At 38.2% G+C, this 144,066-nt stretch overlaps 8 protein-coding genes across 16 annotated transcripts; 7 read left to right on the top strand and 1 right to left on the bottom strand.

Annotated features, from left to right (window-relative positions):
- The first annotated feature begins 4,494 nt into the window (after positions 1-4,494).
- LOC139124431 (lactadherin-like) lies at positions 4,495-7,381 on the top strand. The gene is made up of 4 exons (XM_070690563.1): positions 4,495-4,504; positions 5,331-5,560; positions 5,663-5,761; positions 7,238-7,381. The coding sequence occupies exons 1-4, from the start codon at positions 4,495-4,497 to the stop codon at positions 7,379-7,381; spliced, it is 483 nt and encodes a 160-aa protein (XP_070546664.1).
- Positions 7,382-11,733: 4,352 nt separating this feature from the next.
- Positions 11,734-23,620, top strand: LOC139124932 (G2/M phase-specific E3 ubiquitin-protein ligase-like). Of its 5 annotated transcripts, none has more exons than XM_070691049.1 (8): positions 11,741-17,009; positions 18,022-18,165; positions 18,686-18,817; positions 19,321-19,634; positions 20,441-20,612; positions 20,900-21,072; positions 22,334-22,554; positions 23,198-23,620. In XM_070691049.1, the coding sequence occupies exons 5-8, from the start codon at positions 20,466-20,468 to the stop codon at positions 23,443-23,445; spliced, it is 789 nt and encodes a 262-aa protein (XP_070547150.1). In that variant the 5' UTR covers positions 11,741-17,009; positions 18,022-18,165; positions 18,686-18,817; positions 19,321-19,634; positions 20,441-20,465; the 3' UTR covers positions 23,446-23,620. The 5 variants fall into 3 exon arrangements, with proteins under 5 accessions (XP_070547148.1, XP_070547150.1, XP_070547152.1 ...); XM_070691048.1 differs by having other exon boundaries at positions 11,741-17,582; XM_070691047.1 differs by having other exon boundaries at positions 11,734-11,818; positions 13,287-18,165.
- Positions 23,621-27,027: 3,407 nt separating this feature from the next.
- LOC139124931 (BTB/POZ domain-containing protein 19-like) lies at positions 27,028-39,987 on the top strand. Of its 2 annotated transcripts, none has more exons than XM_070691046.1 (3): positions 27,028-27,172; positions 30,700-30,790; positions 35,599-39,987. In XM_070691046.1, exon 3 carries the CDS (start codon positions 35,647-35,649, stop codon positions 37,036-37,038), a length of 1,392 nt encoding a protein of 463 aa, XP_070547147.1. In that variant the 5' UTR covers positions 27,028-27,172; positions 30,700-30,790; positions 35,599-35,646; the 3' UTR covers positions 37,039-39,987. The 2 variants fall into 2 exon arrangements, with proteins under 2 accessions (XP_070547147.1, XP_070547146.1); XM_070691045.1 differs by having other exon boundaries at positions 27,028-27,177.
- An 8,994-nt stretch (positions 39,988-48,981) lies between these two features.
- On the top strand, positions 48,982-56,489 carry LOC139124486 (BTB/POZ domain-containing protein 19-like). The gene is made up of 2 exons (XM_070690627.1): positions 48,982-49,114; positions 53,768-56,489. Exons 1-2 carry the CDS (start codon positions 49,106-49,108, stop codon positions 55,139-55,141), a joined length of 1,383 nt encoding a protein of 460 aa, XP_070546728.1. The 5' UTR covers positions 48,982-49,105; the 3' UTR covers positions 55,142-56,489.
- Positions 56,490-80,261: 23,772 nt separating this feature from the next.
- Positions 80,262-87,090, top strand: LOC139124527 (BTB/POZ domain-containing protein 19-like). Its single transcript, XM_070690666.1, has 2 exons — positions 80,262-80,366; positions 84,327-87,090. The coding sequence occupies exons 1-2, from the start codon at positions 80,358-80,360 to the stop codon at positions 85,713-85,715; spliced, it is 1,398 nt and encodes a 465-aa protein (XP_070546767.1). The 5' UTR covers positions 80,262-80,357; the 3' UTR covers positions 85,716-87,090.
- An 11,812-nt stretch (positions 87,091-98,902) lies between these two features.
- LOC139124430 (zinc finger protein 14-like) lies at positions 98,903-101,375 on the top strand. Its single transcript, XM_070690562.1, has 2 exons — positions 98,903-100,232; positions 101,230-101,375. The coding sequence occupies exons 1-2, from the start codon at positions 98,903-98,905 to the stop codon at positions 101,373-101,375; spliced, it is 1,476 nt and encodes a 491-aa protein (XP_070546663.1).
- A 6,102-nt stretch (positions 101,376-107,477) lies between these two features.
- LOC139124835 (uncharacterized) lies at positions 107,478-112,274 on the bottom strand. 4 transcript variants are annotated; one of them, XM_070690947.1, is made up of 3 exons: positions 111,904-112,274; positions 111,097-111,212; positions 107,478-109,017 (listed from the first exon to the last, which is right to left on the bottom strand). In XM_070690947.1, exons 1-3 carry the CDS (start codon positions 112,272-112,274, stop codon positions 108,974-108,976), a joined length of 531 nt encoding a protein of 176 aa, XP_070547048.1. In that variant the 3' UTR covers positions 107,478-108,973. The 4 variants fall into 4 exon arrangements, 1 of the variants encoding a protein (XP_070547048.1); XR_011550059.1 differs by lacking the exon at positions 111,097-111,212 and having other exon boundaries at positions 111,899-112,082; XR_011550061.1 differs by lacking the exon at positions 111,097-111,212 and having other exon boundaries at positions 111,904-112,045.
- Positions 112,275-112,372: 98 nt separating this feature from the next.
- On the top strand, positions 112,373-124,539 carry LOC139124834 (zinc finger protein 791-like). The gene is made up of 3 exons (XM_070690946.1): positions 112,373-112,578; positions 119,344-119,466; positions 121,129-124,539. Exons 1-3 carry the CDS (start codon positions 112,470-112,472, stop codon positions 123,213-123,215), a joined length of 2,319 nt encoding a protein of 772 aa, XP_070547047.1. The 5' UTR covers positions 112,373-112,469; the 3' UTR covers positions 123,216-124,539.
- Positions 124,540-144,066: the final 19,527 nt, after the last annotated feature.

Genomic DNA, 144,066 nt, shown 5'->3' with positions numbered 1-144,066 from the left:
TAAAGCTGAGTAAATTACAAAGAGACAGTCGGGCATTTTATGTCAAACAATCGTAAACCATATAGTTAAAAAGCTAAAAAATATCGTTGTCTAAGGCTGCATTCACAAACATGTCTGGAGGGAGGGGCGGGGAAATTGACGGGGGATTTGAAAACATCAGTTGAGGGCATTTGAAAAGATTAGGGGAACTCCAAGGGGGGATTCGAAACAAAAACTGTCTCTGACTGATGTAAAATATGTGTTGAGTTGTAAATTTATGGTTCTAACGTTTGGCTAATTTTTGGGTGGTTTTGTTTTATGTCCGACTGCAGTTTCTTCTTGTACTCCTGAAGCTGACGAAAAGTCAATTTTAACTATTCATCACAGCCATATTTTAAAGTCAGAATTTTATTGTGTAAAATTGAATTCAAATCCTGACTAGAATTCATTTGTCATCAATAACAATGATTATGTCGACTACGCTGAGAACAAAAGGAGGCCCAAACACCCTGTAGTGTTATGGTCTTTACACAAGTACAGAATATTTTGCCGACAGAATATTTGTTATCCTAGTATGCTCGGCGTAGAACAAGAAACTGCAGTCGATACAAATAACAAACCATACATAATTGACCAAAAGGTACAGCTGATGTCCTTTTTACATTATTTTATGATACGATCAAATTCGCTTTTCTTCCAGGAAAAACGGAAAACTGTACATAGAGGATAGGTCATGATAACATATAACATGCGTGGCTTACACTGATATTTAAACCGTACGTGCATCTCATGTAGAAATATCATTGAAAGTCCAGGCCAGCTACGTCCTACATCGAAGCAGAGTTTACTCTCATCCAGACTCGATAACCTTTCTTCAGCGATCAGAAGTGCACCTATATACATCGTTAGTGATACCTGTTTGCTTTGAGATTGAGAATTTACAATTACCATTATGTTCCATTTTGTGTGCAAACGTCTTTGGTCTGGTGTGTTTTGCTCAAGGAAACGAACGAGAATCTGAGCGAAAAGTTCAAACACCAAAGCGTATACCCCATGAATTTTAGATTGCGTTTTCACAACTTTAGAAATACTCGGGAAGAAGTAGTCTTCCTCAGATGCCAATAATGCACTATCACCGCCAGTCTGCCATCAAGGTTCCAGAATTGTTATAAGATCTGTTAGATAACGCCCTCGTGCACCGCTTTCATGACTTACGAAGTGATGTCTGAATAAAATTTCTGTCGCTGTACGGTTATCAGAATGTTACATCTCTCATGGTGCGCAAAGGTTCTGCGTCTATAGGAAATGCTGAATGCCTTAGGAGAATGTCAGGAAACAATGCTGAATAAATCAAAAGTGATGATTTATTGACCATGACTAGCCATGACTAGTTCTTAGCATCGGTCGAAAGCCCAGTACGACTACTCTCAAAGAAGGGAAGTCGAACCGAAATCCTATCTGCAAATTATCGTGAAGTGTCCAACCAAGAAGCTAAAGACCTGTTCTCTACACTCAAATACCTACTTTTCATAAGATCATATTATTAAATCGAGTGTTTTAATCTGTTGTCCAGAAACAACTTTGCAATCGCGTCCAACAGCAGCCAACATCTCGCTGTCCGCGAATAAGAGTGACTTTCCATGGGTTTAATTATCTGCGTTCATCCGTCGTCTGTAAACCTTTAGACATTTAGAACTTCTGTTACAGAGGTCATTGAGTCGACGTCAACTTTGCTATTTATCATGTAAGACGTACGCTTGTCACCTTTCGCCCACTACGCTTGTCATCCTTCGCCTGGTGACCAATAAGTCTAGAACCCATAAACAAAAGAATGAAATTATAATGATATTGACGTAGCAGTATGAGAGGGTCTTATCATGTATATAGGATGATATAATGAGTTTGTGCATGCAAATAACCACTTTATATTGGACGAAAGTTTACGGATGATAGAGGCAAAGAAGCGACAACAACTGGCAATAAGCTTATGTAACATTCATAGACAATAAATAAACGATTACTATTATCTTTCAACACCTTCAGCCAATACTCTGTTTCCGAGCTGTACCCCGGCGACCACTCGCTAGCGATTACACGATCACTGGAGACAGTGAGCAATACTTCTTCTCACAAAACTCTTGTCCATTTCTTCCATTTTGAATGTACATCCTTAGAGATACCCTGGTGCAGATGTTAATAAAATTTACATACGCACATGTTGTAGGATTTCCTTTTCATTTACTTTAAAAATGTCCTTTTCCGAAGCTAGCCATCGAGTGGCTTTGAATTTGCATTTTTGACATTTTTAAACTCGTTCTGATCCTACGTTTTTCGCGCCATGTTTAGAACTATGTTCCTTGGAATAACACTTGGTGGGCCCCACGGTCTCCTGTTTCTACCGGTCCTTCTTTCGTTTCTCGGCCCGTCCAATTTTGTCACAATATATTCACTCTGAAACCTTTTGTCAAATAGCTTTTAAATGTAGACTGCATATTCGGAATGATAACTTCACCCATACTTTATGTTTCATAAAATTATGTATTTGCATATGAATTTTAGCCCCTTAACCCCTATTTGTCAAGAAGTGACAGGAGACATGACTCAAAGATTTAAATGAAACAGTAAATTACTGACACAAACTTGAACAACTTAAATGAAAAAAAAAACTCACTTAGAAATAACAGGGCATGCGCACAGTTGAACACGAAATAACTAAAAGTAAGGTGTTAATCGCTAATTACAGTTACAAAGTGAGGATATTCCACTAAAGGTAGAATACGTTTCTTGGACAGATATTCATACTCTCAAACTTTCCCAATTCTTTACTGATCTACATCCTCTGGGTCTCATTTTAAAAAGAAAAACTTTTTACCGTCTTAGTTGTTCGAAAATCGAAAAATTTATTTTTTCTCCACGGAGCTTACACAAGGATAGCCGCCATTTTGAATCTCAAAATTCGGTAAATTTGAAGTAATTTAAGGTAATTTTTAATTCTCTAGTGCTAAAATTGGGACGGAGGTCCCGATTTTTGTTGTTCATTACGAAAGAGAGTAATAGAAATATTCCTTAGGGACAAATTGAGCAAAAGTTTAAGTCTTTGACTTTCGAGGCTCATACTACCTAAAGTGAGGCTCAGCGCAGCAACTCCTGTAAACAGACTCCAGTAAAACCAGTTGAAGTACTCAGTCAAGCAGATAGTGTTGCCATCGAAACAGTTCCTCTCTGGCTAGTGGCTCGATTAAATTCAGGTCGAATGTCCGAAATAAAATACCAAAGTCCAATCCACTCTCTATGCCATGCTATCTTTAAAACTAAACATCCTTTCAAGAAATCTCTTACTCAATACAATTCCTAAAATGGTTGCACAACAATTATAGGAAGAACTCTACCAACTGGAAGATTTTTGATTGATGTGTAAATTACATATAAAAATAAAATGGTGGTTAATAAAATATTGGAGATTATTACATACTCTGTACTGTACATATTACGATCTAAGGTTATTGTATGATTTTTAAATGCTGTCATCAGCAGGTTGCATCAATTTATACAAACTTTCGGAAAAACACGAGATCAGCAAAAGAACACTGTGTAATCTTTTCGGCTGCTTTTCTACAGTATATACAAGTCCCGGTAGATCCAGAGTAGCGCATTCACTGTCGGAGGACGGTGAATTCGATACTCTAGCTCGGTGTTGTGCCCTTGAGCAAGACACTTTACTCCTCTGTGCTCCATTGGGGTAGTGGGTTATGGGTACCTCATCCTGTAAATGGGCTTGCACCCGTTGGATGTGGACTAATTAATTAATTAATTAATTAATTAATTAGTTAAATATAAGGTTGTTGACATTTTGGTATAGATTACGTATAGCAATTGGTATACTAACAAACCAGACAACGGCGGTGGCAATGAAGATTGTCTTTATTTTCACAATAAATGGAATGGAAAATGAAACGATGCATCTTGCAGTTACAGAATCGGTTACATCTGCGAAAAGATTATAAGTAAGTATTGCTGTTCTCCCCCTTTTTATTTACATTTGCTTGAATCATATATAAACGGCTATCGTTAGATTGAGATGGCGGTAGGTTTAGGGGAAAAATTATGTTTCCCAAAATCCGACTCTACCTAGCGTAACCCTTAACTTTTTTCTCGTCTGAAGGCCATGCCCTGTGAAATTTGGTGAGAATTTGAAATCACACTTAGTTTCAATTATGCAACGCAAGCAAATATAATCCCTAAAACTTTCGCTCATTAATTCGAGCGTGTTCTCCCTATTGGGCTCGTGGGTAATTCTAAAACGGTCACAGCAAACAGAAAGAATAAATACGCTGTACCTTGGCAACGCCACTTCAACAATAGGCAATTCTAGCGTTGTGGCAAATATATGCTTGTGTATTTAAGGACATTTTTACTTCTTCATATTTTGAAAGCTTTTTTGTTTTCTTCTTGTAGTATGTTGAAATGCTCATAATTTGGGTTGCCAACACTGCCTGTATTTGTAATGCCTCTACGATGGTGGACAGTTTGTAAAATCTATTTGAGTTGATTGGATTTGATTATCGCCAACAGTGCGACTTTGTAGCCACTTACAGACAAATAAATATGAAATGTAATATTTAAAAAAAATCTGACAAAAGACAAAATAAAATGAGGAAACTACATAAAAGAGACATAAAACAGATTAAAATCACATAGACAAGGCTGCAAAGTTTGTTTTCTAAATTTGCAATGAATCGTCAAAGATGCCAATATCGCAAATGTTAAGTGAATTAAATAAGCAGGAAATGCGACCAATGAACCCTCACTTTGTAACGATGAGGTATGTAAATTAGGTCCCTATTTCACGCACTCACACGAGGAACATTGAGATCAAAGAAAGTACAATTAAGACTTCTTCGCAGAAATATGGCCAAATATATCCCTACGAACATGTGAATGAGGAATGTTGTAAAATTACCGAGTAATTCATTGTCCATGCACTGCTGCCCTTATGAAAGCTATGTTTGGCATGTATAAAACGCAGAAGGCGTTTTTGGATTGATTCAGTTCTCATTGCTCGGTGCTTTGAGATAGTGTTGTAGAGTATGCTAAAATTACAAACAAACAATGAAGTGCGGAGCTATGCCAATAAGACTTAATTAAAGTCTTGTTAACATTACTCTGCTGGTGATTGTCGAAAGTAGGGCAGCCAGCGGTAGAAATGAGACAGGGGACCAGACACGCAGATCCTGATTCAGTAGGCTTTGAAGCTACAGAAACCGCCAAGAACGATTGCGAGGTAAAAAATGCTGGGGTTTGTGTATGGGCACCAGGCAACTATGATGTACTTGTCTTTTGATACGATGCAGGTGACTCTCTTTGTGGTGCCGTCCCTGTCGGAATTGAGAGTGGGGCAATACTGGACTCACAGATGGCAGCCAGCAGTACCTATGATCACGATCATATGTCCCACCAGGGAAGACTGAACTACAACGGTCCCGGATCAGATGCTTGGTGTGCCGGGCTGAATGCTCCTCCAGGCAAATGGCTGCAAATCAACTTAGGTCGTGAGAGAACTATCACAAAAGTGGCAACGCAGGTGACAACATTATGATCGCACATATAGAGACTTTCTAGATTTCTAAAATTGATGATTCGAATTGTAATATTATTTCAATGTTTACATTCTTTTCATATCAAGGGTCGAGCTGACGCTAACCAGTGGGTGAAGACGTATAATTTGGCATACAGTGATGGCCAAGACTGGAAATATGTCCTGGACGACGATAAATCTCGGAGGGTACGAGCTGTTTAGGGTTAGGGTTATGCATTATATTACCATGCCCTGCCCTTCGCATTTTGATTGGTCGAGCTGAACCACGTGACTGACCACAAATATATAAATAACGGGCGACGCGCTGACCATTAACGTTTATATATGGGCAAAGGGCGAGAGGAAAGCCAAATATTAGCGGGCGAGGCTTGTCGAGCCCGTTAATTTTGGCTTTCCTCTCCCCCCGCCCATAAAAAACGTTAATGCTCAGCGAGGAGTCTGTTATTTCCATTATATTATCAAGGAACCCAAAAAAATCGTCGAAATTTACGAAAATTCCCCGTGCGAACGACAACGGGGCCCAAGAACTTGTCAGTGAGTTGTGCGCACGCTGCAAAAAGTTTGCAAATCCGGAGATTTTTTGAAAAAAAGTGTCTAAACTTGGCCCACAACCGCTCCATTTTATTTTGTGATCGATTATGATCTTTGTACAAATCACAATTTTCGTTTTAGCTATTAAGTTACTACGTTTACAGTATTATTCATATTCACGGGCATGTAAACAAACCTTTGTGGCAGTTGCGTGGTTCAGCTCGACCAATTAAAATGCGATGGACAGGGCATGGTAATATAATACAAAGTAATGGTTTGTTTACATGCCCGTGAGTATGAATAATAAGATTAACAACTCAAAGTATCGTAACTTTACACCTCAAACGTAAATCATAATCAATCACCAAGTTGAGATACTTTTTTCTGAAAACATCTCCGGATTTGCCAATTTTTTACAGCGCGTGTGACAGTGCGTCGCGTATTGCTCAGTTTCTGGGGCCTAGTTGTCGCTCGCTCCGGAAATTTTTCGCAAATTTTGATGGTTTTCTTGGGTTCGCTGATAATATAATGGATACAGCAGACTACGCTCTGACCATGAATGTTCATTAATATTTATGGGCGCGGGCTCGAGGAAAGCCAGATTAACGGGCTCGGAAAGCCTCACCCGTTAATTTTTGGCTTTCCTCTCGCCCTTGCCCATAAATAAACGTTAATGATCAGCGCGTTGCCTGTTATATAATAAGTCGACCAAGTAAATGTTTTTTGATTTTGCAGTTCTAAAAATTGCATTCAACGTCGGTACTAGTGGTATTAAATTATTCTAAGTTCCACTCGCAATAAGATATGTCCCGTAGAGAGTCCGTCCAATTACAGCCGTCCGAATTGCAAAGGGAGTTTAGAAACACGCCAGAGGTAACAGAAAAGTTAAAACAAAAAAAAGACGATTCTTCGTTTCTTACCTGATGGAGGCATCTTGTATTTTGTCTAATTTTGGAAGTGAAATGTGGATCATTTGTAGGCTTGAGAAAAGTCCAACCGCCAATTTTTTTCTGTGTAAACTTCTCTGTTTTGCAATGAATTCCTAGTAACCTTATGCATCCTTAGTAACAATCATGAAAGAAGCCAAACATCACTTTTGTCTCTGATATCGTTATTTTGCTCACATTTCAGGTCTTTGAAGGAAACAGAAACAGGAACACTATCGTCTATCACGACCTAGTGAACGAAGCCTTCACCGCTCAGTATGTCCGGTTTTACCCCTTGACCTGGCAAGGCTACATGTCAATGAGAGTAGAACTCTACGCTTGCACATAAACAGTAGTGCCAATTTGACGATTTAAAAGGCGCTTATCACGGCGCAGTTGATTTTCGAGTCAGAGTTTAATAATATAATGCTAAGCAGAAGTACAGAGACTCATATCCGCCTTCATCGCATTGCCTATTTTACTTTCCACGACCGTCACAATAAATTACGCTGAGATTTAACATTGTGATTTAAGGTGACGCCGCGCTAAACCTATACACTTCCTTTCGAACTTTCCCATCAGAGGTTAGCATAAACGCCCCTATAATGTATTTTCAAAAAGCAGAGAATCTAAATTTCTTATGATTCAAATAATTTACTCAAACGATAGGGTAAGACCTCAACTTTGCTACTATCGATAAAAATTATTTTTAGTCAAAAACCGTGAAAATTTATCGAATTTGAAAATCATTTGAAACAGGAGTTTATGTAGAAAATTAAAAACCGAATGTTGCCATACATTATCTACTCTCATTCTTAAATGGTAGGAATTTAAAAATTGACATTCAAAAAAGCGATTAAAATCATCATAAGAAAATTGGACTCGACTCTTGCTCCAAGTGTAACAATGTTACATAGCCACAAAATTGGTAGTCTGTTATATTAGTATTCAAAGAATGCAATATGAAGAATTCCAAATTTGACCATGCCCAGAGTGGCTTTAAATTCATTTGAAATGTTGAAAATATGAGAATAACAAAGAAAGGACATCGGGTGATTTGCATACATTTGCATAAACTGTGCAAAACTCCCTTAATTAGTAGCCTAATTGTAATTTTTTGAGGCACATAAACTTCAAAATTTCGTCTGCCAAAGTAGGGTTCATAGAAGTTGATACACGTTTGTGTACAATAATTGAGATGGCATTTGAGTGGGAAAATGTGACCTAGGGACAAACTCGACTTCTTGCTCGACAAATATTTCCATTTCCTTATTTCGTATTTTTTTAAATTTTATTGAAACTTATGTATCCAAGAAATACGTTATGCATGACTATGATATCTGAGAAATAAATCATTAATGAAAATTACCACTGACATTTTCACACGGTACTATTTTTCACGGTAACTAACATTTATACCACTTTAAAATCGAAAATCATCTCACACACAGTTTATTGGATCGTATGTAGCTGTTGTGTTTGTTGTTGTTGTTATTGTTTACTGGACACGTTGATTATACAGAGACATAGCATTGTTAAGGGGGCATTTAAATGTACATCAGCGATGTGAATATTCAGTTTATTGACATTATCATCAAGTAAACACATTAGCCATATGTAAAAGTGTTTTTCTCGAGGGTCTATGTTTAGAAGCAGCATACTCGTGTGCGAGATGCAGGGTAGCCGTACGTTTACACGGAGTTTTTGTGCGGTCGATGTTTGCTCTTTCAAAGTCTACCGAAGAACAAGTCATCGTTGATGACACAGTCCCCACTTGTTAATGGGTACTTTGATTACAGGTCCTCAGAGAGGATAGAGTCCTCTTCATTAGGTCTGTGATAACAATACTTTTGAATAAATTCGCTTGATACATGTCTGAGCTGTAGTTCAGGACATGAAAAAATCGTAATAAAATGGCCACATGGCGGCCTTATTGGATCGTATCACAGAACAAATCTATGGGCATATGTATGACAGACATCCAGCTCTATGGGTTTTCTCAGAATTAGATATACGCATAATTAATGAGGTACAGTATGAAGCATCATAAGGTCTCCCATCATACCATATATGAAAGGTGTACCACTTGTGGTTACTGAGTTATGGACAAATATGTATATTTGAGGTCAAAGGTCATCGTGGTCATGTGACATTTTGTCAAATAATTGTATTGCTAAGTTATCCCTATATACCAAAAATCAGACCTCTAGCTCTATTGACTCGCTCAAAATTAGATATGCACATAATTAATGAGGTACAATATGTGGCGTCATAAGGTTTCCCATCATACCATACATGAAGGGTGTAGCACTTGTCGTTACTGAGTTATGGACAAATATGTATATTTGAGGTCAAAGGTCACCAAGGTCACATGACATTTTGTCAAAAAAATTGTATTGCTAAGTTATCCCTATATACCAAAAATCAGACCTCTAGCTCTATTGGCTCGCTCAAAATTAGATATGCGCATAACTGATGAGGTACAATATGTGGCGTCATAAGCTGTCCCATCATACCATATATGAAGGGTGTAGCACTTGTGATTACTGAGTTATGGACAAATATGTATATTTGAGGTCAAAGTCACCAAGGTCACATGACATTTGTCAAAAAAAATTGTATTGCTAAGTTATCCCTATATACCAAAAATCAGACCTCTAGCTCTATTGGCTCGCTCAAAATTAGATATGCACATAATTAATGAGTTACAATATGTGGCATCATAAGGTGTCCCATCATACCATACATGAAGGGTGTAGTACTTGTGGTTACTGAGTTATGGACAAATATGTATATTTGAGGTCAAAGGTCACCGAGGTCACATGACATTTTGTCAAAATATCTGAGATATTTGCGTGAACGGATGGACTCACGGATGGACTCATGGACGGACATGACCCAATCTATAAGCCCCCTGGACTTCATCCGTGGGGACTAAAAACTGTGTCACTGCATCCTTTTTGCAATATGAATACGATGAGAAACTAAATTTTTATTTTTCTTGGCCTTATACATGGGAGTCTATGGACTGCCTTATACATGGGAGTCTATGGACTGCCTTATACATGGGAGTCTATGGACTGCCTTATACATGGGAGTCTATGGACTGTCTTATACATGGGAGTCTATGGACTGCCTTATACATGGGAGTCTATGGAGACTGCCTTATACATGGGAGTCTATGGAGGTGAAAACTAAAAAGTCCTCTAACACGGCCAAATTTGATCGCATTGTGAAACAAATCGACGTGCATCTGTATGGGGTAGGGTACTATCCTTGTGCAAAATTTGAAAGAAATTGACCTGGGCATCTCTGAGATATTTGCGTGAACGGACGGACGGACGGACGCACGCACGGACGCACGCACGCACGGACGCACGCACGCACGGACATGACCAAACCTATAAGTCCCCCCGGACGGTGTTCGTGGGGACTAATAAGGCGTGTACAGTTTACTGAGCTGTAAATGAAATAAAAAATTAAAACCGCTCCATTGAAATGAGAACCACGTATACCACAAACAAATCGATCTGGACAAAGAAAAGTAAAACGAATAATTAAAGAATGCATGATGTACAAGGGAACAAATTTGTTTAGACTAGAGTGGTTACGAGTGGATGTGTGTTTTTGGAATTTCACCGAAATGTTGATTCACTATACATAGTAGTCTATGAGAAAAATTATGAGTATGCACGCTTGATTATCAATATTAATGTACTAAATTTAAATAGGAAGGGTAACAAATGGATGTGTGTGCAAGAAATTGGATTTTGTAATTTCACCGGAATGTTGATTAACTATACATGGTAGACTATGAATGATTTTTTGTTCAATATAAAACATAAAACTTACAATATCTGTGCATTTAGCCCTATAGACGTTTGATAATTGAGGTACACTTTGCCGCCCGTCCCATATGATTTTGTCTCTTGTCTTTCATTAGTTTTAACTGTTCAGGTGTTTAATGTAGTACCGTATACCACTGCATCTTCTTTGCTTGTGAAGCTTGTCGATAATCTGTATGTATTTTAGAATCAATGTATTTCGTCGGTGATTTCCTATTGAGGAAATATCACATGACAATCGAAGGTTTGGCCGTAAAATTAGCTTCTGTTAAAAGTGACCCTCTCCTCAAGATTATAAAATGCTTCTCCCCATTGGACAGTTTTCTAAAAAGTGACGCTCCCCCATTCTCCCGGCACACCCCAACGTACGTGTAATTACTGAAGGCCCCCTCACTATCAAAAAACTATAAATACCACGACATGTTAAAAGACAAGACTACAGTGCAACATGTCATTGGAAATGAAAGCGTCAATTAGTAATTATGCATACATTTTCCCAACTCCGGCTGTTTTATGGATGTTTCAATCGTCGACAATACAAAAATACATCTACGACAATGTTTCAAGGCTATTATCCTTATTTAAGGGCGCACAAATTGTACTTCCCAAGTCCCGTTTACAACATTAACATAAGACAGGTCAGTAGAGGACGCTTTGTCATGGCGTGACATCACACTAAATTTCATGTGCATAGGGAATTCTTTTGTCTTACGTGTCAGAGGAGGGCCAAGAGTGGTTTTCACTCGGGTTTTCACTGCTTTTCACATCATAGCTGGTATTTTCATCGCTCTCACGTCGCCTTTGGCATTCGTCCACCGCCCTCTAGAGTTAAAAAAGTGAATTGTCAACTGTGCGACGATGCATGTCTGTGTCCGGTATAAAGGGCAAAGTAGGACACTCTTCACGAGTGTACTGACGAATAGAAGTCGTCACACCATAAGGTGAGTAGCATTATACAACCTGTACGTCACTTTCGTAAATGTACAATTCCAAAACCGTGTGATACATTTCCGGGTAACCGGTCGTTCGGCACAAAACCATTACCATTATCGTTTCCGGCTACACGTCAGAAATACTTCATGTTCGTCAGATTCACCTAGCAAATATGTTAATCGACATGGCGATGTGTGCTTGTTTTTTGGCAATCACGGTTTACTTATTAGTCGTAAGATGGTACGACAATTAGTTCGATAATTGGGAAATAGAATGGTGCCCAGACGTCTTGCATCCGGAACGACTTCGGGGCAGAAAATACGGGTCGAAATTACTTTGGTCGTGATGATCATGGTTCAGTGCCGAAACTTCTGGAAACCCCTTCCGGGACACACTGAACACCTTCGCCTTTTCACCCTCCGACGTGCGCTGTGTCCATAAAGTTTTGTTCGGTTTGTTTATTGGTTGCTCGCATACTGTAGCGAAGTACACGAAAAGACACTGTTACGTATTTGTTTGACAGTGTCGATGTCTGTAACCAATATCGCCAACATGCGACAAATTATCATAGGCGAGCCTCCGCAGCAGCAAACCTTTCGAGATAAAAGGCTGTTTGCATTCATATTCGGCATTATAGGAACTCCACGGTCAGTCGTGCGCCTGCGTGAACATTTAGACAGTTGACATTGGACCTGCTATGAAGTTGAATTTTTGTTGGGATCTGAGATTGCCAAGAACGTTCTTGACCGTAGTTGGACTATATTTCATCTTCACTTCCTATGAAAATTCATTGTGAGATATAGGGGAAAAATAAACGGTTTAACCAGAAAATACCCCCGCTTTACAAAATGTAGGAGGGTATGAGATACTTGCAAGTAAAGTTGGGCAATAAGATTGTCTGATGTAACCTATTGTTACCTCCATCAGTCTGGAGCAAGGTGATAACTGCTGGGAAAAGGGTGCAGGGCCTACATGATGACGCCGTCGTTCTTATTAAAATCTCATTTTCACTTTAGCGCCGACATGGTTGTATATCTAATAAAAATTATTTACCATATTTCAAAAACTTTTACCACATTTTGCAAACAGTATCTTTTTCTCATGTTTTCACAGACCTAGACAATGAACAAAAACTTCTTATTGTCCGTGATTTTAGGAACACACATGGGTAAGCTTACCCGTTTTTGCCGAGAGCGCCACCACCGGCGGGTGTGCAATTAGGCCCATCTTCAGCTTCTTCAAGTCAATTGCGTCTCCACCAAGTATGTATAGATGTTCTGTGCATTACTAAATCTGCACAGGAATTTCATTTTGGCTAAAATTAATTATGACAATTTGTTAAAGGAACTTAGTCATTCATCTCTTTGGAGATTATTTTGAATTTCAAGGTGAACAAAACCAACATCTACGACAGACATGTCTCAGACACTACAATATGCAGTGTAACTTAGGTCAGTATAATTTGTCCCTTTCCAGTCGTGTTGTAGATTTTCCTGGTACTGACATCAACTCTCGATGAAAACAAAAATGATGAGCAGAGAGACATTGGCCGGCTCATCGGCAAGCCTCTCAATTCGAAGCTTCCAGGACACAGATGAGTTAAACGCGAAGGAGATATATCGAAGCAGAATGATGGAACATGTCATGACTGTTTACACATACATCCTTGCAAGCAACTTGTTTTGGGGCATTTCACTTGTAGCTATGGCTGTCGCATATGTCTGTCTGTCAGTTTCTTTCCTGGTGTTAACTTTGCTTGTGCTGTTGGTCACACCGTACGTTATTACTATTCATGCCTTCAAACAAGGCATCGCCGAAAGACTCAGGGGCGACCTCCACGACATCCGGGCACTCTACATTGACAAACCAAGAAACCACATGTGGGTTGCGGAATGCGGCGGAAGGGTAGTCGGCACCGTCTGCGTACGGGAGGACAGCAGAGACCCAACGAAAGCAGAACTTTTTACCCTGAGCGTGGCCAGACACTACAGAAACTTGGGAATTGCGGGGAAATTAATAGATACAGCCATTGAGTTTTGTAGAGAGCAATCTTACACTGAACTGTGTCTGAGCACAGCAGGTTTTATGATAAGTGCAAATAGGTTATACCGACGTATGGGATTCCAGTTACAGCGCACACGTCACCGCTATGTCGTAATGTTCAAGTGCACTGCCTATGATTATTCAATGAACCTGGCAGGTCGCAGCGCATGTGGAAACTGAAGTAAATATTTTGTTAATAATTTCTGTACTTGTATGTCAAAATAATCGACGACAGCTGTAATTTTGACGGCATTTTATTTTTGTCCCGGGAACCGACCAAATCACTCTCCTTTGAATTCGAAGCAACATACCAAAATGTTAAAATAACTTTCAATAGCTGTAATTTTTGACTACCTTGTCTTTGTTTTTGCTCCAAAATCAGTGACTATCTCCCTGGAGCATGTCGAAATGAAAACGTGTTCTTTTCAACACCTGCACTATATCATAACGCAATTGTTGTATCTACAATTGTGTGTAGAATATAAAGATTGTGGATACTTTGATAAGATCTAACACGGTCCTGGTATGTCACGTTCAAGATGATGCACAGCAACTTACCAAGTTGTGAAATCAGCCATTACATTGATAGAGGAAAATGTTTCACAAATGGTTTACTGCCAACGTCTATATGTAACAGGTGTACGAAATAGGAGATAAATAAGAAATTGTGAAAAAAAATATCTCCAAACCTGTATCCAGATAGCTTGATATTTCGTATACGTCAACCACGGGCTGATTTGAACGTCAGATGTTTTTTTCGAAACATGGTGATGATATTAACCGATATAATTACGCCAATACTATGTCTAAAAACCATTGGTCAAATGATATGAAGTATGGTAACAGTCTATAGACCGATGTCATTGATGCCATCAACGATCTCTAATTTAAGGATTTTTTTGTCATTCATCTTTAAATTCTTTTTCTTGGATATCGCTTATTCGATATGACTGTACTTTGGTACACAAGTAAACGTTTTTCGATGTGAGAGGCGCGGGTTCAATTTCTTCAAATCGTTACAAGATTGATAAAAGATAAAATTTTTGAACCATTAACAACCATATTTTGTCAAAACGTACTTCCCGGACTCGGAAGCCACTTACCAAAATTGACTATTCTGGCCCCTTGAGATGACAAAAGTTTAAGATGCAAATTGTGGCAAAATTATGTTGCATGTTTTGGGGCAATATTTGTCATTATTGGTAAAAAATCCTCTGAAACTATGTCCCAAAGCCCCGATCACCAGACATGAAAATGCTTATGAATAATCATGCGGGTCAAAGGTATCGAGGCGTCCAATCAGGTTCGTATACAGTCCAAGGCCGTGACCTACTTCTGCGTGTTTTGATTCTGCTTCGCAGAGAAACGTGCTCGCTGTTTATCCACAAAGGTAAGCTTATGTCTGTGCTCCTTTTTAAAGCATCTTCTTAGTTCTATCTTAGCCTTAGTTCAAGCCTGTGATTTGTGAATGTTTGAATGGGGTGAACACCAGATATTATCAGGGAGGAACCTCGATTAATCTCTTTTCTCGGGTGTACGTATCTATCACCATGATCACAGCGTATGCGCAGGGAACATGGCTTACTGATTGGACTGTTCGTCACTTATCCATCCATTGATACACTATATTTATTGTAGAAGTACAACGTGTCTATAATAATAAATGAAGAAACAGAACCACTGTCTCTGTCTCCATCACTTGAACTCAAAAGTACCTGCTTCACAAACAATTTCGCACAGTTTTATTAAGTTGCATGAGTAAGAACAGTCGGTGTTCTTACTCTGATCCCTTTGAGGAAGGTAAGGTTGGAAAATAGTACAATTATCTTTGTTGAACTTAAGACCTACAAAGTTCTACACATGAATTTATACAATTAAAGGCTTGCAAACTGTCACTGACTTTCTGTAGATACAGTGTACCATATGTCACTATGGCTTTTTTCATATATTTCTAAAATTTGGAACCATGAGGACCGGTGGTACTAGTTTTGAGTTTAAAAAAGTCAGAGCTTGCAACCTAAATTTAAGTACACAAACTTGTACTTTTTCATAGGTAAAGAATCGATCGTGAATTGCTAGCACACAAAGGAAGACGCCGAGCAAATAAGTTTTTTTACATCAAGTAATTAATACTGTCTCTTCCACAATATCTGTTTGCATTTGTGAAATAACATTTTTAGTTCACCAGTTTGTAAGTATTAAAATTATTCATACTCTCAAGCTTTCACAATAAATAAGCTTACCTATTTGGTCTACCACTTGTGGGGGCTCATTTTTAAGCTTGAGCAAATAAAGTTTTAAAGGCTTATTTTTGTGAAAATCAAAAATTGAATTTGTCCTACAGGGATAACACAGGCCAAGCGGCCATTTTTAAGTTCAGGTATCGGTAGATATTTGTTGATAATTGTTTCTCTAACACAAATTTTGCGCGGTGACCCCTAATATTTAACTTTAATGTCAAGAGATAACTGTTTAAAAATTTTCTTCAAGTTAAAGAAAACTAGGGCAAAAGTTAAGTAGCACAATTTCGAGGCGCGTACGCCACATGGTTGGAGTACCCCGTTGCTTAAGTTTGTCACCAACGACGTGGCCATAGGGAAATGTCTTGTAGGTTGCAACTTCAAATGTGTTTGAAAAACGACGAAAATACGCTCTGCACGACAAATAGTTTAAATATATGTTGACCGATCTATGTCATGATATGCCAGGTATATTTTTAGGTCGGGATTATCTGGAGAGTCAAGATACAGCTGGTCGGGAGAGACCCAAGATGTTAATATTTTGACCAGTTTGGGCAAATCGGGTTTAATTCCGATTTTCTCTACTATCAGCGAGCCGGAATGTTACGGTCAAAATTACTACTTCATCATTTAATGTAATTGTGAGAGATTATAATTTCAGTGCAAAGTTCGTTGCCCTGTGAGACATGAATCACGGACTGAGTTCAATTCTGCAATCAGTGTTTACATTCATATTACATAATGCAATGTACAGAAAGAGAATTTGATCCTGAAGTGGGTAGAGGCCCCTTGAGAGATACACTATTAGTGAAGGAGAGGCAGATTGATTTACATCAGATTTGCTAGTGGAGAACTTTTGAGGAACAGAAGTAAACCTGTACAGCGATACACTTTCTACGAACGAACGTCGTATCCGGTGAGTTGATTTTTCCTTGTAAACAAACTTGGAGCTGGATAAGTTCTCAAGGAAACTTAACTAGTCCTGCAATATTGTGAAAGCCACTGTACTCACTGTACACGTTGTGGCAAGGTCTCGCCGGACAATTATCAAGATCTGGCCATGGTCTATTTTTGTACATCCATGATCTAACTGAACTCTAATGGATAGTTTTGATTTCATCGTGTTCGGATTTTAGACTTCCAAGTTTTAGTTGCTTTATTACTTGTATTTTACGCAGTTTTGGCTCAGATAAATACCGTTTCAAAACAGCTTATTTCGCGACACTCAGTAAGTCTTGGCAGTGTTAATGCAAAGGAGATATCGTAAACAAAGTAAGGGTTCAGTCACTCGCAGAGAGCATTGACTAGACACGTCATACAACTTGACCCATGCATTTGACCTGTGACCCTCGAGTTTTGCCGAGTGTGGATTAAGTTTAAGTTTCTTATTTTGATGTCGGTCTTTGATTTGTATCAGTTCGTTCTCTCTGTAACAATCTCAACACATTCCAAGACACGAGATGCTGTCAACGAGAGACGGTGGTTGAAGGTAGTAATTTGATTGCTGCGGATCTGTAGCCCTACCACTCCCTTTGCTTGTCCCCACTCCCCCAACACAACAAGTAAAGGGAGTGGTAGGGCTACGGATCCGCAGCAAGTAATTTTAGAGATTTCAAGAAATTGTGCCGGTTTATTCATCAAGAGACCTAGGAGAGAAAGCTATATAGCAATCAATTATTAATTATATTCTATTTGTACTATTACTAATCGTGAATTTTTAACCTCTGGCACGACACCGATGGCTGAGCCCTGTATCATATTACAACATTACGATAATCAAAATGTTTTGGTAAACCCTTTAATGTTTGTACATGCCAAACCCCATCTCAACTTCCTTTTCTGTTTCCTTTATGTATAAAATATTTTTAGCGTTGCATGTCATAATACTGGTGTTGTATTTGACATTTCTCCTCTGAATGTCTTTTTAGATCTTGCATGGATGACTCAATTCGAGATACCTCCAGAGGTAGTGATTTGCCAGATTTTACAATGAGTACACCTGTTTCAAGTACATCTACAGCAGCGGTTGATCTTTTTGCTGATACCCCACATGGAAGAATTGACACATACAGGTAATAATAACGGTCTTAAGATTAGGTCAAACACCTTTGTGATATGCAGTCCATATACATACTGTTGATTAGATGTTAAATGGTTAAGTTAACCATACAGCACTGTCTGTTTTCAATCAATCATTCAAAGTAAAACGCGCCTCGGATACAGATATTCGGACTCTCAAATTTCTACAATTCTTTTCTGATCTACCACTTGTGGTGGCTCATTTCAAAGATCGAGGAGAAAGAAAACTATTGACTGTCTTAGTTTTTCGAAAATCTAAAATCTATTGTCTCCCACAGAGTTAACACAGCGATTTCAGCCGTTTTTAATTTCAAATATATGTTATTTTGTTTCTCTCGTTCCGAACTTTGCATGGTGACCCCGATTTTTGTAGTTGATTTTGAAAGAGTATGATTGAAAGTTTCGTTTAAAAATTATGAGCAAAAGTATTAAGTCTTTAAATTTCGAGGCGTCTACTACCTTTAAGAACAAAACTTTTCAAATTCAATTATTTGGTGTGATTTCTACGCATAGAGCCTATGTTGACCTTCTAGGAACATCACCACATTATAGTAGTGAAGATGACGATGATGATGACGATGATGATGATGATGATGATCTGCAAGCTGCAATAACACAGAGCATAATTGAACATTATTCAAACCAGTAAGTATGTCTTTTTATGTCTCTAATCATGTCTTTGATTACAGTTATAGTAAACATTAGTATGTTCCTTTGAAAGGCATCTGCAGGCATTATTGACAACCAACTTTTAATTTTTTTGAGCTATTTTTATCATGTTTCTCTCCCAGTGTATGATGTTTACTATTAATTTGGTCAAAATTGTACCTTCACATAACTCTACAATTACACTTCAATAATGTTTCATAAATATTCTCCAACTTTTCAAGTCTTTGGTAATTATTTCTGCGATATGTTCAAAGTATGTTGATTTTCTTGAAACTTTATTCCTATTTTTACATGGAGAAAGGAACATTCATGTATTAGTAGAACACTTTACAGTTTACGTTTTTATACAGTACTGGTACAATATACCAGTAATTAATATGAAAATGATTAAATCGAACAGATTAACGAAGGTTATAAATTATAAATCTAATAGTAAAAAGTGTCGTTGTTTCTCATTCTTCTTGTTCTGCAATTGATAGCAATAATTGCAGTGTCCAGGGCTTGCTTGAAGAACTTGGTAAACATATTCTCCATACTGAAGAGGCATGCTGTTACTTTAATGTAATCAGAAACGATGTCTGGGATGGGGCCCTGAGAGGATTTAAAAGGAAATCCTACAGCCCTTACAAAAGGATGAAAGTGAGATTCGCGGATGATACTTGTCGAGATGGGAGAGCAGTAGATGGAGGAGGCCCAAGGAGAGAATTTTTAAGGCTTCTAATGTGCCATCTGAAAAATTCAGCCGTATTCGAGGGACCAACTCATGCAAAGGTACTCGCTCTAAATAAAACAGGTAAGTAAACTGCAGGTTGCATAGACGTATCATCGGATAACATTCATTCGCTTCATGTAAAACATGAGAACAAAATATAACATGTTTACCAACATTTTTAAAAATAATATAATAATGAGTGTGTTAAGCCATAAAAGTACATAGGAGCAGATAGAATTGAATGGTAAGGCCTTTGACCCTTACTTCGCGGATACTAAAATACTAGTTTAAATGGCAACTCGGTCACGTCTCAAGCAAGATTCCACAAGTGTGTGCAATATGACCAGGTCTGGGAAAGCAGTCGGGAGACGATGTCGTCTAATACTATTTATGACTATTTTATTTATATAATAATAATAGACAGTGGCTAATACAGTTAAGTATAACACTTGGGTGAGAGACCGCACATGGAGTCAAGTGACGTGAAGTGTCTCTGTTGAGGGTGGAAAATGTCTCTGATGTGGGAAGGCAAGGATTCCCGTAGATAAAGCACTTTTGGCGGGAAAAGTGTCTGAGTCACGAGGATAGCACATGATGGATTAGATATATTGTCTCAGCAGATTGAATCTCTGGTTGGTAAATAAACAGTAATGGGAAGTAGTGCCTCAGACCTTAAATCTCAGAATAGATGGAATGCTATCTGAGTATCTATATTAAGACACTGCACTAATAGTGACGTAATACAAGAATATACTTCCTAACAACAAGTGGGAGGATGTCAACAAATATGATTTCAAGGTCTTCCTGGCGCTTGCTATGACTGTTTTATCCGAAGGAGAAACTATCTGCAGTTCTTGTTATATTTTGCTTGATCACTTCCATTGTAGCAATGGAGGAGGACTTACTGGTAGGATGATTGCTGTGTCTTTACTTCATGGTGGACCTGGGCCACAGTTTTTCTCATCTACTTTGTATGACACCCTTACACTTGGCGTTTACTCGGTTCAACCAATCATGGAGGATATCGCAAATATTAAAATAAAGAAACAGTTACTAGCAGTAAGTGTGTCTCATTTTCTGTCTTTTATTAAATTTGGAGTAGTATGAAACTATCTGATTTTCAAACGGGAAATCAGGGCCATATAATTACATTCTCAGTAATTTCTGAATGTACATTTTATCAGCTTCTATATTGTGACATATATATATATATATATATATATATATATATATATATATATATATATATTACAACAAAAATAGTCAAATGTTTTTGTTGAAGTACACTGTGTATGCATGTGCAGCCGCCATCATCTACAATACGTGTGGTTTTATTATTGTTGCAGATACTGAATGCCAATACGGAGGAGCAGTTAAGTACTGCTGTAGACAAGGCACGTACATTGATATATGTGTCGGGGGCGGGATACACCGTACCGACATTGCAATCAAAAGACACGATTGTTGATGATATAATCAAATTTTACGTCATCAGTAGGAATATATCTGTTTATAACAGGTGAGTGTTGATAAGAGCTAAGGGACTATGTGAGATTGTCGCACACGTTCAAGAAACGAAGTTTCTTCGTTTCGATCATAACTCCCCCCCCCCCCTTGTCCCTAAACGAAAGTTAAAAAGTGGGTAATGGTTAGGTGTACGTGAGAATACGATGCAGTATTTTGCTATAGCTACTAGAGAATATGTATTCCCTTGCCTCATTACAATGTCGAGTAATCGATCAAATTGGATTACTTACCAGGCATTTTCCTGCATAGAAGTGTCAATATATTATGCTTTCCTTTTTGTGTCTTTTGTTGCTGTTCTCTGTATGTGTCAACGCACAATTGTACTTCTTGGGGCGGTTAATTAGTAGGTTTGTAGTAAGTGAGTGTCTGTTGTCATTTCTGCCTATTTCAACTGCTATTCGTTTTCTTTTCTTACGCTTTTGGTCCACCATTTACTCTGAGAAGTTGCCGAGAATATCATGTCATTCTTGGTCTGCTTGCGAGTTGGATTTACATTGTCAGCCGCCATCGTTTGACTGATATCTCGTATTCTATGAAAGAAGGACACATCTCGTCAAGCTCAAAGTTTGCCCCTTTACTCAAATCCCATTTACATGTTCCCTCAATAAAACATTCTTGTAATGGCCAGTGTGAATTTTATAGCTTTTTGAGCAAGGCCGATATCATAATACGAATTAGCTTGAAACATATACTGTAAAACTTGTTGGTATGCATGTGCACTTTTTGGTAATGTATACACACGCTGTAAAAAGAGCGCAAGCTTATGACCAAAATATTAAAGTGGAAAAGTGAAGTTTGCTCGTTCAATGGAGGGCAAACCCCCTCCACGTAAAATAACTACTTTTGCTTTCTTAATTTATGCGACAAGATGAGACGGCCCCTAAGGTAATTGATGTAACGAGATGGACGGTGCAAAGTATTTGATTTTACTGATGCTGAACTTTGCTAGAGAAGCTTTAAATGTTAAAATGCACCAAAAGCATTCAAATGACCTTTAGAATCATAAACTAGATGCATCGACGGTAAACGAGGCAGTTATACTTATGTAACAAATGAACATGACATTCCTTCCTGTTAAATATCTTTGTCATCGATATTATACCAAGTAGGCCTACAACAGCGTTCAGCTCTCGAAAACTGCATGTCATACGGCTGATGTATGTAAATTTTAGGGGATTTTCAAGCCTGATACAAAATTCATGTTGTAAACTACAACTTTAAACTACAATGCTTAATAATTTCTTTACCGTCAGATTTAAAGCTGGACTTTCGACCCTGAATGTCATGGAAACTGTTATATCTCATCCAACATTATTTCGAGAAGTATTTGTGTATACTGAGAAATCATTGGCTGCCGAGACAGTGGAGGATTTGTTTGATGTTTCAAAGTCAATTAGTCCAGGAGGATCGGACAAACGATCAGAAGAACTCGAAGTACTTGCATATTGGAGGGACTATTTGCTGGATATTGAAGGTGGAGTTATTTGGTTTTATTTCATTTCTTGAATTGCTTCAATGCTTTCAAATACCTCAACTTGAAAGTTGTGACATATTTATATGTGCTAACTTCTGGACTCGCACATAAGTATTTGCTACTGTGCTGTCAGCGACACAAAACAGATAAACTGATCCGATTACTTTGATTTTTTTTATAATACTGTTTCACAGCTAAAGCATAGTCTTGCCATAAAATTTTCAAGTTTTCACATTTGAAAATTTTCTGCAGGTTTTTGCAGTTTTTTGTTGTTATCAAGTCTTTGTCAATGAAAACGCCTCCTTACAGGAGCAAAGTCGGCCATTTTTCATGAATTTTGTTTGATACGAGATACTACTTATATTGTTTGACATGTTAATGGGTGACCATGCATATATTCGACCCCAGTTTTAGACACGATAAATGAAACCATCGCGAAAATGAATTAATGGTCATGAACATTAATTCTTTCTCACGATGGTTTTATGTATGGTGTCTAAAACCGGGGTCGAATACATGCATGGTCACCTATTCATTCAGTATCTTTCAAATCGTTGACAGTAATTGTCGTATCGCAGCTGGGATATTTCTCTAGAGCAACATTCTTAAATAAACTCCATTTTCCTTTGTTTCTGATTGACAGAGGGTGAATCAGATATAACTTTAAAGGACATCGTGATCTTTGCTACGGGATTGGACAATATACCCCCACTTGGATTTAGTCCGTGCCCAACTTTGGCGTTTCAAAGGGCCGAAGGATGTGACAGAACTCTACCAGTTGCTAATAAATGTGGAAATGTATTGAGAATACCTGTCGTTAGGTCATATGAATTGTTCAAAGAGTGCATGGAATATGGTATACTCAATAGCCCAGGATTCGGTCAAGTGTAAAGTGGGCTACATTTAATATTTCGTTAACATAACCATTAATCTGTCTGTAAACAACGAAAAAAACATCTCAGTTCAAGAGTAAAGGGTTGTTTGATGTATTTAAACGTGTTAGCAGTCAAAGTAAAAATCAGTGGTAGCATCTTTTTGTGTCGAATAAAGTTTTATTCTTCATAAACACATGCTTGTACAGTGCTTTATTTCTCCCTTACGAAATAGTGAAACAACAGTGAAAAGTTATAGGTGGCGTTCCAACTGTTCCAAAATTGTTATGTATCGCATTTTAGCTTCTGAAGGTTCCTGGCTGGAAATATTTGAAATGATACATTCTTCTGGAAGGAATCTGATCACATTTCCACGCTCATCATCCATTACAAACATTGTGATAGTATGCCTCGAAAGTAATAGTGATACACTTGCCAACTTTTCTCAGGCAGACTCCGCTTACCTAACTAAGAATTAAAATCAGATGCAAAGTCAGGTACTAGAGAAATAGATTGCCTATAACATTGACTGGTATTTAAAATTAAAAATGGACGCAATCATTTTGTTAACTGAAATAAAAAAATAAGATTTTTGATTTCCGAGAAACAGACGGCGAAAATATTTCTTACACCCAGAGCTTTAATATGAGCCCATATAAATATTATATCGGAAGAGTATTTCAGAAAATTTGAGCACGAATCAATCCGCGAGGCGCATTCTACCTTAAGAATGTGATATAGAGATAGCTACTTCTTGATTCCCTGACAATGAAGACAGATTATCATCTTGTCACTTCCTTCAGATATCTCGTGTTTACACAATTTTCCAAGTCATTCTAGCATGATTCATCTCTAACCCATCAAAGGCAACACATTTATATTCTTTCCCGCCAAAATTGGCTATAATAAAGCCTGAATTAATCTCTTTACTGTGCACGTAGCGTACGTATCTATCACAGCGCATGCGCAGAGCACGTCGCTCACTGATTGAAGTTGTTACGTATCTACGCACTGATATGCTATTGTAGCAGTAGTTCAACGTAGCTTTGGTAATAAGTTTAAGCTTGAAAAGTACCTGCTTTCAATCATTTCCACACCATTTTGTGAAGTTAAAAACGGTGATCCTTTAAAGGACAGTAATTGGGTTGGAAAATAGTACGATTATTTTGGTTTAAGTAAAGACCTACACGTTTCTACCCATAAATTTACACAATTACACAATCTGTCACTGACTTTCTGTAGAATACAGTGCACCATGTGTCACCATTATGGCTATCTTTTTTTTATATATTTCAAAACTTGAAACCATGAGGACAGGTGGTAGTTTTTATTCAAAAAAGACTCGAGCTCGCAATAGATGTACCTGTACTTTTTCCTGGGTTGAGAATCTTGAATAGCCAGTCCACAAAGGCAGACGCTGAGCAAATAAGTATTTTTTTTAAATTAAGCACTTTTTTTTAATTAATATTTTCTTTCCGCAATCACTTTCTCTTTGCATTCGTGAAAGACCATTTTAGAGTCACAAGTTTGCAAGTGAATTGTAGTGGCAAATGTCAAAATGGGAATAGGAGAATGCGTTAACTCGCGGACAAACATTCATACTCTAAAACTTTCACGATGTGGTCTACCACTTTTGGGGGCTCATTTTGAATTCACCGAAGCTATTTTCGAAATCAAAAATTGAATTTTTCCCTATAGGGATAACAGAAGCCTGGCAGCAATTTTGAATGTCAGGCGTCGGTAAATATTTGGTTTGATACTTTTCTGTTTCCTCTATGGCGATTCAATATCAGAAAGCAACATGCACTAATATTATAGAAATAACGGACGACGCGCTGATCATTAACGTTTATTTATGGGCAAGGGCGAGAGGAAAGCCAAAAATTAACGGGCGAGGCTTGACGAGCCTGTTAATTTGGCTTCCCTCGAGCCCGCGCTTATAAATAAACCTTAGGGCCTAATGGCCAGTGCGGAGTCTGTTATTTCAATTATATTATCATTGAACCCCGAAAAACTGTCAAAATTTACGAACATTTCCCGTGCGAACGACAATGAGCCCCAGAAGCTGTCAGTGAGTAGTGTACGTGCTGCAAAAAATTTGCAAATCAAGAGACTTTTTTGAAAAAAAAACCGTCTAAACTTGGCCCACAAATGCTCCATTTTATTTTGTGATTGATTATGATCTTTGTACAAATCACAATTTTCGTTTTAGCCGTAAAGTTAATATGTTTACGATTTTATTCATATTGAGGGGCATGAAAAAAAACATTTCTGTGTATTTGTAGGCAGTCACGTGGTCCAGCTTGACAAATCAAAACGCAATGGACAGGCCATGGTAATATAATAAACGTTAATGGTCAGCACGGAGTCTGTTATTTCCATTATATTATCAACGAACCCCCCAAACCGTCAAAATTTACGAAAATTTCCCGTGTGAATGACAACGGGGCCCTAGAACTGGTCAGTGTGGAGTGTGAGCGCTGCAAAAATTTTGCGAATCTGGATATTTTTTTGAAAAAAGTGTCTAAACCTTGCCCATAAGTACTTCATTTTATTTTGTGATTGAGATCTTTGTACAAATCACAATTTTCGTTTTAGCTTTAGGGGGGCCTAAAGTTACTGTTTACGATATTATTCATATTCACGGGCACGTAAACGAACCATTACTGTGTATTTGTTGGCAGTCACGTGGTTCAGCTCGACCAATTAAAATGCGATGGACAGGGCATGGAAATATTTTATCATGATACAGGGACACACACAAACACACACACTCACACACATAAGCTTAGGCCTCTAGGCCTATGTTGAATTTATATTTCATTTTTTTGTTTTACCTTTGTCGCGGGGGGGGGGATCACCATGTTTTCGAAAGTTGGAATGGGGGGGGGAGCGGTCAGCCACTTTTTGACGTCCGCAAAACTTTCCACCAGCACTAACCAACCCCCAACGCCCCCCACCCCACCCCACCCGTCTCCTCCCGACCCGCCCGCCAAAGAAGCTGACCAGTCCGTTCATGGATGTACAAAATAGCTTGTGGTTTTTCCAAAGTGGTCAATTTCCCGCCCTCAGTAAGTCAAGGTTGTGGTATGCAAATAGATCTCGTAAACAAAGTATATGTTCAGTCACGGTTTGGTTGCAGGAGTTCACTGGACAAGTCGGTGATGTATAGGCTATTAGCTTACAACTGGAGTCTTTCTGAGTGTGAATCTTCAGAATCTTGTCAAAGACGAAGACTATAGTGAAAATAGGATAGGAAACGGCGGTAAAGGTCAAAGAGGCTTCACATTAGCGGGGAACGAACCTAGTTGAAATAATTAAGACATTGCGAAATGAAGCTGGATGTGATCGACTGCATAAATGTCTGTTTCGTTTCCTCTCGCAGGTACCTATATACCTCCCAGCCAGCTGAGGGACTGTGTACGCACCGCGTGTGGGTATTGGATAAAGACATTTTCTGATTACAAGTTTTTTTCGGATAACTCGCAAGTCTATTCTGAGAAAAGTGTCATAAACATTTGAAGAGTTCCTCAGATTCATTTTAAAGCATTTATTTCATATTAGTTACGAGATTAGGTGCTAATCGAAGTATACAGGGAGTCAGTGCATTGCAGAGAAGTGACAAAGTTTTGACTGCGAATCCGAAACACTAATCAGGACAGTTCCAGACCTAATGGCAGTTGAGCTCGCAAAGTTGTCTTCGAATCTGCAGTCACCTCTACATCTCCAATACGAGTGATGGTTCGGTAAAGTACGTACGCTTACTACTTAAATCCATACTTAAATGTTGTGGTTTGAAAACTGCGAAAGGCCAAGTTTGCGAGAACAGCGTGTAGCTTGGTGTACTGCTTGTCCATCTTACCGCTTCTGACTTGGCGCCATGCGATATGTGTTAACCGACGCTGCAGCGCGCTGTCTTTATATACAGCGGGCTTTTGCCTGACAGCGAAAGAGAGTGATAAAGTATTATTTTTAGTACTATGAGTATATACATTTCCAAGTATAGCATTTCTAAAATTCGATATTTCTTGAGGCTAGATCAGTTGTTAGCATTCATGGACTTGAGCCCCGATTGACCCTAGCTACCATTAAACTTTGTCATGCGTACGATCGGCGTACAGCCTCCTGTGGCTGGAGGCCATGTAACACTGGGAACATACATCGTACGCAGAGCCAGAGCTATGTGGGCGGCAGCATGGCCAGAGGCTAGAACAGTGGACGCCCTAGGCCCTGCGTACCGTGCTGTGTGTTTCCGGCGTTATACGGCCTCCCACCACAGCCCTACTACCGGTACCGGTATAACTCTAAGTACAGCCTCCTGTGGCGGGAGGCCGTATCACGCCGAGAACACATCACACAGCACGGTACGCACGGGATGGCGAGTTCGAGCCCCGGCATGACTATGGTGTTGTGTCCTTGAGCAAGGCACGTTATTCCTCATTGCCCCCCACCCTAGCTGCAAAATAGTAGCTCTACGGTGAGGCGGTCGGTGAGTTTTGGTTTTTGCGACCTCGCTCACCAGTAGAGCTACAATGCCGAAGGCCCTGTAGCATACAAAATAAGCGCGCCACACATGGTGCGGCATTTTCATGTTAAATCCCACATATTTACTGCATTTGGTCGTACCGATTTATCACTAACGACTAAACACTATACTACACTAACCTTGTCGTTTATTGGGTTTGGTATAAGCACAGACACGTCGATCGCGTTCCATAAACATTGAGCGTGTTTCAGGGAGCCGCCATTACCGGAAGTTGGTAATGGCGGCTCCAAGAAATGTTTTTGGAACGCGATCGACGTGTTTGAACAAATACCAAGCCCCATACACGACAAGGTTAGTGTAGTATAGCGTTTAATCTTCAGTAGTGATAAATCAGTATGACCAAATGCAGTAAATATATGGGATTTTACATCAAAATGCCATGCCATGTGCAGCTTGCTTATTTTGTATGCTACAGGGCCTTCGGCATTGTAGCTCTACTGGTGAGCGAGGTCGCAAAAACCAAAACTCACCGACCGCCTCACCGTAGAGCTACAATTTTGCAGCTACCCCCCACCCAGGAGTGATGGGTACCTGAGAGGACAGTGGTTGTAATGTGTGCGTTTAGCTCTGCTGCTGTGATGATTAGCTGCTCAGCTGTCGATTGCTTCCCAGGGAGTTGAGTGGTATCAAATTAGGTCCAGTGACAAGGGGGTAATAATGATCGTTTAGGGCCTTGCACACAATTTGTGGACATGTACATGTACGCTATATAGGAACCATTATCATTTTTAGCATACTTTTGCTCCAAGTCCGCTGTGAGCCTGTGCGCCCCATAGACATGTGTATAACGAACCAAGTCAGGTTTAAGCAAATGACCATGCTGACCTATAGCCCTGCGTACGATGCTGTGTGTTCCTGGCATTACACGGCCTCCCACCACAGCCCTACTATTATACAAAACTGGCAACAAGCAGTCCAAGACTGCACACGAAAAACTACTTTTCTGACCACTTTCAGCCGAAAATCAACTCGATTCCAATCTATGCCAACCTGATTAACTCAACCACTCACAGACTGCAAAAATATTTGTTCTTATGACGTCCAAAACTGTTAGTTTGCCAGCAAAGCACAGCAAGGGCCCAGTGACCATCCATATCTCGCATGAACGTATCATATGGCCGGTGACTGGGCCTAATAGCTGGCCACTGGGCCTTTGACCAAGGGTAAGAATTTTTTACCAAGGGTAATTAGAACTCGGCTTCATATCTAAAGCTGTTCCTACAAGTGGGTACTAGTGGGCTACACACCAAGCTGTATGACAAAAGTGATGATTCCAATTTTGAAATTATAAATGATCCCCACTATCAGCGGATTAAGTGATTGAGTCAACACCAAAGCTGTCCCACAGGCATTAAAATAAGGATTAATTAATCCGCTGATACAGACAGCAGATTAGCAAGTTGGCAATGTTTTCAGAGCAATTATAGTGGTGTATATACAAGTTGGAGAGGAGATAAGGACTTGTTGGTAATACATAAAGCAGTCAGACGGTGTGGAGTCGAACTGTTTATTTGAAATACCAAAGTCAAAATTAATAAAATTACTCGTAGTAATAAAGAAAGCAGTCAGACGGTTTGGAGTTGAACTCTTTATTTGAAATATCACAGTCAAAATTAATAAAATCAAATAAGGTAAACCATTGCACAAAAAACTAATGACCCGGGGATACACATTGAAAGACTTATGAGGACTTTCAAAAAGTTCTACGATTGATATGATGGCATTTTGGCCAAATATGACACCTCGGTCACTCAAATGATTAGTGACAGCACTCCCAGCCTTGACTTATTACAGTGATTCATATACTGTAATCATTTCATACAATATTTAGATAATTTTTGGGACCAATCGTGGTGGGTGTAGAATGCTGCAGGGAGACGGGCCACCATTTTGTTTGTTTACACTGGTTAAAGTGCCATGTCAACAGGCATTGTGCGCCTAACATTGCTGTCACACCACAAACTCACTACCTGTTTTGAAGTAAGCTAGAGCTTGTCTAAAAAGTACAAGAACTTCAACAGAAAAACATTGGAAAACATTACAAGACTGTTATTTCTGTATTTAGCAACCTGAAATATATGTTTTCATCAAAGCTGTTCAAATATTTATGTTGTCGACATCACTTTGCAAGCAGAGAGTAGCAGCCATTTTGTTTGTTTATGTTGTTTACCATCAAATAGTAAATCTAGTTTCAGAACGCTCTAAAACCATTGACGTTTATCGTGCATATCTCAACGTTTACTGTGAAATACATTACAGCTGATATTTTACAGTAAACATCACTAGGATGAAGCAATATGGGCATGGGTATATGATACATTGAAATATGATGAAATCTGCGATATTGTATAGTTGGGGAAATTTTTGCCGTTTATGGTGAAAAAAAATGTGTTTCTTAAAAACAGCTTGTGTGATAGCTTTGATATTTGGTAGACTTTTTCTTATGGATGATATTAATGTTATCTGTTCAAATTATGATAAAATTTTCAATATTGTATTTTTGTAGCTATTTTTGCAATTTTGTGGTCAGGCCATCCTGAAATGAGCTATCAAAGATTTCCAACTTCTTTATCAACACATGTGTCATAAATAGTTATTCTCTATGTAATACAGTGGAGCTTTATCAGCTGTTATGTCACTTGTTAACATTTTTCAAAATTCTTTGACCGAGAGTAAAAAATAATTAATTGTCATGTCTTATGTTTATCTTTTCAACTCTTTCAACAGGGTATACAACTTTTTTGAAGAATAAGATATACGACAACAGTTTGAGAATTCTGTATTAAAATTTGTGAGAATTACCCAGGAGTTTATAAAGGTAAGTAAAATGCAGTACTTAACTATATACACAACCTTGAATACTCCATCCCACCCTTTCATTCACTTTGTAGCAATACCTTTTGAATTTGAGCCTGTGATTATTGAATAGCTCCATTCTTCTGGTTGCAACTATAACCACAGGGCCTCATAAGTGTCTATTTAAGTCAATATTACAGCGTTTTTTCTTTCTTTTTCAATGTTACAAATAAACCAGCTGAAGAGCACAACACTTGTGTAGCTGTCTTTTGTGTAGCTTGTATTGGCATGTATAGTGCGTCCTCGTAAATGTGACCTTTAGTTCCGTGACCTCTAGCCATGCCTACTTCCTGTTCTCGCTATGCTTATATATTAGTACAGTAAACACAGCGACATCTGTACGCATGGCCAGCCATATGGCGAGAAGTAGGAATGGCTAGAGGTCATGGAACTGAAGGTGGTATTTACATATGATCACATTCCCCGTTGAGGGCGCACTATACATGCCAATACAAGCTACACAAAAGACAGCTGCACAAGTGTTGTGCTCTTCAGCTGGTTTATTTGTAACATTGAAAAAGAAAGAAAAACGCTGTAATATTGACTTAACGATGCGACTCAGGTTCAAAGGTCAATTTTAGCAATTTTTTTTTTATTTCAAATTTCGAACCACTGACACATGGTCTTTCTTTTGGGGAAAGGTGTTGGGTCACATTGTACCGGGAAATTCCTGAAATATTACTGAAATGGCAAACTATCAGCTACACCGCGTGCCATTATTTCCCTTTTGTCTTAACGGTCGCGGATTACCGACCACGATATCTTTGATAATCACGCAGAGATTATGTACAGGCTTTGCGGTATAGTGCGCATGCGCTAGCTTCAATGTTAGGCTCAGCGTTTCACAGTAAGTGAGGCTACCCACAATGCTCCATGATCTGTACACACGGAGATCACTCACTGAATTGAAGCAAATTTCTTCTGTACACAGAACAACTCGGTCCATATTTCGAAATTCTGGCAACATAGTTCTGATCATCATAATTTTCTGATATCTCACTGTGAATAATGAGAAGATCAACCCCTTTTCCGCGGAGGAGATAGCAATTTTGTAATTTTGTCGACATAGATTTTTGACAGCCATACACAATATTTTCAAGGAAACTAAGGGAATAAATTGCATCTGTGTTGGCAAAAGAAAGGATATTGATTTTTTTTAATGTTCGTAACAAAGGAAATTTGCATGTCTGACAGGTGGTATGATGAGACCATCTTAGTTGCTGATAACTTTATCTTGACAAGTGTGCAATTTTTAGCACCTCCAAACATCAACTTCTCATTAAATTTACACTTGAATTGTAAACATAATCAATAATTTTGGAACATAGTCTTGACAAATAATCCTGAACTTCAATTGTAAGTTAAAAATTGTTAAGAAACCGATAAAATTGAAAAAGCCTTTGGCAAAAAATGTCTGAGTGAACAAATCAAGGGGAATTGTGGGTAGCCTCACTTACTGTGCGTTTTGAACTCCGCATGTATCGGTACGGCAAACACGTCGAGCAGACCAAAGCCGGCGCTCGCGCTCCGTACCGTCGAAAAAGCAAGCGAGGTCCACAAAAGCGGACGTGAAAAAGACGGCAACGTGCGCAAAGGTCGATTTAAATGTAAAACAATCGGACTTTGGCTAATACTCCCTGCAATAACGATCAAGAATGCAGTGAAGAGTCAGATTTGGCCGAGGACGCAGACGATAACGGAGACGTGCTCAGTTCAACAACTATGAAAGTATTTGACACGCTGCTTTTCGAACATATTAGGCTATGCTGATTACATACCCGAGTCCAAAAATTATCCTGAGCGAGGTGAAACTTCTGTTAGTTGCGATAATTTTATCACTCTTGCTGTACATGCTTGGTGTTAGTATCGTGTACTTTTATATTTTTAAACTCGAGTTTTCTATCGTGCAGTCTTTTCTTGTCTGCTGAGAAACCTTGAACAACACCGTACCCGACATCACGCGACATTTATGTCAAGGAGTTTCCGAAGCCAGTGCAGGAGTTCATACACACATAATGTAGATTCACAAGAGCAAGTTCACCGATCTGCTAATTTTTCGAAACGAAATGCAAATATTTTTTTTATTTCATGCCTTTTCTTTCTTTAAATATAACCCAAAAATTAAATTATGTCAAACGTGAATTGCGAGGGTTCACAAATGATTCTTGTGTGCGTGTTGTCTAAACTTATAAATTACCCGCAGACTCCACAACTGCTAGCTGGACCTCAACACTGAACGTAAAACAAACCCAGCTCAACTTCAAGAAGTGCTGAAACTAGCAATTTTTCAAAAATGAGGGCAGTGATCGAAAGTTTGACTAAAAGTAAAAATCTCCGAAATAATTATGTGTGCGCTGGTATTGCGCAAGTCGAGTGACTCCACTGTAGACTAGTCGATACTCTGTCTCTCGGAACACGCTGTCGATGACAGCCTGCACTGTTCTACGCTACGGCGTGATTATTATTAGTTTGACAAAGTCGGTACAAGAACACATATAAATAAAGTTTGAAAAAATAACACGAGTCAATCTCTCCCGTCGTAACGAAGGGCGACAAGTTTGCAGTGCGGTGCAAAAGCTAAGAAATACGACAGACAGTTTTATGTTGTCAAGAGTTACGTGTGTTCGTCTCATCTTGAGGTAGGAAAACTAGCAAGTGACATCCCGTTCACACAGTGTCGGCGCTAACATGAACTTGACAATCACTTTTCACAAAGAACATGCATAAATTGCCGATCGCGAGACAGGAAGTAGACAACTTGAGTCAAGAACAAGTGAATGCCCGACGCGATCGCGCGACGACAGCACATAAGTCTCGATCGGATAGACTTTTGTACGCAAGTTTCGACGTCTTCGTCTTGACTGTGAACTCTGGTAACCAGATTGTAACCGTTGAGACAACAGTATACAGTTAATATGCTAGTTAAACGTTCCAAAAATGGATTAAATCGCTAATTACCCCTCTGTGTTTGTTGTGTAAATACCACCCACTGCTGGCACTAAGCATTTGCCAGTTCAGTGTATAATTCTTTCTGTTTTCACACGATCTGCAATCCTAAACATATTCAAAATTCGCAAAACTGACTCTAAATATTTCAACTTATTCCTGGTGTAAAAATTCGCAGAAAATGGTGCGCGAGTCGGACTTCTTGGTCACAATGTGTGACGCATAGGTCGTTTACACAAATCGTCGATTTTCTCAGTTCCGTTTTGGCAGTGCGTACATTATTCAAATAAGTATAAGTCGGCGGCGCCTGGACAGACTAGCCTGATTTTTCACCTGTGGACAGTGAATGAATATATCTTAAAGACCGTGTCTCAGATTTCCGATAAAGGGCCTGGAAGTGAAGATATCCTGACAAACGTGAACAAAGGCCGATAATTTATGCAAAAAACGTCAAGTTGACACTTTGAAGGTGCATTGTGCGAAAACAAAAGCGAATTTCAAAAATCCGGGACACTGTTTTTTGCCCAGTATACCCAGCCGTCGATTGCCGTAAACAGATCACCAAGGCCGATTGGAGATTTGTACTTACACTTTTTTGAGTAAAAAAACTAAAAAACACGTGTTTTTGAGTAAAACAGCCGTATGCGCACTGTTTTTAAAAAACTAACAAATTTTCTGAACTCTTCGGTGACCGAGCAGATAAAAAAAGTACCACATGTCGGGTGTGTGACCACGTCTTCTTTGTGAAAATGAGGATTGAAAATAAGTGACAATGAACCCGAGTCGCTACCTTAAATAGCCACTTATGAGGCCCTGGGCTATAACTGCACTTTTGGTAAGACAGCATGGTGCAATTTGTCAGAGTGGGATAGCTTCCAAGCTTCCACAAACAGAAATCAGTCATGTTGATCAAATATTGTATTACACAATATGACATTTCATTGCATATGCCCAATTCAAGTTTTTTTCCAAAGCGAGCTGGAAATCAACAATTAGTGATATTGTGATGGAAATTACATCTGAGACTTTTCTCGAGACTTTCATGGCTAACATTCAAATCAATATGTTTTGAAAGACAAAGTTGATGACATTTGATAATTGTTCTGCTAAATGTGTACGTTTTGAGAAATGATTTTAAAATAGTTATTTGTTAATTAATTAATAAGTTTCCAATGTTGGTTCAATATTTCATGGGCAAGCACTTGTCTAAAAATTTATAAATTGTGTGGAATATGACCAGGTCTGAGAAAGCAGTTTAGAGGCAAAGTTATCTAATACTATTGTTGACTACTTTATTACTATACTGATAATAGGCAGTGGTTACATACAGTGAAGCATAGCAGTTGGATGAGAGACTGTGCATAGAGTCCAGTGATGTGATGTGGGGATAGCGTATGCATGATTTCATAGTGACGTCATCACCGATTGTTGGATACAGAATGAGGCTTGGTTGGATTTTCGCACTTCCAAACTTTCGTTAAGGGGGGGGGGGGGGGGTTGAGGACAAACGCACTTAGTTTCATTTACCTTGCACACGTTTTAATTATCCGCGGCCCCTAAAGAATTATCTTCACATACTGCAGACTCATGTTAATGATCAGCATTTCATTTTTCTTTTGCATATTAAATTTCTGTCGGCCTGCTCAATACAACTCCGTCATTCTTACTTTTTGTGGCTGTGAAACAATAATTTTCACATCTTTCTTCCTAAATAGTCTTCAGGTGCTGTAGAAAAATATTTAATCTCCAGTATATTATTCAATGCATATCTGAATACAGCAATTTCCATGATATTATACAATGTTATATCATTTTTCATTTTAGATATTGGAAGATTTCGAACCAGACAGATTTTTGCGTCAATTTGATAAAATGCAGGCCACAGAAGGTAAAGAGATGGTTGGTTCAACTGATTCATTCATCAGTACATTATCTGATCATTACAACTCTCCTGACCTCAGTGACGTGGTCTTACAAGTTGGTGACATATCGTACTACGCACATAAGTTTCTGCTGGCCAATTTGAGTGATGTCATGCGCACTATGCTTACAGAATCTAGATGGGAAGATTCCAAGAAAGATACCGTGAAGTTGGAAGAAACGCCTGAATGTGCTGCAGTGTTTGGGGACTTTCTTAAGTTCATGTATACAGGACAAGTCGAGCTAAGAGTTTCTGATACACTTCCAATACTGGCATTAGCAGATAAATACAATGTTGCTCTGCTTAAATCAGTCTGTGAAGATTATATGGCCAGACAGGTGATACAGTCCAGGAATTTAAAGGGAGCATTGCAGTGGTGGGGACACGCTGCATGCCATAATTTAACGCATCTTGAGCCTGAATGTCGTGAGTTGATTGAAGAAAATTTAAATGAAGTAGTGAAAACCCCTGAATGGCTTAATTTGAGTGTTGATCAAATATGTTCAATCCTTAGATCGTCAAACGTTGTCATCAAGGATGAATACACACTATACCGATGTGTGGTATGTTGGCTGCAAAGTGCGGATCACGAGGCCAATATTTCTGAGTACTTGGATTGTGTCCTTCCAATACTTCGATTCTGTCGAATGATGCCAGAGCAACTTGATGCCATTGAACATTCCTTGCTGTATAGGCAACATCCGAACAAATTCACTCCATATTTTTATGGAGCGTACAAATTCTTAGCGATGGGAAGGAAAGTGGCGGCTGCTGGTAATCCTATGAGCTCGTATCAATCACGTGAATATGGGCACAGCCCATGCCCAGAGCCAGAGATAACCCTCTCCATTGATAACATACAACAGAGGTTCCTTGGTTATCAACACAGTATACCCATGTATCCCAAATCATTTGCCAACGGCATATCTCTGCAACCTCAACCACGAAGGTTGAATGTAGATGTATGTAGGATGAGAAATGGTCATTTATGGGGGCTTTACTTGAGGCTTTTGCCAATGGAACAGGGAACGTATTCACTGCGAGTGAGACTTAGTGATAGCAAGACAGGAAAGATACTTAGCGTTATAAGAAGATACGGACAAGTTGGAGAGAAAATTCCACATATTGCCTATGTTGACGTGGAGGATGACCCATATTCCGATGCCTTGGATGACATGTTTACTATTCCAGCCAGCCAACAAAATCCGCATAATCTGGCACAGTGTCGACAAAACACATGCACAATTCCCATTCTATGTGCCTTCACCGGCATCAAAGTTCATCCTGCAAGTGTTACTTTTACCATCAGGGTTATATTTCTAGATGCAATGTGTAGGTTGTAAATCAGGCCAGTGTGCGTGTTAAGATCAGAGGTATACCGGTAATACAGTGCATTTCACCTAGGTACCGCAACTCAGTGTATGAGACGGACATATTTCACATACAAAACAAACGTATAGCTTGGGTGTCACAATGTATTAAGAGCCACTGAGTGTGGGGCAACCTCTCTGTCAGGACTGAGAGATACAAGTTCAAAACATTTAATCTACAATGTAACTGTTTCTACAATTTTAGTTAAGAGTTGAAGAGCTGATGGTTTTCTCTACAGAAAGTACGGTAAATAAAAAAGCCACACATTTTAAATAAAGTGTCCAAATACGCTGTGTTGTGGTACCTAGGTGAAGCGCACTGTAGAGGTATCATATGCAAGGATACACAGTATTCGAGATTGCATTTTCGCTCGAAACGTTTGCTTTAGCAATGAAACAAATTCATTCCCTTAAAATATGATATATTCTTCCAAAGGGAATTGGATCACACGTCTTGGCCAATTTAAAACTAATGTTTGGACAGAAGTTGCTGTTGACAGTCTGCTGAACGCAGAGTTCAAATTAGATAAGATAACTCAAGAACTCAATGTAGTTGTTTTGACTGTTATTTGTGAAGAGATAGAGAGTACATTTGAAATGTCAAGTGTATCGGGTGTTACAGTGAACCTTCATTCTCTAGTCATTTCTGCTGTTTTTGTTTCTTTGTTGCTGTTGATGTTTTTGAAGTTTGCTTTAGCCATTCATTTGCAGCCTAAAATTGGTCGCAAGAACAAATTTTATATGTCAGATTTTTCCATAGTGGTGTAACTTCAGAGCGTAAATGAGAAAAGGTTAATTATGTAAATCTGTTAGACCCCATTTGAAGAAGAAATGTGAAACAACAAGATTAAACTAAATTATGGCCACAGCTCCTTTAAACAAACACTTTGTGTTGTTTTCTAGCACTTTTTATTAGCTCACATTTGGTATATGTATATATACCGAAGAGAGCTCATATGGTAGGACAGCAGCATCTCTATGTCTGTACGTATGTCCACATTAAAAAACTCCAAACCGCAGCACTTACTAGCTTAGTATTTGGTGTACAGGTGCACCCAGGAGTGGAGATACGAATTTGTTCAAATGAATATATCAGTGTCAAGTATATGCAAATGAAGAAAATAAAAACTGGGAAATCCTGCAAACTTCCAAAATGAGAAAAGAGACAGTAAATCAGTAAAGGGAGGAACATGGAGCAAATCAATCGATTTAAAAACTGTGTATATGCAGGAAAGTCTGGTTGTGGGCGTGAACAAGAGACCCGATCACTTCATTTGATGTTCCCTTTTAGCCTTTTTTGTCATATCTTGAATTGACTAGTGTGTTTTGCCCGTGGTATACCAGACGTTTGAGTGCAAGTTTGTGCATTTTGACAAATACAAAGGCAAGATTAAACGATTTTTTGAATGTGGTAACCCGACTTACCGAAAATAAAAATCAGTTGGTAGAAATGTTTTCATATTTTGAAAATTTACCGCCAAACATATAAGCTGCCATCCTGTGATCTGTAAAATAAATTCATTCACACAAAACGTCAAATTCCAAGTATATTGTGAACAGTTGTGTTTTCAAGTACAAAAGTATTGGCAAATACCAAAACCTTGTCAATGAAGATAAACGAACCAAAAAAGTTGTCAGTTTTTGAAGGGACACTTTCTTTGCCATTCATGTTATGTCATTCCTAGAAATGATAATTATTTTGCAAAACCGAGCAAAATCTACACTAATCTTTCAAGGCCCCTGAAACAAGTCATCGTTGATGACACAGTCCCCACTTGTTAATGGGTACTTTGATTACAAGTCCTCAGAGAGGATAGAGTCCTCTTCATTAATTAGGTCTGTGATAACAATACTTTGATACAGATGGCGCTCAATGGCCAAGAATGAGTTCCATGGTAATGAAAACATAAAACCAATGTAGGCCACCATCCTAAAGGTCATTAAATGAGTCAACTAGGAATTAATCAACAGGATGTTGCAAAACATTTTTCCATACTATCCTAACACTAACAGATAATCACTGGTACCATATTTCATAAAGTTTGATGCAGTATTTACAACACTATGAGATCAAAATCTGTATCAAGTTTCATTAAATTTGACGCTGTGTTTGTGAATATATCACTCTAATTAGGAAAGTTCATTACATATGCAATTGCAGATTAATTAAAATGACACTGATAAATGTCTTTTTCACTGTTAATGCAATGTGAGCTGAACATCTGTACAAAGTTTCATGAAATTTGATGCAGTATTTCTTGACATATCAGCCTAATTACAAAAGTTCAATAATTGACATGATACTGCTACATACGTGAAAGAAATTGACGAGCATATGTATGAAATAGGTCAATGTCCTTGTACCAACTTTGAATGATTCTGGTGGAAATATGTCTGAGTTATGGCTCTGTACATGAGAAAGTCGTAACAAAATCGCCGCCACGCAGCGATATTTAATGTTATTGTTTAAAAAATCAACACGTATATGTATATGACATAAGTCAATGTCCATGTACCAACTTTGAATAAAATTGGTTGAGATATGCCAGAGTTATGGCTCTCGACGTGAAAAAAAACATAACAAAATTGCATCCATGTGGCCATATTGGCCCATATCGTGAAGCAAATCGACATACATATGTATAACATAAGTTGATGTCCTTGTACCAACTTTGAATAAATTAGCTTTATACATGTCTGAGTTATGGTTCCAGACATGAAAAAATTGTGAAAAAATGGCCACACGGTGGCCATATTGGATCGTATCACAAAACAAATCAATGTGCATATGTATGACATAGGTCAATGTCCTTGTACTAAGTTTGAATAAAATCACAGGCGACCCAATAGGTTCTGAGTTTTTCACACTGTTTTCTCTATCATTTTCTCTTCTTTCTTCATGCTCTGAATGATCGGAATAAATAAAATAAATGGTTTATATAACCTAACCTAGCCTCTGTGACTCTTTATTTATTTTACACTCCATTACAAGGACGTATATCTCTCATACACACATGCTGTAATTAATTAGTCAACACAACTAATTATGCTAATCCGTGGACTTATCAGAGGTTGGTCAACATCGGAAAGATAGTGATGTTAATGAAAAAGGGGAAGGTATGAAGATCTTGGGAAACATGTCCCGAGGACGTCCGTAAACCTAGTGGACGCTTATATATTCATGATATGCGCAAACAAACACTGCTCATTATTCAAAAATAAACGGAAGTTAGATTGAAAGGAACGCTGGAAACGCGCATGCTTTTCGTTGCCAAGCGCCAAATTCTAACATAACTAATTATGGTCCTGCTCCATGTAACAAATGCCACCAGAAAGTATCGACCGACCAAGCAGAAAAAGATCACCGGAGTGGCCGTTTCATGAGTTTTTCAACAAAATTATATAGATGTTTGTTTCACGTCGTCGTTTTCTGGGAGTGTATATACCAAGTATAATTTACAAACCGCGTCGTGATTCAAGGCACAATGGTGACACATTAGCAACAGCACGCACTGGAGAATTTTTGCCAGCACTGTGAATTTTTTAAACCAGTCACCTTCATTTCTCTGCACTCGCTATTAACTCCATGTCTACCGGTAACATCGTTATTTTCTGTCTTAAAGTACGTACCAGCAACAGGCCTTTGACGTCAAAGTCGGTTGTTTTCTGGTATACGGTAGCAACCAAGCTCATGACTAGAATGACTCTACGGCGTCAAAGAGTTAATCTCGCCGGTTACTTTTTTCGCCTAATAAAAGAGAGTCGGTCGCTACATGGAGCTAGTTTCTAGCTCCCTACTAGTCTAAGGAATCCATCGATTTTCAATCGCGCCTTATGCTGTTAGTGCACAAAATTCCCGAAAGAAGCGGCGCACGGGCTATAAAACTTCGTTTGTACTGTTAGGCTAGCTTTGGGTCCATAGCTGTGGTGTTTTCGGACGGGATTCACAGCCATGGGAACGTCCATGTTCTGCCCGACAGCACGCTTGTCGCAACTTTGTTTGTCGATATTTCGAAAATTTTCCACCCAAATTAAATATTGCCAACACTCATCGACAACATGGTTATTAGGGGCCTACCACTACCAGAAATCCGCTCAAAAATCACCAAACTATCGCCGTTTTCCAGCTTTTTCCGACATGACTACTCGCAGACCGTTCTTTTTCTGGCGTACAAGCGATTGACGAGGCTCAGTGCAGCCCGTCACTAAAGTCACGTCGGCGGTGACCTCGCAATATCGAAACATAAACTGACATCACCGATGATGTCGGCCACTACGTTAAGAAGCCTGTGAGAATTTTTAGCAGCACCAGTCACCGTCATTTCTATTCACTCGCTATTATCTCCATGTCTGCCGGTAACATATCGTTATGGAGAAGTTTAGTTACACGTAATTACGTTCCATCATCAGCTGATCAGTGATAACCATACGTCGCGTACGTGTAGAACATACGTTCGGAACGGCAAACAACACCTCTACACATACAAAATGTGGTCACAATTACGTGTAGTATTTTTTAGATATTCTTGATTATTTCCGCGAATTTAGACAAGAAACCTTGTAAACTATCATGGAATAAATCTTTGATATCATAATATTTCGTAGAGTTTGCACCAGCGTAAGAAGTACTTGCTATATGATTTCCTTACATGGACGAAATGTTGTTGTCTCATTCCACTTGTTATCTGACGCCGCCCCAAAGAGTTCTCCAAACCATATAAAAAACTGTATCAAAGAAAAATCGGCTGATTTAATTCGAGGATACGAGCTAGAATATTCCTCATATAAAAATTAATGTTTCTTAAAACCATGTTAAAACTTAAACGAATTTCCGATGTTTGTGAGAAAAAATACAGCAAAATTATTATTACGGGCAGACCACCGTCCCTCCACCCACGGACGGTGGGCAGACAAAACCTTAGCAACACCACCCGATTGAGAGAACCACGTACACGAACTTTGACCTTATTCAAAATCAGACTTGTCCCTGGGAAATATGTTTACAAGTTTGCCCACATATAAACAACGTAAAGGTCAAAGGTTTCAACTTCCGACTTCCTGCTTTACGGACGTCCTCATGCCATGAACTGCAGGCAAGGCACTGGCAGGGTTTGCACTGTTCGCGACCATTTAAACGTTTGAAATTAGAGTAGCTGACTCTCCTCGGCCATCGAAATACATTGGCTGCAGTAGATTGTGGATAAATGGTCATGACTGGCCGCAATTTGGTAATTTCTGGACACATTTCAGGAGAGCTTCTTACCTTCCCGTTTTAGTAACCATTCCTATCTTTCGCGATGTTGACCAACCCGTAAAATCCCTGATAAGTCCACGGATTAGCATAATTAGTTGTGTTGACTAATTAATTACAGCATGTGTGTATGAGAGATATACGTCCTTGTAATGGAGTGTAAAATAAATAAAGAGTCACAGAGGCTAGGTTAGGTTATATCATGGATGTTACATCCATGGTTATATAAACCATTTATTTTATTTATTCCGATCATTCAGAGCATGAAGAAAGAAGAGAAAATGATAGAGAAAACAGTGTGAAAAACTCAGAACCTATTGGGTCGCCTGTGATAAAATCGATGAATAAAATCGGTTGAGTTTTTGCGAAGGATATGAAAAAAATGTAACAAAATGGCTGCCATGCAGCCATATTGGATCGTATCACAAAACAAATCAATGTGCATATGTATGACATAGGTCAATGTCATTGTACCAACTTTGAATAAAATCGGTTGAGAAATGCCTGAGTTATGGTTCCAGACATGAAAAAACGTAACAAAATGGCAACACAGTGGTCATATTCGATCGTATCACAAAACAAATCAATGTGCATATGTATGACATATGTACCAACTTTGAATAAAATCGGTTGAGAAATGCCAGAGTTATGGCTCTGTACATGAAAAATCGTTATAAAATGGCCGCCTTGTGGCCATATTGGATCGCATCACAAAACAAATTGACGTGCATATCTATGACATTGGTCAATGTCCTTGTACCAACTTTGAATAAAATCGGTTGAGAAATGCCTGAGTTATGGCTCTCTACATGAAAAAATCGCAATAAAATGGCCGCCTGGCGGTCATATTGGATCGTATCACAAAACAAATTGACTTGCATATGTATGACATATGAAGTAATCTATGTACCAAGTTTGAATGAAATCGCTCCAGGCATCTCTGAGATATCTGCATGAACGGACGGACGCACGCACGCACGCACGGACATGACCAAACCTATAAGTCCCCCCCCCCCCCGAAGGGTGTCCTTGGGGACTAATAAAACATTCTGCTCTGTGTAGCTGAGTAGCGCAAAGGGATTTTCATTCAACAATAACCAAATTGTTGAATCAACAACCACTGCATTTCTAAATTATTAATGTTCCATGCATGCACACCTTACCATTTTTTTCAAAATGTAAAACATTTCTACCAACTCATTTTTTGCTCACGTGTTGACACACGTGAGCATATGTCGCAGCGATGTCTGTCTGTCTATGTGTCTGTCCGTCTGTCTGTCTGTCTGTGTCTGTCTGTCTGTCTGTGTACTCAATATCTCAAAAACGGCTCATTAGATCAGAATCAAATCTGGTACATAGATTCAGTTTGCAAATGGCAAGAACTGATTAGTTTTTGGTGGGTGTGGCTTGCTTACTTTTTGCTCATTTGCATAATTAATGATTTGCGAAAAAATTGATATATATTGACAACGACTGCACACAATTTGAGGAGATTCGCTACAAATGTTGATCACACCAAGATATATCAGCTTTGAAAGATATTAAGGGGTGACGTGAAAGATAATTACTAATTTACATGTTTAATGAAATTTCCTAATTAGGAGTATATATCTAAATTTACTGGATCAAAATTGACGAAACTTGGTATGCATATTGAAGATACTATGACTTAACATTATTGAAAGTCACTGAGTATTTTTACTTCATCCAAATCCTAATTTGCATATTTAATGACCTTTTGAAATTAAGGATATATATTTGAAGTAACATGACCAAAATTGATGAAACTTGCTATGTACATTAAAGATACTACGATAGAACATTATTAAATGTCATGAAGCATTTTTACATCAGCCAATTCCTAATATGCATATTTTATGAACTTTCCTAATTAGGGGTATTTATTTGAATTAACGAGACCAAAGTTGATGAAACTGGCTATGTACATAAAAGATACTATGATAGAACATTATTGAAAGTCATTAAGCATTTGAACTTTAGCCAATTCCTTATTTGCATATTTAATGAACTTTCATAATCAGGGATATTTATCTGTATTGACTAGACCAAAGTTGACGAAACTTGCTATGTACATTAAAGATACTATGATACGACATTATTGAAAGTCATTAAGCATTTTTACTTCATCCAGCTCCAAATTTGCGTATTTAATGAATTTTTGTAATTAGGGATATATCTTTGAATTTACACGACCAAACTTGATGAAACTTGCTATGTACATTAAAGATACTATTATGTAGGCTAACATTATTGAAAGGCATTAAGCATTTTTGCTTCAGCCAATTCCTAATTGTGTATTTAATGAACTTTCCTAATTAAGGATATATATTTGGATTTATTTGATCAAAGTTGGCATAACATGCTATGTACATTGATTATTATACCAGGTTATAACAATATTGGAAGTCATTTCGCACTTAAGTTTTCATGTCAGCTAATTTATAGTTTGCATATCTAATGAGCTTTCAAAGTTTGTAATATATACTGTAGTTTGAAGGACTTGACCAAAGGCAATTACACTTGCTATATAAAGTGGTGATACAATGACAGCAGTCAAAGAAATTTAATTATTTTTATTTCAGCTAATTACATATTTGAATACTGAATGACCTATAGAGTTAATCTGTGGTGAATATTGTTCATTATGTTGATCATAATACTTTCAATGAAGTTGTAAACATGTGGCAAAGGTTCAAATTTACACATAACTGCAATATATAATGAAACACGTGAGTATTTACAGTTCATATATGGTTATTTTCGGTGTAAGTCGGCTTACCAAATTCAAAAAATCGTTTAATGTTGCCTTTGTTTTTATCAAAATACATGCACACCTTACTTTTATTTGTGATCATGTCAAAGCTTGTGTTAGCAGACCTACAAGAGTGTCAACTTGTAATTTGGAGGTTTCTTCCCTGTCAAGACAGCAGTTGTCAAAGCTAGAATTTTTTCCGGCCGATAAGACTAAAAACTATGAAAAATGCGTGAGACGTTAGTATTTCCAATAAGATGTTCTTGTCCACACAACTTCCTACACCAGAGAGAAAATGAAAGCGATGGTAGAGAACGCATGGGTCAAATATTTGGACTTGAGAATTTGACAATGCTTTGCTGGTCTGCATGCCGTATAAACTCAATTTGAAACCCATGGACTGATGATATATTCATTGTGTGTTTTTAAAGTCAAGGCTTGAATTTTAACCAATGATGTGAATGGGGAGAATAGTACTCTATTGGATTTTTGTCAATCTTAGAATTGAAATATAAGTGAAATTGATTTATCAATATTTGACATAAAAATGGCACAATTCTCCGCTAATGTTTCTTCTATACATACATACGTTGTATAGAAAATTGCATTTTTTTAATCAATGACTCGGAAAGAGACTGCAACGGAACTTCCTGGAGAAGAGATTGAGGGAGAGTTTCATTATCTATGCCACACTTGAGTTATCTGAGCACCTGCTCTCTTGTTGGTATCTGAGTTCCAAGTGTAGCAGAGTTACAAATATCACAATCAAACCCTTTACACAGTGAAAGGAATAATGAATATTGAAGCTGCCACTTTTCACGTACACCTTTTCAGAGAGCAATCTTTATGCTTGCTTCGTTATAGACTCGATGTTAAACACTGTAATTCCTTTCTTTTTGTATTAAGGCTTTTGGTTTTATCAACTGCCGTCTGATTTTTGAGACATTTTCTGTAACAAAAAGGATACAAAGTTACACTGAACAAAGCAAAAAACCCAGCAGTGAAGTCGCAGACGACGTCGCATACGCATGCGCTGTTGATTCAGCCTTCTGGAACCAACTTAGGCCGCGTTCAAAAAAAGTGGTGGGGGGGGGGGGCTGGAGGAATTCAGGGGGATTCGAAAATTTTTGGGGTAGTCGAGGGGGGGGACTTGAAAGTTTTGCTCTGCCTATAGGGGGGGACCTGAAAATATTTTGACTCCCAACATTTTTATGTCGTCCAATGGTTAGTAATAATTAAACAAAATCTTGAACCGTTTTGTCATATTTTATGTCTTTAATCTCGAAAAAGTCTAAAAATGTATGAATGCCATTCAATTTTCGTAGAACAAGTTGGCCTTGTAATGGGGCAGGAGCTACAACTGTTGATAATTTTTCAATATTTCTACGCAATGTATCAAACACAGTTTCTTGGTGTCTCTCTACAGCATGCAGTTTGTCAACAAAGCCCGTTTGTCTAAATATTGGTGATAATTGAATGATGCAAATGCACGGTACACGTAGGCTGTGTTGGCAAGCTGAATACTGGATAGCTCAACATTCTGTAGGGAATAGAACAAGAACACAATTGTATAAACTGAACAAAAATATTGTCAAAATAAAAAGTTAATACAACTACTGCCCTGCTACTACATACTGGCAGTGACAGTGATACATGTAGCTCTGACTCTGATGTAGTTTAAGAAGAGTTTCGGTCATAGGACACTCAATTGACAGTGTAACATACAATTACACAAGATCCAGCCAGAGAGCAACACATAGAATACTAAAGGACTAACAGTTACCATGGATTTTTGAATTCTGGCATATGAGAACAATCAAATATTAGAGAAAAAAGATGGGGTCACCATAATTGATCTTATACAAATATACGATGAAAAGTCAGTTTCTCTATAATCACTTAAAATCAATATATAAAACCATTCATTTCAAGTTCATGCAGTGAACGAAATTTTCACATCTCATTGTACCAATAACACAAAAGTAAAACTTTGAACAGTAAAGACTCTAATTTAAATGGAAAAATGTGTGACTAAATGGAATCTTTCATTTTTTATCAAATTTGCCATTATTACACCCAAAATTTCTGAGATTAAAACATTAATTTCATTGAATATTTTAACCTTCCAGTATTGTCAATTTTGTAAAATATTTTATAAGTGGCATCTAAGTTGTATATGTCTTGTACTTTTGAAAAAAAAATTAGTAGGTCACTGTGCTCATCTTTTCACTATTTGGTTAAACGTAGCTAGGAATACACAATTTTCATACTCTCTCATGATTGTCATTTTGTGTGCTTTTCAGCTGGTGCTATTGAACTGGCCAGAGTTGGATAAACTCAAGTCGGCTTAGACTGAGAAATCAAAAAAGTTCACTGATGCATTTAAAAATGAATCAATTTAAGAACGTGCCCTAGGTATATGGCTCTACAACCTGCTGATAAGAGATAATGTTGAACATTTGCGTGCAGAACGACACATTACATGTTTTTTTACTCTGCGTGCATTCCTTATAAATATGTGGCTATATGGTAATTTGGGGGGGACTTGAAAATTTTTGAGGGTATTGAGGGGGGACTTGAAAAATTTTGAGGGTATTGAGGGGGGGATCTGAAAAAAAATAAGATTTCAATCGCGATTCCCCCAGCCCCCCCCCCCACCATTTTTTTTGAACGCGGCCTTATGTGGTTTGTTTACCACGATGGTTTTGTATGGTTGTTCAAACAAATTGACATTTCAGTATTTCAAAGTTTGACTTTGTTCCATTAACCTGATACCACAACAAAATCGTGTAGTCGATGCCACTGTGCGAATCAGGTTTGTGAATCGGCACATGTTGATCTGAATCAATGCAAATAGTTACGCGTACATAACGCTCAAAGCCATACACGTTGCGTTGTCTCTGCGGGTGCAATTTTAACCTCTCTGTTAAGGCAGCTCGAAAGTGAAAGACTTCAACTTTTGCTCAAACTTTCCTAAATGAAACTTCGAAATATTCTGTTACCAAAGCGACAATAAAAATTGTGGGTCACCGTGCAAAATTTTGAACAAGCGAAACAAACTGCTAAACATTTTGCGATATTAGAAATTCAAAATGGCCACCATCCCTGTGTTAACTCTATGGGGACAAATAAAATATTGGATTTTCGAAAACCTGAGCCGGTTAAACTTAAAGTTTTCTTTCTTCAAGAGCTCTAAAATGAGTTCCGACAAGTGGTAGATCAGAAAAGGTTTGCAGAAATTTGAGAGTCCGAATATCTGTCCCTGAGGTGCGTTCTACCTCAATATGGATCAGTAACTTCGCTTGCCATCGGTGTTCCTTCGGGCAGAGACCCTCCCTCGAAACGAAGACTATGCACAGTCGTTTGGTGGGCTATTCAGCTCTGGGACTATTCGCCCCATAGACGAGTGTATGGAAGCGAGAAACACCTAGGTGTTTCTCGCTTCTGTACACTCGTCTATGAGGCGAATAGTCCCAGAGCTGAATAGCCCACCAAACGACTGTGGACTATGCTACGCGGACCGAACCGAGCAGCCATGCGGACCGCCCCGAGTGAGGAACGGACCACAGTTGCGAGTGGAGTGATACGTACCGGCCGCCGCGTACTATGCATAGAATAACGGACCACAGTTGCGAGTGGAGTGTATACGTACCGGCCGCCGCGTATTCTATGCATAGTACGCGGCGGCCGGTACGTATCACTCCACTCGCAACTGTGGAACGGACGATGAAATCCCAGTTATTTTTAATTCGCCTCGTACTATGTTTTGACGCTCTTCGCCTTTGTTCACAAGTTTAAAAAAAATCACTTTGTTAGCTGCTTTTGAGAGATTCTTTCAAGTTTTGCCGTTCGGCAGGATTCGTCAACTGCAATCGTTTTGACAATGACGTCATTCACTCACGAATGACGTAATTTTCAAAACTCCATGTCGACAGGGCAAGGTGCAACATTTGACACATACGGGACACACAATTATTGGTATACTACTATCTTATACTCTACTCAACATCGCCAAAATGGATAAGGTGAGTATCATTGGAGCCCATGGACATAACTCACTCGCTGTATTTATCTGCAATATTATCAACAATATCTGAAGAAAGTTGAGACTGATGTACACCAATATATAGCAAACTTCCTGTTTGGCCACACAAGCATTTTGGAAGGCGCCATGCTCCAACTTCCAACAGTTAAACTCGTAGTTTTCAGGAGTCTAGAGTTGTTCTCTAGCATTACGATGAAATCAGTTAAAGGAATATATGAACTCCGTTATAACGAATGACGTTACCATAATAACTATTTATGATAAATGTAAGCAGTTGGCCTCGTCTACACCATAGACTCTAAAACCAGATTTAGGGTCACTCACAGTGCTATGAAGTCTGTTCTTATATTACGTCACTATTTGTATAGTGCCTCACTGTAAGATAACATTCTTTCTAAGATTTCAGCTTTTGAGGAACAGCTTCCTATCACTGTTTACTCTACCAACCAGAGATTCAATCTGCTAAGACATTATGTTCCATCATATGCCTTTCTCGTGACTCATGGACACTTTTCCCGCCAAAACTGCTTGAGGGAGCCGACATTGTTTACGGTCTGCGAGGGGAGTAAGAGGAATCTGTAATGGGGGTTTCAATCAAAAAAATTGTAGCTTTCGTCTTTGCAAATCTGAGACATTTCTACATTCAACAGAGACTCTTCACGTCACCGGACTCTATTGTGCTGTCCCTCACCAAAGTTTTATGCTTCACCGCACCATATAAGGGGAGAACCATTTGATTTCTGGGGGGGGGGGTATGGAGGAAAAGGGTATGGAAGCAAATTTTTTTTTCCTGTCAGAGTGACAGCAATTTTTTTTTTCTACTGTCAGACCTGCATCATTTTTTTTTTCAAATGGAGTAGCAGTGCAAATTTTTTTTTTTATTGGTCATCAAGTTTGTAATGCGTTGTAAAGGGAGCCGTCATTATTTACGGCCTGAAACTCCGAAATTTCGAGTGACCCCCCCCCCCCCCCGCCAACCATGATGAATTTCAGTAACCTCCCTCTCTAACTCTGAAATTTTGACTGATCCCCCACTTAGAAAAGTTTCATACCAATACATGTAATTGTAAAATTTACAAAATACAGCAACAGTAAAGACCTTTCAAATCCTGATGTACCCTGCTAGACTATCATCAGTTATCTCATGATGGTTCAAAAAAGGTGAACACATCAAAATGAAATTCAAAGTCACAATAAAATAAAGATATAAAAGATCACGCAGTATCTAATTATATAGTATATTGTTTAATTTGGATGGATATTATGACAGGGTTTTCACTAGGATATCTGACCGGGCAGAATTTGAAAGTACAGGGGAGAACATGAGAGAGGCTTAGGGGGAAAGTGTCACAGGGGCTTTCCCTATCTTGGATGGAAATTTTTAAGATATTGATGTGTGCAATGGTGCAGTCTGGTGCAATCTGAGAGGTGTTTTTTAATTTTTCTAAGTAAGTGAAACTGTCAGAATACCCCAAGGGGGAGAGCACGAGAGGGGGTTCCCCCTCTCGTATTGGGAATTTTGAGAAATTGATGTGTTTAATGGTGCAATCTGAGAGGAGTTTCAGTTATTTTGCACTCGGTAAAACTGTTTGAAAATGACATTGAACACTGATATTTTTTACATTTTTTGCATGATCAGTTTTTGAGTCACAATATTCAACAACCAAACAATGACAATACAATGTGTGAAAAACAGTTCTGTTTGCCAGAGACTGAAGACAAATGAATATACAGGAACGGAAAATCTGTGACCTTCTTGTGTCATTTCTCCAGCTGCCAGCTTCTAATGAAAAGCCTGAATATGGTATGTTTGCGATCCGGTGTTTGTGGTCAGAAAAACAAGGCTCACACATTGTATTTCATTATATTTGTTGTTTCCTCAATTTTTCATTGTCAAGCTACATCTTTCTAACAAATTTATATTGAGAAAATAATATATTGGTTTAACACTAGTTTATTGACTCCTGTCTTGTGTTTTAAATTTTCACAATTTACAGAAGTCAAATAGTCCCCTTTAGATAGTGCCTATGCCATTGAGATATTGCAACAGAAATCCTGAAATATGATTTCTTGGGTCAGAAAAGGGAAGGAAAACATTGAGTGTACTGAGGTGTAAAGTAGACCTATGTAGTGCATGCTTTTATCATAAGTGCTGGGAAAAGAAACATAAGAATTGCTTGTGGTAAAACATTAGCGCCGCCTATGGCGGCGCGCCGGCAAAGAATACATGAGAATAAGGTTTCCAAATTTTGCTTATTTCTGGTGCATTGTGACAATTTTTTTTTTCTCTTCTGTCTGTTATGACAATTTTTTTTTTTCTCAGGCCATGACAGGATCAATTTTTTTTTTCTTCTCTCTCACCTGGTGACAAATTTTTTTTTCTCAAAATCCTCCATATCCCCCCCAGAAATCAAATGGTTCTCCCCTAATATTAGTTTAGTAATATAGTAGTTTCCTATTGTATTAGGGACTGTTTCTTCAAAATGGCGTACACGGGGATCACTCTGTTTTTTTTACTTTGGTGATGGGGGTCACCGTGTTTTTCAAATGCTGAACAGGAGTCAGTGTGTTTTTGAATCACAGCGCGGGCTCATTCTTGCATAAAATGTACCAGCCACGCATTGCATCATTCGGGTTGCAGCTTATTTGGCGCGCCCTTAGGAGCGTAAATTACGTATATCAGAGATATATGTCAGAGATATCTGGATGTTTGCCAATCAAAAATCTGATTTTCAAAGTATCAGACCAGCAACAAATCAGTTACGGTTCTTGGCATGCCCTTTGGGCGCATAACTTCAATATAATATCTGGATGTTTGCAAATCGAAAGTCTGTCAATGGGGCGAGTAAGTGCAGAGCGGAATCGGAGAAAACAGGCGACTGTGAGTAAAGATTTATGGGCGGCTATGATAACAAAATCCGCAAAGCGCTGAATTGGAAGCAGACTTGGGAATTTCGCGGCATGATATTCGAGCAGCGCGTTATGTAGCCTGCCACTACAGTGAAGAATGTTGTCAACATCTAAGAAGAGAACGAGTTGTCATCTAAGAAGAGAGCAAGTTGTCTAGCGAGCGTGGTTTTCCTTCTTTTTCCGAGGATCGCGTATACGTCGGCGCGATATTCCTCGAGTTGGTTAAATATTGTAGAATAGGATGGATAATCGCCTTTTTAGATCGAAGAATTTTCTAGATTTTATTGTATTTAGCCCGAGTGTCGGAATCATTTTGCATATTAATACCTATAGTTATACTCTGGATGTAAACGCCTAGACTTGGTATAAGTCTGTGACTTGTGAATGTTTGAGTGGAGTGAACGCGTTGAACGCGTTGATATGTGTTCTGTTTTCATTTGAAATGCGTGAGTGGAGTGGACGCGATGAGTGGGGTGAACGCTGTACAGGGGAGTTTCTCCCGGAATCCGGCAGATACTAACTCACTACTGCGCAGACTCAAATGTAACGCGTTCAATCGCTACGAAAACCTGGCCTGGGTTGCCAAATTCCGAATAGAGGTTTGCATGAGAAGAGAGAGACACAAGAAAAACTAGTACAAATGATTTGATTTTTTTAGAAATTCACCGACTTGAACCAAGTCTAGCAAATTTCATACAAAAGGCGGAACGAACGTTATCAATGTACCCTTGACCTTTGATGTGTACCCGGTCAAAGCCAAACTTCAAAGTTTGAACATAAACGTAAATCTTATGTCAAATAGATTTTCATTATAACTGCACTTGACGGCGATAACTTTATTTTGGATGCATGTACCCCGGTGGATGATATCTGATTTATTCACACTAGTGACTTACTTTATTTTCATGAACTCGCCCAACAGCTGCTTCGCTTCAAGTTTTCGATTTTGTGGTTATCGTTCTGTCCACGGGAAAGTATGTTGAGATTATTTGCCTCAATCTACTCTGTTATTATGTTGATAAGCCCATACATACTTTGAGAATCTCCAGTATATTCCCCTAAAATTTACCTCATAATTACAATAATACATCTTATTGAGCTTCTTGGCTAGACTTGGTTCAAGTCGGTTAATTGTCACAAAATATGACTTTCTCTTGTGTCTCTCCTATTTCATACAAATTAAACCTCCTTTGAATTCGGCAGCCCAGACAAGGTTTTCCTCGTGATTGCACGCGTTACCTTTGAGTCTGCGCAGTAGTGAGTTAGTTTCTGCCTCATTCCGCGTTTCACATGAAAACAGAATTCTACACAAATCATCGCGTTCAACCCACAGGTTCTCGTAACGTTGCTTGGATAGTCGTTCGAGGCGGGCGGCCGCAGGTCGCCGTTTACTTGGAAAAAACGCCGACCTGCGGCCGCCCGCCTCGAACGACTATCCAAGCAACGTTACGATAATTATTAACCTGTGGTTCACCCCACTCAAACATTCACAAATCACAGACTTGAACCAAGTCTACTTCTTGGCGATTATAGATAAGATACTGTATCATTAGCGGCAGTACTGTAGCTCGACTCGGAGGTTTTGTCAGAGTACTTGGGTCGGATGGCAAATACTCAGGCAAAAGCTAATCTACAGTACTGCAGCTATCATATGGTCACGTGCCGACTCTAGGAATGCACTGAAAATATAACAAAAGTTTTTTTCTATGAATCTGTCTTTCAGCGTATGAAAACGCAAACCAGTGATCATCTAGAAGTCGTTGGCTCGTTCAAACCTTATGTAAGCAGCTTATCTGGTCTGTTCAACAATCCTGATCTCAGCGATGTTGTCCTGAAAGTCGGTGAGGTCTCATACTATGCACACAGGTTTCTGTTGGCCCATTTCAGTGACGTCATGCGCACCATGCTAACAGAATCTCGTTGGCAGGACTCTCAGCAGGCTGAAGTGAAGTTGGAAGAAACGCGAGAATGTGCAGGAGTTTTCAAAAGCTTCCTTAGGTTTATGTACACTGGACAAGTTGCGTTAAACGTTTCAAGAGCACGTCCAATGCTTGCATTAGCAGACAAATACAATGTTACTCTGCTTAAATCAGTGTGTGAAGATTATATGGTAAGACAGGTGATACAGTCTGGGAATGTAAATGAAGCATTGCAGTGGTGGGAACACTCCAAAACGTACAACCTGAAACAGCTTTGGCTCGAATGTCTTGCATTGATAAAAGAGAGTTTAAATACCGCAATTAAAACTCCTGAATGGCTTAATTTGAGCATTGATCAATTGTGTACCATCCTTGAATCCTCAGACGTGGTTGTCAAGGATGAGTACACACTGTACAAAGGCGTAGAAACCTGGCTTCAGAGTGCAAATCACAATGCCAATATTTCTGAGTACTTGGATCGTGTCCTACCACTGCTTCGCTTTACCGAAATGACACCACAGCAAATTGACGCCATTGAAAAATCTTCACTTTGTGAACGCTTTTCTAACCAATTCATCAGATATGTTCTACAAGCATACAAACTCTTTGTAATGGAAAGAAAAATGCTTCCTGGAAATCCTAAGGCGGCTCATCAACCACGTGAATATGGACAGTCGCCTTTGGAAGAGACAAAGATATCTGTCCACTTCAGAAGCCTAGAAGAGTCATTTCCGGGCTATCAGCACAAAGTAACTGTGCATCATAAAACGATGGCGAGAGGCACATCTTATCTACAGTCTGCACTACTTAGGCCTAATTTAGATATATGCAGAAAACCTATTCAGTCTGGTGATTCATACGGTCTATGGTTGAGGATTCTCCCAGAGTGGCCGAGCACGTATTCAGTACGTATAAGACTTATCGATGGGCAGTCAGGAAAGACGCTTAGTGTTGTCAGAGGAAGTGGAAAAGTTGGGGAGAAAACTCCACATGTTGCTTATGTTGATATAGAGGATCGTTCATATCATCATATTATAACAGAAATGTTTACCGTTCAGCCTCACACCTCGTATCATTACATGGCCAGTATGCCGATTGTGTGTGCATTCCTCGGCATGAAACACCTATCGGCTTACAACCAGCTTTCTTGTGCTATCAAAGTTATATTCTATAATTAATGTATATCGCGCCTCAGGGACAGATATTCGGACTCTCAAACTTTAACAATTCTTTTCTGATGTACCACTTGTGGGGGTTCATTTTAAAGTTCTTCGTGTAAGAAAACTTTTCACCGGCTTAGTTTTTTCGAAATTCAAAAATTTAATTTTTCCCCGTAGAGTTAAATAGGGGATGGTGGCCATTTTGAATTTTAAATATCGGTAAATCTTGGGTTATTTGTTTCTCGTACCAAAATTTACACGGTGACCCCCGATTTTCATTCGATTTTGGAGAGAATGGTTGAAAGATTCATCAAGGAAAGTTTGAGAAAAATTTTTAGTCTTTCATTTATCTTAAATGCCCAGTAGCATCACACTTAACTACTAGTGCCCAGTGTTTGAGAATTGGGAATATAATCACAGTTTAGTCGCAGTTTAAACATTAGGCTCTTTCTTTTTCGACATTGCCATTTTCAACAGAACACCGGTACACCTTACAAATTTTACTGCGATTCTTTTCACATCACAATGTTAACCAAGAACATAAGGCTAGATTGCATTTTTAATTTGAAGGCGAACGTATAGATACTATATACTAAAACACGATCGGATCTTTTAATTGTTCAAATTTATCAAAAGTGTTAGGTGCCCTATAGCTGAAAGTTGCATTATTACAAATTACCCATGAAAACGAGTGTATTGCAAAAACGAAAAGCAAATAAGCTAACATTCGCAGATAATTCCAACATTTCTACACCATCCAATTATCCCAAATTAGCGCCAATCGTGTTTAAAATAAATTTGAGTTGTGCACTTTTTATGACACTGAAGATTCAATAGTCTCATTGCTTTTTGTTTTTACATTTTTTAACTAATATTTTACGTTTCCTTTCACTGCCAACAGCACTCAAATACCTATATATTTTTTCAAAGCTTAGAATCTAGAGTAGAATTACAATATCTAGGGTAAACACTAAATATTCAACGTTGTACCTTAATTTATGCATGACACAGTACTGCGTGTACTCAACAGCTGTACTTGTTGTATATCTGTGACGAGGGATCCTTTCGCTTGTACAAATGTATAAATTAGTATCCATGAAGATTTTGCATCCTGTGTAAGTGAAAAGTAGGAAATACTACATTTTTAATAGTGGATTCATTTTGAGGAGTAAGTTACAGTCGATCTTCACAAATTAGGATACTGTGATACGCATGTAGCACATTTCAACTAAGAAAAACAATGTATCAGTAATTTTAGCAATGTTTTCATTGTTCAAATGCCTTTTGCACTTTTAATTACCTTGTAATCATATTTGAAGAAATAAAGTACTGTTTTTTGCGTTTGTCAGATATTGACATTCAATTTATAATGCCATGGCTTTTGTTATCTTTGTAAAGTCTCAAGGGGAGAAGACAATTAAAACGGACAAGATACTATTTGCAGATAGGTTGAAATATTTGCATAATCGAATACTAATGACCCCCTCAATTCATAAATCTGGTATCAGCCCCTAAACTTGAAAAAATACACGGATCACTGTTTGCATTGAAAAACTGATTTCTATGTATATCATCATTACATCTGACAATCAAAGTGAGCAACAACTGTCACCATAAATCGTTGAACAAAAGAACTTCAAGTTTCAGACGCAGTTCTCACATCGATCACAGTAACTGGTAGACTGAAAGATCTGTCGCCCGAGGGCGCTCTGTACAACACCCCCACCCTTCTCCTTACTGGTAAATATAACAGATGAAGAAAGTAGCGAATCATAATTTTAGTTTCAAATTATAATGGCACAGATAGAAGTCCCAACAATTATTGTGAATAACAAATTCAGATGAAATATCACTTTACTTCACTGATCATACTAAAATTCGGTGCTTGCTGATTTAAATTGATGTTACTTTTCATGTCTGGCCCGTGCACGATGAGTACAGTTTATATATACGTACCCTTTTCGGAAGAAGCATTGAGGCAGAAGATAAGATTACTCATAAGTTTAACAGATAGATACGCAACTCCAGCAAACCTGTGAGTAAACATACAACAGACTAAACATTCTTGATGAAGAATGATTCGGAGCCTGAGTCGAGTGAGGTCACCTCGTCAGGATCTCTGTAAGTAGGGCAGACAAACAGTCCGTTTTGACAAAATAGCAACCGAGGTGGGGTCACACGCATTTCAGATGAAGAACGGCGTTTGGAAACCTTGCTCTAGTTTGTAGTTCTATGATGGTTTTTGAAAAACTCAGGATTCAAAGAAGTTCGTCGGAAGAGACCCAAAATCAAGGTGTTAATCGTTTTCTATTTTTTACATCCATGGTTTGACCAATCCAGGCAAATTAAGTTTTATTGTTCAGAATAGGGGCGTGGAATGTTACAGTCGATATTACTACATCATTTCGCCATTCTAATCGATGCGAAGTTTGTTTCCCTGTGAGGCATGTGTCCCAGAAAAATTCCATTCTGAAATCTGTGTTTAAAATTACATTACATAACGCAATGTACGGGAAGTCAGTTTGATCTTCACATTCAGTATATTACGTAGAAACTGGGCCTCTTGTAAGACTCACTTGATCAAGAAGAGGCGGATTGTTTGACATCAGCATTGCTTGTAGCGACCTTTTTTGAGGAACAGAAGTAAACCTGTTCAGTATATTGCATTTCTCTACGAATCAACTAAGTATCCTGTGAGTTTACATTGTCTTGTACAATTGGCTTACAGCTGAATAAATTCTCAGGGAAACTTCACTGGCCCTGCACTCCACACGTCAAAACCTAGCCCAGCATGCGCATACGATGCTGTGTGTTTCAGGCGTTAGATGGCCTCGGGGGGGGGGGGGGCGTTCGTTCACAGCAGTGGTTGGAGTGTGCGGCCGCAGGTATAAAACCCAGGGCCAATTTTAGCTCACAGGGTCCAGCGAGCAATATTCGGCTAGAAGTTATGAATATGATCAATAAATGTCTTGTATTAAACTTTTTTTTCATTATACAAGCCTTACCAGTGTCTAGTGTGTGCCTATTACTTTACCCTAGCTATCTGTGTATGGTATTTCAAAGAAAAAAGTCTATATCTGTTAATTGCCCTCCCTATTCCCCTTCATTAATTTGTTATGCCGATCACTGACTTTGGGGCTTATCGCCCTGACCAAATACCTCGTTAGCAGTTCCCAAGGTAGTAGTCTCCTACCTTATGAGTTGCTAACGAGGTGTTTGGTCAAGGCGATAAGCCCCCCCCCCCCCCCCGCGTTGGTGACTGGCAGAACAAATTCATAAAGGGGATAAGGGAGGGCAATTAACTAATACTAGACACAGGTAAGGCGTATAATATAATGAAAAAAATTAATACAAGACATTTATTGATCATATTCATAGCTTCTAGACGAATATTGCTCGCGGGACCCTGTGTTTTAGACTTCAAATCTCGTTATTTAAGGATTCCATCCTAGACCTTTATGACCTTTGACCCAGGTCAAAAGTCATAGCGTCAAAATTTGTAAAACGGAAAAAAACAAGTATTTGCATGACTGAGTTAGCGGCAAAGCCTACAACTGTACAGCATTCAGGGCTATATTGTCCCAGGTCAAGCAATGATTCCGACAAACATCAGGAAATACTAAATAATTTTGGTGAAAGAAAATGTCTTTTACCCTCACCAAATTTTGGTAAAGCTTCTGAAAACTATCAGTTCTCTGCAGTTACAGTCTGACTGGTTTTTTTTGAAATTCTAATTCACAACAAACCTCGCTGTTCGTCTCTAAAGCAATACTAGTTCATGTGGCCATGGTCGACCTGTGTCTCAGGATCAGTACCAGTAGTAGTAGAACCACTTTGTTTGGGTATTTTCTATTGGGCAAAGATCTGCCATACATAGAGTTCTGACCAATCACTGACGGTGTTTTAGAACAAGGTCGATATTTACTTTGGCTAAAGCGGCGGGGTCTATATTAACCTTGGCTAAAGCCACGGGGTCTCTTTTAATGGTTACCCTGCCACAGAAAGACATATCGATGCTTATCAGTCCGGGTTATGTCCATATAGAGGATAGTAGGGAAGAGCCAATGGCGTACCGTATATGTAATGAAATTAAGGCAAGAACCAATCACGTACTGTATATGTAACAAGGGTCAAAGGTTACGTTGGTTCACTTTGTTCAGATCGCGATATGACCTGACAGATCCACCGATCGAGTGAGACTGTTGGCTACCCGGAAGTATCTTAGCTCCAGTCGATTGGCGACGTTCTACCCTGTTAAAAATTGTAAGATTTCTTCAAGAATAGTTTTCTGAGTTTCTTAACCCTTGACCATATTCGACAAAGAGTTATTGGACGTTTTTCGTTCTCTTTTCCAGTTTTTGGTTAACTTCTCGGCGATTGATCCGGCGCGCGTTTTTCTGAGCGAAGGGTCAATCGTACCGGGCAACGCATGGTGATCGAAAAAATCGTGCTCCATCGTGCTCCGATGACCGACTAAAACAGTTGACCCATCTTTGCAAAGCTTGAAACATTCTCCATACTGCAGATGGCAAGGTTAAATTGAAATTTGACCAAAAGTAGGCGATATTTGGCGACAAATAACTTACTGTAGATTTACAAGGGTCAAATGCTGATTTCTGGGAGCCGTACCCGGCCAGGAAATTCATCCAAATAAGTAATTTTCAATGTACTAACCACTTGTGTCGGTCACCATCTCGGCCGCACTGAACATTGTGCGTAACGTCTACATCTAAAAACTACCCAGTGTAAAAAATAAGGGCGAAATCAAGCCGAAAAGTTCCAAACTCATTGCAATGTACGAGCCAAGTTTTGCATGGTTAATTATTCATGACGTTGCGGCGGCAGGTTCGCTGATTGGTCAATCGTAATATCCTCTCTATGGACATAACCCGGACTGCTTATAGAGTGCAGCTCATGAATCAGACCCCTGGTAGCGAGACGGGAACAGACGGTTGAAATTTCTTCTTGTGTGGCACTCAAAAAAAAAAAAAAAAAAAAAAAATAGACCTCGATTTACAGTGGAATTGATACCCCATTTTGGACCAAGTTGCTGAAATACCCACCCCTCTTGGCGGCACGTATGGCAAGTAATGGAAGTGTCCCCCCCCAGGACGGCGTCCCACCACATTCCTGTTGCATGTTGACTGCTATAGACAAAATGGGCGACATACTGTCTAAACTTGGTCCCCGCAAGAAAAACTACTTTTCCAACTACTTTCGGCCAAAATCACGTCGATTCCTATTTATGCCTACCCGAATAACTCAACCGCTCACGGCCACAGGCGTACGGAATGTTTCCTAGATCGTCGTCGGATGGGAAGTGACTGACACTGTACTGTGAGGCCGAAGGCCGAACCTCGGTACTGTATAAGAATACTTTATATTCTTATACAGTACCGAGGTTTGGCCTTCGGCCTCACAGTACAGTGTCAGTCATTTCCCATCCGACGACGATCTAGGAAACATTCCGTACGCCTGTGCTCACGGCCTGCAAAAATTGCTCTGGCGACGTCCCAAACCATTTGCCAGCGATGCACCCCTGCTGGCCAATCTGATTAAAATCAGATGTAGAGTATGGCGACGTCTACTTACGCGTCTGCGGTATTCTCTTGCTGTGGAGTCGACAGCAAGAGAATACCGCAGACGCATTAGTAGACGTCGCCATACTCTACATCTGATTTTAATCAGATTGCCCTGCTGGCCCGCAGCGGCTCCGAAATTGAAGCTGATCAGTCCGTTCATGGATGTACAAAATAGCTAGTGATGGCAGCCAATTTCCCGCCCGCGCGCCCTCTTCTCTGTAAATATAATTTCTCAAGTTACATCGCACAGGGAGAAATTATTGTTTTGGTGTATTGTGAGGGCGCTGTGATGATATATCACGTGTGGTTGATTGACAGGAAAAGTGTGGTTATGTTCAGTCTACGCTCTGCCAGGGTCAGACACGCACCTGAAGTTTTTTACACTTTATATTTATTCAATGTATCATTCTGCTATGTAGATATTTTTCAGCCATTTTGTATACTGTTAGTAAGTTTACATAATTTTAGTATCACAGGCATTTTTGGAAGCAGGTAATCTAACGCCTTTCCAGATCACTTTTTCCTTGCTATGAGTGAAAGGTTTTTAACCTCTGGTTTTTAGTGCGAGGTTCCTGCATGAGAGGTTCATTTGTCGTGATCAAGTAAGAACTCAATTTTTCCTAAACTAGTTTCTATTGTACTGTATGACTATATGTCAATACTATGACTGTGAATAAAGTTGACCTGGCTGGCAGCGTAGCCACACACTGTAATAATGTTGTGTGTGTGTTGGTATATAAAGCCCGGAGATGAAATAAAACGTCTAGATTGTGGTATGCAACAAAGTATCTGTTCACTCACTGTTTGGTTAGGCCTACAGGCACAGGCTCTTGACTCAATGCAGGCGAACCGCCAGCCGTCACTAAGGGACTGGTCAGTTTCTTCAGCGGGGGGGGGGGCGGTGGATTCATGGGGGGTCACCCTGTTTTTGACTTTGGTGATAGGGGGGGTCACCATGTTTTTGAAATGCCCAATAGGGGGGTCAGTGTGTTTTTTGAATTTTGACACAGGCTCATCATTGCCTAAAATGCTAGTGTCAGCCACAAATTTCATCATTAGGCCAGGAAGAAAAAATAAATTGTTCATCGGAATCGCCGCTTCTACTTTGGCATATTTGGAAATTTTTTTTTTTTTTTTGATCCCGGCAAATTCTTACTTCCGCATTACTAATATTTTTAGTACTGCTGCTGGTGGCGCCCTACACTGTGTCGGGTTTTCGCGGGCACGGGATTTTGAATGAGACTTCATACGTGTTCGGACTTAGTTGACCGCCAACACGTTGTTGTGACGTCTGAATTTGGCGAATCACGACGCAAAGTGGGTCGATTTGGCCAGAAATTTGCTCGTTTTGTAAAGGTTAGTACATGTCACATCATGAGTATTAATTTGATCGCCAACATTCGACGTGATGGCCAACAGTTAGTTCCAGAGACGCTATTCAGTGTTTGTCCTGACATTACGTTCGGCGATTTGTTCAACAAGATCGTGACAGCAGATATAGGCCTAGATGGACGGTGCATCTGATTGAATGAAAATTGCATCGAAAGTATAAAAATTTACGGCAATGACAAAACACATGGTTGCGTCGATGTTAAAGTACGATCTGAATGATGACTATATAACTTCACTCCGATCACAGTACAGTGTTGTCAGACCATTGTGTAAAATGTGTAGGCCTATATACAGTAGGTAAAACACTTGAAATCTACACAGAGGTTTTTGACCAAAAATTCTTCTTGGTTGTGAAAGTATGACCCTAATGTAGACAAAAGAGGCCAGACATGGGGCCAAAGTAAAATGAAAAAAACTCAGATGCTAGGTCCTACCAGGACGATATTAAAGGACAATACTGAATTGTTGAATTTCAGTGATTTGCTGTACATTTCAGTTTTATTCTGAGAGAATTTTGAAATGCTCAGAATATGTTGTGCAAACACTAACTGTGAATGTAATGGCCTATATTATTGTTGGGAAATATAGTATTGAATTCAGTTACCAGTATCAGTGTTTCTTGTCTGAGATATTTCTGGTAAAAAGGGAAACAATTATCTTGCCTTGTCTGCATGTGTGCAAAAATGCCAGAGAACCGCGTTTACCTTCGGCCTAAAAAAAATAAAAAAAAAAAATTTCGCTCGCCGCTCCTGGGACTTGGTCCAAAAAATCCGATGAACAAGATTTTTTTTTTCTCTGGCCTTAAGTTGTATTTTTCGGCGCGCCAATCGGACGCATAACTTTAAAAATCAGTCATATTTTTCAGCACGCCTAACTTTAACATATCAAGCATACATACATCAGAGATATCTGTATGTTCAATATTTTTCAGCGTGCTCTTCAAGCTCAATACTTTAATATATCTGACATTTTTCAGCATGCCCTTCTGGTGCATGACTTTAATATACAAGGCATAAATATCAGAGATATCATGATGTTTCATATTTTTCGGCGCGCCCTTCGGGCGCCATACTTATTAAATCAGAGATATTTTGATGTTTGCTAAGTGAAAGTGTACCATTATGAAATCTGCATTTCATATGAAAAGGATGACAAATTCCTGATACTTTTCTGTTCTCTCTATGAGAATTCAGTATGAGAAAGCAACATGCACAAATATTTCACAATATATATTTGATACAGTGACTTATTAAATTTAGAGATAGAAAAATGACAAGATATCTTTCCTTCTCATTGATGCAGTTATTTTCCTTTGTGTCACAGATTTCCTGTAGAAAGATGCTTTTTTATGAACAAAATAACAGTTAAAAAAGGCAGTTTTTGTCATTATTAGCTGTGCTTTTATGGTTTCAATGTTACAAGAAAAGGTCCTCTCAGACACTGTACACATCAGTATTTGGCTAAAAAAGATCTCTATGGTTGGCATTAGTCTTAACACCCATCAAAGTTTTTGATTCACTGCTTTTTCCTCTTTGATATTAATGATTGACATCCATTTCTGTACAACAGTTCAGGACATCTGATAAGCATAGAAAGTGTGAAATACATTCACAGCTCATTCAAAATACAGCTCATTCAAAATGAACTGTATTCAAACTTTAAGATTGACACTTTGAAATTCCTATCTTATAACTGACATGTCAACAATTTCATTAAAACATGGAATGACTATTTAAAATATAAATATATGTAAAGTGTAATAATATATATATATATTATATATATATATATATATATATATATATATATATATATATATATTATATATATATATATATATATATATATATATGTATATGTCCACCTTTTGTTTTACCTATGTCGCGTGCCGGGGGGTGTCACCTGTTTCAAAATTTGGAATAGGGGGGTCACCCCGTTTTCAAAATTTGGAATAGTGGGGGGGGGGGGTCAGCCACTTTTTGACGTCGGCAAAAAATAATCCACCGCCCCCCCCCCAGGCCGAAGAAACTGACCAGTCCCTAATGCAATAGAATAGTGACGGCTGGCTGTTCGCCTGCATTGAGTCCAAGAGCCCATGGTTACCTAGACACGTCTTTCTGAGTGTGAATCTTGTCATTGAGGTAGACTATAGTGAAAACAGGATAGGAAAAGCGGTAGGTGAAAGATTAAATAGACTTCACATAGCGGGGAACTAACTGAGTTGGAATAATTAAAACATTGCGAATGAAGCTGGATGTGATCGACTGCATAAATGTCTGTTTCGTTTCCGCACGGAGGTACCCACTAGCTCCTTGTGGTACCTCCATGGTTTCTGTACAAGAGACTGTACGCACCGCATGAGGGTGTTAGGTAAGGGACTGGTCAGTTTCTTCAGCCTGGGGGGGAGGGCGGTGGATTCATGGGGGGGGGGTCACCCTGTTTTGACTTGGTGATAGGGGGGTCACCATGTTTTTGAAATGCCCAATAGGGGGGGTCAGTGTGTTTTTGAATTTTGACACGGCTCATCATTGCCTAAAATGCTAGTGTCAGCCACAAATTTCATCATTCAGTTGTATTTTTCGTCGCGCCCTTCGGGCGCGTAACTTTATTAATCAGTCATATTTTTCAGCACGCCTAACTTTAACATATCAAGCATACATACATCAGAGATATCTGTATGTTCAATATTTTTCAGCGTGCTCTTCAAGCTCAATACTTTAATATATCTGACATTTTTCAGCATGCCCTTCTGGTGCATGACTTTAATATACAAGGCATAAATATCAGAGATATCATGATGTTTCATATTTTTCGGCGCGCCCTTCGGGCGCCATACTTTAATAAATCAGAGATATCTTTATGTTTGCTAAGTGAAAGTGTACCATTATGAAATCTGCATTTCATATGAAAAGGATGACAAATTCCTGATACTTTTCTGTTCTCTCTATGAGAATTCAGTATGAGAAAGCAACATGCACAAATATTTCATAATATATATTTGATACAGTGACTTATTTTAGAGATAGAAAAATGACAAGATATCTTTCCTTCTCATTGATGCAATTATTTTCCTTTGTTTCACAGGTTTTCTGTAGAAAGATGCTTTTTATGAACAAAATAACAGTCAAAAAAAGCAGTTTTTGTCATTATTAGCTGTGCTTTTATGGTTTCAATGTTACAAGAAAAGGTCCTCTCAGACACTGTACACATCAAATTTGGCTAAAAAAGCTCTCTATGGCTCCTCAGGAGATTTAATTGGATGGTTGGCAAGTTTTAACACCCATCAAAGTTTTTGATTCACTGCTTTTTCCTCTTTGATATTAATGATTGACATCCATTTCTGTACAACAGTTCAGGACATCTGGTTAAGCATAGAAAGTGTGATACATTCACAGCTCATTCAAAATACAGCTCATTCAAAATGTACTGTATTCAGACTTTAAGATTGACACTTTGAAATTCCTATCTTACAACTGACATGTCAACAATGTCATTAAAACATAGAATGACTATATAAAATATAAATATATGTAAAATGTAAAATATAATATATATATATATATATGTATATATATATGTAGATGAAAGTCCGGAGCTGGACCTATAGCTCTAGTTCAACTATTGAGCACTCTGCCAGTCCGATGAAGACATCAATCTACGTCCTGCTCGTATATATATATATATATATATATATATATATATATATATATATATATATATATATATATATATATATATATATATACACCTTTTGTTTTACCTATGTCGCGCGCCGGGGAGGGGGTCACCCTGTTTTCGAAATTTGGAATAGGGGGGTCACCCTGTTTTCAAAATTTGGAATAGGGGGGGTCAGCCACTTGTTGACGTCAGCAAAAAATAATCCACCGGCCCCCCCCCCTCCAGGCCGAAGAAACTGACCAGTCCCTAATGACATTTTCTGATTACAATTTTTTTTCCGGATAATTCGCAAGTCCATTCTTAGAAATAAGTGTGATAATATTTGCATTTTATCATATTAGTTACGACATTAGATGTACAGGGAGTCAGTGTATTGCAGAGAAGTGACAATTTTTTGACTGCGAATCCGAAACACTAATCGAGGCAGTTCCAGACTTATACTAGTTGAGATCAGAAAGTGGTCTTCATTCCGCAGTCATCTCATCATCTCCTGTGCGAGTAGCGATTCGGTAAAGTATGTACGCTTACTACTTAAATCCATGATAAATATTGTTGTTCGATAACTATGAAAGGCCAAATTTGCGACGACAGCGTGTAACTTGGTGTATTGCTGCGGATCCGTAGCCCTACCACTCCCTTTGCTGGTTGTGTTGGGGGTGTGGGGCAACACAACCAGCAAAGGGAGTGGTAGGCCCCGTAGGGCTACGGATCCGCGGCAACTTGGTGTACGGCTTGTCCATCTCACCGCTTCTGGCGCCAACTGACGCTGTGTCTCAATTTATACAGTGGGCTTTTGCCTGAGAGCGAAAGAGAGTGTAGCGCTGCATGGCAGGGCTGTATGTCACCAGCGTTATACGGCGTCCCACTACAGCCTTGCTGCGGATCCGTAGCCCTACCACTCTCTTTGCTGGTTATGTTGCACTCCCCCCAACATAACCAGCAAAGGGAGTGGTAGGGCTACGGATCCGCAGCAAACTACAGCCCTACTATAACTCTGAGTATGGCCCTGTGTACGATCGGCGTACAACCTCCTGTCGTGGGAGGCCGTATAAACCCGAGATCACACAGCACGGTACGTATGGCTATGGACGCACGATCTCACATTGCAAGTTCGTGCCCCAGCATGACTATGGTGTTATGTCCTTGAGCGAGGCACTTTACTCTTTACGATCTCCTGTCGTGGGAGGCCGTATAACGCCGGGAACACACAGTGCAGTACGCAGGGCTATGGACACACGATCTCAGGATTGGAAGTTCGAGCCCCAGCATGACAATGGTGTTGTGTCCCTGAGCAAGGCACTTTACTCCTTACTGATTCTCCCCGCCCAGGAGTGATGGGTACCTGGGAGGACAGTGGTGGTCATGTGTGCGTTTAGCTCTGCTGCGATGATTGGCTGTTCAGCTGTTTGTTGCTTCCCAGGGAGTTGAGTGGTATCAAATAAGGTATAGTGACCAGGGGGTAATAATGATTGTTTAGTGCCTTGCACACAATTTGTGGACATGTACATTTACGCGATATAGGAACCCATTGTTTTTATATTATCATTTTCAGCACACATTTGCTCCAAGTCCGCTCTGAGCCTGTGCGCCCCATAGACATATGTACATATACACATAACAAACCAAGTCAGGTAAACAAATTAGCTATGTTGACTTAGCCCTGCTTACGATGCTGTGTGTTCCTGGCATTACACGGTCTCCCACCACAGCCCTGCTAATGTCCATATACACAACCGTCGTCATGCAGTCCGAGACCGCACATGGAAAACTACTTTTCTGACCGTTTTCGGCCGAAATCGACTTTGTTCCAATCAGGCCTATCTGATTAACTCAACCGCTCACAGACTGGAAAAAAATTTGCTCCTGTGACGTACCAAACTGTTAGTTTGTCAGCGTTGCACGGCAAGGGCCCAGTGGTTGTCCATATCTCGCATGAACGTATCTTATGGCCAGCCACTGGGCCTTTGACCAAGGATAAGAGTTTTTTTACCAATTAGGGTAAGAACTCTACTTTATATCTTGATCTGTTCCTACAAGTGGGTACTAGTATTAATGGACTGCACACTAAGCTGTATGACAAAAGAGATTATTTCGATTTTGAAATTAATATTATATAGGGCTAAGCCCTTGGTGTTGCGCCAGGCGATGAGATTAAAAATGTTATTTGTATTGATTCATGATTAGTAATCGTAAAGGATAAAATAGCATTAATTGTTACTTTCCATATACGTATAACTATGACCGGTTTAGCCTCTGATGAAAACAGTTCACGTAGGCTACACAATGTCAGACCCTGTAGGTATAGATTTTCGGTAATGTGTAAAAAAGTTAGACATAAATTGGCAAGTTTACCATGAAAACTACCTATTGTGTTTAACAAGGGACTATACTGCCATCATTAACGTTGCAATAGTAACTGTACCGCCCAACTTTCGATATTGTAAGCTGAAAACCAGTGTTACATCCAAAAACAGGCAAATTTTGCAAAAGGTTATTGACACAGAAGGCGCTTTTCTAAGATTCAATCTCAGCATTCTTTGCAAATGTTCTCATTCATATGCACAACAGTTTTCTCTTCTTCTTTTAATAATAATAATAATAATAATAATAATAAAGGATATTTATTGTGCGCCTAATCTCGCAGAGCTCTAGGCGCATGGCTACAAAAGAACTCTCTTCAGGTGTGAGATTTAAAACGATGTGTTTTAAGAGTAGAACGAAATGATGCTAAAGATTGAGTATGACGGAGATTTGCAGGTAAACTATTCCAAGTCGTAGGACCAGTATAGGAAAATGATCTTTCGCCGAAGCTTTTCGTGACAGCACGAGGAACTTTGAGTACACGGGTATCAAAGGAAGAACGCAACTGTCTTGAGGGACAGTACTGTTGAAGAAGGTCTGTAAGGTATTGCGGCCCAGATCCAATAAATGAATTGAAACAGATTACTGAAAGTTTGTATTGTATGCGAGATGTAATTGGTAACCAAAGTAGCGAACACAAAAGACGTTGGACGGAGTCCGATTTCTTGACCTTATACACTAGTCGTGCAGCAGCATTTTGCACTCTCTGCAACTTTGGAGTAAATATTTGGGACAACCAGCTAAAAGAGAGTTACAATAGTCCAGGCGCGAAAGTACAAGTGCGCAGATTAAAGTTTTGGTGGCTTCCACAGTGAGTAAGTGACGAATTGAACTAATATGTCGGAGGTGGATGTAGGCGACTCTACAAATATTTTGAACATGAAGCGACATATTCAAGTGACAGTCAAGTGTGACACCAAGGTTTTTCACATTTCTAACAAATTGAATATCAGAATTCCCGACACGCATAGAGGTAGGGGTTAATTTTGGAGATGATCTTTGAGATATGACCACCATTGCTTCAGTTTTGTTGTCGTTCAACTGAAGTTTATTGTGGGTCATCCAAGTTTTGACGTCACTGATACAATTTTGCACAGTATTGATTGTCACTTGAATATTGTCAATTGTGCTGACTTTATAAAGTTGGTTATCGTCAGCAAAAGCATGGTGCTGCACTCCGTGATTTCTGACAATTTCGAAGGCGTGATAGTAACGATACTTTCTACAGCGACAGGGTGAATAATAATAATTACTCGCTAATAAAAAAGATATATTTTATTAATGGCATGTTATAAAATAATAGCGAGCACATTTCATATTTGTTTATTTACGATCACTCAAAGAAACATGGCGGTGCCCACGAAAGTCGGGTACACTTTCTGTTACTCGCATAGTATATTATGAATCTGCACATCCGTAGTCAGTAAGCCGCTGGTGAGCCTATGAATTATCCTCACTTGTCTTGAGTAATATTCTGTTTGCACCTGCTTATGTGTGTATGTGTCTCAACTTCTCAGATATTGTAGGGCTGTGATTCCTTCGCTGATTTTCAAATGAGACACAGCTCATTAGCATCAAAACTAGAGAGACAGGGATACACCTCAGGAAGACTCGTTAGGAATTTCAAAAAAGTTCTATTGTCGATATGATGACATTGTTGCCAAATATGACACCTCGGTCACTCAAATGATTAGGGACAACATTCCCAGTTTTGACTTACAGAATCACTTCATACAATATTTAGACAAGTTTGGGACAATCCTACTGGGTGTAGCACAGAGAGGGGCAACCATTTTGTTTGTTTACACTGATAAGTGCCATGTCAACAGGTGTGGTGCATGCAACATTGCTGTCACGCCATGCACTCACTACCTGTTTGAAGGTAGACTAGAGCTTGTCTAAAAAAATACAAGAACTTTGGCAGAAAAAATCATTGAAAAACATTACAAGACTGTTATTTCTGCATATAGCAACCTGAAATATCCGTGTTGATGAAAGCCCTTCAAATTTGTATGTTGTCGTCATCACTTTGCAAGCAGAGAGTGGCAGCCATATTTTTTGTTTACATTGTTTACCATCAAATTGTAAATCTAGTTTCAGAACACTACAAAACCATTGACGTTAATCGTGCATATCTCAATGTTTACTTTGAAATATCACGGCTGATATTTTACAGTAAACATCAGTAGGATGAAGCAATATTGGCATGGGTATATGATACTTTGAAATATGATGAAAATCTTCAATATTGTGTTTTGGCGGAAATTTTTTCCTATTTATGGTGAAAAATATGTGTTTCTGAAAACCAGGTTGTGTGATAGCTGTGATATTTGGTAGACTTTATCTTATGGATGATATTAATGTTATCTGTTCAAATTATGATGAAAATCAACAAGTATGTATTTTTGTAGCTATTTTTGCAATTTTGTGGTCAGGCCATCCTGAAATGAGCTATCAAAGATTTCCAACTTCCTTATCAACACACGTGTCACAAATAGTTTTTCTCTATATAATATAGTGGAGCTTTATCAGCTGTTTTCAAACTTCTTTGACCAAAAGTATAAAATAATTGTCTTATGTTTATCTTTTCAACTCTTTCAACAGGGCAATATACAGCTTTTTTGAAGGATAAGATATACGACAACAGTTTCGGAGAATTCTCTATTAAAATTTATGAGAATTACTCAAGAGTTTAAGGTAAGTAAAATGCAGTATATATACACGAACGTGAATATCCCATCCCATCCCTTCCCCGACTTTGTAGCAATACCTTTTGAATTTGAGCCTGTTATTATTGAATAGCTCCATTCTTCTGGATGCAACCATAACTGCACTTCTGGTAAGATAGCGTGGGGTAATTTGTCACAGTAGGATAGCATCCAAGCATAAATAAACAGAAATCTGTCATGTTGATCAAATATTGTAATACAATATGACCATTTAATTGCATGTGCCCAATTCAAGTTTTTAGCTCTGCTGTCAGTGACACGGAGCTTATCAAATAGGCTGATTTTCCATCGTTGTCGTCTGTCCATCTGTCGTCTGTCAACAATTGCCTTCTTCTCTGAAACCGCAAGTCCGATTGCTTTGAAATTTGATGTGCAGTTCACTTGTCGTGACCTCACTTAAGTTTATTCAAATCATGGTGAAATTTGCATATTTGTAGTTTTTGGGTATTTTTTGCTCTGTTTGGTGAAAAAAATTTTCTCTGAAACCGCACGTCCTTATGCTTTGAAATTTTATATACAGTTTACTTATGTTGACTATAGTCAGATTTTTTCAAATTGTGGTAAAATTTGCATATTTGTATTTTTAAGGCAATTTTTGTAATTTTTGGTCAAAAAATCTTTAAAAATCCTCTACTTCAAAACTACAGGTCAGATAATTTTGATATTTGGTACATAGGTCCTAAGGGATGATCTATTTCAGTTTTTGTTCAAATTGTACAGAAATATGCAAATTTGTATTTTTAAGACAATTTTTGTCATTGGAAAAACAATTTGTTTCATCAAAACCACTTGTCTGACAGCTTTGATATTTTGTATACAGATTTATAGGTATGATCAAAGTGTGAAATATAGAAATAATGATGAAATCTACAATTTTGTAATTTTTGGGCAATTTTTGCCATTTTTGGTCAAAAAAATGGTTTTCTCAAAAAGTATAATCTGATAGCTTTGAAATTTGGTATACAGGTTTCTACAGATGAACTAAATGTGATTTATTGAAATTATGATGAAATCTGCAATTTTATATTTTGGGGCAATTTTTGCCTTTTTTTGTTAAAAAGTATTTCTCTAAATTACTCTTCTGATAGCTTTGAGATACTGGCTCCTGCAGATGAACGTAATATGATTTATTGAAATTATGATGAAATCTGCAATTTTATTGGGGGGGGGGGTGGCGGCAATTTTTGCCATATTTGATCAGCAAATTAGATTCTCAAAAAAACTTGTCAGATGGCTTTGTTTGACATGTTCTTAGAGACGATCGCAATGTGATATGTTCAAATTACGATGAAATCTTCAATTTTGTGTTTTTGCAGCTATTTGTGCCACTTTTTTGTCCAGCCACTGAAATTGAGCTATCAAAGACGTCCACCTTCCTCATCCACACTTGTGTCAAAAAAGTTGTTCTCCACATAACACAGCGGAGCTATATCGGCCGCTTGGTTGCTTGTTTTCCAAAGCGAGCTCGAAATCCGTAATTAGTGATGTCATGATGGAAATTTAGTCACTAAATATCTGATAAAACACCCTTCTTGAGACTTTTATGGCTAATATTCAAAGCAATATGATTTGAAAGACAAGGTTGATGACATTTGACAATTTTTTTGCTAAATGTGTATGTTTTGAGAAATGACTTTAAAATAGTTTCCTGTTCAAGTAGCATGTACTTGAGGACAGTGGAAAAGAGATTGAGGAGACATGAGAATGTGAATCAATACATGCATTGCAATTTGTTGTGAAAATGCATCAAATGAATTTCTCTGTAGTACATCAGGATTGAGTAATGTTTTCTTGACCAGTTGTCCTCTGAAGTACCAGGGTTGCCCATGAAGAAATATTGCCTAACTTGAACAGACCATTGAGCAAAAATGCTCTTTGAAGCTTATTTCTTAATTAAGCTTAATTAAGAAGTTTCCGATGTTGGTTCAACATTTTATGGGCAAGCAACTCGTCAAACAATTTATAAATTGTGTCGAATAATAATAGATGTGAGAAAACAGTTGAGAGACAAAGTCATCTAATACTATAGATGACTACTTTATTACTACATTATCATAGACAATGGCTACATACAGTAAAGCACAACACTTCGGTGAAAGACCATGCATAGAGTCCAGTGACGTGAAGTATCTGTGTTGAGGGTAGAAATGTCTCTGCCTTGGGGAAGGCCAGGTTGTCCATAGATAAAGCAGTTTTTGCGGGAACAGTGTCTGTGAGTCACGAGAAAGGCACATGAATTGATGGATAACACATATTGTCAGCAGATTGATTCTCTGGTCGGTAAAGTAACAGTGATAGGAAGCAGTGCCTCAAAACTTAAATCTTGAAAGGAATGTCATCTACATTGAGACACTGTACTAATAGTTACCGTACGTAATACAAGAATATATTTCCTAACATAAATTGTGAAGAAAAGGACTACTTGAAACTTCTTCCTACAAAATCATTACAAGTTCCTTTAGATTAAAAAATTATCTTCACATAGTGCAGACTCATGTTCTTGTTCAGCATTTCATTTTTCTTTTGCATATTAAATTTCTGTTGGCCTGCTCTATACAACTCTGTCAATGTTACTTTATGTGGTTCAGAAACAATAATTTTCACAACTTTCTTCCTAAACACACTTCAATTGCTGAAGAAAATATTGAATCTTCAGTATTATTCAATGCATATCTGAATGCAGCGATTTCCATGATACATGTATTTTATGATGTTATATCATTTTTCATTTTAGATACTGGAAGATTTCGGACTGGACTGATTTTTGCGTCATTTTGATAAAATGCAGGCCAAAGAAGGTAAAAAGATGGTTGGATCAACTGATTCGTTCATCAGTAAATTATCTGGTCATTACAACTGTCCTGACCTCAGTGACGTGGTCTTACAAGTTGGTGACGTATCGTACTACACGCATAAATTTCTGCTCGCCAATTTGAGTGACATCATGCGCACTATGCTTACAGAATCTAGATGGGAAGATTCCAAGAAAGATATCGTGAAGTTGGAAGAAACGCCTGAATGTGCTGCAGTCTTTGGGGACTTTCTTAAGTTTATGTATACAGGACAAGTCAAACTGGGAGTTTCTGATACACTTCCACTGCTTGCATTAGCAGATAAATACAATGTTTCTCTGCTTAAATCAACATGTGAAGATTATATGGCAAGACATATGATACAGAGTGGAAATGTAAATGGAGCATTGCTATGGTGGGAATATGCTACATGTCATAATCTTACACCACTTGAGGGTGAATGTCGTGAGTTGATTGAAGAAAATTTAAATGAAGTAGTGAAAACCCCTGAATGGCTTAATTTGAGTGTTGATCAAATATGTTCAATCCTTAGATCATCAAATGTTGTCATCAAGGATGAATACACGCTCTACCAAGGTGTAGTACGTTGGCTGCAAAGTGCAAATCACGAGGCCAGTATTTCTGAGTACTTGGATGGTGTCCTTCCAATACTCCGTTTCTGTCGAATGACGCCAGAGCAACTTGATGTCATTGAACATTCCTTGCTATGTAGGCAATATTTGAACAAATTCACTCCATATATTTGTGGAGCGTACAAATTCTTAGCAATAGGAAGGAAGGTGACTGCAGCCAATCCTAGGAGTGTTTATCAATCACGTGAATATGGGAACAAGCCATGCCCTGAGACACAATTATCCTTCGCCATCAATGACATACCAGGGTTGTGGTTCCTTGGTTATCAAGACAGTAAACCCGTGTATCACAAATCATTTGTCCACGGCATATCTCACCAACCTCAACAACAAGGGCTTCATGTAGATGTATGTAGAAAGAATAATGGTCATTTAGATGGGCTTTGCTTGAGGCTTTTGCCGATGGAACGAGGAACGTATTCACTGTGCGTAAGACTTTGTGATAGCAAGTCAGGAAAGATACTTAGTGTTATTAGAGGATATGGAACAGTTGGAGAGAAAATTCCGCATATTGCTTATGTTGACGTAGAGGATGATCCGTTTTCAGATACCTTGGATGACATGTTTACCGGTAATACATGTGTTCCAGCCAGCCTACAAAATCAGCATGATCTTCCCATTCTATGTACCTTCGTCGGCATCAAAAATTGTCCTGCAGTCATTACGTTTACGATCAGGGTTATATTTCTTGATGCAATGTGTATGCTGTGAATCACACCAGTGTGCATGTTAAGATCAAAGGTAATGTAGAGGTATCATACGCAAGGACATACAGTATTTGAGATTGTATTTTCGTTTTAAATGTTTGCTATAGCCATGAAACAACTTGATTCCTTTGAATATACATGTGATCCAATGCCCTTTGGAAGAATATGCTTCCAAAGGGCATTAGGTCGAATGTCTTAGCTAATTCAAAACTAATGATTTGACAGATGTTTCTGGTTACAGTTCACTGAACACAGTGTTCAAATTAGACAAGATAACTCAATGTAGTCGGATTGACTGTTATTTGTGAATAAGTAGAGAGTACATTTGAAATGTCAAGTTCATTGGCCGTTACAGTGAACCTTCATTCTCTAGTCATTTCTGCTGTTTTTGTTTCTTTGCTGCTGTTGATGTTTTTGAAGTTTGCTTTAGCTATTCCTCACACGTTGATCATTTGTAGCCTGTAATGGTTCGCAAGAACAAATTTTATGTTGCAGATTTTTCCATAATGATGTGACTTCAGAGGGTAATTGTTAAAAAGTTAAAGCGACAAAGTTGGCCATTTTTGTAATGAATTTTTTTTTATGTGAGATACTATTTATATTTTTTGACATGTTGAAAGATACTGAATAAATGGGTGCCCATGCTTGTATTCGACCCAGGTTTTAGACAAATTAAATGAAACCACCGTAAAAATGAATTAATGGTCATGACCATAAATTAATTTTCGCGATGGTTTCATGTATCGTTTCTAAAATCTGGGTCGAATATATGCATCGTCACCCATTCATTCAGTATCTTTCCACATGTCAAACAATATAAATTGTCTTTCAACATGTCAAACAATATAAATTGTATGAAAAATGGCCGACTTTGTCCCTCTAATTATGTAAATCTGTTAGACCCCATTTGAAGAAAAACAACATGAAAATAAACTAATGGTCACAGCTCCTTTAAACAAACACTTTGTGTAGTTTTAGCTCATATTTGGTATGTATATAAATACCAAAAAGAGCTTATATGATGAGTTGATGGCGTCTGTATGTATGTATGTATGTATGGGTATATATGTGCAGATGTACGTCCGTCACACGCAAAGGCTCCCATACCGCCAAAGCTACCATCTCAGTATTTGGTGTACAGGTAGATGCAGGAGTTTAGATGTGACGTTGTTCAAATGAACATGTCAGTGTCAAAAAATAGGCAAACGAGGTAAGAAGAAGGGGAAATCCTGCAAATGTGCAGGAGTGGTGGCAATAACTGAAACAGCCCACACATCTGAGTAAGAGGTCTTTGACCATTAACCTATTTGTGTGTAGGGTACCTATTATATGTGGGAGTGGTGGCAGTAACTGAAACAGCTTATTAGTAATTTCCTGTCATTGTTTATGAACTCTGACATATTTACAGACCTGCTCAAACTAAGAGGGACTGTGTCTGCTATGCATGTTGCTAAAGTTGACCTCCAGTACCTAAAGTTTCAGACCTTGTTTACTTTTGTCATTCTTGTTTTGCTGGTTGTACTGTGCGGAAAACATTGTCATAACATCAACGTAGAATTTTCCTGCACTGAACAGATAGAAACAACACTTATTGTTGATCTTTGGTATGTACCAATTCTGATCAAATTTGAGCGACACCGTATAATTGCGGTATTTTTCATCACCTTTCATTAGCTCATTTGGCATATGTATATATACTAAAGAGAGCTTATATGGTAGGTCAGTGGTGTATGTATGTATGTATGTATGTATGTATGTATGTATGTATGTATGTAGTATGTATGTATGTATGTATGTATGTATGTATGTATGTATGTATGTATGTACGTATGTATGTATGTAGGTATGTATGTGTTTATGTTAGTATATGTGCGAATGTATGTCTGTCCATATCAAAAACTCCAAAACCGCAGTACTTAACATCTTAGTATATGCTGTACAGGTGCACCCCCGGCTGTCAGTGTCCAAAATATGCAAATGAAGTAAAAAAAAGGGAAAGTCTCGCGAATTGCTAAAACGTACAAAGAGTAAATCAGTAAAGGGAGGAACATGGACCCGCCAATCGATTTGAAAACTTTGTATATGCAGGAAAGTCTGGCTATGGGCATGAACAAGAGACCTGATCACTTCCTTTAATGTTCCCTTTTAGCCTGTGTTTGTAATGTCTTGAGTTGACTATTGTGTTTTGCCTATGGTATACCAGACGTTTGAGTGCCATTTTGTGCAGTTTGATAAAAAAAAGGCCAGATAACGATTGTGTGAATTTTGAAACCCGACTGACCCTAGAATACACATCGGTCGGTAGACATTTTTTTTCACATTTTGAAAATTTACCGCCAAACATATAAACTGCCATCCTGTAATCTGTTAAATAAATTCATTCTTATATTGTAACAAACCATCAAATTCCAATCACATTGCGATTAGTTAATTTTTTTAAGTACAAAAGTATTGGTAAATACCGAAACCCTATGAATAAGTATACGAACAAAAATAGTTGTCAGTTTTGAAGGGACACTTTTTTGCCGTTCATTTCATGTCATTATTCCTACAAATGATAATTATTTGGCAAAACCAAGCAAAATCTACACTAGTCTTTCAGACTGTTCCCGGGAACTGAAAACATTCTACTATGTATAGCTGAGTATTGCAAAGGGATTTTTATTCAACCATGATCAAATTGATGAATCAACAACCACACTGCATTTCTAAATTATTAATGTTCTAATATACATACACACCTTACTTTTATTTGTGATCATGTCAAAACTTGTGCAAGCAGACCTACAAGAGTACCAATTTGGAGGTTTCTTTTTTATGAAAATGATCTCGTCCACACAACTTCATACACCGGAGAGGAAATGAAAGCTGTTAAGGTGTGCTGAGTGCACCTAGGGGTACAGATGTTTGGACTTGTGAATTTTACAGTGCTATGCTGGCGTGCATGTCCTGTAAACTCGATTTCATTGCTGGTTTTGACAGTCCGGGCTTGAATTATACCCAATTATGTAATGGGCAGAAAAGTGCCACACTGAGTTGCAGATTTTGGTTAAATTTGGGGTTTGTATTTTAGAAACAAATTTATCAATTTATGATATTAAAAATGGCACAACTCTCTCACAATGTTTTTCCTGTATTAACCATGCTATTGTTTTCTCTTGACTTTAAACAACGACTCAGAAAGAGATTGCAGTTCAACTTCCATGAGAAGAGATTGGGCAAAGTTTAAAATTTCATTATCTTGGTGCATGCTACCTTAAGACCCATACAAACACACAAAAAATTGAAATTAATGGAACACATAAGTAATGTTACATCGGAGTTATCTGAGCACCCACTGTCTCCTTTGGTATCTGAGTTCCAAGCATAGCAGAGTTACAATTATCTCCGCAAATATCACAGTCAAACCCTGTACAACGTAAAGGGAATATTAAATGTTGAAACTGCAACTTACATATTACGCTTATAATCTTTTCCGAGAGCGAGATTTACTCTCGCTTCATTATAGACTTGATGATAAATACTGTAATCCCTTTCTTTTTTGCATTGTTGCGTTTGGTTTTATCGACGCCATCTGATTTTTTGAGACATTTTTCGTAACAAGAAAAGGATACAAAGTTAAACTGAACAAAGCCAAAGAAGCATGCAGCAGTGAAGTCGCAGACGATGTCGCATACACATGCGCTGATGATTTTGCCTTTTGACCTGATACCAAAGCAAAATCGTTTAGTCAAAGCCACTGTGCGATTCAGGTATGTAAGTCGGCACGTCTTGATCCGAATCTGAGCAAAACATTACTAGCGAGTACGGAGCGCGTTGCGTTTTTGCTGCAGGTGCAATTTTAACCTCTCTGTTAAGGTAGTATTTGCCTCGAAAGTGACAGAGTTTTCTAAAACTTTCCCAGATGAAACTTTCAACCATTCTTACCAAAGCGACAATAAAAATCGAGGGTCACTGTGCAGAATTGGGAATTAGGGAAACAATTTGCCAAACATTTTGCAATATTTGAAATTCAAAATGGCCCCAATCCCTGTATGGACTCTAATTGGAAAAAAACAACAAATAGTGGATTTTCGAAAATCTACGACAGTGACAGTTTTTCTTTCTCTAAGAGCTTTAAAATGAGTCCCCACAAGTGGTAGATCAGAAAAGAACTGTAGAAATTACAGGGTCCGACTTTCTGCCCTGAGGTGCATTCTACCTTAAAATGGGTCAGCAACTTCGCTAGCCATCGGTGTTCCTTCGGGCAGAGACCCTCCCTCGAAACGAAGACTATGCTACGCAAACCGAACCAAGCAGCCATGCGCACCGCCCTAATTGAGGAACGGACGTGGAAGTGTGATTGGCCGCGTATTAATCCGCCGTCTTATGAATTTCGACGAATTTTGACTGTGAATTGATACTTGTAAATGGAGTTTTCTGAACGATCTGTGTAGATACACGATATTTCGCAATACTTCAGGCCAAAGTCCAGGGATCACGGCGATATATGGGGTTTGGTTCTCTGAACCAGACTAAAATGGTACGCGATTTTGAAAATGTGTTTTGACCATGGAGCGGGCTCCATTGGTTTGGTAGAGTGACCACACAACTGTTTGACATTTATGACAGAATACGGCGCCATTGATTGTTATTTAACGAACGACATCCGTAGTACCCGTACAACTGTTTGACATTTATGACAGAATACGGGGCCATTGATTGTTATTTAACGAACGACATCCGTATTCCCATGAAATGTGCAACGCCAAGTGTTTTTGCAAAGCTCTTCTTTCACAACTGACAATATTTTTGACACGGATCTACGATAATACACGAAACAGTTATGTGAATGTTACAGCGGGGGAGCATACAGCAAGATAGCTGTGATATCACAGCAGTACTTGTGGCGTGTATCGAACGCGCTCGGGTCATTGGGGTCATAGGGACTGTGGCGATGACCCCAATGACCCGAGCGCGTTCGATACACGCCACAAATACCGCTGCGCGCAGCGATATCACAGCTAACGGCAAGATAAAGTTCAACTGTCACAGTATGGCGTACGTAACCATGGACGCAAATGGAGGTTGCCAGGAAATACAATTTTACTGATGGCGCGCTGGCCGCTGATTGGCTAATGATAGCGAAAAATATTATAGTATAACGTCGTCAATTTTGGAAATGACATTGGTATACGCCTATCTTTCCCTCTATCCTATCTTTAGTCTCGGTGACCCAGACTCTCTGCTGGGGGCGCTGTCGATTCCCCCGGAGAAGACGGGCAGAAGCGACAGCGCCCCCAGCAGAGAGTCTGGGTCACCGAGACTAGTCTATCTTATGCTCTACTCCACATCAGCAAAATGGATAAGGTGAGTATCATTTGACCCCATGGACATAACTCTTTTCATAAATCTGCAATATTATCAACAATATCTTAAGAAACTGGAGACTGATGAATACCAATGTCACGGTAGCAAACTTCCTGCTTGGCCACGCAAGCATTTTGGAAGGCGCCATGCTCGAAACTTCCATTCTCGCGAGCCAGTGCAATATTCCGCTCCGCTGATCTACGCAAAAATCAATCTCTTAACGGGTAGCGCTGAGCTGTTGCCGTAAAGAGGTGCGTAGTTTACGACGATGGAAACTTCCAACATTTACACTCGTAGTTTTCAGGAGTCTAGTTGTGTTCTCTAGCATTACGATAAAATCAGTTAAATGAATATATGGCCTCCGTTTATAACGAATAACGTGACCATAATAACTATTTATAATAAATGTAAGCAGTTGGCCTAGTCCACACTTTAGACCCTAAAACGGATTAAGGGAGCCGTCATTATTTACGGCCTGGGGGGGGGGTCGGAGGAATTGCTTTCGAAACTCCAAAATTTCGAGTAACCCCCCCCTGCCAACCATGACGTGTTTGAGTAACCCCCCCCTCTCTGCTACAGAAAATTTGAGTGACCCCCCTCCCCCCAAAAAAAAAATTGGGAAAGTTAAATATCTATACAGTAAAATGGATTGCTGCTGCGACAGGCCCTGTACAGACCCTGATTAAGCCCTGTGGTATAGGTCTTTGTCGGAAGGAGGTTCCAATTGCTGTGGCAGGGGCTGATGTACAGGTCTATATCCAGTGCTCTGGTGACATGCAGATATTCTGTAGGATTTTTTTTCAAGCACCACAAGAGACCGCATAAGCGGTCGTGGGGGGAGGTCAGGAGGGGGGTGTCCCCCCTCCTGCCATTGGAGCTTTTGAAAAAAAGAGGTTAAAATGGTGTTATTTTGTGGCACTTGGGGAGTATTTTTTTCGTATAAAAAACTCAAAGGAAAATAAATCTGAGACAGTATTCCAAAACTTATATTTCAGTTCACTGATTTCAACTATATTTTTGGAACCGAAAAAATAGCAACAGACATACATTTATTCACATTTATTATTTATTATTATTTTCCTGCAATAAAAGATGGGTTTGTTGTCAAGGCATTCAACTGGTTTTAAACTTTATAGCATCAGAATAAGCTTGCTTTACACATTTTCCCCTATCGGTAACCTATACAATGTAGAATATAGAAAGCAGACGTTTCTCATTAATGATCAGGCAAGTATATCAATCTTTAATCAGGAAATACTGAAAAATGTACTCAGTACTAGCCTCTAACATAAGGCTTGCCACGTCGAATAGCTGATCATTCTCGTCTGAAGATCACAATAACGTGAAACACATAGCGTAATGAGATTTTAGTGTCTACTTGAAACTACCTGTATTATGATTTATATATATATATATATATATATATATATATATTATATATATATATATATATATATGTATATGTATGTATATATATATATATATATATATATATATATATATATATATGTATATATATATATGTATATATATTATGTGTGTGTGTGTGTGTATATGTGTGTGTGTGTACACAAATACCGGGTATGAATATACATATCTTTACTATTATTGTTGTATTAATTCGTAACTCCACTAAATGCTTCAATACATGTCAACAAAATTGAGTAGCCCCCCCCTTTCTTGTTCTCCACTTTTGAGCAACCCCCCCCTTGTAGCTTTCGATTTTTTGAGTGACCCCCCCCTCAGATTCCTCCGACCCCCCAGGCCATAAATAATGACGGCTCCCTAAAGGTCTATGTGCACAAACAGTGTTAGGAAGTGTGTTCTTGTATTACGTCACTATTAGTATATTGTCTCACTGTAAGATGACATTCTTTCTAAGATTTCAGCTTTGAGGAACAGCTTCCTATCACTGTTTACTTTACCAACCAGAGATTCTATCTGCTAAGACAATATGTTTAATCCATCATGTGCCTTTCTCGTGACTCATGGACACACATCCCGCCAAAACTGCTTTAGTGAGCCGCCATTATTTACGGTCTGGGGGAGTAGCAGGAATTTTTGGGATGTCAATCAAAATATTGTAGCATTCGCCTTTCCAAATCAGAGACATTTCTACATACAACAGATACTCTCACGTCACTGGACTCTATTGCGCAGTCCGTCACCCAAGTGTTATGCTTCACCGCACCATCACTAGGCAAAGTATATTATTAGTTTAGTAATAAAGTAGTTTCCTACTGTATTAGGGACTGTTTCCTCAGAATGGGGTACATGGGGGATCCCCCTGTTTTTGACTTTGGTGATTGGGGTCACCGTGTTTTTCAAATTCTGAATAGGGGTCAATGTGTATTTGAATCACAGCACGAGCTCAAACTTGCATAAAATGCATCGTACCTGCCACGAATTGCATCATTCGGTTGCGCGCCCTTGGGAGCGTAACTAACGTATACCAGAGATATATGTCAGAGAAATCATTTTCAGTTCTTGGCATGCCCTTTGGGCGCATAACTTCAATATAATATATGGATGTTTGCAAATTGAAAGTCTGTCGATGGGGCGCGTAAGTGCAGAGCGGAATTGGAGAAAACAGGCGACTGTGAGTAAAAATTTATGGGCGGGTAGGATAACAAAATCCATAAAGCTCTGAATTGGAAGCAGACTAGCGAATTTCGCGGCATATCGGAGCAGCGTACTATGTAGGCTGCCACTACGGTTGTCATCATCTAAGAAGAGAGCGAGTTGTCTAGCGAGCGTGGTTTTCGTACTTTTCCCGAGGATCGCGTATACATCGGTGCCATATACCTCGAGTTGGTGAAATATTGTACAATGGAATGGATAATCGCGCGGCATTTTTAGATCGAACACTTTTCTAGACTTAAGTATATTTAGCTAGGGTGTCGGTGTAATTTTGCATTTAATACCTGCAATTCATGACTACAGTATAATATACTTTGTTTTCATTTGAAACGCGTGAATGGGGTGCACGCGATGATTGGGGTGAACGCTATACAGCACAGCGGAGTTTCTCCCGGAACCCGGCAGAAACTAACTCACTACTGCGCAGACTCAATTGTAACGCGTTTAATTGCTACGAAAACCTGGCCTGGGCTGCCAAATTCCAAATAGGTTTGTATGAGAAAAGAGAGACTCAAGAGAAACTAGTACAAATGATTTTGATTTTTAAGAAATTCACCGACTTGAACTAAGTCCAGCAAATTCCGTACGAAAGGCGGAAACGTATTTGGTATACATGTACCCCGATGGAGGAGATCTGATTTCTTCACTAGTGATTTACTGTATTTTCATGATTTCGTCCAACGGCCGCTTCGCTTTCACTCGATTTGCAGTTGTCCTACTGTAAACGGGAAAGTCTGCTGACATTATTTGCCTCAATCTACTCTGTTATTATTTTGATAAGCCCATACATACTTTGAGAATCTCCAGTATTTTCCCCTAAAATTTACCTCATTATTACAATAATACATCTCATTGAGCTTCTTGGCTAGACTTGGTTCAAGTCGGTGAATTGTTACAAAATATAGTTTCTCTTGTGTCTCTCCTATTTCATACAAATTAAACCTCATTGGAATTCGGCAACCCAGGCAAGGTTTTCCTCGTGATTGCACGCGTTACCTTTGAGTCTGCGCAGTAGTGACTTAGTTTCTGCCGCATTCCGCGTTTCACATGTAAACAGAATCCTACACAAATCATCGCGTTCACCCCACTATTCACAAATCACAGACTTGAACCAAATCTACTCCTTGGCTATTATATATAAGATACTGTATCATTAGCTGCACTACTGTAGCTCGACTCGGAGGTTTGTCAGAGTATTTGGTCGGACGGCAAATACTCAGGCAACACTACAGTACTGCAGCTAATTATATGGTCACATGTCGACTCTAGGGATGCACTGAAAATGGAACAAACATTTTTTTCTATGACTCTGTCTTTCAGCGTATGAAAACGCAAACCAGTGATCATCTACAAGTCGTTGGCTCGTTCAAACCTTATGTAAGCAGCTTATCTGGTCTGTTCAACAATCCTGATCTCAGCGATGTTGTCCTGAAAGTCGGTGAGGTGTCATACCATGCACACAGGTTTCTGTTGGCCCATTTCAGTGACGTCATGCGCACCATGCTAACAGAATCTCGTTGGCAGGACTCTCAGCAGGCTGAAGTGAAGTTGGAAGAAACGCGAGAATGTGCAGGAGTTTTCAAAAGCTTCCTTAGGTTTATGTACACTGGACAAGTTGCGTTAAACGTTTCAAGAGCACGTCCAATGCTTGCATTAGCAGACAAATACAATATTGCTCTGCTTAAATCAGTGTGTGAAGATTATATGGTAAGACAGGTGATACAGTCTGGGAATGTAAGTGAAGCATTGCAGTGGTGGGAACACGCCAAAACGTACAACCTGAAACATCTTGGGCTCGAATGTCTTGCATTGATAAAGGAAAGTTTAAATGCCGCAATTAAAACTCCCGAATGGCTTAACCTGAGCATTGATCAACTGTGTACCATCCTTGAATCCTCAGACGTGGTTGTCAAGGATGAGTACACACTGTACCGAGGCGTAGAAACCTGGCTGCAGTGTGCAAATCACAAGGCCAATATTTCTGAGTACTTGGATCGTATTCTACCACTGCTTCGCTTTTCTCAAATGACACCACAGCAAATTGACGCCATTGAAAAATCTTCACTTTGTGAGCGGTTTTCTAACAAATTCATCAGATATGTTCTACAAGCATACAAACTCTTTGTAATGGGAAGAAAAATGGTTCCTGAAAATCCTAATGTCGCTCATCAACCACGTGAATATGGACAGTCGCCATTGCAAGAGACAAAGATATCTGTCGACTTCAGAAGCCTAGAAGAAGAGTCATATCCGAGCTATCAGCACAAAGTAACCGTGCATCTTAAAACGATGGCGACAGGCACATCTTATCCACAGTCTCCATCAATTAGGCCTAATTTAGATATATGTAGGAAACCTAGTCAGTCTGGTGATTCATACGGTCTATGGTTGAGGATTCTCCCAGAGTGGCCGAGCACGTATTCAGTACGTATAAGACTTATCGATGGGCAGTCAAGAAAGACGCTTAGTGTTGTCAGAGGAAGTGGAAAAGTTGGGGAGAAAACTCCACATGTTGCATATGTTGATATACAAGATCGTTCATATCATAATATTATAACAGAAATGTTTACTGTTCAGCCTGGCTTAGGGAGCAACACCTCGTATTATTACATGGCCAGTATGCCGATTGTGTGTGCATTCCTCGGCATGAAACACCTATCGGCTTACAACCGGCTTTCTTGTGCTATCACAGTTATATTCTATAATTAATGTATATCGCGCCTCAGGACAGATATTCGGACTCTCAAACTTTTACAATTCTTTTCTAATATACCACTTATGCGGTTCATTTTTAAGCTCTTAGTGTAAGAAAACTTTTCACTGGCTTATTGTTCGAAATTCGAAAATTTAGTTTTTTTTCTCGTAGAGTTAACAAGGGGATGGCGGCCATTTTGAATTTTAAATATCGGTAAATCTTGGGTTATTTGTTTCTCTTGTATCAAAATTTGCACGTTGACCCCCCGATTTTTATTCCCGATTTTGGGAGAGAATGGTTGAAAGATTCCTTAAGGAAAGTTTGAGAAAAAGTTTAAGTCTTTCATTATCGAGGCGCATACTACCTGAAATGCCCAGTAGCGTCACACGTTACTACTAGTACGTAGTGTTTTAGAATTGAGAATATTATCACAGTTTAATCGCAGTTTAAACATAAGGCTCTTTCTTTTTCGACATTGCCATTAAAAAAAATCCGCTGCACCTTACAAAATTTACTGCGATTCCTGTCACATAATACAATGTTACCAAGAACATAAGGCTGCATCGCAGATTTTAATTTGAAAGCGAACGTAAAGATACTGTATACTAAAACACGATTGGAACCAATTTGGGAGAATCGGATCTTTTAATTGTTCAAATTTATCAAAAGTGTTAGGTGCCCTATAGCTGAAAGTGGCAATATTACGAATTACCCAAGAAAACGAGTGTATTGCAAAAACGAAAAGCAAATAAGCTTACATGTGCATATAAACATTTCTACACTAGTCAATTATCCGAAATTTAATTAGCTCTTATCGTGTTTAAAGTAAATTTGAGTTGCGCACTTTTTATGACATTGAAAATTCAATAGTCTCATTGCTTTTTGTTTTTACATTTCTTTTAATGATATCTTACCCGTCTTTTCACTGCCAACAGCACCCAATACCTTTAGTTTTTTTCAAAGCTTAGAATCTAGAGTAAAATTACAATGTTTAGGGTATTCACTAAATATTCAACGTTGTACCTTAAATTATGCATGACACGGTACTGAGTGTACTCAATAGTTGTACTTGTTGTGTATCTGTGACGAGGGATCTTTTCACTTGTACAAATGTACAAACTAGTATCCATGAAGATTTTGTACCCTGTTTAAGTGAAAGGTAGGAAATACTACATTGTCAGTAGTGGATACGTTTTTGACAAGTAAGTTATAGTCGATCTTCACAAAATAGGATACTGTGTTACGTATGTAGCCCATTTCAACAAAGACAAACAATTAACCTATAAAAAATTATAATGTTTTCATCGTTCAAATGCCTTTTGCACTTTTTGTTACCTTGTAATCATATTTGAAGAATTAAAGTACTGTTTCCCTGTTTGTCAAAAATTACCATTCAGTTTACAATGCCATGGCATTTGTTATATTTGTATAGTCTCAAGGAAGAAGACAGATAAACGGAGAAGACGAAATTTGCAAATAGGTCGAAATATTTGCATAATGGAATACTAATGACCCCTTCACAAATCTGGTATCAGTCCCTAAAAATTACACGGATTGAAGAACCAATTTCTATGTTTATCATCGTTACATCTGACAAGTGATCTCTGAAAAATCAAAGTGAGCAACAACTGTCAACATTAATTACAACAAAACACCTTCAGTTCCGTTGTTCTAACATCGGCCACAGTTACTGATAACTGTAACAGTCGAGAACAAAGTAGCAAATCATCACTTTAATTTCAAATTACAATGCCGCAGGGAGCAGACTCAACGACCATTGTAAATGTCAAATCCTTTATAAAGTATCACTTTCGCTGATTAGACTAACATTCTGTACTTGAATGATTATGGTGTTACATCGACCACAGTTACTGGTAACTGTATCAGTTGAGAACGAAGTAGAAAATCATAATTTTATTTTCAAATTATATAGTAATAACACAGAGAGAAGACCCAACGATTATTGTGAATGTCAAATCATCATGAAATATCCCGTTGCTTCGCTGATTAAACTAAAATTCGTTGCTTGAATGATTGTGGTGTTACTTATTCCATGTCTGGCCGTTTTGCACAATGAGAAAGTTTCACGTTCAGAAATTATCACATGTACTTCCCATATCTATCGTCTCTGAACATAAAATACCGGGATTTATACTCTTCTCGTACTACGTCATGACAATGCCTTGTATATTATCAATTTTGGTGCGTCTTAACTTTTTTGTGTCGATCTTCAATGTCAAAAAACAACATACCAGCCCGTATTTCTCCCGCCACGTTCAAAGGAGACTGCAATTAATATAACGAAGACATAACCCTTGTTTATACTACTCTATCCGTGATATTCAGGCGGAAGGGGACAATTGAATGCTACTGTGCAACACAGTAGTGTGTACCCCGTGATGAACCATCGTTTACATAAGAATTCAAAACCTATAGTCATGTGTATGCAAAGTGCGGCGTCATTGGTAATCCCGGTTAAGACAAATTACATTCCTAACTCTAAAATGATGTAAATGACATTGCTAAAAATGAACAATAAAACTACATAACATTACAATAACACCTACATATTGTGCGGAGTGACGAAACTGAGAAGTTCTATTTATACGGCAGTTTTGTGGCGGGACCGTGCCTTTCAGAAGAAGCATCATGGGAGTTCAGTAGAAGATAAGATTACTCATTAAGTTTGGCAGATAGAGTTACGCAACATGTTCGAACCAGAGATGCAAATCTTTCTAGCAAACCTGTGAGCAAACATACAACAGATTAAACATTCTTGATGAAGAATGGTTTGGAGCCTGAGTCGAATGAGGTCACCTCGTCAGGAACTCTATAAATAGGGCAGACAAAGTTCGTTTTGACAAAATAGCAACTGGGCTCGGGTCACATGCATTTCAGATGAAGTACGGCTTTCTGGAGCCTTGCTCTCGTTTGTCGTTCCATGGTGTGTTTTGAAAAAGATAAAAAGTCCAACAAAGTGGAAAATCTACATAACGCTATGGTATTACATAAGACTTTTACACAGAGCGCCCTCAATACGCAGCAGGAGGTAAAATGTTCCTGATCATTGTGTTCTCAAATTATCTGCAAAGCAGAACAGTGCGGAAAGCTTCTCCACTTGCGTGTCCGTTTCTATGAGGTGTTCGTATAGCAAAATTTGGACTCAAAAATGGAATCGACAGGAAATGTGGACAGTAGCGGCACTGTATCTGAGTGCATGAAGACGGCCCGTGATTTACCCGAAACACCAGTATACTCGTGTGAGACTCTGCTTAGCGTTCAAGGTATTGTTTCATATGTATTAGTCTAGGGTCTTGCCGCAGTCTTTTCGCCCAGCGTTCATGGGCCAAGGCCAAACGACGACGGCGTTATCCTAGATTACACATATAGATATTCATGAGTGTGCTATGGTCCTATCAGTGATCGGTGCTCGGCTCACTAATGTGCCCACCCATAACACCTTGAAGGCCAAGTGTTTCAATTTTCCTACTCCAATCACACAGGCCTGTTCTCAAGCCATAACCGGAGGGGTGCACTTCTTCCGAGAAGTGGTAGGGGTGTGAAGCCACAGGTGAAAAGCCCATGGCTCATTTCGGATCTAGGAACTCGTTTTAATACCTAAAAATAGTGTTTCCTTGCTCTAGTATCACATTCTTTTGCCGTAATTCCTGTAACGCAGGCAAAATGCTTACGGCAGAATATTTAGACTGAATCGCTCAGCTTTCATCAGCTGTTGGGTCATTGTGACTTGTACGATGACGTAACCGATCCACTGACCGCAGGGCACTTGTATCAATGATGACAGCTTAAAAAAGTCAACATTAATGTAGGCATTCCGTATGTAAGAGGCACTTCTGAACTTTTATAGAGGGGTTTTAAATCCCATGGCGTCAATATGTACCACAGAGCGTTCAGCTCTTTGCGGCAAATACTCGCCAACATCAAAGGTAGAACGGAAAAGCTATTTAATTAAATAAGTGTAGTGTAATTTATCGTGTCAAGTGTGAAGTCTGTAACCAAAAACTACATCGGGGAAACTGCTAGACAACTGAAAACGAGACTCATGAAACATCAGAATCGAGAAACCTCTGCAATTTATGAAACTACAAAAAGACAGGACATTCAATCAATCCTGATAACGTCGAGATCATCTCATGTGAAGATCATTTTATCAAACACTTAGTGAAGGAGGCCATTGAAATCAAAGCGCAAGGGCCAGCCCTCAATAGGGATGAGGGGAGGGAAATTCCAGCAGTTTACAACGCCCTCCTGCGGCCAGTTGACCGATGCGTCGTACCATTCACGATGACACGACAGCTGATGAAGGCAAAGTAATTCAGTCGTAATATTGTACCGAACGCATTTCGCGCTGAGTTACAGGAATTGCGGCAAAAGAATATCATCTCGTTATTGTAGGACCACATTTTAGACCGTTATGACCCTTGAAAAAAACATAGCGTTGAAATTTGAAAAAAAAAACCTTATGGAGTCAAAATCAGGGGAATCAAGCATTTGTATGTCTGAATTACTTGCTAAGCCTACTACATTTATCTGATTTCTGGCCTAGTCTTTATTTGCTTAAACATGTTTTGGAGAGACCAGTAAATTGAGTAAAAGGACATATCTTTCACTCCGACTAAATAAGGTTAATCTTCTGAAAACAGTGATCCTCCCCTAGATTTCACAGACCGTATCAACTAATATCTTAGGGAGCCTTCAGTAATTACAGGGGAGTGGGCCAGGGGAATTCCGTGCACACTTTTACTGTAAAATGTAACCCTCCCCTATCCTCCTGTCTAATATGTAACCCCCTGTCCAACATTCTAAAACAGAGGGTTTTGTAGGCATTATTCATCTAGAAGTTATGAATATGATTAATAAATTAAATGTATTGAACTTTTTTCATTATACAATCCTCATCTGTGTCTAGTGTGTGCCTATTACTTAGCCTAGCTATCTCTGTGTAGTATTTCACAGAAAACAGTCCATGTCTGTTAATTGCCCTCCCTAATCCCCTTCATTAATTTATTCTGCCCGATCACCTTATCGCCCTGACAAAATAGCTCGTTCGCAACTCATAAGGTAAAATCATTGCCCTTTGAGTTGCCCTCCCCGCGTTGTGATCGGTAGAACAAATTAATGAGGGGATTAGGGAGGGCAATTAACAAATCTGGACTGTTTTCTTTGATATACTATACACACACACAGGCACACACTAGACATAGGTAAGGGAGCCGTCATTATTTACGGCCTGGGGGGGGGGGTCGGAGGAATTGCTTTCGAAACTCCAAAATTTCGAGTAACCCCCCTGCCAACCATGACGTGTTTGAGTAACCCCCCTCTCTGCTACAGAAAATTTGAGTGACCCCCCTCCCCCCAAAAAAATTGGGAAAGTTAAATATCTATACAGTAAAATGGATTGCTGCTGCGACAGGCCCTGTACAGACCCTGATTAAACCCTGTGGTATAGGTCTTTGTCGGAAGGAGGTTCCAATTGCTGTGGCAGGGGCTGATGTACAGGTCTGTATCCAGTGCTCTGGTGACATGCAGTTATTCTGTAGGATTTTTTTTCAAGAGGGGGAAGATGTGGTGCGAAAGCACCACAAGAGACCCCCTCCTGCCATTGGAGCTTTTGAAAAATAGAGATTAAAACGGTGTTATTTGGTGGCACTTGGGGAGTATTTTTTTCGTATAAAAAACTCAAAGGAAAATAAATCTGAGACAGTATTCCAAAACTTATATTTCAGTTCACTGATTTCAACTATATTTTTTGAAACCGAAAAAATAGCGACAGACATACATTTATTCACATTTATTATTTATTATCATTTTCCTGCAATAAAAGATGGGTTTGTTGTCAAGGCATTCAACTGGTTTTAAACTTTATAGCATCAGAATAAGCTTGCTTTACATATTTTCCCCTATCGGTAACCTATACAATGTAGAATATAGAAAGCAGACGTTTCTCATTAATGATCAGGCAAGTATATCAATCTTTAATCAGGAAATACTGAAAAATGTACTCAGTACTAGCCTCTAACATAAGGCTTGCCACGTCGAATAGCTGATCATTCTTGTCTGAAGATCACAATAACGTGAAACACATAGTGTAATGAGATTTTAGTTTCTACTTGAAACCACCTGTATTATGATTATATATATATATATATATATATATATATATATATATATATATATATATATATATATATATATATATTATGTGTGTGTCTGTGTGAACTGTGTGTGTCTGTGTGTGTGTGTACACAAATACCGGGTATGAATATACATATCTTTACTATTATTGTTGTATTAATTCGTAACTCCACTAAATGCTTCAATACATGTCAACAAAATTGAGTAGCCCCCCCTTTCTTGTTCTCCACTTTGAGAAAACCCCCCCCCTTGTAGCTTTCGATTTTTTGAGTGACCCCCCCTCAGATTCCTCCGACCCCCCAGGCCATAAATAATGACGGCTCCCTAAGGATTGTATAATGAAAACAGTTTAATTCATGACATTTATTGATCACATTCATAACTTCTAGACGAATATTGCTTGCAATACCCTGTGCCCCACCAATACAGTATTCTCACAGGAATAACTGAAACAATATCAGCTAATTTACATAACAATCGGTTTAATTGATATGTAACTTAGTGACAGAGATTACAGAGTGGGTGGGGGCTGGCGTCTTTGTGGGGTCGCGATTTATCAAGCAAGCATTTTTAAGGAACATGATATTTCATACTTTTATGGGCAGGTCAAAATATCAACTATGAGAAGGGAATATATTTCTGATGTATTGCAACCCAAAAATATCAAATCATAATACATTGACTCTATCAGGCAAACTATTGACAATTTTCCTCCACAAAACAAGCTATATCTGTATGTATATGTATGTTTGATAATGTATTTCAATTTACTTTGCTTGAACTGGGAAGTAAAATGTGCATTTGTTTACAAGAAATTTCATTTTTTGATTTCATCGAAAATGTTGATTTACTATACAATACTATACTATACTATGAGGAAACTATGAATACTTTTTTCCAATACAAAACTAGGTAGGCCTAAATCTGTGTATTTATGTACGCTTCATTATTGATATTTATATTTGTGATTAGACTAGGGTGGTCAAAAGTACATCTAACACGATTGGAACTAATTTGGGATAATTGGATATTGAAGTAATGTCGATTTAATCTACAAATGTAACCTCATCTGCTTTTCTTTTTAAGTTACACACTTAGTTTTATGAGTAATTTGCAATATTGCATTATTCAGCTGTACGGCACCCAGCACTTTTGAGAAATTTGAAAAATATGAAAATCTAATTATCCCAAATTAGTTCCAATCGTGTTATCTGTGATCAAGAAATTTGATTTCAGAATTGCACCTTAATGTTGATTCACAATACAGGTAGCGTACGACAGAACATTAAACAATTTTTCCAACAATATCTGTGCATTTATAGATTTTTGATAATTGGTATACACTTTGCCACCCGTTCCATATGGTTTTGACTCTTGTCTTTAATCAGTTTGAACTGTTCAAGGTTTTTAATGTAGGATACCACCACATCTGCTTGTGAAACTTGTGGATAACATATATGTATTTACAAGAATCTGTGTATTTGGGCAGTGATTTCCTATTCAGGAAATATCACATGGACAATTGAATGTTTAGCCGTAAAACCAGCTTCTGTCAAAAGTGACCTTCTCCATTCCCCCGCCCCTATAATTACTAAAGGCTCCCTTAAGTGACATATAATTTCTCATTTGACCTTAAACTTGAAAGAATCCTAACGAACTTTACAAATAATACTAGGGTGAAATTCAATATTATATTTGTTTTTGACGTCTACTTCTTATTATATCAATTGTGAAACATTTATAAAAGCACAGATTTAGCTAGTTTTGTATTGTGATAAATATTCAGTTTCCTGATAGACTACAACATTTCGGTGAAATTCCAAAATCAAATTTCTTGAACACACATGCACTTATAACCGTCCTAATCTAATCACTTACCTAAATATAAATTATCAAGTTCTTTAAATACACAGATTTAGCTAGTTAGTCCCCACGGACACCGTCCGGGGGGACTCATAGGTTTGGTCATGTCCGTGCGTGCGTGCGTGCGTGCGTGCGTGCGTGTGTGCGTGCGTCCGTCCGTTCACGCAGATATCTCAGAGATGCAAGAAGCGATTTCATTCAAACTTGGTACAAGGATTACTACATATGTCATACAGATGCACGTCGATTTGTTTTGTGATACGATCCAATATGGCCGCCAGGCGGCCATTTTATTACGATTTTTTCATGTACAGAGCCGTAACTCAGACATGTTTCAACCGATTTTATTCAACGTTGGTACAAGGACATTGACCAATGTCATAGATATGCACGTCAATTTGTTTTGTGATACGATCCAATATGGCTGCTGTGTGGCCATTTTATTACGATTTTTTCATGTACAGAGCCATAACTCAGACATGTTTCAACCGATTTTATTCAAAGTTGGTACAAGGACAATGACCAATGTCATAGATATGCACGTCGATTTGTTTTGTGATACGATCCAATATGGCTGCTAGACGGCCATTTTATTACAATTTTTTCATATACAGAGCCATAATTCAGACATGTTTTAACCGATTTTATTCAAAGTTGGTACAAGGACATTGACCAATGTCATAGATATGCACGTCAATTTGTTTTGTGATACGATCCAATATGGCTGCTGTGTGGCCATTTTATTGCAATTTGTTCATATACAGAGCCATAACTCAGACATGTTTCAACCGATTTATTCAAAGTTGGTACAAGGACATTGACCTATGTCATAGATATATACGTCAATTTGTTATGTGATACGATCCAATATGGCCGCTAGGCAGCCATTTTATTACGATGTTTTCATGTACAGAGCCATAACTCAGATATGTTTCAACCGATTTTATTCAAAGTTGGTACAAGGAGATTGACTAATGTTATACATATGCATGTCAATTTGTTATGTGATACGATCCAATATGGCTGCCTTGCGGCCATTTTGTTACGATTTTTCATTGTACAGAGCCATAATACTCTCAGGCATATCTCAACCGATTTTATTCAAGTTGGTACAAGGACATTAACCTATGTCATACATATGTATGTCAATTTGTTTCATGATATGATCCAATATGGCTGCATGGCAGCCATTTTGTTACAATTTTTTCCTGTCCTTAGCCAAAACTTGGGCATGTCTCAAATATGGTACCAGTGATAATCTGTCAAGTGTTAGGATTGTATGCAAAAATGTTTTGCAACATCCTGTTGATTAATTCCTAGTTGACTCATTTTCTGAACTTTAGGATGGTGGCCTACATTGGTTTTATGTTTTCATCACCATGGAACTCATTCTTGGCCATTGAGCACCATCTGTATCAAAGTATTTTTATCACAGACCTAATTAATGAAGAGGACTCTATCCTCTCTGAGGACATGTAATCAAAGTACCCATTAACAAGGGGGGACTGTGTCATCAACGATGACTTGTTCAAATTGGAATATATTGTTCATAGTTTCCTAACAGACTTCATTATGTATAGTAAAACAACAACATTTCAGTGAAATTCCAAAATCTAATTTCTAGTTTAAATGCATGCAACTACAAAATCCAAAACATTTTTGCAAACACATCATATAATACCACATTTTCAAACATTTGAGCTATTTTTCCCAAGTATTCAAAGTGTTATTAAAGTTTTCTCGTGAACATGGCATGATACCTATTTCACTTGCTCAACTTGAATTTTTTTGTTGTTGACAAAATTGCCCTTTTCTGCTTCTCATCACATGTTAACAGAATGTTATTATTCTGTTTATACGCTTTTGGTCAATTCTGTAGTCTTTTTGTCATAATTCGATAAAAAACCTTCCTGAAGCGTGACACCTTCCAATCATTAATTGTAAAATTTGACCCCCCGTCCTAAAAAGGTTTTGTAGAAGTCATCCTCCCCCTGATTCCCACCAACCACCCTCCCCTTAAAAAAGCGAATGCTCACTAATAGCCCCATTTTGATCTAGCCGCTGAAGTAGCCTCCCCATTGGGCGGCACGTATACATGTTGAGAAGTAAGGGAAGTTCCCCCTCTCGAGCCATAAGTCTCAGATTCTTACGTAAATCCCCAACAGAAAAGTATATGTCTATTTCAATTTAAAAACGTTCTAACATCTTAGGTGTTTTGTTCGTGTATCTTGAGTGAGATTGCATCTCAACATTTCTGGAAAGTAGAGAGTGTGGTAGACATTCGAACTTTGGCGTGTGTATATTGTATTGTGTAAACCAAATGCAATCGTTGTTTTGGTTCGAGAATATTGTTCATGTTGCCAGTATTGTCGATTTACATCTATATCATATACGTGCAAGAGTTGTTGCTCTTTGAATAGATGATGCAAAGTGAAGTATGGTATCGCTTTGTGTGGAACGCACACCAGGTCTGAGATAGCAGTAGGTAGACGAAGTCGTCTACTACAATCATGATAACTAGCCACTAATCCCAAAAGTGGCAACAACAACTCTAAATTTAAAGTAAACTTGACCAATGGTTTTACCTGGGCCGTATTTGATATTTACATTTTGAACTGAATTTAATGTTTCAAACGCTGTGCAGATGTAAAAAAGTCCACAAGCCAAATCTTACTTATGAACACCAGACCAGATAATCGTTAATCATCTGTGTTTGCATACAGCAAACACATACCCTGAAACTTAGCGAGTATTTTTCAAGAGTGTAACCACGTTGAAGGCAAAGATCTTATAGAGGAAAAGCCAGTTTATATTGACTGCTATGTGACTCAGATTTCGTTCTTCTTTAGAAAGTGATATTGAGTAAAAGCTGATAAAGTCTACATATATCGTTTTGTGGTGACCTATAGACTTGATTCAAGTTGGTGATTGCATCCTTTCCTACCTCAGACCTCAGTTACAAAGGCAGGGTGTTTATGGAAGAACTGTGCATAAAGTAATTTCAGCAAGATAAATGCAGTGATGATGGCGTAGGGTCATATCGTGTGTGTGTGTGTATGTATGTATGTATGTATGTATGTATGTATGTATGTATGTATGTATGTATGTATGTATGTATGTGTATGTGTGTGTGTATGTATGTATGTATGTATGTATGTATGTATGTATGTATGTATGTATGTATGTATGTATGTGCATATGTATGTGCGTACGTATAGACACGTACATACACACGTATGTTTGTCTTTGTATGTGTATGGTCTACTTTAGAGTCATTTCATGCTAATTCAAGTGTTAGCTTGTTCAACGTTTAATGTTTCTGTTCCTGCTAGAATGTTCGGCGATTTGTCAAGCTGCAAGACATTCTGACCAGTTTAAGGACTTGGGGAATTCCCTTGAGGTGATGTCAGATGCATTGTGTCGGCAATATGAAGACAATATACTCTCTAATGAGGTAGGCTGATATTTTTATGTAATGTTCCAGCTTGTTTACATTTTCCTTGAAAAATGTTGCCATATAACGTACATTCCCCATAACGAGGAATATCGATCATTTTGCATTTACCCACTACCTAGAATTTTAGTTACGTTTTCTAGACCCCATGGCTTTGCTTGCGCATTTGTAATAGTGTAGGCAAGGTGTGTCACTGGAGGGTAGAAATAGATTTTGAGAGCAGCGAAGAGACGACAGTCTAGAGACTATAAGTGTATCTACTTGGTTGATGCAAACCATAGACTGTCTATGTATAAACCCAGCAGTATGAGCAATGGCTTGTATATGATAAAAAAATGGTAGCATAAGAGGTATGCCAGAGTGTAATTGTAGAGAGCTCTATAGGTGACTGTATATTATAGACTTTGTCGGTGTACATCAACACTAGTCGGCAGTTTTGCTCTTGCTAAGACAATGTCATACTCATTTCACGACGAAATCACAATCTAAACAGATCTGGGCAACAAGGATACCTGTCTGTATATTATTGTCACTTAGCATGGTTGAGTGGAAGTGTAGCTATGGGTTATCTTTGATACGTGCACTCTGGGGTAGAACGTTTGAGTAGAAGAGACGGCCACCAGATAGATAGAAATACTCTAAATCGTCGTATTTTATTAGCTGAGTAACACACAAATTACATGGTAAACTACTATGGCTATGCTAGTCTAACACAAGTCGTCAGGTCACGGTCGTCTCGGAGTGTCTCCGCAGGTTCTCCCCAAACGTCTTCATTGAAATCGATTTCCAGTCTTGTCCGTCTGGCACACTAAAATGCACGGTTTATATCAATTGAGAATGTGCATATTGTCATGACTTTGGTATGAGTCCCTAATTAGGTAAAGGCGGTCGGCAAAGTGAAAGGTAGGAAGGTCGCTCCCACCGAAGTAGAATATCAAACAGGACGTATATCTATCGACGTAGCGGCCGGTCAATACTAAACAATAATCGGCTACTTCAAAGGTCACGAAAATAAACATGGGGAAATCATTCTGACAATGAACCACAATAAACTCAAGGGTACAATTATGAGCGATCGTCGGGTTATATCATATTATATACCATTTCAGTCCAACTTTGCATATTGAAGGTGCAGATAGCCCTCTAAGAATTAATACATCTGTCTGCAACAAAAATGAATAAACTGCACTAATTTTGGTGTTAGAAATCTTAGTTAAAACGTCACAAATCTTACCGAATTTAAAGTTTTTCCACATCTATTTAGCAATACTCTTTCTGAGATGTCTTTAAATTGTGATTAAAATTTTAAAACACTGTTTCACTTTCACCTTTTGAGTCCTTTGTGAAAAAGACGCTATCGTGAAATCAATGTATTTAGATCAAAAGTCTGTCTTTCAGTACCTGGTGAAGTACTTATGTGTTATGAAGGTTTGTGTCAATTATGACAAACCATCACAGCAAAACTGCCATTTGATATCACATAATGGTCTCTCACTGTGAGCATGGTTTTTAACCACAGTCTTTCCACCAAAGATGGAGTGACTGCGTGAACTCTATCATAATAAGTGAGAGCAAAGATACAGCTTCATTAGCACGGTTTTTAATATCCGATTTTGATAAATTAAGATTTTGATTATAATATCCTCTCTCATTTTTTAAGGTGCATCAATAATTATACAAAGTATTGCCCTACACGGATTGATGAAAATTGAGTATACCACTTCCAGCATGCAAAGCAATGAAGATGAACTACATCAACAACGGGAGCTTGGTTTTACAGATCATCAATTGATGCGCATGGAAACCAGACAGTACGGTGAGCTGGAAGAGAGTCAATCTAATCACGGGGACACCGACACACAGAATCTACAGGCGTGGATAAATACCTGTAACAGCAAGTGTAGGCATCAAGATTATCAACGTGACCATGAGGAACTTATCAAAGGGAAAGAACATTCACAATTAGAAGAATTTTGTTCCAATACACATTACAGAACAACTGTAGAAGGGAAAAGTGAATGTGACACATATAATGTGATTCTCAATGGCAGGCATGCACGACTTCACGAATGTGGCGAATGTGGGAATACTTGTGCCGGCACAAACCGTCTTGATACTCACTCGAATAGTTTGGTCCAGTCAGGTGTCTTTCAACATAACACTGAAGATTATGGAAAACCGTGTACTGAGACAAAGGACATGAAACAACATAAATGCAGTATTCGTGGTAAGAGATTCAAAGACAAGTCATCTGAAGAGACGACGCACTTGAATATCACAACGCATGAATGCAAGGAGTGCGGTGAAAAGTTTACCAAAAAGCAGTCTCTTAAGACACATATGTTGACCCACTTAAATGTTAAACCATTGCAGTGCAAAGCGTGTTTTGAAACGTTTACGTACAAAAACACCCTACAGAAACATATGTTGATTCACTCAAATGCCAGACAAAATGAATGCACAGAGTGTGGGAAAACTTTCAACGACAAGAGCTCTTTTCAGATACACATGCTGTCACATACAAATATCAGACTACACGAATGCAAAGAGTGTGGTAAAACTTTTAGCTTCAAAAGTTCTCTTCAGATGCACATGTTGGCACATAAAAAGGTCAGACCACATGAATGCAAAGATTGTGGTAAAACATTTATCCACAAGACTTCTCTTCAGGCACACATGCTGGCACATCAAAATGTGAGACCATATGAATGCAAAGATTGTGGTAAAACATTCAGCTACAAGGGTTCTCTTCAGATGCACTTGTTGACACATTCAAATGCCAGGCCACATGAATGCAAAGAGTGTGGTAAAACATTTAAACTTAAATACTTGCTTAAGAGACACATTTGGACCCATACAAATGTCAGACCATTCAAATGCGAAGAGTGCCCTATCACATTTGCATGCAAGAGCAAACTAAAGACACATATGTTGATTCACTCAAATATCAGACCATACGAATGCAAAGAGTGTGGTAAAACATTCAGATACAAGAAATCTCTTCAGATACACATGGTGTCACATACAAATTCCGGACCACATGAATGCAAAGAGTGTGGTAAAACATTTAAATACAAAATCGGTATCAGGAATCATATTTCACCTAGGGGGTGCAAAGTGTGTGGTAAAACATTTACCCCTAATTGCAATCTCAAGACTCATATGTCAGTTCATTCAAAGACAAACTTGACCCCAAATAGACACAACGAGTTTCTGAAGCAGCCCGTTTTGACCCACTCAAATGTCAAACCATTCAAATGCGAAGAGTGCCCTATCACATTTGCGTACAAGAGCCAACTGAAGACACATATGTTGATTCACTCAAATATCAGACCACACGAATGCAAAGAGTGTGGTAAAACTTCAAACTACAAGAAGTCCCTTCAGATACACATGGTATCACATACAAATATCAGACCACACGAATGCAAAGAGTGTGGTAAAACGTACAAACACAAGATATCCCTTCGGATACACATGGTGTCACATACAGATATCAGACCACATGAATGCAAAGATTGTGGTAAAACTTTCAACTACAAGAACTCCCTTCTGATACACATGGTGTCACATACAAATATTAGACCACATGAATGCAAAGATTGTGGTAGAACATTTAAATACAAGAGTGGTCTCAGGTATCATATTTCAACTAAGGAGTGCATAGTTTGTGGTAAAACATTTACATGTAAGCGTGATTTCAGGGCTCATATGGCAATTCATTGAAAAACAAACTTGCCCCAAATAGGCTCTCCCCTTAGTGCAAATGTCTAGTTTGCAACAAGACGTTTCAAACGAGCAATACTTTAAATATTTCTACAAGAACCTACTTAACGTTTAAACCACTTAAATGCAAGAAATTTGACATGTACATAATATGGCAGCACATATATTGATACACACAAATTTTAGATCATATGAGTAAAAAGTTTGCGGTAAAACATTTTCAAAGGAGCGCTATCACAAAATACAGTTTAACCCATTCTGGTGTACCACCATATGCATGTAAAGAGTGTGACAAAACATCTGGCACTTTGCTACATTGCTTCACAAAGGTGTGAAACCACATGTACACAAAGAGTGTGGTAAAACATTTACAACTGCAAGTGGTCTCAGAAGACACACTATGGCCAATCAGGTGCCACACCATTCGAATGCAAGGACAGTGGTAGATGAGATGCAGATAAATGTCGCTTTGTGAGCTTTGTGTTGAAACACTGACAGGTCAGTTTGTACGAGAGGAATATATTTCAGGAAACTGCTGAGCAGATGTGAATAAAACGCGGAATCAGCGAGCTATGAGACATATAAAGGGAACCCTGTGGTATGACAATGTGTACTACAGTTTTCGTACCAGTATACCATGAGCATTTAGATGAGCATTATGTTTAGATGATATTATCAGAGTAGTGTGGTCATGCCAATTATCATAGATTGCCTGTCTGTCGAAGTATTTTCCTGAGTTTAAAATAGCGTTTTAAGTAATTCAAAATAGTTGTAAATATATGAGATTACGGTTATCTAGGATAACTTTGGTTCACGTTTTGGTACCAAGTGTACAATGCTTGACACTTTAAGAACCTATAGGGACAAAAAGAACACTTTGCCACCACTGCTGAAATTGTACTTTTATCCAAATATGTAGTTTTCTTTGAAAGTATGCTATCATTATATTTAAACTTTATAGCAATTCAATCAAAAACTGATAAATTTGATAAGATTGTGAGATCATTTTTTATTAGCTTGTGTATGCAAGAGACGCCAGAAAGAGTACTGATATTTGTCCGGTAGTCTGGATATATGTCTGTCTATCAGTCGGGTATCCCTCTTCGGACCATAATTTTTGATCTCAACTACCGAACATCATGCAACGGATTTGAATATTTTAAATGTTCGTTAGAAGTATCTAGAAAAGATTTGAGCCTTGATAATGTGATTCAAACCGAACAAGAATATTGTGATATATTTCTCCATCTCAATTTGAATTATGGATTGTATGATACGATTTTTTGAATGCTAAATGTTTTTGCAGATTGGAAATATAAAAGAAATTAAAGCAGGTTTATATTCCAGGATTGTGTACGCTGTTTCTTTGTGTATTTTTTGAACATGAGTTATGAATAGCCATATACAACAGATAGGTGCACTTTGTGTTTGACTATATACAGTAGGGGCGTCACTGTCTATGGTTTGACATAAGTGTTAACAGACAAATTGTATCAATCAATTTTGCAAAAAGATCTGCTTCCGTCCATGCAAAGCCACTGCCGAGGAATTTGTCATTGTTTTGTATGTAGAGCTTTAATTAATCTTGTACCAATGAAAGCAATGGCAGCAATAATAATTTGGAAAGGGCACTGTTCAAGATTTACAGAGTAAGTCGTCACCAACCTAACTTATAGGATCTGTCAAAGGAGGAATTTTCACGGCCTAGTAGAAAGTCAGCAAAACCTGCAGATCGCACGCCCTCAACGATTGGGCCAAAGATCGGCGAGGCGATGATTTTGCGTATTTGACTGACGACTGTTTTCTCTTACGGTATACCAGTATTAGTAATTTTGCCCTATTTTCTAAGAATCGGCTGTCAGTCTGTTCTAGCTTCCTCATTTCAGGAATGGTTATGTTAGCAGGTGGTGTATCAAAATGCAGATTCGGTATGAATGATGTGATGCAGTGATGGTTTGCAAGGACAGTACAGAATCAAGCCCATTTGAGGAAGGATAATGCATTACTTTTAATTTTTCGAAAAATCATCAATTTTCTCTTCCCTCAATGAGTGAAAACATGGTTGGAGGACTTTTATAATTTCAAATATCGGAATTTTGTTTGTCTAAATTCTAAACTTTGCACGGTGACCTCTGATTTTTTCTTGAATTGGTAAGAGTATGGTTGAAACGAACGATTCTTTCACTTTCGACGGAAATACTGCCTAGATCACGTGGTCGCATTTGTATTCGTTAAATGGTGTTTAAGAACTAGATTTTGCACGAGAATGTTTGGTATGAGAACATTATTTCATTATGCTGTTTCGTCTTCTCTGCTCGGAGGAAGAATTGAAATAGCCACTTTAATTTGATGGACATTGCTTGCTTCTGGGTTCGTATCCTTGAGTAATTATATACATTGAGTATATTTGCTATCTTGGAGTTTAGCTTGCTGAATAGGGATCAAATTACGAAGTTTAGCTGTTACCAATACTAGCAATAAGCACAATTCGAACGGTCCCTTGTAATAGCTTCAACACAGATTTAAAGTCCGAATTCTGCCACCAAGGCAAGCAAGGGAATATTATTTGCCACTGATGGCGCCTACACAATCTATTTGCGGGGCACAGAATCTATCCCGCGGCTTTTAGCGAAAACAAACAAATCAACATTTCGACATATTTTCAAGAAAAAAAAGGTAAAATCCAAGGAAAATCAAATCAGGAAATCCATTAATAGTCAATTAGTCGACACTACAGTCACAATATTCAAGATATTAAATACTGATGAAACGCATAATTGACGAGCTTTCGGTTTTGCGCACACCCAACGTTTTAATACTTTGACGTGCCCCTGTGTGGTTGTCAACATAGCTTATTATTAACAATTTGTAATTGTAGCAAGAACATGAAATAATATTCTGCAAGAAGAGAGGAAAGTAGCTCCCTTTTGTGAGAGGGAGAGAGGAGAAGAGATTCTTGTGGGGAGAAATTTGTAAACAGTATTGCTGGCGGTGTAGGCCTGCTTTAGATTTATCGCTCACTATTTTCAGACCCCACTGCTGCCCTCTAGAGTTTTAGAAAAACTCAGTCACTGTGACGAATACACCTATGTCTAGACTCTCTCACAGCCCCTCGCCAGCTACGCCTTCGACCATACTAGCGCCCTCAGCAGTTGAGCCGAGCGAAGCTCGGCTCAGCGAGCCGGCCGCTACGCTACAGCACGGCTGGCTCGGTTAGCGTGGCTTGTTACAAAGACCGTTGAGGGCGCATAACTGCGTAGCGAACGAAGGGGCTGTGAAAGAGTCTAACCTATGTCCACATTCCACATTAAGGGCAAAGTACAAACCTCTGAACGAATAGGACATACGACGTTGCTTATTGGAGAGTGCCTTCAAATTACAGAAAAAACTGTCCAGCATAAAAAAGGTTGGTAACATTGATAAACATTATTTGTCTGAAACCTTTATAAGAGCATGCGTAAATTCAGTGTATGGTCTGTTTATAATGAAGCAGGTAAGTACTGATGAGATCATGTTTCAATTTTAACCACACCAACCATTTTCTTGACGATCAACACATGGGTTGAGTAGATGGGATGTTAGTAGAAAAGATAAATTAAAAATAGTGAAAAGACGTTTGAACACATACAGGAGACGATTCCCCATACGTCTTGGACAAACACTGTCATTTAGTTAACTTGTAACCATATTTGAAGAATTAAAGTACTGTTTCCCTGTTTGTCGAAAATTAACATTCAGTTTACAATGCCATGGCATTTGTTATATTTGTATAGTCTTAAGGAAGAAGACAGATAAACGGAGAAGACGAAATTTGCAAATAGGTCGAAATATTTGCATAATGGAATACTAATGACCCCCTTACTTCACAAATCTGGTATCAGTCCCTAAAAATTACACGGATTGAAGAACCAATTTCTATGTTTATCATCATTACATCTGACAAGTGATCTCTGAAAAATCAAAGTGAGCAACAACTGTCAACATTAATTACAACAAAACACCTTCAGTTCCGTTGTTCTAACATCGGCCACAGTTACTGATAACTGTAACAGTCGAGAACAAAGTAGCAAATCATAACTTTAATTTCAAATTACAATGCCGCAGGGAGCAGACTCAACGACCATTGTGAATGTCAAATCCTTTATAAAGTATCACTTTCGCTGATTAGACTAAAATTCTGTACTTGAATGATTATGGTGTTACATCGACCACAGTTACTGGTAACTGTATCAGTTGAGAACGAAGTAGCAAATCATAATTTTATTTTCAAATTATATAGTAATAACACAAAGAGAAGACCCAACGATTATTGTGAATGTCAAATCCTCATGAAATATCCCTTTGCTTAGCAGATTATGTCGCAACTCTATTCCTACTTCACTCTGTGTCTTACTGGGGAATAGCCTCAAGCTGTCTGTTGCGAACAGTATTCGTATATTGTCCAGTCCTTACCAGATATCAGAGGTACCACGGGACCGTAATACTTTGTGTAATTGAAGACGAACACGCTGGTAGAATTGAGATTGATGGCTTTATTTACTGCACGGGAACTCAGCCCGAGTTACAACTTAAACTCTCTCATTATCGTCTCCTCCTGAATGAATGTCATTTCTCATTTATCACAATTTTAAGTTTACTCTCTTACGTAATCTACCTTTACTCAAACGGTAATACACATTGTATTCTATTGACACACCATCTCGTGACACAACGAAATGCTGATTCTTCATGATATGTTGACTCTGCAAACTTACAGTCATTGTCGGCACTTTTATTGCCACCTGGATTGTCACCTTGAAACATCACGCGTTGTACATGTGTACAATCACGTCACTTTCTTAAATTAAAGATGCTGACGTGTAAAATACTGACATGGGAGATATTACAGCATAAATCAATATCATAAAACCCTGTTTGTGTCACTCGGTACTAGGTAGAAAATATACGTTCGATGTGAGAAAGTTAAGACTGTGACAATTAAACTAAAATTCGGTGCTTGAATGATTGTGGTGTTACTTTAATATAATAATAATGTAATATTTATTTCTTCTATAGCGCATTACATAATAGTATAAAATCTCAATGCGTTTTACAACACTTATAGATAAAAAGAAAGTACATTAAAGTTGTCATAAAAATAATAAGTAACATTACAAACAAGCATACATAAACAAACACGTACACACACGGACACACACACACTCGAGCTAATGTAAAACTAAGCAAAATAAGTAAAATATCAAAATTGTACACGCTAAAAGGTTCAACTTTAAAAACACAATTGGAAAACACTAATGGAGTTAGATAAAAAACTCACTGTGAGAAATATAATTATTGCATCCCGTAAGCCTTCCTAAAGAGATGGGTTTTAAGTTGTGTTTTAAAAGAATACAGGGAAGGTGCGTTTCGAATAGAAACATGAAGGGAATTCCACAGCCTGGGAGCAGCTACCGAAAAAGCGCGCTTTCCATAATGCTCCTGATTATAGCGAGGAAATGTCTGGCCGTTTTGCACAATGAGAAAGTTTCACGTTCAGAAATTATCACATGTACTGCCCATATCTATCGTCTCTGAACATAAAATATACCGGGATTTATACTCTGCTCGTTCCACGTCACGACAATGCCTTCTATATTATCAATTTTGGTGCGTCTAAACTTTTTTGTGTCTATCTTCAATGTAAAAAAAAACCGTACCAGCCCGTATTTCTCCCGTCACGTTCAACGGAGACTGCGATTAATATTGTACATATATATTGAAGACATAACCCTTGTTTATACTACTCTGTCCGTGATATTCAGGCTGAAGGGGACAATTGAATGCTACTGTGCAACACAGTAGTGTGTACCCCATGATGAACCATCGTTTATATAAGAATTCAAAACCTATAGTCATGTGTATGCAAAGTGCGGCGTCATTGGTCATCCCGGTTAAGACAAATTACATTCCTAACTCTAAAATGATGTAAATGACATTGCTAAAAATGAACAATAAAACTACATAACATCACAATAACACCTACATATTGTGCGGAGTGACGAAACTGAGAAGTTCTATTACGGCAGTTTTGTGGCGGGACCGTGCCTTTCAGAAGAGCATCATGGGAGTTCAGTAGAAGATAAGATTACTCATTAAGTTTGGCAGATTGAGTTACGCAACATGTTCGAACCAGAGATGCAAATCTTTCTAGCAAACCTGTGAGTAAACATACAACAGACTAAACATTCTTGATGAAGAATGGTTTGGAGCCTGAGTCGAGTGAGGTCACCTCGTCAGGAACTCTATAAATAGGGCAGACAAAGTTCGTTTTGACAAAATAGCAACTGGGCTCGGGTCACATGCATTTCAGATGAAGTACGGCTTTCTGGAGCCTTGCTCTCGTTTGTCGTTCCATGGTGTGTTTTGAAAAAGATAAAAAGTCCAACAAAGTGGAAAATCTTCATAACTCTACGGTGTTACATAAGACTTTTACACAGAGCGCCCTCAATACGCAGCAGGAGGTAAAAGGTTCATGATTATTGTAATCTATACTGAACTTCGAGAATTGATAATTAAATGATACACAAAAGCGATAATATGCGGTATGCGGTGGTCGTCACACCCCACGAGCGTACTGTGTACCCTCTAAAGACTCACCACTTTTATTTACACAATTCCCCCCTTACAACGCATTGTCTGAAGGCAACAGACTAAACAGGATCTGTAAAACTGCATTTACAAGATTTAGAGAATATACACATAAAAAATACTTGTGTGGACATCGTGGAGTTTCGACCGAGACTGAAGACAAAAGACCCTTACACCAATATATACGCATTCAACACCTGGTGACACAAGCGTCAATCAAAGGAATTCTCTTATGTAACGAATAGATAGTAATTATATGCTAATCTTCGAAACGCATATAATTATTCAATCTATACTGAACTTCGAGAATTGATAATTAAATGATACACAAAAGCGATAATATGCGGTATGCGGTGGTCGTCACACCCCACGAGAGTGAAAAAGCTAGGCTAGTAGTTATGCTGCATTGCACGGGTACGAAATATCTCCATCGATGAACAACTAATCGTCTATCTGGACTCAATGAATAAAATATATGACTAAATAAATAGGATTGTACAAGGCAGAAGACTAGGAGACTAACAGCGAAAGACTTGTAAACAGGTTGAACAAAATACTGAGAGTAAAATACAAAGCAACATACTCAAAACAGGAAGTATGAAAAAGCCTAAATGCACATAGCCGCTCAGGAAAAACCAGAGATAAAAAACCTACATGGAAAATAGGAAAAAACCTCTGGAAACCTGAACCCGATGCATGCTAGATGTGCCAATGGTTCGGGATTTCTTATTATCGAAACAAACAAAAACTGATTGCAAAAAAAAAAATACAGAAACGAAGTGAAAAACAACTGGTTCAAATAAACAGAATTGCACAGAGTTAGTTGCAGTGCTGGACTTATGGCAAAACTACAAATTAATATTTATAAACAAATGTGAACCGCCGAAAATCTGTTAATCTTGCAGCTATTGGCTGACAACGACTCATACCTAGACAATTTTCGACATTTCTATAAACTGCAGAAAAATTAATTATTGTATTCTGACATTTACTCTCATTAATTCCATGTTGAGCAAGTCGACGATATCATGCAACTGTCCTTAGAGCTAGTGGATATCCATCCGCCGTATATGGCTAAGCACCTGTCTCTCACACTGTTATCAGCTGCTCTCTGCCCTGGAAAGCGTCTTTTAGAAACGTCGGCTTGGCCAAGATGCGTCTGCAGCCCTCAAATGTAGATTGAAGAGGATGAAACGATGTACCGTACAATAGACTGTTCCGGATAAAGTATGGAACCCTCTGATGTCGTTATAGACCACCATTTTCAATGATACTGCCAGTCTTGGCGATGGACTGCAATGTGGAAGATCGGTTCGGCAGGGAATACAGCATCCATAGTCATGCTCGTTGAATACCAATTTTTCCAGTGGAGCCCTCCATTTCTGTACTTTGATACTGTGAACCTGCTTTCAATACTGACATCACATCTGGAAGGGTTTATGTAGATTACATAAGGCTGGGCCATCGAACTCTGTTCTTCATTGCTCCATCTGGAAAAAAAAATAATAACGCAAAAAACGGCAAACTAGAAGATCCATCAACAAAAGTCACGAATGTGATGCCAATAGGCTACATGCAAGAACAAAACTATTTTTGCAAATAAACCACACCAGGTTTGCAAGCTAATATCCCGAAATCTCAGTCACCAAGGTATGCTGCCTCGCATCATTAAGTCATGAATTGCCTCAATGGAGGAGATCGCTGGCGAAAGCCATAATAACATATGATATTAACAAGCCCTGAATAAAGAACATGACCGAAAAGTCATTCACCTCACGAAAGCCTCATGGATGACATAATCGGCGAAAGTAATATTGACAGTCTCTTTCTCACATTACTTTCAATTGAAATGTACGATGGGCCGAGGCCTTGTATTGAAATAAATAAAATCTGAAATCTGAAATAATCGGCGAAAGCAATTATTGACAGGCCCAGGAAATGGGTATGACCGACGAAAAGTCATTCACTCCATAATAGTCTCAATGAAAGACATAATTGGCGAAAGCCATAAACAGGCCATGAAAATGGGCATGACAGGAAAGTCATTCACTCTCGAAAGAGTCTAGATAACGTTAATGTAAATGCAATATCAAATTATATTCCAACAGCACTGCACAAATGGCAAACATGAAAACATGAAAGTCAGCAATCAAAAAACAGACTAGAAGGATGTCGCCTGGAAGATAATTACAACTCTACAACACCTATAAAGCCAAATTACCATTGTAGAAAACTAGCCTCTAACCATGGAGCGACCGAAAGGATGACACTGTCACCAGCATATTGAAAGTAAGACAATCTAAAATGGAAGGTGATGGTTCGTAAAAATCGTCGGGCACTGGCTGTGCCCTTCTTTGTGTGATGTACACGAAACTTTAGGGTAGCACAAAGAGACCTTTCACAAAATCTGCAAACCGCTTAAAATAGCACACGGACATTCCAGAACAAACAACATGGCCTTATCGGAGAAAATTAAGATGATGGATAGCTGACAACACTGGCTTGAACGGAGGACATGACAAGTTGTTTTCGTTCGTGCAATTTTGACATTAAGCATCTACGGCTTCTGCGCCAGGATTCCCACACGCCGAAAGCAAGCGAAAAATAAAGTACGACAGTAAATAACGAAAAAAGTAACAGTGACGCTCCAGAGAAGCAATTTTAACTGATTATCGAAAAACCAACGTACTAGAATGTGATGCAGAAATGAGAGCAGGGAGCCTAAAAAAGGCAGTGCTTATAATTTACGAAAAGTCGAACTTTGCTTGACACCCCATAAAACTGAGAACACGCAAAAACAAAATACAGAGAAAAAGCAAAACAAAACAAAACTGGTGACTCTACCCAGAGCAACTGGCAATGAAAAAGAAAATCAACATTTGTTCGCAAGTTCACGTACCGAACATCTACCAAGTGTTAAAAGATCTGCGAAAACGAAATTGATGATGCCGATTTTCCTTTGAGGAATAGAAAATACCATGCTTGGCGTAACATAATGAAACTTAATAAACATTCACCAACCAACCTGCTTGGAGTAAATCATTCCGTTGAATCAGACGCCAACGTTAGCGGAAACCAAGGATTCATGGTCAGAAAAACCATCATCTAAGACACAGATTGTGGAGACTGTCTCAACAGACGATTTAAGCATACAACATGACAGTGGACGCAAACGTAATGTTTGACAAATGCTTACAACTTCGGAGAAACAATAACAAGCTGTGCTGACAGTAAAGCAAACTGAATAAATTAAATATAAAGTAATTGTACTAAGCTTATTCATCAAAAACCCAAGCAAATCCTACAAATTCATACACAACAAATCCCAAGCAAATCCCACAATTTTACAATGCAAATCCCAAGAATTCCCTCAAATATTTACAGTAAAAATCTCATAAAGTTACAGAGCTTGTAAAAACGTCAACGTGGTTATAATGGAACTCCCAATCACATGTAACAAAGAAGAGTTATCGCTCAACATTTGAGTTAGTCCTGTGATCTTCACAACGGAAATCTTTCTTTTCTGAATATTTATTGATATGCCCCGAGGTCCGCTAAACCAATCTTACCTTTTTTCTTCCCCTCTGCAATAGAGCCCATACAGAAAGGAGGAGACGAATGCTGGGATATGCAACGGTTTTCAAGCAATATTGCAAAATACCCCTGTTCACAAAACATATGCTTCCTGCGTGAAAAGCAATTACTTCAAGAAATAGGTGGAGGAGAATGGAGATGGCATGGGAGAATGAATGAAAGGCAAGCTGAAGCTAAATGACAAATACCTTTAACATATGGCAGACAATTTTGGCTTTTTAAATTTCAATGACCAACGCAAAGTGCCCACTACAGACATGCTTAAAACTGCTTCACTCAGGTCTACTAGGACAATGACGAGAGTCAAAGACAAAATAAGTTTTGATACTACACAGGATTAGATGGATGAGTAGCGAGTTGATTGGGCAGAAAGTTTGATGCACTGGTCGTTGCCTGCTTAGAAGAGATTGGAAAAGTCTATCTGTTCTGCAAATACCACCGTCCGCAACGAAACCGTGAGTCGATCAGAAGGTGGAAGCTGAAGTACTGGACGAAATATGGTCGCAGGTTGCCCGGTAAAGGTTGCAAGAAACTTTTTGACAGTCACAGAATCTGACGTTGTTGAAACAAGCTGCTCATGAGAAAAACCTATTGGAATGGGACTTAGTTTCATCTTCTTAATTTTCTGTTCTCCTCTCCTCCGGAGCGTTGCATTCATTTCTCGACATCGGTTTCATACGCTAATTCGCCAGAAATCTATTCGTAGACGGTCCCCCAGCCGAATACGCTCGTCTGCTAATTTAGATAATTTCATGCGATAAGTAACGAGACAAATACCTTACTTCAGGGACTTCTTTGCTTTTTTGTGTGCCCCTTTGGAGACTGCATACAAAGAGACTTCCAGGTGATCAAATACTCTCCCTTCGTGCTCAAACTGCTGTCTGTTGCATGGTTTAAGGAACTTCGTAACTGTCAGTACACCCTTCTTGGCAGCGTAATAATGGTTTCTGAATTGTTCTAACTGGTCGTCCTCTTGAATTGTGCGAGGTAGCTTCAACTGTCGAGATGGGGCAATAATTGCAAGTAATGATGCTACGCCAGGTGGCGTTGAAGTCAGCTCCTTAGTATCTCTGCAGTGTTGACTGTTGTGTGGACATCGTGGAGTTTCGACCGAGACTGAAGACAAAAGACCCTTACACCAATATATACGCATTCAACACCTGGTGACACAAGCGTCAATCAAAGGAATTCTCTTATGTAACGAATAGATAGTAATTATATGCTAATCTTCGAAACGCATATAATTATTCATTCTCAAATTATCTGCAACGGAGAACAGTGCAGAAAGCTTCTCCACTAGCGTTTCCGTTTCTATGAGGTGTTCGTGTGGCAAAATTTGGACTCAACAATGGAATCGACGGGAATGATGGACAGTATCGGCACTGTATCTGAGTGCATGAAGACGGCTCGTGATTTACCCGAAACATGCTCGTGTGAGACTCTGCTTAGCGTTCAAGGTATTGTTTCATATGTATTAGTCTGCGATCTTGCCGTAGTCTTTTGGCCTGCGTCCATGGGCCAAGGCCAAACGACGATGGCGTGATCCTAGATTACACATATAGATATTCATGAGTATGCTATGGTCCTATCAGTGATCGGTGCTCGGCTCACTAATGTGCCCACCCATAACACCTTGAAGGCCAGGTGTTTCAAATTTCCTACTCCAATCACACAGGCCTGTGCCCAAGCCATAACCGGAGGGGGTGCACTTGTTCCGAGAAGTGGTAGGGGTGTGAGGCCACAGGTGAAAAGCCCATGGCTCATTTCGGATCTAGGGTCTCGTTTATACACCTAAAATAGTGTTTCCTTGCTCTAGAATCACATTCTTTTGCCGTAATTCCTGTAACTCGGGCGAAATGCTTACGGCAGAACATTTAGGCTGAATCGCTCAGCTTTCATCAGCTGTTGGGTCATTGTGACTTGTACGATGACGTAACCGGTTTACTGTCCGCAGAGCACTTGTTGTAGATATCAATGATGACGGCTCAAAAAAGTCAACATCAATGTAGGCATTCCGTATGTAAGAGGCACTTCTGAACTTTTATAGAGGGGTTTTAAATCCCATGGCGTCAATATGTACCACAGAGCGTTCAGCTCTTTGCGGCAAATACTCGCCAACGTCAAAGGTAGAACGGAAAAGCTATTTAAATAAGTGTAGTGTAATTTATCGTGTCAAGTGTGAAGTCTGTGACCAAAAACTACATCGGGGAAACTGCTAGACAACTTGAAACGAGACTCATGGAACATCAGAATCGAGAAACCTCTGCAATTTATGAACACTGTAAAAAGACAGGACATTCAATCAATCCTGATAACGTCGAGATCATCTCATGTGAAGATCATTTTATCAAACACTTAGTGAAGGAGGCCATTGAAATCAAAGCGCAAGGGCCAGCCCTCAATAGGGATGAGGGGAGGGAAATTCCAGCAGTTTACAACGCCCTCCTGCGGCCAGTTGACCGATACGTCGTACCATTCACGGTGACACGACAGCTGATGAAGGCAGAGTAGTTTAGTTGTAATATTCTGCCGAAAGCATTTCGCGCTGAGTTACAAGAATTACAGCAAAAGAATATCATCTCGTTATTGTGGGATCATATTTTAGACCATATTGACCCTTGAAAAAAACATGGCGTTGAAATTTGAAAAAAAAAACCTTATGGCGTCAAAATCAGGGAATCAAGCATTTGAATGTCTGAATTACTTGCAAAGCCCACTACATTTATCTGATTTCTGGCCTGGTCTTTATTTGCTTAAACCTTTTTTGGAAAGACTAATAAATCGAGTAAAAGGACATATCTTTCACTCCGACTAAAATAAGGTTAATCTTCTGAAAACAGTGGACCTCCCCTAGATTTCACAGACCGTATCAACTAATATCTTAGGGAGCCTTCAGTAATTACAGGGGAGTGGGCCAGGGGAATTCCGTGCACACTTTTACTGTAAAATGTAACCCTCCACTATCCTCCAGTCGAAAATGTAACCCCCTGTCCAACATTCTAAAACTTTGCCTTCCCCAAGCACAGGGTTCTGTAGGCATTATTCATCTAGAAGTTATGAATATGATTAATAAATGTAATGTATTGAACGTTTTTTATTATACAATCCTCATCTGTGTCCAGTGTGTCCCTATTACTTTACCCTAGCTATCTCTGTATAGTATTTCAAAGAAAACAGTCCATATCTGTTAATTGCCCTCCCTAATCCCCTTCATTAATTTATTCTGCCCGATCACCTTATCGCCCTGACCAAATAGCTCGTTCGCAACTCATAAGGTAAAATCATTGCCTTTTGAGTTGCCCTCCCCGCGTTGTGATCAGTTTAACAAATTAATGAGGGGATTAGGGAGGGCAATTAACAAATCTGGACTGTTTTCTTTGATATACTATACACACACAGGCACACACTAGACATAGGTAAGGATTGTATAATGAAAACAGTTTAATTCATGACATTTATTGATCATATTCATAACTTCTATACGAATATTGCTTGCAATACCCTGTGCCCCACCAATACAGTATTCTCCCAGGAATAGCTGAAACAATATCAGCTAATTTACATAACAATCGGTTTAATTGATATGTAACTTAGTGAAAGAGATTACAGAGGGGGTGGGGGGCTGGCATCTTTGTGGGGAAGGTCGCAATTTATCAAGCAAGCATTTTTAAGGAACATGATATTTCATACTTTTGTGGGCAGGTCAAAATATCAACTATGAGAAGGGAATATATTTCCGATGTATTGCAACCCAAAAATATCAAATCATAATACATGGACTCTACCAGGCAAACTATTGACAATTTTCCTCCACAAAACAAGCTATATCTGTATGTATATGTATGTTTGATAATGTATTTCAATTTACTTTGCTTGAACTGGGAAGTAAAATGCGCATTTGTTTACAAGAAATTTCATTTTTTGATTTCATCGAAAATGTTGATTTACTATACATAGTAGTCTATGAGGAAACTATGAATACTTTTTAGATCCGCTGTCAGCGACGCGGAGCTTATCAAATAGGTTGATTTTCCGTCGTCGTCCGTCGTCGTCTGTCGTCCGTCGTCGTCCGTCGTCGTCCGTCGTCCGTCAACAATTGCCTTCTCCTCTGAAACCGCAAGTCCAATTGCTTTGAAATTTTATATGCAGTTCACTTACGGTGACCTCACTTAAGTTTGTTCAAATTGTGGTGATATTTGCATATCTGTATTTTTGGGGCATTTTCTGCTGTTTTTGGTAAAAAAATCTTCTTCTCTAAAACCGCTTGTCCGATTGCTTTTAAATTTAATATGCAGTTTACTAGGTGACTACAGTCAGATTTGTTCAAATCGTGGTGAAATTTGCATATTTGTATTTTTAAGGCAATTTTTGTCATTTTTGGTAAAAAAATCTTTAAAAATCTTCTTCTTCAAAACTACAAGTCAGATAGCTTTGATATTTGGTACATATGTCCCTAGGAATGATCTATTTCAGATTTCTTCAAATTGTGCAGAAATATGTAAATTTGCATTTTTAAGACAATTTTTGCCATTTTTGGTCAAAAAATGTTTTTTGCAAAAAGTACTGGTCTGATAGTTTTGAAATTTGGTATAAAGGTTTCTATAGATGAACTTAGTAATATATTGAATTTTGATGAAATCTGTTATTTTGTATTTTTGGGGCAATTTTTGCCATTTTTGGTCAAAAAAATGTGTATTTCCAAAACTGCTCATCTGATAGCTTTGAAATTTGGTATACAGGTTCCTACAGATAAACTTAATGATATTTATTGAAATTATGATGAAATCTGCAATTTTGTAATTTTGGGTTAATTTTTTCCATTTTTGGTCAAAAAATGTGTATTTCCAAAACTACTCATCTGATAGCTTTGCAATTTGGTATACAGGTTCCTACAGATCACCTTAATGATATTTATTGAAATTATGATGAAATCTGTAATTTTGTAATTTTGGGGCAATTTTTTCCATTTTTGGTCAAAAAGTGTGTTTCTCAAAAAGTACTGTTCTGATAGCTTTGAAATTTGGCATAAAGGTTTCTACAGATGAGCTAAGTAATATATATTGAATTTCTGATGAAATCTGTAATTTTGTATTTTTGGGGCAATGTTGCCATTTTTGGTCAGAAAATTTCATTCTCAAAAAACTACTCATCGGATAGCTTTGGTTGACATGTTTTTAGGGATGATCCGATGTGATATATTCAAAGTATGATGAAATTGTGTATTTTTGCAGCTTATTTTAGCCACTTTTTTCTGCCCATTGCATTGAGCTATCAAAGATTTCCACCTTCTTCATCAACATGTGTCAAAAATAGTTACTCTCTACATAAACACAGCGGAGTTATATCGGCCGCCAGGTCGCTTGTTTCCAATACAAAACTAGGTAAATCTGTGTACTTATGTACGCTTCATTATTGATATTTATATTTGTGATTAGACTAGGGTGGTCAAAAGTACATCTAACACGATTTGAACTAATTTGGGATAATTGGATAGTGAAGTAATGTCGATTTAATCTACAAATGTAACCTCATCTGCTTTTCTTTTTACGTTACACACTTGTTTTTATGAGTAATTTGCAATATTGCGATATTCAACTGTACGGCACCCAACACTTTTGAGAAATTTGAAAAATATGAAAATCTAATTATCCCAAATTAGTTCCAATCGTGTTATCTGTGATCAAGAAATTTGATTTTAGAATTTCACCTTAATGTTGATTCACAATACAGGTAGCGTACGACAGAACATTGAACAATTTTTCCGACAATATCTGTGCATTTATAGATTTTTGATAATTGGTATACACTTTGCCACCTGTTCCATATGGTTTTGACTCTTGTCTTTCATCAGTTTGAACTGTTCAAGGTTTTTAATGTAGGATACAACTACATCTGCTTGTGAAACTTGTGGATAAAATGTATGTTTTCACAAGAATCTGTGTATTTGGGCAGTGATTTCCTATTCAGGAAATATCACATGGACAATTGAATGTTTGGCCATAAAAGTAGCTTCTGTCAAAAGTGACCTTCTCCATTACCCCACCCCTGTAATTACTGAAGGCTCCCTTAAGTGACATATAATTTCTCATTTGACCTTTAAACTTTCAAAGAATCCTTTTTCGAACTTTACAAATAATACTTGGGTGAAATTCAATATTATATTCGTTGTTTACGTCTACTCCTTATTATATCAATTGTGAAACATTTATAAAAGCACAGATTTAGCTAGTTTTGTATTGTGAAAAATATTCAGTTTCCTGATAGACTACAACATTTCGGTGAAATTCCAAAATCATATTTCTTGCACGCACATGCACTTATAACCGTCCTAATCTAATCAAGTACTTAAATATAAATTATCAAGTTCTTTAAATACACAGATTTAGCTAGTTTTATATTGGAATATATTGTTCATAGTTTCCTAATAGACTTCATTATGTACAGTAAAACAACAACATTTCAGTGAAATTCCAAAATCTAATTTCTTGTTTAAATGCATGCAACTACAAAATCCAAAACATTTTTGCAAACACATCACATTTTCAAACATTTGAGCTATTTTCCCCAGTATTCAAAGTGTTATTAAACTTTTCTCGTGAACATGGCATGACACTGATTTCTCTTACTCAACTTGAATTTTTTGTTGTTGACTAAAGTGCCCTTTTCTGCTTCTTATCAGAAGAAGAATAACATAATGTTATTATTTCTGTTTATACGCTTTTGGTCAATTCGGTAATCTTTTTGTCATAATTCGATACAAACCTTCATAAAACTTGACATCTTCCAATTATTAATTGTAAAATTTGATCCCCCCCAAAAAAAGTTTTTGTAGAAGTCACCCTCCCCCTGATTTCCACCAACCATCCTCCCCTTAAAAAAGCGAATGCACACTAATAGCCCCATTTTGATCTAGCCGCTGAAGTAGCCTCCCCATTGGGCGGCACGTATACATGTTGAGAAGTAAGGGAAGTTCCCCCTCTCGAGCCATAAGTCTCAGATTCTTACGTAAATCCCCAACAGAAAAGTATATGTCTATTTCAATTTAAAAATGTTCTTACATCTTAGGTGTTTTGTTCGTGTATCTTGAGTGAGATTGCATCTCAACATTTCTGGAAAGTAGAGACTGTGGTAGACATTCGAACTTTGGCGTGTATATTGTATTGTGTAGACCATATGCAATCGTTGTTTTGGTTCGAGAATATTGTTCATGTTGCCAGTATTGTCGATTTACATCCATATCATATACGTGCAAGAGTTGTTGCTCTTTGAATAGATGATGCAAAGTGAAGTATGGTCTCGCTTTGTGTGGAACGCACACCAGGTCTGAGATAGCAGTCGGTAGACGAAGTCGTCTACTACAATATCATGATAACTAGCCACTAATCCCAAAAGTGGCAACAACAACTCTAAATTTAAAGTAAACTTGACCAATGGTTTTACCTGGGCCGTATTTGATATTTACATTTTGAACTGAATTTAATGTTTCAAACGCTGTGCAGATGTAAAAAAGTCCACAAGCCAAATCTTACTTATGAACACCAGACCAGATAATCGTTAATCATCTGTGTTTGCATACAGCAAACACATACCCTGAAACTTAGCGAGTATTTTTCAAGAGTGTAACCACGTTGAAGGCAAAGATCTTATAGAGGAAAAGCCAGTTTATATTGACTGCTATGTGACTCAGATTTCGTTCTTCTTTAGAAAGTGATATTGAGTAAAAGCTGATAAAGTCTACATATATCGTTTTGTGGTGACCTATAGACTTGATTCAAGTTGGTGATTGCATCCTTTCCTACCTCAGACCTCAGTTACAAAGGCAGGGTGTTTATGGAAGAACTGTGCATAAAGTAATTTCAGCAAGATAAATGCAGTGATGATGGCGTAGGGTCATATCGTGTGTGTGTGTGTATGTATGTATGTATGTATGTATGTATGTATGTATGTATGTATGTATGTATGTATGTATGTATGTATGTGTATGTGTGTGTGTATGTATGTATGTATGTATGTATGTAGTATGTATGTATGTATGTATGTATGTATGTATGTATGTATGTATGTATGTATGTATGTATGTATGTGCATATGTATGTGCGTACGTATAGACACGTACATACACACGTATGTTTGTCTTTGTATGTGTATGGTCTACTTTAGAGTCATTTCATGCTAATTCAAGTGTTAGCTTGTTCAACGTTTAATGTTTCTGTTCCTGCTAGAATGTTCGGCGATTTGTCAAGCTGCAAGACATTCTGACCAGTTTAAGGACTTGGGGAATTCCCTTGAGGTGATGTCAGATGCATTGTGTCGGCAATATGAAGACAATATACTCTCTAATGAAGGTAGGCTGATATTTTTATGTAATGTTCCAGCTTGTTTACATTTTCCTTGAAAAATGTTGCCATATAACGTACATCTCCCCATAACGAGGAATATCGATCATTTTGCATTTACCCACTACCTAGAATTTTAGTTACGTTTTCTAGACCCCATGGCTTTGCTTGCGCATTTGTAATAGTGTAGGCAAGGTGTGTCACTGGAGGGTAGAAATAGATTTTGAGAGCAGCGAAGAGACGACAGTCTAGAGACTATAAGTGTATCTACTTGGTTGATGCAAACCATAGACTGTCTATGTATAAACCCAGCAGTATGAGCAATGGCTTGTATATGATAAAAAAAATGGTAGCATAAGAGGTATGCCAGAGTGTAATTGTAGAGAGCTCTATAGGTGACTGTATATTATAGACTTTGTCGGTGTACATCAACACTGGTCGGCAGTTTTGCTCTTGCTAAGACAATGTCATACTCATTTCACGACGAAATCACAATCTAAACAGATCTGGGCAACAAGGATACCTGTCTGTATATTATTGTCACTTAGCATGGTTGAGTGGAAGTGTAGCTATGGGTTATCTTTGATACGTGCACTCTGGGGTAGAGCGTTTGAGTAGAAGAGACGGCCACCAGATAGATAGATAGAAATACTCTAAATCGTCGTATTTTTATTAGCTGAGTAACACACAAATAACATGGTAAACTACTATGGCTATGCTAGTCTAACACAAGTCGTCAGGTCACGGTCGTCTCGGAGTGTCTCCGCAGGTTCTCCCCAAACGTCTTCATTGAAATCGATTTCCAGTCTTGTCCGTCTGGCACACTAAAATGCACGGTTTATATCAATTGAGAATGTGCATATTGTCATGACTTTGGTATGAGTCCCTAATTAGGTAAAGGCGGTCGGCAAAGTGAAAGGTAGGAAGGTCGCTCCCACCGAAGTAGAATATCAAACAGGACGTATATCTATCGACGTAGCGGCCGGTCAATACTAAACAATAATCGGCTACTTCAAAGGTCACGAAAATAAACATGGGGAAACCATTCTGACAATGAACCACAATAAACTCAAGGGTACAATTATGAGCGATCGTCGGGTTATATCATATTATATACCATTTCAGTCCAACTTTGCATATTGAAGGTGCAGATAGCCCTCTAAGAATTAATACATCTGTCTGCAACAAAAATGAATAAACTGCACTAATTTTGGTGTTAGAAATCTTAGTTAAACGTCACAAATCTTACCGAATTTAAAGTTTTTCCACATCTATTTAGCAATACTCTTTCTGAGATGTCTTTAAATTGTGATTAAATTTAAAACACTGTTTCACTTTCACCTTTGAGTCCTTTGTGAAAAGACGCTATCGTGAAATCAATGTATTTAGATCAAAAGTCTGTCTTTCAGTACCTGGTGAAGTACTTATGTGTTATGAAGGTTTGTGTCAATTATGACAAACCATCACAGCAAAACTGCCATTTGATATCACATAATGGTCTCTCACTGTGAGCATGGTTTTTAACCACAGTCTTTCCACCAAAGATGGAGTGACTGCGTGAACTCTATCATAATAAGTGAGAGCAAAGATACAGCTTCATTAGCACGGTTTTTAATATCCGATTTTGATAAATTAAGATTTTGATTATAATATCCTCTCTCATTTTTTAAGGTGCATCAATAATTATACAAAGTATTGCCCTACACGGATTGATGAAAATTGAGTATACCACTTCCAGCATGCAAAGCAATGAAGATGAACTACATCAACAACGGGAGCTTGGTTTTACAGATCATCAATTGATGCGCATGGAAACCAGACAGTACGGTGAGCTGGAAGAGAGTCAATCTAATCACGGGGACACCGACACACAGAATCTACAGGCGTGGATAAATACCTGTAACAGCAAGTGTAGGCATCAAGATTATCAACGTGACCATGAGGAACTTATCAAAGGGAAAGAACATTCACAATTAGAAGAATTTTGTTCCAATACACATTACAGAACAACTGTAGAAGGGAAAAGTGAATGTGACACATATAATGTGATTCTCAATGGCAGGCATGCACGACTTCACGAATGTGGCGAATGTGGGAATACTTGTGCCGGCACAAACCGTCTTGATACTCACTCGAATAGTTTGGTCCAGTCAGGTGTCTTTCAACATAACACTGAAGATTATGGAAAACCGTGTACTGAGACAAAGGACATGAAACAACATAAATGCAGTATTCGTGGTAAGAGATTCAAAGACAAGTCATCTGAAGAGACGACGCACTTGAATATCACAACGCATGAATGCAAGGAGTGCGGTGAAAAGTTTACCAAAAAGCAGTCTCTTAAGACACATATGTTGACCCACTTAAATGTTAAACCATTGCAGTGCAAAGCGTGTTTTGAAACGTTTACGTACAAAAACACCCTACAGAAACATATGTTGATTCACTCAAATGCCAGACAAAATGAATGCACAGAGTGTGGGGAAACTTTCAACGACAAGAGCTCTTTTCAGATACACATGCTGTCACATACAAATATCAGACTACACGAATGCAAAGAGTGTGGTAAAACTTTTAGCTTCAAAAGTTCTCTTCAGATGCACATGTTGGCACATAAAAAGGTCAGACCACATGAATGCAAAGATTGTGGTAAAACATTTATCCACAAGACTTCTCTTCAGGCACACATGCTGGCACATCAAAATGTGAGACCATATGAATGCAAAGATTGTGGTAAAACATTCAGCTACAAGGGTTCTCTTCAGATGCACTTGTTGACACATTCAAATGCCAGGCCACATGAATGCAAAGAGTGTGGTAAAACATTTAAACTTAAATACTTGCTTAAGAGACACATTTGGACCCATACAAATGTCAGACCATTCAAATGCGAAGAGTGCCCTATCACATTTGCATGCAAGAGCAAACTAAAGACACATATGTTGATTCACTCAAATATCAGACCATACGAATGCAAAGAGTGTGGTAAAACATTCAGATACAAGAAATCTCTTCAGATACACATGGTGTCACATACAAATTCCGGACCACATGAATGCAAAGAGTGTGGTAAAACATTTAAATACAAAATCGGTATCAGGAATCATATTTCACCTAGGGGGTGCAAAGTGTGTGGTAAAACATTTACCCCTAATTGCAATCTCAAGACTCATATGTCAGTTCATTCAAAGACAAACTTGACCCCAAATAGACACAACGAGTTTCTGAAGCAGCCCGTTTTGACCCACTCAAATGTCAAACCATTCAAATGCGAAGAGTGCCCTATCACATTTGCGTACAAGAGCCAACTGAAGACACATATGTTGATTCACTCAAATATCAGACCACACGAATGCAAAGAGTGTGGTAAAACATTCAACTACAAGAAGTCCCTTCAGATACACATGGTATCACATACAAATATCAGACCACACGAATGCAAAGAGTGTGGTAAAACGTACAAACACAAGATATCCCTTCGGATACACATGGTGTCACATACAGATATCAGACCACATGAATGCAAAGATTGTGGTAAAACTTTCAACTACAAGAACTCCCTTCTGATACACATGGTGTCACATACAAATATTAGACCACATGAATGCAAAGATTGTGGTAGAACATTTAAATACAAGAGTGGTCTCAGGTATCATATTTCAACTAAGGAGTGCATAGTTTGTGGTAAAACATTTACATGTAAGCGTGATTTCAGGCTCATATGGCAATTCATTGAAAAACAAACTTGCCCCAAATAGGCTCTCCCCTTAGTGCAAATGTCTAGTTTGCAACAAGACGTTTCAAACGAGCAATACTTTAAATATTTCTACAAGAACCTACTTAACGTTTAAACCACTTAAATGCAAGAAATTTGACATGTACATAATATGGCAGCACATATATTGATACACACAAATTTTAGATCATATGAGTAAAAAGTTTGCGGTAAAACATTTTCAAAGGAGCGCTATCACAAAATACAGTTTAACCCATTCTGGTGTACCACCATATGCATGTAAAGAGTGTGACAAAACATCTGGCACTTTGCTACATTGCTTCACAAAGGTGTGAAACCACATGTACACAAAGAGTGTGGTAAAACATTTACAACTGCAAGTGGTCTCAGAAGACACACTATGGCCAATCAGGTGCCACACCATTCGAATGCAAGGACAGTGGTAGATGAGATGCAGATAAATGTCGCTTTGTGAGCTTTGTGTTGAAACACTGACAGGTCAGTTTGTACGAGAGGAATATATTTCAGGAAACTGCTGAGCAGATGTGAATAAAACGCGGAATCAGCGAGCTATGAGACACATAAAGCGAACCCTGTGGTATGACAATGTCTACTACAGTTTTCGTACCAGTATACCATGAGCATTTAGATGAGCATTATGTTTAGATGATATTATCAGAGTAGTGTGGTCATGCCAATTATCATAGATTGCCTGTCTGTCGAAGTATTTTCCTGAGTTTAAAATAGCGTTTTAAGTAATTCAAAATAGTTGTTAATATATGAGATTACGGTTATCTAGGATAACTTTGGTTCAAGTTTTGGTACCAAGTGTACAATTTTTGACACTTTAAGAACCTACAGGGACAAAAAGAACACTTTGCCACCACTGCTGAAATTGTACTTTTATCCAAATATGTAGTTTTGTTTGAAAGTATGCTATCATTATATTTAAACTTAATAGCAATTCAATCAAAAACTGATAAATGTGATAAGATTGTGAGATCATTTTTTATTAGCTTGTGTATGCAAGAGACGCCAGAAAGAGTACTGATATTTGTCCGGTAGTCTGGATATATGTCTGTCTATCAGTCGGGTATCCCTCTTCGGACCATAATTTCGGATCTCAACTACCGAACATCATGCAACGGATTTGAATATTTTAAATGTTCGTTAGAAGTATCTAGAAAAGATTTGAGCCTTGATAATGTGATTCAAACCGAACAAGAATATTGTGATATATTTCTCCATCTCAATTTGAATTATGGATCGTATTATACGATTTTTTGAATGCTAAATGTTTTTGCAGATTGGAAATATAAAAGAAATTAAAGCAGGTTTATATTCCAGGATTGTGTACGATGTTGCTTTGTGTATTTTATGAACATGAGTTATGAATAGCCATATGCAACAGATAGGTGCACTTTGTGTTTGACTATATACAGTAGGGGCGTCACTGTCTATGGTTTGACATAAGTGTTAACAGACAAATTGTATCAATCAATTTTGCAAGAAGATCTGCTTCCGTCCATGCAAAGCCACTGCCGAGGAATTTGTCATTGTTTTGTATTTAGAGCTTTAATTAATCTTGTACCAATGAAAGCAATGGCAGCAATAATAATTTGGAAAGGGCACTGTTCAAGATTTACAGAGTAAGTCGTCACCAACCTAACTTATAGGATCTGTCAAAGGAGGAATTTTCACGGCCTAGTAGAAAGTCAGCAAAACCTGCAGATCGCACGCCCTCAACGATTGGGCCAAAGATCGGCGAGGCGATGATTTAGCGTATTTGACTGACGACTGTTTTCTCCTACGGTATACCAGTATTAGTAATTTCCCCCTATTTTCTCATCGGCTGTCAGTCTGTTTTAGCTTCCTCATTTCAGGAATGATTATGTTAGCACGTGGTGTAACCAAATGCAGATTCGGTATGAATGATATGATGCAGTGTGTTTTGCAAGGACAGTTCAGAATCAAGCCCATTTGGGGAAGGATAATGCACCATTTTAATTTTTCGAAAAATCAACACTATCCTCTTCTCTCATTGAGTAAAATCATGGTTCGCGGACTTTTTAAATTTCAAATATTGGAATTTCGTTTGTCTAATTCTAAACTTTGCACGATGACCTCTGATTTTTTTCTTAAATTGGTAAGAGTATTGCCTTTCACTTTCGAGGGGAATACTGCCTATATCACGTGGTCGCTTTTGTATTCGTTAAATGGTGTTTAAGAACTAGATTTTGCACGAGAATGTTTGGTATAAGAACATTATTTCATTATGCGGTTTCGTCTTCTCTGCTCGAACGAAGAATTGAAATAGCCACTTTAATTTGATGGACATTGTTTGCTTCTGGGTTCGTATCCTTGAGTAATAATATACATTGAGTATATTTGCAATCTCTGAGTTTAGCTTGCTGAATAGTGATCAAATTACGAAGATTAGCTGTTACCAATACTAGCAATAAGCACAATTCGAACGTTCGCTTGTAATAGCTTCAACACAGATTTAAAGTCCGAATTCTGCCACCAAGGCAAGCAAGGGAATATTATTTGCCACTGATGGCGCCTATCACAATCTATTTACGGGGCACAGAATCTGCCCCGCAGCTTTGAGCGAAAACAAACAAATCAACGTTTCGACATATTTTCAAGAAAAAAAGGGTAAAATCCACGGAAAATCAAATCAGGAATCATTAATAGAATCAAAAATCATTAATAGTCAATTAGTCGACACTAGAGTCACAATATTCAAGATATTAAATACTGATGAAACGCATAATTGACGATATTTCGGTTTTGCGCACACCCAACGTTTTAATACTTTGACGTGCCCCTGTGTGGTTGTCAGCATAGCTTAGGGACTGGTCAGTTTCTTCAGCCTGGGGGGGGCGGTGGATTCATAGGGGGGGTCACCCTGTTTTTGACTTTGGTGATAGGGGGGGGGGGTCACCATGTTTTTGAAATACCCAATGGGGGGGGGGGGGTCAGTGTGTTTTTGAATTTTGACACAGGCTCATTATTGCCTAAAATGCTAGTGTCAGCCACAAATTTCATCATTCAGTTGTATTTTTCGGCGCGCCCTTCAGGCGCGTAACTTTAATAATCAGTCATATTTTTTATCACGCCCAACTTTAACATATCAAGCATACATACATCAGAGATATCTGTATGTTCAATATTTGTCAGCGTGCTCTTCAAGCTCATTAATTTAATATATCAGACATTTTTCAGCATGCCCTTCAGGTGCATGACTTTAATATACAGGCATATATATCAGAGATATCAGGATGTTTCATATTTTTCGGGTGCCATACTTTAATAAATCAGAGATATCTTGATGTTTGCAAAATGAAAGTGTACATTATGAAATCTGCATTTCATATGAAAAGGATGACAAATTCCTGATACTTTTCTGTTCTCTCTATGAGAATTCAGTATGAGAAAGCAACATGCACAAATATTTCACAATATATATTTGATACAGTGACTTATTTTAGAGATAAAAAAAGACAAGATATCTTTCCTTCTCATTGATGCAATTATTTTCCTTTGTGTCACAGGTTTTCTGTAGAAAGATGCTTTTTTATGAACAAAATAACAGTTAAAAAGGCAGTTTTTGTCATTACTAGCTGTGCTTTTATGGTTTCAATGTTACAAGAAAAGGTCCTCTCAGACACTGTACACATCAGATTTGGCTCCTCAGGGGATTTAATTGGATGGTTGGCAAGTCTTAACACCCATCAAAGTTTTTGATTCACCTGCTTTTTCCTCTTTGATATTAATGATTGACATCCATTTCTGTACAACAGATCAGGACATCTGGTTAAGCATAGAAAGTGTGAAATACATTCACAGCTCATTCAAAATACAGCTCATTCAAAATGCACTGTATTCAAACTTTAAGATTGACACTTTGAAATTCCTATCTTACAACTGACATGTTAACAATTTCATTAAAACATAGAATGACTATTTAAAATATAAATATATTGTAAAATGTGGGTCACCCTGTTTTCAAAATTTGGAATGGGGGGGGGTCAGCCACTTTTCGACGGCGGCAAAAAATAATCCACCGCCCCCCCCCCCCCGGCCAAAGAAACCAGTCCCTTATTATTAACAAATTGTAATTGTAGCAAGAACATGAAATAAAATTCTGCAAGGAGAGAGGAAAGTAGCTCCCTTTTGTGAGAGGGAGAGAGGAGAAGAGATTCTTGTGGGGATAAATTTGTAAACAGTATTGCTGGCGATGTAGGCCTGCTTTAGATTTATCGCTCACTATTTTCAGACCCCACTGCTGCCCTCTAGAGTTTTAGAAAAACTCAGTCACTGTGACGAATACACCTATGTCAATATTCCACATTCAGGGCAAAGTACAAACCTCTGAACGAATAGGATATACGACGTTGCTTATCGGAGAGTGCCTTCAAATTACAGAAAAAACTGTCCAGCGTAAAAAAGGTTAGTAACATTGATAAACATTATTTGTCTGAAACCTTTATAAGAGCATGCGTACCTTCAATGTATGGTCTGTTTATAATGAAGCAGGTAAGTACTGATGAGATCATGTTTCAATTTTAACCACACCAATCATTTTCTTGACGATCAACACATGGGTTGAGTAGATGGGAGGTTAGTAGAAAAGATAAATTAAAAATAGTGAAAAGACGTTTGAACACATACAGGAGACGATTCCCCGTACGTCTTGGACAAACACTGTCATTTAAGTGACGTATTCGTACCGTTTCACATTTGTATATTTTCTCTGAAAGATTTAATACAGTCTTACTAGAAAGGGCACGGTAACAACTTAGCATAACTGTGTGAGATGAAACGCCCTATATTTGCTTTAACTACTTGTGAAACAGAAGAGTTACTATCATTGACACGTTTAACACGTAATGAAATTCACATAAATATAAAAGGAGAAAATGAAACCTGTGCAGATGTGTAACCTTTTTTCACCATCTAACATTCCTAACATAGTTTAGATCGTTTTCTGTATTATGATTAAGAGAGTTCGCGAGCTACAGATTCGTTACCGTTCCATGGGTATTGCCCCAAACTGTTGCTGCAGTAGTTTGAGACCACAATTAGAATGTTTTCAAGATTTGCTCTCTTGTTTGGGATACAGGAGCAATCATCTCATCAAATTCACCAATTTATCGGTGCAGGTTGTACATCAATGACACATATTTCTATTTATTTCTGTTATCTATTTTCCTTTATCGGTTCTGTGCGTTGATTGTTGTTATATGACTCAATTTATGCTCTACAGTGATTTCTGTGCAACCAGCAGGTGCACCCCATTACTCCTGCACGGTGGATTTTTTTTTTCACTTGTTTACACAGCGGCAAACATTGGAATGTGTCACGAGATACGGGTGTTCATGGATGACACAGGCGCTATGCCAGCTTGATTTTACAAGTTTACAGACCATCAACATCGCTATCAGTCAATTATGGGAGGTAAATTTTATCGAGTTCAGTGTATAAAAATTTGGGTGACCCAACTCTTACCATGGAGTATGGAGTATTTTTGTGATAATGTTAGGTACAGTTGTATTTAATACAGTTAATGTTGGCCGGGTACAGTTATACTTGTATTTTGTCATTGTTAGTACTCAGATAGCATTCCTTCTAAGACCATTAAAGCTTTGAGGCACCGCTTCCTATCACTGTTTATTTTACCAACCAGAGATTCCGTCTGCTAAGACAATATGTCTAATCCATCACGTGCCTTTCTCGTGACTCATAGACACTTTTCCCGCCAAAAGTGCTTATCTACGGGAAACCTCGCCTTCCCAAGGCAGATACAATGCCACCTAGACTCTCTCACAGCCGCTCGCCGGCTTCGCCTCCATGCCTCACCTCTGACCATAATATCGCCCTTGAAAGGGTGAGCCGGCAAAGCCGGCGAGGGGCTGTTAACACTTTTTTTTTTATTTTCGATTTTTTTTTATTGGTTGTCAAATCTCCACCCATACTGTTTCCATTTTGCCTGCCATTGGACCAGCTTTCGAGACAGACATCCAATGAGATAACAAGTGATATCAGTGTTGGTAGCACGCTACTTAGATATCTTAGGTTTGTACTATTACGCTATTGCCGAAATAGATGTAACCGGGTAATTAAACTGACAATTAAATTCAGCCAGATAATTAAACCCGACCAAGGTTCATATCACACAATAAACAAACCAGGAAAGAATGATTATCGTACAATTTGCGTTGCAGTTTATATTAAGGGTTTATTTCACTACAGCTAAAATCTCTACTACTAACGATAATAATAATAAAGATAATAAAACACAGGGTCTACAATGATTAAAACCAATAGCAGTATTACTGGAAAATAATTTCCAGGCGCAAAATCTAAAGTTCATCCACCATAATAAAGTTCCAGATAATTCTAAAATGGCTGTTGTCTAGGGTTCATTCACTTAGCTATTGTTCATATGGCTGTACAATGGCTTCTCCGTAAGTTGTAGGTCAATGTCCGTCCGGTTGCTATGACGATGATAGTCTATCCAATAGGAAACTACGTTACACACACAGAGTCCTTCCAGCCGCTCCTCCCTGGGGATTTGTTATTCCAACCCTGGTAGCAATACTCGAGTTGATGATTGACTCGACCAATTCCAGGCACTCCTTGGCTCTTCACTCGGGCCACACAATAGGAACACACAGGAACACAAGCAGTCTACCAGTAATTCATTAACTGGATCTCCTCTGTAAAGCACAGTCATGTAAAAGACCAACCACGTTGTCTGGGAATTTTTTCTTGGCAGTAAAACGGATAATAATTCCTAAACGTACGTCCACACCAAAGTACTGTCTTCAGCAGTGAAAATCAGTAGAGCATTGCAATGCATTGTGGGCGAAGACGCTATCAATGAAATTCCACACATGTGTCATCACACTCAAACAACATGCAGCAGACCTAATCACATGACTTACAATCGTAACCGGGGTTACACAGATATTAAATTTAGCCGTTATGCTATTATAGTCACCGGGCCGGAATGTCAATGGCACAAAAAGTCTACGGTGAAGCGTTGAAAACGCCGGTGGATTGACATAAATTTAAAAGTCATGTCGGGAAGTTGCGAGACAAGCAATTAGAAGCCCTGTTATCATGTGCCAATGGCAGTAAATTCAGTAAATTTATTAAAATATTTCAGCATTTCAGCTGAATGACTGACGGACTGGATATTTGCACATGACTATATGTTATAGATTCTAAGTTTTGACAGAAATACAAATTTAGTAATCAAGCACTGACAATGATTGCTGATGATTAGACAGTTGTCGATAATGATAGTAGTGGACGGTGGACCCATGAAATCGGAATTTTAACATGAATTATTTGCATACTTTTGGACTGTTATGAAGTTGTGTAAGAGAATCGGACCTTGAACTGTCTCACTCAGTGACTGCAAAAGTTTGTCAGGAAATGTTATGCAACATTTGCAAACAAACGGTAAAACAAAAACATCGTATTTTCTATATAACCAACACTTATAGTTGAGTAGACAGAACTTTAGGATCTGCTGTTGCAATACGTCATCAACATTTTCAATGGATGGCGATTCTGAAATTGCATTTTGCAATAAACTTTCTCACTACATGGTACATGATTTTCTTGGTGGGTTATTTTTTGATTTGTTACGCTACTATCGGTCTTGGATCGTAATACATCCAGTAAGTCGCCAGACCGTAATTACAGTAGGTGTAAAAAGTTGCAGTGAATTGACTGAACTAAACTCCGAACTGAACTCTGCTCAGCTCACATCTGCCCGGAAAAGTTTATCTTTTAAACGTTTCCAAATCTACATATTGTAATGAATGCTTAAGAATGTCATTTTAATTACATAGGTATCGGAAGAAGGTAAAATGTATCCAAAACTAAAGATTGTCAAAATAGTACTAAGTTGTTCTAAAAAGGCAGAGCTTGTTCATGATGTTAGTGATTATTAAGACAATACCAACATTCTAACCATGCCTTATTGGGTTGTAATGTCTGTAAACACCAAAAGTAAGAACTACATTCGATAGTGTAAAATATATAACAATAGAACTTTGATCTAAGAGATTTTGCATGCCTTGACCAATATATCGCGTTGCTATCATTGGAAACGAAACATCTGAAATAGTGGAAGGGCGACACACTAGTGACAATTTTCCATTCAACATCAGGCAAACAGTGGCAGCTATCCTAGACTTTGGTCTCACGATGTATCTCCGTGTCGACTACGATATATTTCTGTTCAACTTTTTTAACGATGCAACGAGGGTAAATAGTGAAACTATTCTTCTTAAAATCAGGTAGCGGTGGTTGAATATCTAGCCTAGATTCTAGTTCGTCCGCTTGCCTCCGTACCTCCGGGGTCGGAGATACGGAGGCAAGCGGACGAACTAGAATCTAGGCTATTGAATATCAGGCATATACAGGTTTCCTCTACGTAACCATAGCACACAGCCCCTCTATTGTGAATTAGCTCATGAAAATCAAAATAGTGCGAAACTCAATCCGCCTAAACACAATGAGTTTAGATTCATGGCCCCGGATGAGATTTCAGTAGTGTTTAGTTTGTAATTTGCGGTGTAGGACCAAGAAAAAAAAAGAAAGAAAGAGCCCATTTGGCTAATGTATCGAGCGAGGACGCCTTTCGATCTTGGTTGGATGTGTGACATAGCCCTTGATAGTTAAAATTTCATCACTTGAATTTAGTTCTATGACTGACGATAATGACACTGACCTATTTGTCATGACTTTGATATGCGTCTATAATTAACTAAAGAATTAACTAACGACAGTCGGCATGGGTGAAAAAGACAGGAAGGTCGCTTCCATCAGTACGGAGGTCCAGCCTAAGTGTCCGGTCGGTGTCAATGACTTTAAGCTGTTGTCAAAACAATACGTTTACTAAGAGCGGATGCACGGTTACATCAAAGAGTCTCTAAGATAAACAAGGTTGACGTTGACTCAAACTTCACGTTGAAAGAAACTTCGTCCTGTTTTGACAATATTTACTGTCCTTAATATTTTCCGACATATCTGTATTTAATTAAAGTTGTAGCTTAGTCATTCATTATAATATGTAGATTTGGAAACTATTAAGTTGTACACTTTTTAGAAGTAGAGTAGAGCGGAGCAGAGAACGGAGAACGGAGCTGAGAACGGTGTTTAGTAATAAGGATTGAAGTTGTGTTTACAACCGACAACTTTGGTGTCAGCTTCCGTTACTGAAAGCATTACGATCCCAGACCGGTACCTCAATCCAGAGATAGTGAAAGTGGAAGCAGCTTTACAAAGTTTGAAGACAAATCCAGTACCGATCATAGGTTAGCCTAGAATTCTATTCGTCCGCTTGCCTCCGTACCTCCGACCCACTCCCTGAGGTACGGAGGCAAGCGGACGAATAGAATTCTAGGCTAATCATAGGTTCACCCACGCATAGAATCAGACAGAAACGTAAATAAGAATGTACACTTTTCTGTTTTGGTGGATTTATTTTCTTGTACTTCGAAATCACTAATTTTAAAAGGCTAATAGTATAGACTTGTATGCAAACGAGGCATCTCTCTCTTTGACGTGTTATTTTGATGATTTGCTGTACGCGTACAGAAGTTAGGACTGTTTGTTGTTTCTCTCCTCAGTTGGCTAAATATGCCAGAGCTAGTGATCCGTATGTGATACAATGGTCCTGTTTGACCGAATGGCCTGAGGAAGTGATACAGATAGCGATATTGATGTTTATCGCGGTTTTTTGGTGTTTATTTTGAAGTCGTTGGTTTGATGATATTTCGGTGTTGATGTTTTGTTTTTGTTGTTGTTTTGTTTTGATGGAGATAGTTCGAGAAAGCCTCGCATTTTGGCACATAAGTTTGCTGCTGCTACAGTCTAGTCATGCCTAGTGGTCGTTGCTATGGCGACCATAAACAGATAATGCCTTTTCACTGTTCCAGGGTCAAGATTACATCACCCTTCTATATAAATCATCATCTTCCAGTTTTCAACAGACACTCACAGCATTGTATATGTTATTAATAGTAACTTTATTACAATTTAAGAAATTATTGATTAGATTTGACAAACGTATATAATTAAGAGTTTATTGTAACGCTTTTATGTATTTTCCAAGATAAGATAAGTTGGTGTTTTACTTTGTTTTTTTACGTTACTTTATAACAGTAAATCATTAGACTTGTAATTTTCATTTTAGACGTAGATTATTTTATGAAAATATTTTGAGTAAGAGATGATAACACTGCCTGTTATGTACTTTCTCGTATTTTAATCACACTGCATTTTGTTTAGCATAGGTATTTTCTTTAGACAGAAACTATTTACTTTCTTTGTACAGCGTCATTGCTTTTGACAAGCGAGAACGCTGGTTATTAAAAAGGTGGGAGAGTGTAACGCCCTCCTTTTCGTTTCCTTTTCCCTTTCCCAGGATTTCATACTTTTAAACTTGTAGTCATTAACTTGAACTCTAGTAACCTCACAGTGACCTCCAAGACTACACTGAGTTCCTATGCTTATTCCCTTGACGATTGTAGTTTCCTATTACTCACTGAGACTGTTTACGTTCACAACCTTGAAGTTGAAATGTCAGTTATTTCTATATTAATCACTAATGAAGAGGTCTGTAACTTTAAAATATCAAGTTGTGATTTTTCAAAATGTTGAATATTCACTTTTCTTCACCCAAAATGTTTGACAACATGATCATATTGTTTCTAAAAGTACTCTTCATACAGCTTTCGAATATGATGTGGAGGTTCTTACTTTATTTTTGATGAAATGATAGTGAAATTTAACATTCAACTCTTTAGGGGCAATGCTCCCATTTTCTCGGTATAAGAACTTTTCCTCAAAATAAATCATTCGTAAGAATTCAAATTAATTTGATCTCTTTTTGCCATGGGATGACTCAATAAAGTTTGAAAAACAATTGTTGATTCCATGTGTACTTCGTACATTTCTCGTTCTTAGTCAGAACACCTTCATTGAAACATGTCTGAAAGCTTTGTTATGTTGAACATACTCAATAATTACAAACACTTTGAAGCACAATCTGATTCATCGACACCAAATTTTAACATCGAATATCTTATTCTTTTTATGTGTATTTTAGATCATTGAAAGACGTGATCTTTGTATGTACAGCGATTGGAAAGAAAAGTGCGCCGAAAAAGTTGAAATGTCAACCAGCGATCAGTCAGAAGTCGTTGGATCTTTTGAATCCTATGCGAGCAGCTTTTGGAGTGAGTTCAATAATCCTGACCTTAGTGATGTGGTTTTAAAAGTCGGTGAGGTATCATACCATGCACACAGGTTTCTGTTGGCCCATTTCAGTGACGTCATGCGCACCATGCTAACAGAATCTCGTTGGCGAGACTCCAAGCAGGCTACAGTGCAGTTGGAAGAAACGCCGGAGTGCGCTACAGTCTTCGAAGACTTTCTTAAGTTTATGTACAGTGGACAAATTGAACTCAAAGCTTCTAGAGCCCTGCCAGTGCTTGTATTAGCAGACAAATACAATGTCACTCTGCTTAAATCTGTATGTGAAGATTATATGGCCAGACAGGTGATACAGTCTGGGAATGTACAGGGAGCATTGCAGTGGTGGGGACACGCCAAAACGTACAACCTGAAACAGCTTGAGCTCGAATGTCTTGAATTGATAAAAGAAAGTTTAAATGCCGTGGTGGAAACTCGTGAATGGCTAAATATGAATATGTGTACCATCCTTGAATCCTCAGACGTGGTTGTCCAGGACGAGTACACACTGTACCAAGGCGTAGAGTCCTGGCTGAAGAGTGCAAATAACAAAACCAATGTTTCTGAGTACTTGGATCGTGTCCTGCCACTGCTTCGCTTCACTCAAATGACACCACAGCAAATTGATGTCATTGAAAAATCTTTACTGTGTAAGCAATTTTCTAACAAATTCACTCCATATGTTCTACAAGCATACAAATTCTTTGCAATGGGAAAAAATATGGCTCCTCATAATTCTAACGCAGGTTATCAACAACGTGAATATGGGCAGTCGCCATTGCAAGAGACAGAGATATCTGTCTCCTTCACAAACCTGCAAGAGTCATTTCCAGGCTATCAGCACACAGTAGCCATGCATCATAAATCAATTTCGGGAGGCGCACCTTATCCAAAGTCTAAAACGAGACCTAATTTAGACATATGCAGAAAACCCAACCAGTATGGCGATTCATACGGGCTATTCTTGAGATTGCTACCACCAGAGCGGCCGAGCACGTATTCAGTACGTATAAGACTTATCGATGGGCAGTCAAGAAAGACGCTTAGTGTTATCAGAGGAAGTGGAAAAGTTGGGGAGAAAACTCCACATGTTGCTTATGCTGATATAGGGGACTATTCGTATCAGAATAACATCACAGAAATGTTTACTGCTTCTGCTAGACAACAATATCGGCATGGTTATTATTATCGAGAATACCAACATACCGTACCCATTCTATGTGCGTTCCTCGGAATCAAAAATCAACCTGCTCACATTAATTTTGCAATTAGAGTTATATTCTATGAGTGAACGCCTGTGGTATACGTACATCACATAATGGTCTTTATTATTCGACACTGCTGTTTTCAACAAAACACCCATTCTAACGGCAAAACAATGTTTTTGTTTGACATGGAGACAAATCCTTAACGGAGAATTATATCATATTTCTTTACACATTTAAAATTCAGCAGATGCCCAAATGCAACGGCCATGCAATAGATTCTATTTTCACATGGAATGTGCAAAGTCGAAGAAGTTCCATCGATTTCGGATTTACAGTTTATTGTTAAAAAGTTGTGGGTCCAATTTAAAATATCCCAATGTATATTTTAGAGAAATAGGTGAATCTGTAATAACTTTGCTGTACTTTCTTAAACGCGTATTGTAATGTGTTTTAGATGATGATCATTTGTAGATTAAGATTTGAAAAGAACAAGTTTGAACATTCAATTTCTTTCCCTCGTATAATTGGTCTAGATAGCGACTAGAAGAATAAAGTGCATTTTAACACCCAAAGCAAAGTAGAATATTAAACGGCAAATCAAATTCATTTCTGTATCGCTTTAAAAGAACAGTGGATGTACAATATTGTACTTTTTGCTTATTTCTGTGCTTTAAAACAACTTAATGTTTTTGTTTGCTCTTAAATATCAATGGAAGTTCTAGTCTGGTTAACACATTGAATTGCCTACGATGTAACAATGCTATTGTTAGCAAATGAATTGTATTATATATTTAGCGCATTTTAATCGAGAGAAACATTTTAATTTTTTAATGTGTGAATAATGTGAACAATGTTTTCATTCCAATTATTCACTTTCTGGCGCTTTTAATTACCTGGTGATTATATCTACAGAATTAAAGTACTAGTTTTCACATTTGTCCACACTCTTTGATAGTTTTTTGAAGATTATTCATGAAGAACTTCTCTCAAATACTTAGCCTTTTCAGCTTGTTTTGAATTACTCAAGATATACAGCCTTAAACTTTTCTGAAAAAGAGAATACAGTTTGATATTTGCTGTATTCTAATGTAAATGGTCATGAAAATTATATTAGTATCAATAAAGGCACTGCTAAATATCATTGATCAATTTTATAGGTATATTTGTCTGTTTTAACCTTTCTTGGCAGAAAGTATGCTTTTCAATTTTGAAATTTGGAGGGAAAAAAAGCCAGGAAGTCGGGTAATTTGCATACATTTGGATAAAGTAACACTTCTTTATCACCAACGTACGACTGCTTGACAAGCTAAAAGGTGAACCAAATGACAAATTCATTAAAATTTAATGGATATTTGCAGAAGTGATTTCAGAGCAAAATATGCAGTGTTGGGTGCAGCGCCCCCTTGAGGTACTGAGAATTAGTCAATGCTCACTCCCTGTCACTTTGCACAATTACCAACACATGGGCCCACCCATCGATTTGAAAACTATGTGTATGCAGCAAAGTCAGGCGATGGATTTTGTGAACGAGGGACCTGATCACTTCATTTGATGTTCCCTATTAGCCTATTTTTTATGTGTTTTTCATTTCTGCATGCTGTATGTATTGTTATGGCGAGTAAGTTTTGCCTGTGGTATCTCAGATGTATCAGTGTCACTTTGTGCACGTTGGTAAATGATGTTGAGGTCAAATAAAAAAAAATATGCGTGTTTTTGTTACCTGACTAACTCCAGAAAAAACAAGCAGACCCTAGACCTTTTTTTCATATTAAAATCAATTCTAGTAAATTCTCTAAATTTCACTCCATTTTAGGAGTCTCAGCAAATAATAAAAAAACAACTTTTTTATATGGCGTAAATGGTCAAGATGTCAGAACAAGTTGAGTCGGCTACAGTTTAGGGGAATTACCAACGGCCAGCGCAACACAAAATGTAAAGTGCCATTGTGTGTCATCTGTAAAAACACATTTTATTTACGTATTGGAATGCAGCGTCAAATCCAAATCAAACCAAAGTTATTCTATTAAGTACAAAAAGTCCTGGTAAATACCATGCGCTTGTCAATACAGACAAATGAAGAAATAGAAGTCATGTAAAATATATGTGGAGCTGTAAAACTAATACTTTGCCAGGCATGCAATGCCAATATTCCTTCAAATGATAAATTATTTCACAAAACTAAGCATAATCCATACTCAGTCTGTTAGACTACTCCATGGAACCAAAGCATTCTACTGTATATAGCTGAGTAGAGCAATGGGATTTTTTAGAATAATAAAATTGATACATCAACAACCAATACATTTCCAAAATACAAAATAAATGTTCTAAAATGCACTTCACTTTTATTTCTGTCTTTATATCTAAGCTTGTGCAAGCAAAGTGTCAAATTTGGTTGTTTCTTCCATGTAAAGAGATTGAAGTTGTCAAAGCTAGACATTTTTTCATCGCATGAAAGGCCGTTAAAGATGAAAAATAGATGGGAAATCAGTCTTTTTATGACATGATGTGTCTGTCAGCACATTTTCATACACAGGACAGAAGATGAAAGTTGTTAAAGTAGATTGCGCCTCGGGGACATATTTTTACAATGCTTTCTTGTAGACTTGCTTTAAAGCCTACGAAGTTATGATGGTTTGATTACTTGTTCAGACAATCAAAGCTTAAGTTTACACCCATAGTGTCGATGGGAAAGTTAGTAACATTTGAATTTCAAATATTGGAAAAAGTTTAGGTTTGAAATATTAAAGAAACACTGGACCAAAATGTAGCAATATTGGATAGCCAACATGGCATCCAAAATGACGCCATTTCCCCTTATTTTCCCCAATATCAGAATTTGCATTTTAAATCCTGAATTTTATCTTTCACTAGAAAGACACAGCCTTGATTGCTTCCCTGAGAAAATATTGAACCAAATTTTAAGCTTTCAGCATAACCTTAAGACACATTCAAACGCACAGAAAGAAGTGAAACGCATGGAACCCATAACTGATGACACACTGGAGTTATCTGAGCACCTGCTATCTTATACATCTGAGTTCAAACAGAGAAAGATAAAACAATCACAATGAAAATTTTTACGTAGATTTTTCTCACAAATTTGCTTCAAAATGATTTTACCATGTGTCATCTTAGCAAAGCACTATATCTGACAACATTCACAGTGCAGTCAACTAGAATACTACCACAAAAAGAAAGGAATATTCCATGTTATCGATATCATGGGAGGGGGCATGGCAGCTGAACTTGTAAACACTTCATCTTGTCTATTACAAATCTAAACAGTACTTTTTGATCACACAGTGCCAAGAGTCTACATACATCATCCCATTTTGTGTCAGAAGAGAAATTGATTCAGGGATACCGGAAGACTGGTCACTCATAAGTGTGATGGCTGTCATTACAAATTTAAAAATATGAAACATGTCAATTATAATGGACATGTTCCATTATACTAACACTATGGCATTAGGTACTGAAACCAGATCGCAAACTGATAGCATTATTATTACACCTTGTAAAATTCCCAATTAAAATGCATAAGATACGAGTTCATACGGAAATTTTGACTTGCTGTTCTGGGTAACAACTGTGGCATGTAGATGATTAAACCTACTGGGATTGTGTGGGAAAACATGGCTATTAAGTTATGCTACAACTTTGGGTGACCGCAACCCTATATAAAGGAACACAGTTCACACACATCTTATTACTGGCTTCAGACATGTAAAGGTAGCCATACTGGATCGCTTCTTCAAACAAATTGACAAACCCCAATCCATGAACCTGGTCAAACATATTGATGTGTATGTACGTGTAAGTATTCCACACTTATAGTCAGATCTAAAAAATGATTATGGCCTTCGATATTGTGCTTTTGGGTGTGACACCCTACTGCATGTGCAATGGCAGTTGTTCAAGGGGGATAATACATTTTAGAATAAATATGTACATCGACTTAAATCATAGTCATAACATCGTGAACGTGTACAACTGATTATAAAGCTTAAAAGAGAGAGAAGATTAATTTTAGTTCTCTTTGACAATAGAAAATCCGACGATCAAGTAAGTAAAGTATTGTTGTAATTGTTACTATGGTGGATATCCATGGATATCCGTGGATATTTCTTCTAGTAGAAAGATGAAATTTAAGGAAAATCATATTAATACAGTTATTAATAGACATTTGATTGACACTGTAAACGTAATATCCAATATGTTAAATACGGAAGCGTCTCAGGTGAAACATGTTTGGCGTTTGCTTTTGCGCACTCCTATCGTTTTCGTCATGCTTTGGCGTGCCTATGCGTGATTGTTGGCATACTCCATACCTAACAATTTGTAATAGTGGAAAGAACGTAAAATACAATTCTGCAAGAGAAGAGAGGAAAGTAGCGCTTTTTGTGACAGGGAGAGAGTAGATGTGATTCCCTTAACTTTGGGAGAAATTTGTAAACTTGAGGGCATTGCTGGCGGCGGGGCTGCTTTAGATTTATCGGTCAGAATTTTGAGACCTCTACCGCCCTCTAGAATTAAATTATTATAGTTAATTTACTCTTCTATAAAATATTATATTGCAATGTGCAATATCTTTTATAGTTTTCATGAAATAGGACCACAACTTACCCCATACCCCAAAGTTTTATGTTCCAAATTACAGTCAAAACTAATCTCAAATTCTGCCAACTATTTACCGGGACATAATACAAAGGGCAATGATTTGTATTAAATTTAGTATATTTGCTACAGGTTTATGTTAGAAACTTGAAACGAACTTTTAACAGAAAAAATATTGTGATACTGTAGCTGTAACAGTAATATTTTGAAGGGTACCACAAAATCACGGCTTTGCCTACTCGCATACGTTTTGTTAAACCTGTCTTATTGTAAGTCATCTGCTGAGCTTATTTTTTAACATAACTTGGCTATTGGGGTATCATTTGAAAGGTATTTCTTTCTTCTTTGATATGACATATTGTAAGATACAATATCTTCTTTAGTGTTAAGGAAATAAGACCAAAAACTTACTCAATACCCCTAAGTTTATATTGCAAATTACTGTCACTACTGTTTTAAAATTCTACCAAACTTTTACCTACTACTAGACATATTACAAAAGACAATGATTTGTATGAAATCTGTTTTATTTGCTACAGAAACATGTCACAAATATGAGATAGACTTTTAACAGACAAAATACTGGGATTGAATGGTTGTTGCTGTCATGTTTTGAAGGGTGCCGTAAAGTCACAGTCTTACCCACTCGTATGTGTTTTTGTTAAATGTGTCATCTTGTAAGTCATCTGCTGAGCTTACTTTTTACTCTAACCTATCTTATGGGCTATCATTGCAAAGACAATTTTTGCCTAAAAGCGACTGACATATTGTAATATGCAATATCTTCAATAGTTTTGATGAAATAGGACCAAAACTTACCCCATATCCCAAATTCGCAAACTGCAAAGTTTTAGAACAGATGTAGTTTGCAAATCAAACTAAGGGCTGGGGTGATGAGGTTTTTGCTATTTCATTACAACTTGAGATGATAATGCACTTTATGATATGCTAAAAATAAGAGTGATAAAATCTTTGTAATGATACCCTACAATCTGGGTTACGGATAAAATAAAGGTTGGCAGATAAATTTCATGGAAACCTGTTTTCGGGTTTCAGCAACATATCCTGCTATCCTTCAAACCATGATGCTAACAGCTTAAAATCACAATAATTATCCTGTTAAAGGTATCTTTCATAGTTGTAAATGTCTCTCTAACAAATAAAATAGGTTTCATACTAAGTTTGTCTTTTGTATAGAATTTATCGAAATTAAATGCTAGTTTTGACAATAATTTACGACATAAAACTTTGGGGTATGGGGTAAGGTTTTGTCTTATTTCATGAAAAGTATAGAAGATATTGTATATTGCAATATGTCATTTTAAAGCCAAATAAATTGTCTTTTCAATGGCAGCCCATATTTTAAGGTTTTGCATTAGACAATTTTGAAATTTTTTACCCAGAATACCATGTAACAATTGTGATTTACTTTTAATTAAGCAAAATTTTCACAACTTTTTGTGTTTAAATTATTTATTCCGACATATTAAACAAGAAAAAAAAGTGTTAACATCAGATATTTAACTATACACTACTTCTCTAGAGTCAATTTTGAAATGCGTGTAAATGGACATAAACGACATGTTATGACATAATTGAATAGAGAACCATGACTGAGCCTCTCGACCCAGCCGCTGATACATGAGTCTGTCAGAGTCCTATAGTTACGGTCAAAGTCTTCGTTTTGGTCACTCCACCAAGAGAGTGACCGTGGTTATCGGTCCTCGTTCTCCCTTTCTTCTGAGTTGTTGTGTGTCTTTGTGCGTCGGATGCCGACGCCATAAAGAATATAATAAGACAATACTTTGATTTACCGACATTAGAAAAGATTACAAAAGTAGAAATTATCACTTGCCCCGTGCGTGGCTTGCTACAATTCTTTTGTTTCAAACCCACGCCATGAATAAATTAAAATGATGACAACGGCTCAATATTACGATCGGTTGAAACACAATAGAACATTGGGGTAGTACGCAGAATACCTCCATGAGAAAAATTAGTTACTGGGTAATTCTTGTAAATGTGTAAATGAGTGAGATCATGTCGTCGATACTGTGCTGGTATTTTGTGGCGCCAGCATTGTTAGAGTCCAAACAAAGAAACGTCAGCTTGATCACTCGCGTCCCAGAACGCTAATGTATTGTGAGCGTGAAATTTTACTATTCTGTGCGCCAATTTGGAAGATTATGACACTTATACCTATACTGCATAGTGCCTTAGTTTGCGTAACAGTATTATTATGCCTAAATTTTTGTTTGCCTTACTGCACCTACATTACTGAAACAAACCTTGATATATTATCCGAAAGTCATCGAGAGAGATCTTCTTGATATCTATGCAGGGAAACTCATAACCGTTAGTTTCTAAACTTTTGAAGACCACAAGTTTAAATGCTTATACTTGTAAAAGTCGCAGACCTCAATCAAGACACTTGCATAAATAATTGATAGCATTATTGGTAACATGGTGTCAGTCCTTGCGTTGCTCACACTTATATTTTGGCGACGTGTCTTTCGAATTTGGTCGAAAATTTCACGATTTGAACCCTTTTGAAGCAGATGAACTATCAGGCATGACTTTTCCAGCCAATAAGTAACTGTGCTTTGAGCCACTGTCGCAGTACACAGAGAACAGGTGCTCATTCGGCAGTTGGCCTTAGCCAACTCGGTTCTGCCTTTGCCTGTAACATGTGTGCGTGTTTGCAACACAGCGTGATATTGTTTGTAATATTATTGGGAAGTAAGGAGCCGTGCGTGCGTACGAGTGTGGATGGATGGATGGATGTATATACATATGCATATGCATATGTATTTGTACTGCCTGTCTAGACGTGCTTTGGCGTGTAGAACATGAACCGTTGTAGCCATTTATAACAAACGCAGTGACATCTTAATCAAACGTTACAACTACTACACCTAGTGTCAATGTAACTCATATTCCATTGTTGACGATATGGAATGACCATCCCTATGGCAAGACAATAGAAATAACAAGAGAAGGCAGAGTTCAATACGTGAAATTGTGTTTTCTTTTTTATGGTTTTAAGGAGTGCCAAGAGCGATTGGCGGGAGAAGTTTGGTGGAACCCTTCTGGAGAAGTTACAAGGTCGTTGAATGTAGTGTATTGCAGCCACACCTATCGTGATGACTACTTAATAATAATATTATTATTTATTTTTTAAAGCGCACTACACATACGTCTCAGTGCACTTTACACATTAAAATTGATAAAATACCAGCAAAGCATGACTTAAAATGTAAAAACAATATATCAAATTATGCTAAAAACGTACATGGTTAAAACTGATGAAACTTTCTGAAGAGTAAAAACAGTCAAAATACAAAAAAAACAAACAAAAAAAACAAAAAAACATTATTAAAATCCTGCAGAGTAGGTAGCAGAAAACGTTAAAATAAATCGTATGTTATTGCATATACCACCTTCCTGAAAATGATATCGCAACAGAATGACAAATTTTTGACACAAGAATCTTGCTGGTGGACACGGGAGAATCAAAATGGATTATTGATTTTTAAAGTCTAATTCAACCATAAATTATTGTATAACATACCTAGAATCTGCATGATCAATCTCAGAGAAGAAGAGGACTCTCACTGTTCTGTAATTTGTGAAGCTAGGAAAAACGAAAACCTACCATTAAAAACAAAGTATTAGGTAGTAGGCAATTAAACATCGGGCGGTAATTGGGCATCCCCAAAAGCACGGCAATGAGGATAGGAAGAAACATCTGCCAGTGTCTTA

The sequence above is a fragment of the Ptychodera flava genome (genome assembly GCF_041260155.1).
Source record: "Ptychodera flava strain L36383 chromosome 23 unlocalized genomic scaffold, AS_Pfla_20210202 Scaffold_24__1_contigs__length_23054250_pilon, whole genome shotgun sequence".
Taxonomy (NCBI): domain Eukaryota; kingdom Metazoa; phylum Hemichordata; class Enteropneusta; family Ptychoderidae; genus Ptychodera; species Ptychodera flava.
This window is presented reverse-complemented; position numbering and strand designations above follow the sequence as displayed.

Excerpts from the sequence above, each read along its gene's own strand:
- LOC139124932 (XM_070691047.1), top strand. The coding sequence starts at position 20,466 with ATGATTGCTGTGTCTTTACTTCATGGTGGACCTGGGCCACAGTTTTTC. Across the intron at positions 20,613-20,899 it reads TAAAGAAACAGTTACTAGCA|ATACTGAATGCCAATACGGA; the intron begins GTAAGTGTGTCT and ends TTATTGTTGCAG. Across the intron at positions 22,555-23,197 it reads CTATTTGCTGGATATTGAAG|AGGGTGAATCAGATATAACT; the intron begins GTGGAGTTATTT and ends TCTGATTGACAG.
- LOC139124430 (XM_070690562.1), top strand. The coding sequence starts at position 98,903 with ATGCAAAGCAATGAAGATGAACTACATCAACAACGGGAGCTTGGTTTT. Across the intron at positions 100,233-101,229 it reads ACATGAATGCAAAGAGTGTG|GTGTGAAACCACATGTACAC; the intron begins GTAAAACATTTA and ends TGCTTCACAAAG.
- LOC139124431 (XM_070690563.1), top strand. Across the intron at positions 5,561-5,662 it reads TCACAAAAGTGGCAACGCAG|GGTCGAGCTGACGCTAACCA; the intron begins GTGACAACATTA and ends TTTCATATCAAG. Across the intron at positions 5,762-7,237 it reads ACGACGATAAATCTCGGAGG|GTCTTTGAAGGAAACAGAAA; the intron begins GTACGAGCTGTT and ends CTCACATTTCAG.
- LOC139124834 (XM_070690946.1), top strand. The coding sequence starts at position 112,470 with ATGGAATCGACGGGAATGATGGACAGTATCGGCACTGTATCTGAGTGC. Across the intron at positions 112,579-119,343 it reads GACTCTGCTTAGCGTTCAAG|AATGTTCGGCGATTTGTCAA; the intron begins GTATTGTTTCAT and ends TGTTCCTGCTAG. Across the intron at positions 119,467-121,128 it reads CAATATACTCTCTAATGAAG|GTGCATCAATAATTATACAA; the intron begins GTAGGCTGATAT and ends TCATTTTTTAAG.
- LOC139124931 (XM_070691046.1), top strand. The coding sequence starts at position 35,647 with ATGCAGGCCACAGAAGGTAAAGAGATGGTTGGTTCAACTGATTCATTC.
- LOC139124835 (XM_070690947.1), bottom strand. The coding sequence starts at position 112,274 with ATGCGTATATATTGGTGTAAGGGTCTTTTGTCTTCAGTCTCGGTCGAA. Across the intron at positions 111,213-111,903 it reads AAAGCAAAGAAGTCCCTGAA|GAAGCATATGTTTTGTGAAC; the intron begins GTAAGGTATTTG and ends CTTTTCACGCAG. Across the intron at positions 109,018-111,096 it reads TGCAGAGGGGAAGAAAAAAG|ATGGAGCAATGAAGAACAGA; the intron begins GTAAGATTGGTT and ends TTTTTTTTCCAG.